Source organism: Hemicordylus capensis, chromosome 2 (assembly GCF_027244095.1).
Source record: "Hemicordylus capensis ecotype Gifberg chromosome 2, rHemCap1.1.pri, whole genome shotgun sequence".
Classification (NCBI taxonomy): domain Eukaryota; kingdom Metazoa; phylum Chordata; class Lepidosauria; order Squamata; family Cordylidae; genus Hemicordylus; species Hemicordylus capensis.
The window spans coordinates 254,955,348-255,099,526 of NC_069658.1; the positions used below are offsets into that span (position 1 = coordinate 254,955,348).

Consider the following 144,179-nt stretch of genomic DNA (forward strand, 5'->3'; position numbering starts at 1 on the left):
AGAAGAGCATTGGAGGGGCCACAAGAGTGACGGAAAATCTGGCTGCACTGCCAGCCATCAAGCTCCTGCCCTTCACCTCCTCCACGGAAGAAGCTTCCCAGGCAGGAGAACCACCTGCACTGCCAGGCTGCACCTAGTGCAGCAACACTAGTGGCGCATTGCCTGATGGACCCGCCACTGGTCCAGGACCTGGCTTGGCGGCAGCAGACTCCTCCAGATAGGAGAGCCTTCACGCCACCGCCTCACCTGGACCAAAGAATTTGCCGATGGGGACCTGTGGGACTACAGGATGGTGTCTTCTCTGCCCCCCACCCCAGCCTCCGGCACCAGCTTGGGGATGGTGACCCCTCCCATCTCTGCCTGCCAGCCTGCTGTGAGCTAAAAAATCCCCAAAGACCTTGGTGCCTTTTTTAAAAATTGGGGAAACATTTTAAAAAATGGAGGGTTTAAAAAAAATGGATGGGGGGGCTTCTTTTTTTAAAAAGAAAACTCTATTTGGGGGGAACCTCTTTTTAAAACCTATTTAAAGAAAACCCTTTTAAAACCAACTAAGGGGGGACCTGTGAAAACAAGAAACAACCTGTAAAGAAAAAACACAGAAAATATACCTCCCCATACCCAAACAAAAAAGGAGGCCCTATTTAAGGGACACTAAAGGGAGCAAAGAGGACAACAAAAAGTAATCACTTACCCCTTTGTTGTCCTGGAGATCTTCTGCCCCCACACACTGGTCAGGAGAAAAAAAGAAGGAATAATAGACCAGTGACAAGCTGGCAGTGCGGGCAGGCAGACAAAGCTAGGGCCGTGGGGTAGGGCGGAATGAAAAGCGTTCCAGTTATTTCACCCACCCAAACAAAGAAATCAAAGTAAAAACACTGATTAAATAAATAAAAAGGCTGGTGGGGGAAAAGGTTGTAGGGATGGCGAAGGGGTGGGGAGGGGGGAAGGGAAGGGGAGGATAGAGGTGCTGGACTCTGGAGCAGGCTGTGTGCTAAGCACAGCAAGAAAAGAATTAACAAAGAAAAGCATCTGCTCCCGAGAAAACAAGGAACCCCCCTCCAATCCCCCCACAAATAAAATAAAAACAACTCACAGTGGTTATTGAGCTGAGGAGAACTCTCTTTATCTCAACTCAGCCAACAGATTTAAAAGCAGCAGCCACCACAAAAGCAAAAAAGGTTGGGGAAAGTGGGGACTAGCTTAGTTGAATGGGCCAGAGAGAAGCCTCAGGAAAAAGGGCCTGGGCCCCCCTGGCCCAGAGAAGAGGGAAGGGAGAGAGAGAAAGACAGACACTCACTCACTTGGTGGGGGGGGGGGAATAAAAGCTGCAGAACAAACACACACACACAGTCAAATCAGGCGGGGGGAAAGTTTAAAGCAGGGGAAAGAATTGGGGGGGGGGAGCAGAGAAACAGGCAGAAGGGAGGATTGGAAACAAAAGCACACAGCAGTGTCTGCCAGGCAGACTCTTACCACACCAGCCTCTTACCACACCAGGCAGACTCTTACCACACCAGCAGCTGCAGCAGGCCAGAAGGAAGCCAAGGAAGACTGCAGTCAAAGTGATTTTGCTAGGCCAGAGGCATGGCTTTAAATAGGATTTGAAACTCCCTCCTTTGGGAGCCCCCACCTGTGCCCTCCCCCCTGGCCAAAAGGGTGCCAGTTCTCAAGGACTAGCACAGTGCAGAGCCTACCAGAGAGCCAGACACATCTAGCCAATCAGGGAAGCAAGAGCTCAGCCAATGAAATAAAGCAACACAGAGAATGGAGGACAACACACAGAATGGAGGACAACATCTAAAATGGCCTCTAGAACCTGGCTCGATCGGTTTGAACTCGGACCGGCATTGCCAATGCAATGCCCTGTTTGGTCCGAGTTTGAACTTTCGAACCAAACCGGTTAAAATTCGAATTGGTTTGCACATCCCTAGCAGTCACTTGTTGTGCTCTCATCCACAGAAGCAAAATATGTTTCCACAGCTGAAGCATGCAGGAACTGGTGTGGATACACCAGCTACTATTGGACTTTGGGGTTGAGGAAACAAAGCCCACAACATTTGAGGATAACCAAAGTTGTATCCAGAACTCCCAGATGGAGAAATGAAGTCTCAAACGAAGCATATTCCCATAAAGTATCACTATGTTTGAGACTTACAAGAGAAAGGGGTGGTCCAGTTGAAGTATTGCCCAACAGAAGAGATGGTAGCAGATGGATTGACTAAGCCACTGCCCAGAGACAGATTGCAGATGCTTCGTGAGAACATAAGAACAGCCCTGCTGGATCAGGCCCAAGGCCCATCTAGTTGAGCATCCTGTTTCGCACAGATGCAGCTGGAAGTCTACAGTCAGGAGTTGAAAGGGGCATGCCCTCTCTCCTGCTGTTACTCCCCTGCAACTGATACTCAGAAGCAACCTGCCTTTGAGGCTGGAGGTGGCCTATAATCCCTCCGACTAGTAGACATTTATAGACCTCACAAAGTTATCCAAACCCCTCTTAAAGCCTTCCAGGTTGTTGGCTGTCACCAAATCTTGCGGCAGAGAATTTCACAAGTTGATTATGTATTGTGTGAAAAAGAACCTCTGTTTGCTCATTCTGAATTTCATGGCAATCAATTTCTTGGGATGACCCCTGGTTCTAGTATTATGTGAGAGGGAGAAATTCTCTCTATCCCCTTTCTCCACACCATGCATGATTTTATAGAGCTCTATCATGTCTCCCCGCAGTCGTCTTTTCTCTAAACTAAATAGCCCCATGTGTTGTAGCCTTGTCTCACAAGAAAGGTGCTCTAGGCCCCTGATCATCTTGGTTGCCCTCTTCTGCACCTTTTCCAGTTCTACAATGTCTTTTTTTAGATGTGGTGATCAGAATTGTTCGCAGGTGTGGCCGCACTATAGTTTTGTATAAGGGAATTATAATATTAGCACTTTTATTTTCAATCCCCTTTCACTTTCAATGAGCTGTCCACCACGACCACAATATCCCACTCCTGGTCAATCACCAACAGCTCAGATCCCAACAGTGTATACTTGAAGTTGGGGGTTTTCATCCCAATGTGCATCACTTTACACTTGCCAACATTGAACCGCATTTGCCATTTTGTCTCCCACTCACCCAGTTTGGAGAGATCCTTTTGGAGCTCCTCACAGTCCTTTTTGGATTTCACTACCTGAAAGAGTTTGGTATCATCTGCAAATACCTCTTACTTACCTCTACTACTAGATCATTTATGAATACATTAAAAAGCTTCTTACTTCCTCCAGTTCTTACTTCCTCCATTGTGAAAACTCTCCATTTATATCTACCCTCTGTTTCCTGTCTTTCAACCAGTTAGCAATCCACACATGTACTTGTCCCCTTATCCCAAGACTGCTAAATTTTCTCAAGTGTCTTTGATGAGGTACTTTGTCGAAACTATTTGGAAGTCAGTCTAATTTATTATTACAGCCAAAGGCCATACAGAGAACATACAAAGATTAAAACAAGATTAAAAGCAAAATATGCCAGCAGTAATATAAAACATAATTATCAGGACAAAACAATAGCTCCTAAGGATTAGATCTTAAACAGGATCTTAGTCTAATAGCGACATAAAAGAATTTCGCCACCACCTTAGTAACCTCATTATCTTGATCCTCAAGACAAAAATTCAAATAAAAGGAGTCTGCTCTTCCTGGGTATCAGAATAAAGGGAGCAATATAACATCACATGAGAAACTGTTTCAGGGAGGCCTGCACCACAAGGGCATAGGCCAAAATCTGACGATCCCTTATTAAATCTTTTTTCCAAAAGGGCTGAAGGCAGCACATTCATATAGGCCCTAGTGAAAGCTATCCTAAACTTTTAAAAGTGTAGGGAAGCTAAATATTTAGAACCTTTATTCCCCAAAGGGGTCATGATACCAAAAAATAGAGGAGAGCATGTCCTATTTCCCCTAGAAACAAGATTCTGGTGCTCAATGTCATGGAGGCGTTGTATAGGTGTAATCTTCGCCTTCTCATTTCCCATGAGTAAAATTTCAGATAGAGATAGACCCATTTGCAATATTTTGTTGTTGACATATGACATCCAAGGGCTAGGAAAGGAGTCTCTCCATAGAAACCAAAAATTGGAGGGCTCCTGAATATCCAAGCAAAGTTTAATCCATCTGGTGAAAGTAAGTTCCCATGCTTAAAAAAAAAATAGTAAGGGATCCAGATTCCAAACATAATGCTGAATAAGGTACACATCTGGGTACCCCAAAGATAGTCCTAATAAATAATGATTGAACCGTTTGGGGTTCAATCATTCAGTCATTGGGTAACTCTGATGTTACTCCCTGAATCCAAAGTGGGACGCCATAAAGTAATTGAGCTACAATCTTTGCTCAAAAAACTTGGAGAGCCATTGGTATATACTGGCCTCCTTTGGAGTAGTAGAATCACAGAAAAGCGTTAAGAGTTTTACGAGCAATAGAGATAGAATACAATCTTTGAGATTTCCAGTTAAGATTATATTGGAAATGTATACCAAGGTATTTGAATTTATAAACCTGCTCGATATTTTCCTTATTTACCACCCACTTATAAAGTTTCCTAGCTTTAGTGAAAACTAGGACCTTAGATTTCTCAGTTTATCGATAAGTTATTGTCATTACAATAATGGGCAAAGGCTGCCAGCAATTTAAGGAGACCAAGACAGGTCTGGGACAATAACACTACATCATCCGCATATAGCAATACTGGCACACAAATGTCGGCCAGTTTCGGGGCGTGTGAATCTGCCATTTCTAAACACTGTGCTAAATCACTGATAAAAAGATTAAACAATGAAGGGGCCAGAACACAACCCTGCCTAACCCCACGAGTGGCAGGGATTGAATCAGTTAGAGCCCCATTGGGAGCATATCTGACTCAGATAGGAGAATTGACATGGAGCTGCATAATCAGGAACAACAATCTTTTATCCATCAAGGATTTCCCAAGCTTGGACCACAATAATTCCCTAGGAATTAGATCGAATGTAGATTTTAAATCCATAAAAGCTGCAAAAAGTCTACCTTTATCCCTACTCTTTGTTTCCTGTCCTTCAACGTTAGCAATTCACACATGTACTTGTCCCCTTATGCCATGACTGCTAAGTTTTCTCAGGAGTCTTTGATGAGGAACTTTGTTGAAAGCTTTTGGGAAGTCCAGGTATACTATGCCAACTGGATCACCTTGATCCACACACTTGTTGACACTCTCAAAGAACTCCAAAAGGTTGGTGAGGCAAGATTTACCTCTGCAGAAGCCATGCTGGTTCTCTCCCAGCAGGCTTTACAATTTTATCCTTGAGGATGCTTTCCATCAATTTGCCTGGAATGAACGTTAAGCTAACCGGCCTGTAATTTCCCAGATCACCCCTGGATCCCTTTTTGAAAATCGGTGTTGCATTGGCTACTTTCCAGTCCTCCGATACAGAGTCTGATTGCAAAGATAAGTATTATATTTTAGCAAGGAGGTCGGCAATTTCACATTTGAGTTCTTTGAGGACTCTTGGATGGATGCCATCCAGACCTGGCGATTTGCTAATTTTCAGTTTTTCCAGACAGTTTAGAACATCAACTCTTGTCACTTCTATCTGACTCAGTTCTTTAGCCTCCATCCCCGAAAAGTCTGTTTCAGGATCGGATATATGCTCAGTATCCTCTGCAGTGATGACGGACACAAAAAACTCATTGAGCTCCTCTGCAACCTCCATATCCGCTTTAATAATCCCTTTCATCCCTCATTATCCAAAGATCCAACCTCCTCACTGGCAGGATTCCTTTACCTGATGTATTTAAAGGTGTTTTTGTTATTCCCCTTGACGCTTTTAGCTAAATGTTCCTCAGACTCTCTTTTCGTCTCCCTTATGCACATGCAGCCTATTTTATTCATCTGTACATTAAGCATTCATAAATGAAAATATTGATTCCACATTATCATTAGTACTAGAAATAGAAAAATAATACTAAGCCTTTTTAAAAAAACCAAAACGATTTCACTGTATTGCTCTGGACTAACTCACGGATCAAAAATCTTCACCCATTTTCATATGCCATATAACAGGTTTTCGTTTTCAGGCATAGCTTTTAATTCTTTCCTTAAAGCTACACACTGAGATCATTCACACAATCAAAAACTGTGTTCTACCCAGGACTGGGAGCTGTGCGTGCTCCCAATTTTCAGTTGTGTGGAAGCTAGATAAAAGGAAAACCTGGGAACCTGATTGTGTGGAAACAAGGTGTGGAAGCAAGGTAGGAGGAAACATGTCTGCCTACATGTTTCCTGAACAATAAATACATGAAGCCCTGGTCAGAGTCATCCATGAAAAACATTCTGTGATATTACTGAAGCAAGCATTCCATGTCCACATTTTTAATTTTTTTTTAAATTAAAATTTTAAAAAATGATTAAAAATTAAAATATAAAATTTTAAAATGCTGGTTTTAAATTATTTTAATTTAAATGTTTTTGTGTTTAAATGATTTTAAATGTTTAATTGATTTAGTTTTGATTTTAACTGTCAATTGAGTTTGTTTTTAACTCTTATAATTTTTGGAGGGGCGGGATATAAATTAAATCAAATCAATCACTCAGTCAATCAATAATTGCAACAGCTTTCATGGAATTGATTCACTATTGCTTTAAATTCATTTACATGTTCCTCCATTCCATCAGAGTTTTAGGGCTCAGAAAAGAAGTTTTTTCTTTCTTGCTGGCAAATAATCTCTAATTTATTGTTGAACACTGACTACTTCCACAGCTGAAATGTTTTTCTGCCCAGTCTTCAGGATGCCTTTTTAGAACAGGATCACTTGAGAGTGCACAAGCCATTAATATCTTTCACCTAATTTATGCACAAAAAAGGGCCTTTATAACTTTAGGACATGTTTCTTGGGACAGAAAGTAGAATTTCAGACCCTCACACAGTAACAAAAAATGTTCAACAGCTGGAAGGAGAAGTAGCCATTGAGTTTTATGAAGTAGCCATCTGGTTTTAAGATAACTTAAAAGACCTTGGTATGTAATATTAACAAATTCATATTATTCCTTTAGGCTGTTAATTCTGACAGTATATACCCTCCCCCCGCAAAAAAAAGACCCTCCAAAAAAAACCCCCTGTATGTCTCGAAAATGAGACACATCAGACATCAGGCAATTTGCTGCAGATTGAACTGTATTGTACCGGGCATGTGTAGGACCACCAATTCTAATCAGGTTGTGTGTCATTTCAACTTTATGAAAATGTTGTTCCTTTACAAATCCCCCCCGCCAATTTGTGTTTGCATTGTCTCCTGCAAATGCTTTTGCTTTAGAACTTTTGCCATTTTTTCCCCTGTTGTTGAAATGATTTGTCTGAAAACTCTACTTCGAAGTAGCTACTTCTCACAGTGCCGACCCACCCACTAGGCAGACCAAGGCGGTCACCTAGGACACCAATTCTTTAGGGGCACTGGTGTAATGGTAATTTTGATTTATGGTCTCAGATTTACTTACCCCAGTAATGTTTTCTGATGGACAAAAATGTAATTACCCCTTACCCTAGCAGATTTCAAAACTCGGGCATCTTTCCTCAGGGAGAGGGATGTAATTTTCCCTTACTTTGTCAGGTTTCAATACCGCAGTAATGTTTTATGATGGGCCAACTTGGCCCTCCAGCTGTTGTTGAGCTACTATTCCCATCATCCCCAATCACAAAAAATGGTGCCTGGAGATAATGGGAGTGGTAGCTCAATGACAGCTGGAGGTCCAAGTTTGCCCACCCCCAGACTAGACCATAATATTTAATTACTCTGTCAGATTTCAGTACCAGGGTAAGCTTTTTTGATGGATAATGTTTTATTATGAACTACACCATAATGTCTGCTTGCCATTCCTGACACCCACTCTGCCACATCTGCCACCCACTGCTCCCGCATGCCGCTCCTGCTGCCCACTGTTCCTTTTGACTGTGGGTCCAGCTGCCTGTGCTGGCACTCCTGCCACCTGCTGCCCATGGCTCCTGCCACTTGCCACTTCTGCTGCTTGCCAGCTGTCTCCCAAGGCTAGTCAGAAGCCTGAAGGTCCTGGGAGCTGGCAGGAAAATGGCAGTACAGGCAAGAGAAGTGGTAGCAGGTGGTAGGTGGCACCTACCAGTGGTGTTGAGGAGCAGCAGGAATAGAGGTGGTGAGGGCAGCAAGGGCAGTTGCAGTGGGGGACTGGGAGTCAGCAGCAGTGGCAGGGAAAAATTGAAGGGGGTACAGAAGGGACAGAGTGCATTTATGGGTGGATTTGCTGTGTCACACATATTAGATATCTGAAACCAAAAGGGGAGGCAAGACACTCCTGCCACCCTTCTGGAGCCACCCTTGGGTGGCAGGAGCAGTGGTAGCAAGGTGGTGGCAGGGGGCAGCAGGAGCAGCAGCAGTGGTGATGTGTGGCAAGAGCAGGATCAGCAAGGAGACTCTGATGGTGAGCAGGTGTTGGAGAAATTCTCCCCTACTGCTAGAGTTCTTTATAGGCAGGGGCCACACAGTTCCATCTGATTCAAAGCTTTATTTATCACAGTATACTGGGCCCACTCCAAACACAGAAAGGAGGAAGAAGAAACCCCACAAAATTATATACTAAAGCCTTATCAGGTGAAAAAATGGGACCACAACTAAATGTAAAAAAGACTAAATTAAATCAACAGGTACAGCAACCAGCCTCAGAACTGACAATGAAGACATTGATGTGGTGGATAGCTTCTGCCTTTTAGGATTGACCATGAACAGTAAAGGCTCCAGTAGTCAAGAAATACACCACAGACTAGGACTTGGTAGGGTTGCAATGAAGGCCTTGGAAAGGATATTTAGGTGTCGTAATGTGTCTATACCTACAAAGATTAGAATTACTCAGACAATGTTTTTCCCCATGATACTCTATGGATGTGAAAGCTGGACTTTGAAGAAGCAAGACAGAAAAAGCATTGACGCTTTTGAACTTTGATGCTGTAAAAAACTTTTGAGGATACCATGGACTGCCAGGAAAACAAACAAATGGGTCATAGAACAAATCAATCCAGAATTTTTACTCGAGGCACAAATGACCAGGTTCAAATTATCATACTTCGGACACATTATACAAAGATCCAGCTCCCTTGAGAAGTCCATAATGCTGGGAAATGTTGAAGGCAAGAGAAGAAGAGGACGACCAGCAGCAAGGTGGATGGACTCGATTGCGACCGCAATGAATGCACCACTGAGAGACCTTAAAAGCAAAGTTGAAGACAAATCATCCTGGAGAGAATCTATCTATGTGGTCGCTAAGGGTCAACACCTACTTGATGGCACTTAATCAATCAATCAAATAGAGTCAGGGAAAGACACCACCTACCAACCAGCATTGACCAATCACGGTTAACAAGATACATTTCTTCAGAGCTACTATGCATGCTTGGCCTTGTACTAAAGTAAGGCCATTGTACATTGTTCAAAATCTTCACCTGCAGCATCATAACAAATACCAGACAGTAAGGGAGCGAGGCCTAGGCTGCATACTTTGGTTCAAGTCTCACTCTTTGATTTCCCCCCAACACAGGGCCAACTGCAAATCCTTGCTTGCTGTACTTTGGAAGAAAAAAAACAAAAGCCAAGCTGTGATGGGACGAGCGGAGCTCAAAAGCACTAATATCCAGGGAGGAAGAAAGGTGGGATGGGAGAGACAACCCATTTTGACAGAAGGTGGGTGAACACAAATAGCCACACCCCTGGAAGAGGATGAGGGAGTTCTAGGTGGGGTGTGTGTGCAAGGAGTGGAAAGCAGCAGGAGCTTCATCCTTTCCCAACTGATCCCTCTCTGCTCCTGGTCCTGCAAGCAACTCCCACTGCAGTTGTCAAGGACAAAGTGCTGATCCCCAAAGAGAAGAGGATCTATCAGCACTGCCACAAAGAGCATCTCTGGGAGCTCTTTCCCTGTGCATAGGGAAAATACTACACATGGTTCTGTTGTGCAGTCCAACTTAGCCATGTTGACTTGGAAGTAAACCCCACTGACTTTAATGGGGTTAATCCTCAAAGACGTGTGCAGCTTAAGCTGGGCTCCTCTTTGTGTGTGGAGTACTATAATATGCTAACCAAACACATGTGTGAAGGACTGAACATGCGCAGTTAGTTGTTTTTGCTTTTAAATTTAGAAATATGTTGATGTCTCTTGTCTCCAGCTCCTGCTAATTTCCTGCGGCTTCCTCGAGTTCCTTCGCTGAAAGCCAGTGCAGTGTGATGCTTAGTGTGTTGTTCCAGGACCGAAGAGATCTGAGTTCAAATCCTCCAGCTGCCATGAAACTCACTGGGTGACTCTGGGCCATTCATTTATCTCTCACCTTGACCTACCTCACAGGGTCGCTGTTGAGGATAAACATAACGCTTTGTGCACTTCTGTGGGCTCTTGGGAGGAAAAACAGGATATACATATATAAATATGAAGCAGAGTAGATTTCTTGCATGTTCTTTCCCTTATAATATGATATGGTAGCAGGGTGTCTGCAGGAAGCAGTAAGGCACTTAATACAGCAAAAAGTACTTCCACACATCAATGGCCCAAGTACTGTGGGGTCCCTCATCAGATTCCGCTTTACAGGCATAGTCCCCTCAAACCGCAGAAGTGGTTCAACCCAGTACTTTCCTAAAGTACATGAAGAAAATGAAGACTTATTCTAATAGCATCTCAGATTGGGTTAGGGGGTACACTCATATGGGAAATACATGATTTTATTAGAGCCATGCTGGACAAAGAAATGCCAATTTGGGGGGGGGATATATTAAGTGAATATATTAAGAATCAGGTAACGTGTTCAGTTTTCATCATTAAATGCTCCTTTGTATTTAGATCAGGTCTCAGAACAATGATGTAGCATTTGGGAAGAAAGATGCAACCCAGTAATCCCAGGCTGGAGGCCAAGATGGAGAAGACCTGCACAGCCACCATGTATTTCCCCTTGGTGCTCAGGTAGGTGGGCACAAAGGACACCCACACACTGCAAAAGACCAACATGCTGAAGGTGATCAGCTTGGCCTCATTGAAGGATCCAGGCAGCTTCCTGGCTAGGAAAGCCACCGTGAAAGAGATGGCCGCCAGGAAGCCCATGTAGCCAAGGGCAGTGTAAAACATGGCGACAGATCCTTCATTGCATTGCAGGGTGATCTGCCTAGGCTGGGAGTGCATGTCAGCCTCTGGGAAGGGGGGAGAGATGCCCAGCCAGATAGCACAAATGCCCACTTGGACAATAGAACAGGACAAGACAATGAAGTTGGCCAGACTCTTCCCCAGCCATTTCCTCATCCTGTTCCCTGGCTTGGTGGCCATGAATGCCACTACCACAGTGATGGTTTTGGCCAACACACAAGAGATGGAAAATGAGAAGATGATGCTGAAGGCAGTTTGTCGTAGGAGACAGGTCACTTTCCGAGGCTGACCAATGAACAGAAAGGAGGACCAAAAGGAGAGCAGGAGGGAAACCAGGAGCATGTAGGAGAGGTCACGGTTGTTGGCTTTGACGACTGGAGTGTCTAAATATTTGATGAAGATTCCTAAAACAATTGCTGTGGACAAAGACAAAAAAAAGGGAAAAGCAAGCTAAGGTAACCCCCAAAGTTTTTTCATAGGATAAGAATGTTACTGCTTTGGGGACACATTGATCTTGGTTCTTGTTTGGATGCTGATCTTCTGGACACTTCTTACAATCGTCTGAATCTGAAAGACATAAGAGTGACTTCAGTGTTCCTCTGGCATCTGTTGTTGTTGTTATTTATTCAATTTCTATACCGCCCTTCCAAAGATGGCTCATGGCGGTTTACACAGAGAAATAACAAACAAATAAGATGGAATAACATCCAATCTTTCATCTATTATATCCCATGCAAGATACATTTGAGGAGTGAGAACTTAGATGCTGCAAAAGTCAGATAAGACAAATATGGGAAAGTGATGAACTATAAGTATGAGGGGGAGGGGTCAAATTTATCCAAAAGAGGACATGCTCTTTATGCAGAAGGTGTGGAGTTCAGTCCTTGAGATCAAAGCTCCTGGGCAATGAGCCTGAACATCCACTCCAAAGTTTCCTGAGTTTCCAACCAACAGTACTTCTATCTTGTCTCAATTAAGTTTCTGTTTGTTCACCTTTATGCACACCAAAACTGACCCCAGGCACTGATTTATTGTTTATTTGCTTGTTTGTTATAATTTGTATAGCACCCCAAACTTGCATCTCTGGATGGTTTACAACAACATAAAACAAATATTAAAACATTAAAACAACAAAATGATTTAAAACCACAATTCTAGTTTACAAAGCTTGGGTGAATAAATACATCTTTAAAGAATTTTTAAGAGCTGTCAGAGATGAGGAGGCTCTTATTTCAACAGAGAGTGCATTCTAAAATCTTGGGGTAGCAACAGATATGGTCTGTCCCTGAGTAATCACCAAATGAGCTGGTGGCAGCTGCAGACAGATCTCTCTGGATTATCTCAATGGACAATGGGGTTCATAGTGTTTGTTATTTCTCTGTGTAAACCGCCCTGAGCCATTTTTGGAAGGGTGGTATAGAAATCGAATCAATAATAATAATAAATAATAGTGAAAAATATGATCTCTGAAATACCCTGGGCCTAAGCTCTTTAGGGCTTCATAGGTTATAACCAGCACCTTGTATTTTGCCCAGAAACATATTGGTAGCCTAGCCAGTGTAGATTCTTTTAATACAAGTGAATTTTGGCCCATTGAATAACGGGCGCTAGTAACGGCGCTCCTGGCCCCCCGCCGCCATTCCCCCTCCCTCCGCCATCCAGCCGCCCTCCCAGCTCCTTTGTGCCCCCCCTACCTTTAAGGGCCAAATTGGCCCAGGCACTTGCCCCCGCCAGGCCGGGGAGACGGAGGCCGGGACCGGGGGCGGAGCGGAGGCCATGTAACTTTTTAAAAAATTGCTTCCACAGCCGACGCCGCCGACCCTCCCTCCCAGCTGCTGAGTCCCCCTTACCCTGGCCGACTGCTGACGGCCGAAGGAAGTCCTTAATTTAAGAGGCAGAGAGGAGCTCGCAAGCAGAGCGCCTCTCTGTGCAAAGCCTCTTGCCGAACTGCCGCTTTGGGCGCAAGGGACGCAAGCGCCCAAAGCGGCAGTTCGGCAAGAGGCTTTGCACAGAGAGGAGCTCTGCTTACGAGCTCCTCTCTGCCTCTTAAATTAAGGGCTGTCTTCGGCCGACAGCAGTCGGCCAGGGTAAGGGGGACTCGGCAGCTGGGAGGGAGGGTGGGCGGTCGGCAGCGTCAGCCGCGGGTGCATTTTTTAAAAAAGTTACATGGCCTCCGCTCCGCTCCGCCCCCGGCCTCGGTCACTTTCCCCCGCCGCCGCTTCTCCGGCTTCTTCGGGGCAGCCGCTTCTGGCTGCCCAAGATGGCTGCCGGGTGCCGGCGATCGTGTCTCCCTTGCCCTGTTCTGGGCATGCGCTTCGCGCATGCCCAGAACAGGCCAGGGAGGCACGGACACACGCTTGGTGTCCGTCCACGGACGGACACCAAGCATTTTATTAGAGAGGATAGGAGTAATATGGTCTCTTTGAGATGACCTGGAAAGCAACCTGACTACCACATTTTCACCAACTGCAGGTTCCAAACGACATACAAAGGCAGCCCCACATAGAGTGCATTGCAGTAATCAAATATGGAGGTTACCAGCATATGTACTACTGTACACCTGTACTACTGTGCCCAATTCTTAATAGGAGCCCCTTTCCTCTATTGTCGCCTACCTTCCTGATTGGAGATGGTCCCTCCCTTGCATGGAGCACAATCATAGCAGCAAACTGGCTCTCCTTCTTTCATCACCTTGACGTATCCAGGGCAGCAGCTTTCTGTACATCTGGAATGAGGCAGGGTCTAAGCATAAGGAAAAGAAGCATTGAGCACAATGTGTTCAGAGCTTTTGTCTGTTGAAGGGAGGCCTAGAGCTGGAAAAGAGACCTCTAGTTCTAAGCCTGGTTTTATCTGCGAATGATGCCAGGCCTTCTTTTTTGAGGGCAGTAATTATGACACATAGCTGCATGGAAGAGACATCTCTTTGGTGCTTTTTCTGTTCTAAAATTCAAGGGCAGGGCAGAAAAGGGAAAGACTGGAGACCTGATGCAACAATAAGGAAAGAAAAAAAGGACAATTACGAAGTGAGGTGAATGAAGAACTTAGGGTGTGCACAAAATGGATTTTGCATTTTGTTTTGAGCTTGAAACAAAATGCAAAATGTTTGAAACGTTTCATTGAAACAGCATCAGAGCTGGCTGTTTCAATGAAACAGACTCGAAATGTTTCAAATGTTTCAACCATAGGGAACAATGGGGCACTCGAAACACCCCATTGTTCCCCATGGGTAACTCCTAGGGACCCCAAAGTAGGTTGGGTGATAGGGCATGATGGGTGCTACCGACCACCCAACACACAAAATAAAGGGGCAAGCGGGCAATATTTAACATTTTGCTGTCTTTTGCTTCTGCCCCACCTCTCCTCCAGGTGTGTTGGATCTCCTCTGGGCTGCTGCTGGGGCTCTGCTGCTATATAGGGCAGGCTGGCAGAAGGGCTCTTGTCCTTGTGGCTCTCAGCTGTGGGGCGAGCTGCCTGGGGCCCTTAAGACCTTTCTCCTTCTACCCTGAGGATCCTTCTTCCTGTAATCAAGAAGTCAGCAAGAGATTGTACAAGTCTGGTTCTGGTTTTTTATTAAGCCAAGGAGCTGTGGTGGGTTAGGTTGGGGAGATGTGTTTGGGAGAGTGAAAAAGTGGGTCTGGAGTGGGGGTAGCAATATCACAGGTAGCAGGAAGAGGGAGGTATGGCGGTGGGAGTTGGGCAGGCTGTTACAGGGGGAAACGGTCCAGGCAATTGAGGCCTGTTCCTTTTTCCGGCCCTTCTCCCAACCCTCTGACCCCAGGGAGCTCTGAGAACATTCCCTCGAGGATTAGGGTGCTGCTGCTGAATGCCAGGTCAGTTAATGCAAAAACTTCCCTCATCCACGATTTGATTGTGGATGAGTGTGCTGACCTGGTATGTGTGACGGAGACCTGGTTGGATACGCTGGGCGGGGTTGGTCTCTCTCAGCTCTGCCCTCCAGGTTTCCAGATCATGCAGCAGCCCCCCTCGAGGGTCGGGGAGGAGGCGTTGCAGTCATATTTCGTGAGATCCTCCCCGTTTCCAGGTGCCCAGTCAAGCAATCTCAGAATTTTGAGTGTTTGTCCTTGAGGGTGGGCCTCCGAGATATGCTGGGGATTCTGCTGGTGTACCGACCACCCCGCTGCACTTCAGTCTCCCTACCTGAGCTGGTGGGGGTGGTCTCGGAGGTGGCCTTGGATTCCCCCAGGCTTATTGTTTGGGGGGATTTCAATGTCCACGCTGAGGCTCCCCTATTGGGTGCGGCTCAGGAATTCATGGCCTCCATGGCAACCATGGGCCTGTCTCAATTGGTATCGGGCCCTACCCACGTGGCGGGACACACTCTGGATCTGGTTTTTGCCGACCGGGAAATAAATGATCTGGAGGTGGGGGAATTTGAGATCACTCCCTTGTCATGGACAGATCATCATCTGGTGGGGTTTAGTTTGACTGCTCCATCTGCCCTCTGCAGGGGTGGTGGGCCGATTAGGATGGTCCGCCCCCGGAGGCTTATGGATCCACTTGGATTCCAGGTGGCCCTCGGGGAGTTTCCAGTGTTCAGAGCTGGTGACCCTGTCGAGGCCCTGGTTGACCTCTGGAATGGAGAGATGGCCCGGGCTGTTGACACGGTTGCTCCTAAATGCACTCTCCAGCTTGGTGGAGCCCGATCTGCTCCTTGGTTTTCCTCTGAGCTTAGGGCAATGAAGCAACTCAGGCAATGGCTGGAGTGACGCTGGAGGAAGAGTCGTTACGAATCCGACCGAACATGGGCTAGAGACCATTTTAGGACCTACTCCGTGGCGGTGGGACCAGCGAAGAAATGCTTTTTCTCCGTCTCCATTGCGTCTGCTCAGTGCAGACAAGCAGAGCTGTTTCGTATGGTAAAAACCTTGCTCCACACATCCTCCCAGATAATGGGGGAGGAGTCATCGACAGCTCTTTGTGATCAGTTTGCCTGTCACTTTGCAGATAAAGTCGCTCGCATCCGTGCTGACCTGGACTCCAGAGTTTTGGCAGTTCCGGCAGATGTGCCTCTTGTATCATCTGGTCCTGTTGTGTTGGATTCTTTTCCGTTGGTGCGGCCTGAGGATGTGGACAAGATCCTGGGCAGCGTGCGGGCGACTTCGTGCGCTCTTGACCCTTGCCCTTCATGGCTAATAAAAGCTGCCAGGGAGGGGACAGGCATATGGCTGGAGGTGATCATTAGCAATAGCAACAGCAATAGCACTTACATTTATATACCGCTCTATAGCAGGAGCTCTCTAAGCAGTTTACAATGATTTTAGCACATTGCCCCCAACATTCTGGGTACTCATTTTACCGACCTCGGAAGGATGGAAGGCTGAGTCAACCTTGAGCCCCTGGTCAGGATCGAACTTGTAACCTTCTGGTTACAGGGCGGCAGTTTTACCACTGCGCCACCAGGGGCTCTTCATTAATGCTTCATTAAGGGACGGCAGGATGCCATCGTGCCTCAAGGAGGTGGTGGTAAGACCACTATTAAAAAAGCCCTCCCTTGATCCCTCCAACCTGGATAACTTTAGACCTGTGTCTAACCTTCCCTTTTTGGGCAAGGTGATAGAGCGTGTGGTGGCGTCCCAGCTGCAGAGGGTCTTGGATGATACGGATTATTTGGACCCTTTTCAATCTGGCTTCCGCCCCAGGTATGGGACTGAGACTGCCTTGGTCGCTCTAGTGGATGACCTACGCCGGGAACTAGACAGGGGGAGTGCGTCCCTGTTGGTTCTGCTGGACCTCTCGGCGGCGTTTGATACCATCGACCATGGTATCCTTCTGGGCCGCCTCTTGAGTATGGGAATCGGAGGCACTGCGTTGCAGTGGTTCCGGTCCTTTCTTGGGGGGAGGGCCCAGAAGATAGTGCTGGGGGACTACTGCTCGGCCCCGTGGCCATTGGCCTCTGGGGTCCCGCAGGGTTCGGTCTTGTCCCCCATGCTCTTTAGCATCTACATGAAGCCGCTGGGAGAGGTCATCCAGGGACTTGGACTGAGTTGTCAGCAATATGCAGATGACACTCAGCTCTATCTCTCCTTGTCATCTGATCCTAGGGAGGTGGTGGATGTCCTGAATCGGGGGCTGGAGGCCGTGATGGGTTGGATGTGGGCTAACAAACTGAAATTGAATCCGGATAAGACGGAGGTACTGTTGGTCAGTAGGAAAGCCAATCGGGATGAGGAGATTTTATCGGTTCTGGATGGGGTTGCACTCCCCTTGAAGGAGCAAGTACGCAGCTTGGGGGTACTACTGGACCCGGCTCTGGTTTTGGAAGCTCAGGTGTAGGCGGTGGCCAGGGGTGCCTTTGCATGGTTTCGGCTAGTGCGCCAGCTGCGTCCCTTTCTCGAGAAGGCAGATCTGGCCACGGTTACCCATGCCTTAGTCACGTCGCGGCTGGATTACTGTAACGCGCTCTACGTGGGGCTGCCCTTGAAGAATATCTGGAAACTGCAGCTAGTGCAAAACGTGGCAGCGAGGGTTTTATCTGGAGCTGCCCATTGGGAGCACATCACCCCCATTTTGAAAGAGTTGCACTGGCTGCCAGATCATTTCGGGGTCCAATTCAAGGTGCTGGTTTTGACCTTTAAAGCCCTAAATGGTTTGGGCCCAGGGAATTTGAGGGACCGCCTGCTCCCAAGGGTTGCTGCCCGCTTGACGAGGACATCTGGGGGGGCCCTGCTCCGGGTGCCGACAATGAGAGAGGCTCGGCTGTCGTGCACTCGGGACAGGGCCTTCTCTGTTGCTGCTCCCAGACTTTGGAATGCTCTCCCAGTGGCCATTCGCTCCTCAGACTCCATCACGGCTTTTAGAAAGCTTGTAAAAACTTGGCTTTTTACCCAGGCTTTTACGTAATCATTTTTACTGCTGCTTCTGTGTGTTTTTATCTGTTGTATTGTTTTTATGCTTGTATTTTATGTTTTTTATATTTTTTAGCTTGATGTTTTTATTGCCTTTTTACTGTATATTTTAACTTTTGTGAACCGCCTTGGGGTTGTCTTTTAATGAAAGGCGGTATATAAATGTAACAATAAATAAATAATTTTTTAAAAAAAACTTTCCCATCCAAAAAACCCAAAGGGAGGGAGCTCGGCTGTCATACATGCATGGGGAAAGCTCAAAAAAATTGATAGATATCACCCATTTGCCCTTCTCTTTTCTGGGTTGGGTGGTAGGTAGCACCTATCATGCCATACCACCCAACCTACTTTGGTGTGCTGAGGAGCTACCCATGGGGAACAATTGGGTGCCCCCATTGTTTCTTATGGCTGGAACAAGCAGAGTGCACAATTTTGCAACCCTGCCTTGAAAAACACTGAAGAAGCACACAGTAGAAGGGAACCTGTCCCTCCCAACACAGAACACACATTTCAAAGGCAGCCCAAAAATGTCCAAAAAAGACTCACTATCCCAGCATCCACTGCCAGCCACACTGCTTGTGCTGCAGTAACATTGCTGGCACAAGTTACTCTCTCACACACAATTATGACTCCTTCCGTTACTTTCTAGCATTGCAACAGCTGCTACAGCAGCACCTTTACTTAGCAGCAAGTATAGCCATAAGCACAACTAGAGCAACTTGAATGAGCACACCTTGCAATGCAGATTGCAGAGCAGACTAGAGCAGTGAGTGAAGCACAAGTTAGACTCAAGGCCGGACATGGAGCTCATCACAGCAGTCACCAAGAAATATTACACACGCAAAACGGCAAATGTGGTTCAATGTTGGCAAGTGTAATGTGATGTATATTAGGGCAAAAAACCCCAACTTCACATATACTCTGATGGGATTTGAGCTGTGAGTAACTGACCAGGAGAAGTATCTTGGGGTGATGGTGAACAGCTCGTTGAAAGTGTTGACTCCAATGTGTGGCAGCTGTGAAATAGGGATGTGCAGTTCGGTTTGGATCCGAACTGGTTCAGATTCGGAGGTTCGGGTCCGAACCGAATTCGGGCCGGTTCGGATGTCCCACTGGCTTCAATTGACTGTCTTTAGTGTTATTTTAAAGTTTCAAGTGTGTCCTCCATTTTGTGGCTCCTTCCTGAAACTTTTGCTCCTGGCATCCATTTTGTGAGGCTATTTTCAGGCATTGCATTGGTTGCGCTATTGATCCTTTGATTGGCCAGAATGAGTCCTTTGCTCTGGTAGGCTGCTTGGCTGTTGTACTGTTGAGAGCTGGCACCCTGTTGGCCATGGGGGGAGTGCAAAGGTGGGGGCTCCCAAAGGAGAGAATTTCAAACCTATATAAACCCAAGCCTCTTGCCTAAAAACTTATCTTTGGCTGCAGTTGTGGGATCATCTGAGACCCTTGCTTGCTCCTTTGCTGCTGGTGTCTGACTGTGAGTCCCTGACTGTGTCCTGTGTCTCTCTCTGTGTTGTTGTTGTGTGCCACCTTTTAATCTTTTGTCCACCTGCCCTCTCTGTGACTCTCTGTGTGTGTCTGTCTCTGTCTGTCTCTTCTCTATACTTAATTTACTTTTTTCTTAAGTTTCCCCAAATTTCCCTGTTGCTTTTCTTTGTCTGTCCTGCTTTCCTCCCCCTTTCCCTTCTCATCCCTCCTCCTTGGGCCTACCCTCCCCCACTCCCACCCACTGCATTTATTGTTTTAAAAGTTCAATTTATTATTGCTCTTTGTGCCTTCTGCCTTGTTTTTGTTCAACTTTTTGATTTTCATTGCATTCCATTGGTTTCATTTATATATTGCTGCTGCTTTGCTTTAATTGTTAACTTGTACTTTGCATTTTGTTGCTGCTGCCTGCCTGAGTTGGTCCCCCCCCCCGAGAGGATTCTGTTGTTATTATAGCCAATTTTTGTTGTGATTGTCCCATATAATCTATTTTGGTTCTCTTTTGGTGGTTAGTTGTGTGCTCTCCCCACCCCCCCCACCCCGAGACTTGCCCAGTTTGCTTTTGCTTGATTCTTTCAGATTGGTTTTCATTCTGTGTTCAACTAGTTTTGCATTTGTTGATTGATTTGAATTGAGATTATTATTGCTCCTTGTTCTGTGTGGCCCCCCTGCTCCTAACTTGCCCCTCCCATCCAGAGACCCAACCAAACCCACCCCACCCACCCAGCCCAGTTTCTCCCCCCTCACTGCCAGCCTTCTCCCCATCGCTGCTGCCCGCCAGAGTTCAGTTTTGTTTGTGCAGACTTGCTTTGCAGTCCATATTATTATTTCAGCAATTATTTCATTGTCTCTGTTTGCTGCTTCTTAGTGGGCCTTTTGCTTGGTTCCCCCCCCCCCCCGAGATTCTGCTGGTTTATTAGCATTCATTGGTTTAGAATTGGGTTTTAAACTTTTTGGCTTGTGTTTGTCCCTACTCCCTCCTGATTGATATATTGATTGATTTGCCCCCCTCCTCCTCCCTGCCTGATCCCCCCACCCTCCACCCTCCCAGACTCCACACCCAGCCCAGTTTCTCGCCCCCTTGCATCCAGCCTTCTCCCCATTCCTGCTGCCCGCCTGAGTTGTTCTACTTTCTCATTTGCTGTTTGTTGCCCCCTCCCCCTCCCCTTCCCCCCAACACCCCCTTGCCACACACTAACCCTAACCCAACCCACACACCCTCTGGTCCCACCACCTCTTCTTGCCCCTGACTCCCTCTACATACCCCAGAGGCCCCTCACCACACACTAACCCTAACCCAACCCACACACCCTCTGGTCCCACCACCTCTCTTTGCCCCTGACTCCCTTTACATACCCCAGAGACCCCTCACCACACACTAACCCTAACCCAACTCACACACCCTCTGGTCCCACCACCTCTTCTTGCCCCTGACTCCCTCTACATACCCCAGAGACCCCTTGCCAAACACTCCACCCCCCAACCAACACACCCTCTGGTCCCACCTCTTGGGACTGCTGCTGCCGCTGTCCTCCCCCCACACCTGAATCCCCCCTCCCTGCTGCGCTCCTCCTCTCTTCCTTCTCTCTCTCTCTCTCTCTCTTCTCTCTCTCCTCTCTTTCTCTTTGTCTCTCGCCCCCCCTCCTCCCCTGACTTCTTCCACTTCTTCCCACAGCTGCAGCCACACAGTAGCCTACCTCCGACCTCACCTGGAGGCTGCCATCGGGTTTTTTTTCTTTTGAAAGTTTTTTGTTGATTTCATTTGTCTCTGCTTGGGGGTGAGTTGAGCGACACAAATAGTGTTGTCTCCTCACTTCTGCCCCTCCATCGTTGACCTACCCCGGTTGCCTGTGCCTTGTGCAGCCGCCCTGTTGTGTCCCAGCCCAGGAGTGGCTGGCTGGCGGTGGCGCATCCGTGACCAGCAGTGATCAGCAGGAGAAGGACCGGAAGAAGAGGGGTTAGTGCATGTGCAATTGTGCACCTTTTGTTGTCCCCTTTCTCTCCCAAGTTGGCGGTTTTAAATAGGGACACCCCTATTTTGAAATGCATTTGGGTTGTGTGGGGGGAGGCACCCTTGGAGATGTACTGTTGTGACTTGTGTCTTGCTTGATGAAGATATTGCTGCTGTGTGTTGTTGCATTGCATGCAGATGAGGTGGCTTTTTAACAGGTTACCCATACCCAACACACCACCACACCGTCCCCAGGTCATTATGTTTGGAAGGTATCTATGATGATGTTCATGCTGCCAAGTGTTCGATGCCTGCTTGCTTGCCTTGGGCGGCAGACAGAGTGCGTGGGTGGGCTCTCTCTCTCTGTAAAAGTGAAGTGCAATTTGGGTTTTGTGTCAGTGAAAGTTCCTATAGGCTGGCTCTGCTCATCATCATCAGTTCGCCAAAGAAGGGTTTCCTTCCTGGGGTCATTCTAGTAATCTTTGAAAGATATATGATGATGATGTTCCATCCATGCTGCCATCAATTGTTTGCTGCTGCTTGCTTGCCATGGGCACACTGGCAGAGTCAGAGTCAGAGGGTGGGTTCTGTGAAAGTGCGACTGGGTTCTGGTTTTGGTTGTGTGAAATTTAAAGTCATTAAATAGGTAAGGCTGCATTGCATTCATTGCAAGGTTGATGCTCCCCCCGCAGCATTACTTGTAAACCACCCCCCAGAACCATACCACACTGTGTTTCAGTTCACTAAATAAGGGTTTCCTCCTTTGATCTGCAGGTTCCCAAGCTTTGACTGTGTCCCTCCCCACTGGTAGGTGCTATGCCCTACCCCCATCCACTCTCCCCCAAAATAATAAAAAGACTTGCCACCCACACCACAACTACTCCACCCAACTGCCCATGCCACCCACACCAGGGGTCCACCCTTTAATCCCCAATTAAAAAAAAAAACTCCCAGACCCATCTCCCCACAATTGGCTTGACACCCAAATTTTAAAAGGTCACCTTCCCTCTCACTTCAATTGGCTTCCCCCCCCATATCAAAAAGTCTTCCTTTCCCCCCTAATTGCCTTACTTTTTCAAAACAGACTCCCCCCCCCACCAGTTCCAAATCAATTGATTTTTTTTTGGCCCTTCTTCCAAACCCCTCCAAATTATTTTTTTGCCCCTTTCTGGCCTTACTCTTAAAGTCTCCCTCCTCCTAGATAACAACTAGAATGTCTCAGCAACATGAGCGCCATGTGCCGGCCAGGCCTCGCACTAGGTTGCCAGGCAGAGGACGTGGGAGAGGCCAGGATCAGGGTGCACCTGCGGCACGGAGAGGGAGAGGACGCGGGGAGCCTGAGGACATCCCGGTCCTCCCCATTGGAGAATTCTTCGTCCCGGCTTCGAGTTTGGTGTGCAGGATTAATTTTCCCCTGCCTGCTGCCGGCAATCGCAGCGAAGGCAGAGGCGTTAGGGCTGTGGCGGGTCCCTCCTCGGTGGCACCAGGTGCTGCTGAGGTACCGCCAGTTGTTGTGGTGGAGGAGACTGAGGATGTGGAAGAGCAGGTAGAGGGCGGTGAGGACCCTGCAGCCAGGTTCTCCCTCCCTCTGGGGCCCCTTCCCCCTATCCTTTCGCCGCTCAGTGGGGCCCCCCTCGTGAAGTCCGACACTCTGGTGGGGAGCGGTCTGGTGAGGTGGTGGAGGAGAGGCCTGTCTCTCCTCTGTCAGTGGAGCCGGGCCCTTCCTCTGGTGTGGAGGGCGGAAGGGGTGGGTTGGGTGGCAGCAGTGGGCAGGCAGCGGTGGCCGCCCCCCCCCCCCAGGGCTGCAGCCACCCTGTGAGAAACGGCCTAGGATGGCGCCCTGGGTGCAGGAGGCCAAGGGCAGTGGTGTGTGGGCGCATTTTGAGGTCCCTCAAGATGCCCCATTCCACGCCCGCTGTGTCCACTGCAGGATGCAGGTCAGCTGTGGAATGAACCCTGGGCACCTGGGTACGACGCCCATGTGGAGACACATAGAGCGTCACCACCCAGGTCTCAGGGGACAGGCTGGCAGCGCTAGTGCGCCTTGTGCATCTGCCACTAGGGCGGACAGCGGCAGTGTGCCAGCCAAAAGTCAGGTTACACTGCCAGTCCCGCGGTGGACGCAGTTGTTGGGCAGCCAGCGTACTGTTTGTGTGGACCATCATCACCTCACCCGCCTCATAGGGGAGATGATTTCCACCGATGACCAGCCGTTTCAGGTGGTCAAGAACTCCGGCTTCTGCCGGATACTCCAGCACCTGGCACCCGAATACATCATCTCCTCAAGGACCACGTTCTGCTGGAACGTGGTCCCCTCCCTGTACTGCAAGTGCAGGGAGCTCATGTCGGCCGGGCTGCGTGCGGCTCCGGCGGGCACCAATGTGCATTTCACGACTGATCCCTCTGGACCAGTGTCAGTGGGATGCACACTGCTTTCCTGGCCCTCACTGCCCACTGGTGGGGACCGGAGAGTGAGGGGACCTCCTCGGGCGATGCTTCTGGGTCTGTCGCGGCTCCCGCTGCACTAGGGCACAGGTGGGCCGTTCTGCACGTGGAGACGATGGACACGAGGCACACCAGGGAGGAGGTGGCGGCCGTACTCGACCACCAGATAGAGGAGTGGATTGGCGGGTGTCCACACCTCTCCCGCGGCTTCATTGTCACAGACAATGGAGCCAACGTTACCGCCGCTGTCGAGACGTTCATGGGCTGTGTGAACATACGGTGTATGGCACACACGCTCCATTTGACCGTCAGGGACGCCCTCGGCCTTAAGGAGCTGAAGGTGTCCCAGGAGAAGGGCCACCCACTCCTAGGTGCTGCTGCTGCCACAGCCACGCTTGTGGAGAAGTCTTGCAAGCTGGCCGCCCACTTCCACCGCAGCGAGAAGTCCAGGAGACTGCTTCGCAAGAAACAGGATGACCTTGGGCGTCCTCGCCATCTCATCCCTACGGATGTTGAGACGCGGTGGAACTCCACCTTCCTCCTGTTCCAGCACCTGTTGGAGCAGGAGAGAGCCCTTGTCGCCCTGGCGAGGGACGAGTCCTTGGACGTCTGCAACCTCTCGAACGCAGAGTGGAAGCAGATGTACGAGGCGGTGTCAGCACTCCAGCCCTTCCAATTTGCCATGAAGGGCTTGTGTGGTGACACCACTCCCTTGAGCCAGGCGCTGCCCACAGCTCTGGGTCTGGAGAAGCTGATGGGAGAACTCCAGATTTCTCTCACCACGCCAGAGGGTCATGCTCTGGCTGGGAGGCTGAAGTCTGGGGTTGACAGGCGGCTCGTTGGTGCACTGGGAGACAGGGAGGAGTATGTAACCCAGCCATCAAGGGCATTGTCTCTGTAACCCAGCCATCAAGGGCAATGCCGTGAGTGCCGGCGACTTGCCCGGGTGGAGGGACATCCTGGTACAGAAGGTCAGGGAGGAGGAGGCCGCTAGGGCCCGCAGAGACCAGGATGTTGGTAGCGGCGCGGGGGCAGCCCCCGCTGCCCAACCCGCACCCAGCAGCAGCGTGGGCGGCCAGCTGGCATCAGCTTCCCCTTCCCCTCCCTCTTCCCAGTCCAGCAGCGTGGCATCCCAGGCAGCGTCATCGCAGCAGCCATTTGCTCCTGCTGCGAAATCCGCCCAGTGGTTTTAGCGGGTCTGCTATGGCGCCTTGCCTGGTATGCGGGAGGCTCGACCTGCCAGGCCCCCCTCCAGTGCTGAGCAATGCGTTGCGCAGTACTTGGAGGAGCCTGTGGAGGAATCTGGCATGGACTGTGCACAGTTCTAGGCGACCCACCGCCAAGTCTGGCCAGACCTGGCAGTGGTTGCTGTGCTCCTCCTCTCCTGTCCCCCGACCAGTGTCCAGAGCGAGCGGGTGTTTTCACGTGCCGGGGACGTGGTGACACCCTCTCGCTCCCGCTTGGACACTGGGCTGGTGGAGCAGCTGGTCTTCCTTAAGGTGAACCTCCCCCTGCTGGGCTACCCCAAGCTGGAGTTTGACATGGGTGAGTGATTACCGTGGGTTGCCCCATGGTTGGTCACCTGCCTGGCTCGACCTCTGTGCTTATCCCTACCCTCCCCCCTTCCACATCTAGCTGAGCTGACTTGACAGATGCTGAGCCATGCCAGCCAGTCGTAGCATGTAGTGTGCCCACACAGAGATGCAGTGGTAGTAGTAGTTGTAGTGCTGCGACTGGCCAAACTTTTACAATGCCCACGCCCATCTAAAAAGAAACCCAATGCTGACCAGCAACAGCACAGGCCCTTATCTCTCCACCTGTCAGCATTTGGGGACCTGGCGTGGGCACGGCACACACCCCAAAAGTAGCACAGCCCAAATAGTACTAGACTCAGCAGCAGCGGCGGGTATACGTTCTAATGCAGTGTGAATATGTAAATACCAGTATGTAAATAAACATGTAAATAGTTTTTTCTTTAAAATCCCATGTCAAAATCAACCCTCAAAATTATTCAAAAGAAAAAAAATTGGTAACCAAGGGAGAACAAAATGAATGCTAGATGAATTGATTTTATTGAAAATGTTACCCAAAATCATGTGTGTGGGGGGGCTTGGTTTACATGGAAAAAATAATTTAATGATTTTTTAAAATGAAACGAATGAATTATCATCTTATGTTCATCTTGATTGTGGTCACTGTTGATGTTGGCTGATGGCAAAAAAACAAAAACCATCAGAATAGCAATGAACTGGCTGCCAACACAACATATTGATTGATAACTATGCAGGGGAAATTGTGTGTGTGTGTGTGGGGGGGGGTGCGGGCTCTGTCTCTTCCTGTTGTGTGTCTGTCTGTCTGTGTGAATGGATGCCTAGCACTGTCTGTCTGTGTGGATGCTTGCTGTGTAGTTTGTGCGCTGTCTTTTGTCTGTGCTGTGTGTGTAGTCTCTGTAGCGTCTACATTTTTTTTCCTTCCCCCCCCTCCAAGAGTCCCTCCCCCCATGCCTCCCTCCATCCCTCCCCTCACCCTCCCCCCTTCCTCTTCATCACCCTCCATCCTCCCTTCCACGCCCACCTCACCTACCCCCACCCCGGTCTGACAATGATGAGAATGTGGTCTGACTCTCTCCCACCCCACGTGTGTGCATAATATGTGGCGGCTGACCAACTCTGAGCCGGACCCTCCTCCCCCTTCAATCCCCTCTGCTGCTACATCCCTCTCCCCCTCCCACTCCCCCCTTTCCTCCCCCCTTTCCTCCCTCCCTCCCCACCTCCTAGCTAGCAGCGCGCACGCACACACACACACACACACACAACACCTGGTGGCAAACACCAGGACACATGCACTCACACTGGTGCCACCACTGTGCCTTGGACCTCTCTGTGTCCTTGAGCAAATATGTGGTGGACCAGAGAACCATTTCTTTCAAGTAAGGCAAAAGGCATGCACTCTCACTGCGCACGCACACACGAAGGAGAGGTGAGACAACTACTAGAACCAGCAGCAGCAGGTGAGTGTTGTGTTGTGTTGTTGCTTGCCAATGCCATTGCCATGCTCCATGCTCAGTCTGCTGAAACTAAACTAACTATCATCCTCGCACGCAGCTCAGCTCAGCTGCACTCAATGCACTCACTACTAGACACTACAGCTGGTGGTAGAAGATGTCCTGGATTCTAACTTTCAAATCTGTGCTAGGATTGCCTCGCCTCCTCCTGCCTGCCTGTAATTGTGCCCTCTCCCCTTGCAGTTGTGCGTCGTGATGGGTTGGTGTGCGTGCGTCTACTTAGCTCTCCTCTTGTTGGCTTGGTTGGCTTGCTAGGCACTGGCTGGCAGCAGCTGTTGGCTGTGTGCTATGCTCAGGCTGTGGTGCGTGTGACTGGCAATGTTGGTGTAGCAACACTGGTTGTTGTGGTGGTAGTAGTAATAGTAGTACCAGTAGTAGTTGTTGTTGCTGGCTGGGCTGGCCTGTGCTGACTGCGCACTTGGTCTGGTTTGGCTCGGTCCCCCTGGCCTGCCTGGACACGGATGTAGGGTGTGCGTGCGTCATCCATGGGGAAGAGGAGCAGCAAAAAAGCAGAGCAGGTTGGCTGGCAGTGGCTACTGTCTGTCTGTGGTGGCCTCAGTGGTAGGCACTGAGTGAGGCAGTGGCTTCTTTGGGCATCACATCACCCATCATGCAAAGCAGCAGGTCTGCTGCTCTGCTCCGCCTCCTGCGTCTTCTCTCTGTGTGTGCTGCTGTGCTGCTCCGCTGCTGCTGCAGCAGCAGTGGCCTTTTTGTTAGATCAGAGAATAGTGTTGTCTCTTTGAGTGTCATCTTAGTTGCTTGGGTAGGTGGTAGGTAGGTATTAAGGTGGACTGACTGGGTGTTACGTGTAGGGCGCCCAGAGAGAGAGGGGCAAAGAAGCTGGGGTGGCAATTGATGGGTGCCCCTAGCATTGTTGGTGGGTTTCTTGAAGAGAGAAAAAAATCCCATTGGCTAGAATGGGGATTTGGGGCAGCCACGTACCCGCCTCTGTGGGGTGGCAGCACCTCCAAAGTGGGTCCGGGGCCATGGCAAAAATGCCCTCAGTCCCTCCCAGCAATCCCTGGATAGATAGGAGTGATGGTTTTTTAAATTAGGATTTCCTAAGGCATTAAATAACTGCCTCTCTCAGAGCTATGCTGGCTTTACCTTTCACCCACTGACACACATTCTATTCTTACAATTAGATATTAATTAATGCCTTAGAAAATCTTAATTAAAAAAACCATCACTCCTATCTCTCTGGGGATAGCCGGGAGGGACTGTGGCCATTTTTGCCATGGCCACGGACCCACTTTGGGGGTGCAGCCACCCCACAGAGGTGGGTATGGGGCTGCCCCAAATCCCCATTCTAGCCAATGGGAAAAATTTTATTTTCAAAAATTCACCAATAATACTAGGAGCAACCAATTGCCTTGGGATTCTTGGGTTGGGGGACACCCATGGGTGCTTACCACCCACCCCATCTTCTTGCCCCTAAGTCCTCTATATAGGGAGTTATGGGCAAAATTTTAATTTTTAAAAATTTTTTGTAAAAAATCAGAGGAAGGTCCAATCGACTTGAGGTTTGGGTGGTAGGTGGAACACAAGGTCAGGTTTAATACCTGCTACTTTTCAAGATCCGAACCAGTTTGGTTCAGATCCGAACCAGTTTGGATCCGAACCGAACCTGGGGGTGGTTTGGACAAAACCAAAACCGAACCACCCCCTCCCGGTTCGGAACCGGTTCGGATCCGAACTGAACTGGGTGAACCTGTTTTATGCACATCCCTACTGTGAAAAAGGTCAATTCCATGCTAGGGATCATTAGGAAGGTGGTTGAAAATAAAATTGGTAATATTATAATGCACTTATACAAAACTATGGTGCCATCACACTTGGAGTACTGTGTACAATTCTGGTCACCACATCTAAAAAAGGACATTGTAGAACTGGAAAAGGTGCGGAAGAGGGCAACCAAGAGGATCAGGGCCTAGAGCACATTCCTTACGAGACAAGGCTACAACATCTGGGGCTTTTTAGATTAGAAAAAAGAGAACTGAGGAGAGACATGCTAGAGGTCTATAAAATCATGCATGGTCAGTGGCGGATTCAAGGAGAGGCAGTGTAAGCATTTGCCTATGGTGGCAAAATCTGAGGCAACTCCTCAAATTTTGCTGCCCCTCTCTGGGATAGAGGCAGCTGCAGTGAGGGAGGGGGTGAGGAGAAGGTTCTCCCTTTGCTCATTGATGTTGTCTCTGGGGGTGGCAGTAGAAGCAGGGAGGGTGGGGGCGAGGAGGGGCCTCTCTGCAGCTGCTGCCACCGCCGTGCCCCATCCCACCCTCCCTCCCTGGGTAAATATTTAGGTAAAGGGGAACGGACCCCTCCTCGCTCCGCCCTCCAGTTACTGCTGCTGCCACACAGAAGGTTTTTTGACAATGCAAAAGTGGTGGATTTTCTCCTCACACCCTCACAACATCACTGGTGAGCAGCAGCTGCCGCAGCCTGATCAGAGGGGGAAAGTTTCCCCTCGCCCTCCACCCGCCCCAATTCCTGCAGCCTACTGCCGCCACCGCACAACAGTTTCATTTTTTTAAGGTAAAGGGGCATCAAAAGCCTTTTTGCCTGGGGGTGGCAAAAAAGCTAATCCACCCATGTGCACGGTGTGGACAAAGTGGAGAGGGATAAGTTTTTCTCTCTCTCGCATAACACTAGAATGATGGGTCATCCCATGAAACTGATTGCCAAGACATTTAGGACTCATAAAAGGAAGTATTTTTCACACAGTGCATAATTAACCTATGGAATTCCCTGCCACAAGATGTAAGAAGGTTTGGATTGCACAGTGATGTGTGATTGAAATTTATATGCATAAGTGTCCATTGTTACATACAACACACCTCTGCATCCTGGTTATTTTTATTTATTTATTTATTTATCAGATTTGTGCACCGCCCCAAACATTTGTCTCTGGGCGTCTCCAATTTCGATGGAAGGAAGTCTTCTTCCCTTTTATGGCTTCCTTGACAGTACCTGTTAGCCATGCTGGCATCCTCCTGGACTTAGTGGTACCTTTCCTCCTTTTGGGTATACAATCTAAGTGGGCTTCTAGTATTGTGGTTTTGTGTAAACTCCATGCATTCTGGGGCAAAGTGACTCTCCTGATTTTGCCTTTCATCTTTCTTTTCATCATACTCCTCATTTTGGAGAAGTTTCCTTTTAGGAAATTCAAAATGTCTGTGTTAGACTTCCTTGCTAATTCACCCATGATGCTCATGTGGTGTTGTCACATTGCTCTTTTAGTTGCCAGGTGAAGACCTTTTTATTCATTCAGGCTTCTCAATACTGATTTTTAAAATAAACATTTTAAAATGTTTTGCACTATATTTTGTCATTTCTGTTGTAATTTCTTTATTTTGCGTTCTGTGTTTTAATTAGATTCTTTTATTCTTGTGAGCTGCCCAGAGAACAATTGATGATAATGATGATGATGGTGATGATGATGTAGCAGTAGCAGTAGAAATTGTTATTATCCACACCCATTTCAAGGATTGTTACACTCTGGTCCTGGTACATGTTCATATTTCATGGTGTGGGACAAAGTGTGCCTTCTGCTGCCTGAAACGTCAGACCTCAGTTTCTTCAGCTATCAGATGAAGTGATCGCTCTCAAGCAGTAGCGGCTGGTGGGGGCGGTGGCAAGAGGCACCATTAAGCATAAATTAGTAGCTGCTTACCTCCGCTCTGGCTGCACCTGCAAGATGCTCTGAGCAGCAATGCGCCTTCCAGCTCTCCCTGTGGTGGGGGATTGGCTCCACCACTCACTTGGCTTCTATGGAGCCGATCCTCCACCAGTGGCCTAGTGAGTGGCGGAACTGATCCCTCCACCACAGGGAGTGCTGGGCGGCGCACTGCCACTTGGAGCAGCTTGCAGGTGCAGCCAGAGTGGATATAAGCACCTACTAACTTATGCTTAAAGGTGCCTCTTGTTGCTGGTACACACACACACACACACACACACACACACACACACACACACACGCATCAGCTACTACTACTATCAGATACTACCCGCATCGGCTGCTACTGCTCTCAAGCTAGAGAATCTCTGAGCTATGGACAGTGCTTCCCATCTCTTGACTTGATTACAGCCAGCCATGGCTCTGGCCAGACTCTGTTATTATCAGAATCAGCCACTGATGCTGCTTCCACTCTCTGAACATGTGTCTCACTGTTGTACATTCCTCTCCTTTTACTCTATTCATATTCTTTGTAATTAGGCTGCACATTTCCTGAATAGAGACCTGCTCATTGAAGTCTCAAGTATCCCACAAAACAAATGGTTAGAGGTCAACAAGTGTTATCAAAGAGGATAAAGTGAAATCAAGAGTTCCCCCACCTGGTTAAACCACCTGGGCCACACAATGGCAGTCCGGTCAATGGTGATCTTGATCTCGGAGGAGGCCTGCCTTTCTAGGCTCCCAACTTTCACTCTAGCAATGGACTTGTTGGGAAATGCCACAGCATTCATAATATCAAAATCAGCTGACAGGCCCCCGTTCTCATCAAAGTCAATGCTTTCATTACTAATATTGTAAAATTGGAGACGTCTCAGGAAAGGATGAAGCTAGAATGACATAGAAAACATTTAGGATGAGAAACATGTTGTATATCTCGCCCATTTGGAAAGCAAATATCCTATGCTTGTATACATATATTGCTAACTCATTATGGTTGTGGTATACTTTTCCACATTCATCCTGACAATCCAAAAATATACTGACACCTACCCTCCAGATGCATAACTAAGGTGGGGCAGGCAGGGCACGTGCCCTGGGAGCCACATGAAGGGGGGCGCAAGATGGCTGCCCCCCCACCAAAATCACAAGCCCCAACAGGTGCCGTCGCTGCGGCTGGCCGGCTTTGGGCGCCCACCCATGCACCCCCCACTTGAGCAGGCACAGCAGCTGAAAAGCGCACTCGCGAGATCTCCAAGCGGAGGGCGGGCGCTCCCATTGGCTGGCAAAGTGCACACACCCCGCCCACTGAGCTGTTGAATTCAGTGCATGCCTCCCTGCACAACCACATGGTCCGGGAGACTAAGCAGCTGCCTGCTGGGCATTCTGCGTTCCTTAGCCCTGTGAGTTTGTTTGTCCCCCACCCCGGCTTCCCCCGTGCTGCTTCCCGGGCTAGGCACCTTCCTTAGAGATGTGCTCCTTCCTTAGCCCTCTCTGTGTGTGTGTTCGTTCCCCCACTTCCCCCACGCTGCTTCCCTGGGCACCTTCCTTAGAGAGCTGCTGCTCGGCTCCTTCCTTATTCCTGTGTGTGTATGTTGGCCCCCACCTTCCTCCACGCTGCTTCCCAGTCACCTTCCTTATTTATTTTACTATTATTTACTGTTGGAGGAGGGTTGCGCTCCTTCCTAAGCCCTGCGTGTGTGTGTGTGTGTTTGTTGGTTCCCCCCTTCCTCCATGCTGCTTCCCCAGTTGCCTTCCTTAGAGTTGCGCTCCTCCCTTAGCCCTGTGTGTGTGTGTTTGTTCCACCCGCCCCTCCTTCCCCCACGTTGCTTCAAGTCTGATGTTTGAAAAAAATTGCTTAGTTGGTTTCAAGTGCTTATAAAGAATTCTAGGAGACTGGTATCGGTGTTCAAAGGCAGCATGAGTGCAACAGTTCTTTTACCTTCCCAGCTTTTGGTGAGCTAAAGTCTCTTTCTCCCTTTTAGAAAGGATTGTATACTTCAGTGGTCCCTCTGATATGCAGCAGCCAGAAGGGCATCCACAGTTCCTAACTTGTAAAACAAGGACTGTAGGGGTTCAAATGGGCTTAGAAGCTAATTTCTTTGCCCTTCATTTGGGAAGCCCTTCAACTTGAGCAGGGGTTCCCAACCTGTGGCACTCCAGATGTTGCTGAACTACAACTCCCATCATCCCCAGCTACAGTTGTTGTGGCTGGGATGATGGGAGTTGTCATTCAGCAACGTCTGGAGTGCCACAGGTTGGGTACCCATTTAACTATGTTAAAGTTATCTGAAAGATGGGTGTCAGATTGGATGGGGTGGTGCAATTTCAGTGCTTGCCCTAGGCGCTACTTTCCCTAGATACGCCTCTGCTACCCTCCATTGCCGTATAAGTTCCCTCAGATCAAGCAGGGGATTGGGTAGAGGGAGCAGGGGACCTAGCAAAGGCCGTTCATTTTTATAGTCAGTGACAGCCAGTGACAGTTCTCCTGCCTAAGCAACTTCTCAAAAAGACAAAACAGCTGTTCCCACAAGCAGCCTAACCCAGGCTGGGGCAGCCCCAGAGGTGTATCTAGGAAAAATATCGCCTAGGGCAAGCAGTGAAATTGCGCCGCTGTCCAAACAAGAATGCTGGGACTTGTAGTCAACAATATCTGGAAATCCCTGTTAAAAGGAACACTGTACCATCTAAACATGGTTGTTGATCAAAACCTGAAAACATGAGCCATCTCTGTAAAAGACTTAGAACTACAGTCAGGAGTTATGTGAGGATTCCAAGTGTCATTTTCTCTGTCTCATCTCATGCTTTTTTAAAAACATGACTTTGTCCTAGAGGATCACCTGCCCAAATAGCCACTAGCAAAATAGAGGAAGAAGAAGGTGGTGGGGGAAGGGCGGAGAATCTAAAACCAGTGAATGATTCCTGCCAGCCTTTGTCTTGTGATGACTGTTGGCTCATGATGGGGTATATGTGCATTCACCACACTAGTGCTTACTTTGACACCAGGAGGGAGGAGGATACATTAGTTTGCCACACTAGACAGAGGCATTTGCAACAGGAGCAGACAGCCAAGTTCTGCCGGGGCCAAAATCAGCCCCTGCCAGACTAAGAAATCATTGTAATTTGCCTCTTCCTGTCACAAGCAGTGTGCTGTTCTTTTATTATTGACTGTAACTCTCAGATATCCCAGACATGGATGGAAAATTCAAGGTCAGTTTACAAGAGACATATTTTCTACATGTGAGTTTCTTCTGTGCAGGTGTTGTGCAGAAACCCATGTGTAGTGATCAATACATATGTATCTATTCTGCCAGGGGCATAGCAAGGTTGGAATGGACCCAGAGACGAGATTTTAAAATGGGCCCCCAGCCCCTCAAAGTCCAGGGCGTCCACACACCCCAGGCTCTCAAGGATTTAAGTCTGATATTTCAAAATAAGTATGCTGCCTGGAAATACATTTCACTGAATACACACATGCACACTTCACAATATGCAGTGATATACTTTGAGCACTATATATTTGTGCTACTTTTAATGCCTAGAACACACTAGAAACACTAATTATTAAAATGGCCCCCTCGCTGCAGATTAGCAAAGGAGACTTTCAACCATGCAGGGTGAGCCTATGTTTGTTTTCTCAGAATTCTGAACAAATTTAGTAAAGTTTGATTCCAGGAGGTTTTTCACACGAGGCTTTTAAAGTGCTTTAAAACACATCTCCTCTGGAATGGAGGAGCTGCATTCACATGTTGGCAAGCTTTACCCTGAAGTCCCTGCGAGTTATTGGGGAGCAGTTCACACGTAAGAAATATAAAATAAAACAAAACAAAAGCACAACACATGCTTCACAGTTCTCACTCAGAGCTTCTGGGTTGCAAAACAACTTGAACATAAGTGCATTTATGAATGAATGAATGAATGAATGAATGAATGAACACAATATTGTTCCAGAAGTTTTTGTAATTTTCTTCCATGAAACAAACCACTTATAGGGCTTTTTAGATAGTTTTTGTTTTTAAAGCCCGCAAAGTTTCCACTCAGTTTTAAATTAAATATTCAAACTTCTCAGTCTCCCTACCCCACATATCAAAGCCCTATGGCAAGCAGATCCCTATATGGGGGGCGGGAGGGTAAACCACAAAAAGGAATTCACAGTCTACCTGGCAAAAGCTATGCTGGATGGTCTGGGCAGAGGTTCTGCTGCTGCAGAGCTCTGCCTGCCTTCTTCTTTCTGGCTTCCTTGGGGCTTGCCGAGTTCAGGATTCAGGGAGGCCTACATGGAGACCTCTATGTAAGCCCCGCTCATCTGCCGATCAGCTGAGAGGTGGGGAGAGAAGAGCTGCTCTGTAGTTTGCAGGCCCAGCATGGGCCGATCCTAGGCCTCGCAGAAGGCAAGCAGGATGGCAAGTGGCTGAGGGGCCCTGGGGCTGGGCAGGTGGGCAATGGGGTGGGGGTGTCAGGAACAGGCGTGGCACCCTCCCCTCAGTGGCACCTAGGGCACGTGCCCTGGCTGCCCCACCCCAATTGTTCCCATGGGCAGCCCAGCCTGGATTAGGCTACTCAAGTGCAGCACCAGGATCTGTGTGGATCCCAAGGCTGCCCGCCCACCTAACCACACTTTGAAGCCTGGCCATTAGCCAAGGTTAAGGGCAACTGGATCATGTATGTGCTTGGGCTACTTGCAGCCTGAGCACACACTAAAATGGGCACCTAGGTTATCCATCTCACAGTGGTATCCCTTGATGAAGCAGAGAGCAATCTTAACTGCCTAAGTGAGAAACCAAACTTACAGGAAACTTCCAGGCCAGTTTCAACTGGTGTTGATTGGTTGATGAGACTTGGCTGATTAGCATGCTCAATTAGTCAAGGGCAATGCAAACTGTTGACTGTAACGGGATTGTTACATTGAAGGACTAATCATATGTTGATTGGAGGACTTTACAAGCTTAGGCTTATGCATAAATTACTGTGATTTCCCTTATAAACCCTGAGATTCATTTGTTCTGGGCTCCTCCCCCTTCTACTGAATTACTTGGGTGAGAGGGGCTCAGCATGTTGTAAATAAATAAAGCTTGATTCAAATGGAACCACGAGCCTCTACTCACTAAAGAATCCACATGCATTGCATTCATCACAGGGTGCATTGTCGGATACATGGCTCTGAAGATCCATGCTGCATGCAGCAGTGTGGATTGTGTGGGAGCATGGTCCACACTCCCACTAATGCTGCAGGATCATCTGGGGGGGAAGGGGCATTTTGAGCAGGCTTCCGCCCACCTGCCAGCCCTGCCTGCTTCCCTGTTGTGTGAATAGCTTTAAAGTCTTTCTATTCATTATTTGTTTGTTTGTTTGTTTGTTTGTTTGATTTATATACCACCCTTCCAAAAATGGTTCAGGGCGGTTTACAAGAAAATAAATACCATTAAAATAAATTAACAATTAACAATTAAACAGTCTGTCTCCAGTGACAGAGACAAAAGGATGGGCTGCAGCCCACACAAAGATGTCAAATATAAGTCCTGCAATGATGATAAGAATCCACTACACCTTAAGAGGCCAAGCCAAACTTAATGAGGGGTGGGTGGGTAGTGACTCTCACGACCGGGGTTTGCCTCAGAAATATTCAAATTTTGACTACAACAATACATTTGATAATGTATTTGAATCAAAGGTAAATACCTTCCAAGGTTCTGCAATTTGCTGTCCCAGCCTGTCTGTCATCATTCTGTGACTCCGTCTGGATGAGTAGGCATCATTGAGAGTACGTGCCACAGCCTGGACAGTATTGTAAATACTGTAGCTGTCCTGAGACAAAATGCTTTCAGCTACATCCTGGGGCAAGGTCTCCGGTGCCTCTCTCTGAGTGCATCTTAGCTTGCCTTTCACAGAAAACAGAGGTTTTGAATATAAACAATGAAATGCTTTCTCTCCATACTCCATGATGGCAGATAACAATGGGGAAAAATTGTCATATTGTGTCCCTTCTTGTGTGTGGATTGAGAAGAAGAAAGAACCATGGATGTGCTGGATATCAGCTAGTCTGTAAAACAATCTCAAGCTGAGGTCCTCCAAAATTGTTGAAATCCAAACTTTCCCAAGAATTTCACTTTCAGTTTTTTCAGCTGCTTTCATCAGTATTGCTAGAATATATGCAGCACCAGTATCTATGTGATAAACAATCACGTTGGCTTGCCTCTGTACTAGAATTGAAAACTTGTCAACAATATTTCGTTTGACCCTATCCATCCTTGGAATTCTTTCTGAAAAGGCAACACAAAGACCATTCCTGATTATCACAGGCATGAAAGTCCTCAAGAACCTTTGTCCATGGTCACTGTCTGGAGCAAGGAGACCTATCCATGTCCACTTGAAATGCAGGAGTAGCTTAACAATCCCTAGGTAAGGAAGCTCTTGTTTGGGGACCAGACGGTAGAAAAAAGGAAATTGAGTTTTATCTGTTAGAGCACCATCAACAGAACTATAACTGACCTAGTAGGGAAAGGAAGATAGTGGTGATTTGTTTTGTTAGTTTTCAGGAAACAACTCAGATATTTCTTTAGCTAAAATCATTACTTATTTGCAGAATATCTTCCATTATGATGGAGGAAGTGTATGTGGAGGCAGGGTCCATATATTGTCCTCACTACAACAACATGCAACAACATCTCTTCCCTTTCCTCATATAAGCAAATGGCAACCATTCAAATCTATAGGAGAAAGTGAAGGAATATCCTTATGGACAATGTTCCCTCTAACAGGGATTCCCATATGTTGTTGACTACAATTCCCAGAATCGCCAGTTGCAATGGCTTTTGCTTGGGGGTTATGGGAGTTGTAGTCAACAATATCTGGGAATCCCTGTTAGAGGGATTACTGCTTAGCGACACTACTGTCTGAGGTTCAGGGGTGTTACTATAATAGGGCAAGGGGAGACAGTTGTCTGGGGGCCCACTGCCTTGGAGGGCCCCCCAGAAGCAAGTCACATGAATAACTCCCCCAGCCCGTGCACTTGCCCGGGTTTCCTTCAGTTGTATTCATCCTCCGAAATTGATGTGAGTGTTAAGACCTGGAGCTACCAGAACAGCATGTCTTTCTCTAGTACCATTAAACTGACTTGCATCGTCCACAATTTATAAAATCTTTAAAAAAATAATTTAGGATGATGTTCTATTGTGGCACATAGGAGATACACACACACACACACACACACGGCATTTTAAAATCTTGTCTCTGGGCCCACTTCAACCTTGCTACGCCCCTGATGAGGTTAAATGCTACCCTGATGACACCCATGTCTGGTCTGAGGAGGAGATGCAGACACCTCTCCAATGTTTCAGAGATAGTGTTCCTTGGCACACAGCGCTGCAGTAGAGTGTTAGGAACTGGGTTTTATGTTTCTGGATGAATTTCTCTATCCTAGATTAACCTCTGCTCAAATTGTGCTGTTTTTGCTCTTACTTGACGTCCGTTGCAGAAAAGATATCAGGGACAAATAATAGTTTCATCCAATAGTTCCTTACAAGCAAAATTCAAATGTTTTATGAACTATATATGTATGGATATTTTGTATGGCGCTCCCTATGAATATTAGATGCTTTTTAGTAGCCTTTAAGAGTCCTAAAAACCCATTTTAACCTAGCTTTTAGTGAGCACTGAAATGATTTTAAACTGGCTTTATTTTTAATGACTTATTTATTTATTTTAATCTCTTATGTGTGAACCACCTGGAGCTATCTGAGTGAGGCGGTATAAAAATCTAATCAATAAATAAAATAAAATTGAAAAAATAAAATGTTGGTTATTTCTGCCAAGAATCTCAACAAAGCTTCTTGGGTTATGACTTGGGTTATGTCTGATCCCTTTGAGACTGTGAAACCTTTCAGGACAGAAAAGCATCTCATTTATTTTGCTATGTAAAACACTTTGATAACATTTTGTTTGAAAAGCAGTATATAAATAATCTACGTAATGGCTGATATCTAGACTAGAACTCTGCTAGTGTAATAGTGGCTAACATCTGGACTAACACTGCATTATCTCATGAGAGGGTGGTGCCATTTTTGCTATCTCCCCTTCCCTCTAAAGTCCACTGTGCCTCCTCCAAGACTGAAACTGGTGGCCTTGGGTACAATTCTCTTGTTTGTCAAATACAAACTTCAGCTGTCACTTATTTCTATGGCTGAAGGAAGCAAAGTACTTAGAGACACTGTTTCAGGGCAGGAAACCCCTGTTTACTATCCATCACACTTCCTGACACAGTTGTCAGCAACAAGGACACAAGAGATAAAGTATCCACTTACTCTACATGAGGCAGCTACAAGGTTTGTGGGAAGCAGACATTTGCCAATTAAAACTGACAGTTCTTACTTGGATTCAAATATATTTGTGCACTTTTTGACCTGTTTCATAATGTTGAGCTTACATTCTGAATCCATACTAAAGAACCTCCATCTGTCCTTTCTCCACTATCATCTCATCCCATCCATCTAATTTGTTCTGGACTACCATGTTAGACATTTGAGTTATGCTCACAGGATTTATCTTCCAAATGAAAGGGATAAAAATTTTGTGGATGCAACTCATGTGAACGAGGCTCAGATCACATTTCTAATTGACATATGCATCCACTGTATAACTTTTGAAGCCCCAAAGGATCCTACATGGGTGTTGTCCTCTATTTTCCATGCTGCATAGCACTAATATTCCTTCCCTTCCCTTTTTAGAAGTAGTAATCTTTGCTGCTTTATTCTTGGAGCAAAGGATATTTTACATTACATGTTTTCATTGGGGGGGGGGGATGTCACCAACAATAGAAACTGATGATAGTGAGTCACCCAGGAAACATTTGTTAGAGTCAGGTATATAAATAAAGTTTATTATCATTATCATTATTATTATTATCATCATTATTATTAATATATGCTGGTCTGTAACCGTAATAAAGATTGTTTGATTGTGAGATATTTTCACCCACAGATTAAAGGCGCTTCAAAGGAAGGTTCACTGACCATGATGTGCACACTCTTCTCACCTTCATCCTCTGGTCAGTAGAGGGGTTTCTTTTCCCCCCAGAACCTTTGTGCAGAGATGATAGTGGCACAAAAGGGATGGGTATATGATTGCATGGACCATGGAAAGTCAAACCATTCCCAAACCATTTTCAGTTCTTATAAAAAACTATCGTCTATCTCTGGCCTCACTTTTTCATGCCTGTCTTGTATTTCATGAAGTGGCTGCAAATTGGAATGAGGTGGAGCTTTGTCCATGATCACCAACACCCCTGATTCATACCTGTGGAGTTTTGTAGATGCCCAACAAGGTTGAAATCTGACTGGAGATTTCTGACTCAGCCCCTTCGAGAACAGCCACCAAGCGATTGCTTTTTCCACAGATGTAGTTTGGAACATTCCTGCCAGAGGACAGCAAGTCTATCATGGCATCATATGTCATTCTTGCATTGAAATAATTCTCATAGATGTTGTATCCAAGAGTGATGTTGGGTAAGAGTCCAGGATTCTGGTTGATCTCTTGAATGGCGAACAAGAAGGGCAGGAGGTGCCAGAAATGCACGCCCTTAATGCTGTAACAGAATATACATGTCATGCCTTGATCTTCCATTCAATGAAAACAGATCAAGTTCCTGCTTCTCTTTGTATAAGAACCTTTCTAGGCAATAGTGATAGGTGGTCTTTACTCTTACCAGGCTCTATAAGGGCTGAAGAGCAATAGCTACTCCAGACACTGTGGTCTGCAAGTGCATATGCATGGGGAAAATACTGTGCTGCAGGCAGAAGAGCCATTTGCCTTTCAAAAACAAAACCAGGAGGACAGATATACCTTACAGAGCTTTCAAAGTGGTGTTTCTCTCTTTCTATTAAGGAGAGCCACCGGAACTATAATTGAACCCAAGCACGGTGGCTGTTGTTTGCCTTGTCTTTCTTTTCATATTGTGAGTCCTTCGGGGGACAGGGACAGTTTCTCTCTTTTTTTTCTTGAAATCAGTATTGTAGTAGTAGTAGTAGTAGTAGTAGTAGTAGTAATGATATGTGTGTGTTTGTATGTACAACAGAGGAGAGCCCATCTTGTGGTAGCAAGCACGAATTGTCCCCATTGCTAAGTAGGGTCTACCTTGCTTTGCATTTGAATGTGTTAGCACATGTCTTAACACTGTAAGAATTTATCCTCAGAGTATGGGGCCACTCTGGAAAGAGCACCTGCATGCTTGCATGCAGAAGGTTCCAAGTTCCCTCCCTAGCATCTCCAAGATAGGACTGAGAGAGACTCCTGGGAGCCCACGACCTGGGAAAAGCTGCTGCCATTCTGTGTACTGAGCAAGATGGACCAATGGTCTGATTTGGTAGAAGGCAGCTAACTTTGTTCCTGTGTTCCTTGGAGGCTGGGTTGAGCTCTCCAGTTTCCAGTTGTCTCAGCCTTGCCCTTTTATAAATTTCCAATTTGCTTTTGGAATCCTACTCTTCCTTCTGACACTGTAATGGAGGAGGAAAATCTACTGTGCAGTTCTAGTTGGAAAGTGTTCTCTCACACAATATTTTTAATGGGAAATGTTCTGAGAAACTAATTCTGACACTTCCCTCCCAGGAATGATTTCATATATGTGCTGTAGAAGCTAACCTGCATGCCCTCCAACATTTCACACTGGCAAATACACATAGTGTGGTGATTCTCTTTTATTTAGCAGTGGGAGGGTAACTGGCCCTATCCACCCCCAGCACAGTACCTCCAGTGACTGTTGCTGGTGTCTATCTTATGTTTCGTTTTAGATTGTGAGCCCTTTGGGGACAGGGATGCATCTTCATATATTTATTTATTGTTTCTCTATGTAAACCACTCTTGGCCATTTTTGGAAGGGCAGTATAGAAATCAAATAAATAAATAAAATAAAATAACACCCCTGTCCTCACACCTGTGGGAACTGTATGAACACTTCTGTATCAAAATAAATAAAGCAAAACAGAATCAATGAAGCAGAAACAATAAGGCAGATTCAAAAAGAGCTTTGCAATCAATTCATCACCACATTATTACTTACACCAGGGGCGTAGTGGGAGAGGGGGCCCAAGTTCACCCCTTTCTCCGGCAGCTCTTTGGAGTGAGGGAGATAATGAAGAAGATAGGGAGGGGTGGAGCTGGAAGGACTTCAGGAGCTCAGGGGCCTGGATTCTTTGAACCCACCCACTCAATTATAGCTTCACCCTTGACTTACGCAGTATAATATGATGTAGGAGGCTTGAAGAAAACGTATGGCTTAAGTATAATATTTGTGGTAGATGTGACCCCACTAATCACATAGTCTCCTGGCTTGTAATGATTAGATTTGTGTCCTGGATCACTTAGCACACGTAATGGGCATTTTGCCTTCAGTGTCCCACAGAGAGCATGGGGCAGCAGCAAAAGAATTAGCAACAACAACAGCAGTTTCATTCTCAATATCTCTCCTATAGTCACACTCACACCCTGACTGGATAAGCAGATCCAGCTGCAAATAGGACCTGAAGCTAAGTATTCTTACAAGAGCACAGCTCCAGTGACTTGACTAGCTCTAATATGAAACCACACACATGGACACAGTGGCTAAATCTCAGCCCAGGCTCTCAATGCCAGGGGAGGCCTTTATGTACCAGCCTTTTCTGGCTTGGGACCAGAAAGTACCACAAGTTGTTCTTGATTATGATGTTTCTGCTATTGCTCTCAAACATGGTATCCCTTGAGTTTTGGTGTGGAAAAAAGTAAATCACCATGATTTTGATAATTATAAGGAAAGAATCAGTCAACTTTGTTGGTGTATGTGCAGGTGCATAGGTGGAGAAAACATGTCTGGAAGACAAACAGGAGCTGCTCTGTTGAGTTCTTTGGGTCAGTGAGGAAGCAGAGCAGCAAGGCTGAACTGAATGGCAATGATTATCTCCCAGAATTCTCTCTTATCCACATACAACTTTGCATACAATCCTAAAACAATTCTCTCTCCCCCTCCCCCCCCCCCTCTCTCTCTCTCTCTCACACACACACACACACACACACACACACCCTAATCTAGTATTTTGTGAGGGAAATGTGAGGAACTACCCAATATCTTGTGAGGAATGTGCCTTATCTTGACAATATTCAATAAACATAATACTGTACAATTTCCCACACACTTAAATAAGATCGATCCCTGTCCCCGAAGGGCTCACATTCACATTTAAAGAGAATAACCACGGTAAAAGGTGCCTTTTTGCCCAGTTAGCAGGTGCGGCAGCACCTCGCTTGGCTGAAAAGCGCCCAAAAAGGACACTAGAGTGGCAGCCTGGAACAGGACAACCTCCCGCTCGGAACTGCAAGCAGAGTATAATTCCTTCACCAGTAAATTGACTAATTCCAATGTCAGAGGCCGCCTTCGGTCCACGCATTTGAGTAGCCCCCTGGCCTTGTACTCCCTCCATGCAAATGAACAATGTACCTGAGGGACCTGTATGTTCTCCATCATGCAGAGGGAAATACTGCCCCACATTCACCTGTGCACTCTGACACTCCTCCCGAGGGGGCCCATAATCATCCTACTCAGGGACAAATTCCCCATTCATAATGCCGAAAAGCCAGGTGTGGGCACAGTAGACATGTGGTATCATTCTGGATACAAATGGGATAATTCAACCTATCCTCCACTCTCCATCATTCAGGGATTCCTAAGGAGAACCAATTCCTTAGAGAACCAAATCCTTCCTTTTCCGCGGGTAAAGGTCTTAATGTAGGCCACACCTCCCCTCCATGTGGGTCTCCAAGCAAGGTCAATGTTGCTAACCCAAACAGGACCCCATCCCACTCATGTGTGCATGTGTGCACACCCAGCAGACCCTAAGCCTGGCAGCATTGACCACTGCCTGTATCTTGGGGTGGGGTTTCACTTGGCCCCAAGTGGTTGGGAACAATATGAATACAGCAACCCACAACCAAACCTGAGCGACCAAACAGATATTCTGGCTTTTCCTACCCCAACCGAGTTGGGGCACCCAAACCCATATACCTGTGACGCTGATAATGCCAAGTTACAGAAATACAAAGAAATACATAGAAATACATGTACAAGTATGCTGCAAGAGCCATTCCCAACCCCACAGTCACGGACATCATGTCTCCCCAGACTGGTTCGATGCACATTGTCTCTAATACTGTACACATAGAGGCGGGTCAGCAGTAGATTGGGGACACAGGCAGATCCGGTAACAAGTCTATGCACCAGTTCCTGTACATACACCTGCTGTGCATCAGCACACATCAGCCCCCCTCACAATCAAGTCAATGTCATTCGTGATATTCGAAATGGGAACCGCCCATAGAACACTTCAAAAAGGGACAAAAGGGTCAGACGTGCATGATATAGAGCCAATGGCAATGCTCTAACCCAGTTCCAATAAAGCTCCAAAGCCAAACATGTCAAGTGTTTCTTTACAAACTTATTCATCCAGTTATTCTTCACCAAGCAAGGCTGCATGACATCTCAAATCACGACGTGAATGCCCGCTCCCTGTGTTGACAGCCACAACCTATCCCCTCCCCCCTTCTCTGAATGCAACCGTGTGCTAAGGATCAACTTGGGGTCGACAAGGGGCCGCGGCTGTCAAACAGGTAGAGTCACCGCCTTTCTCGGGGGACGAATATAGTGGGTATAGGCTCCTCAGGTCATGAATATATGCAAGACCATCCTCTGGATGTATACAGGCCTTCCTTAGATATTTGGCATCAGGTTGGATATTTGGCATCACTACATTTCCATCAGACGTCCGGCATCATTAACTAGAGCACTCCGGGACGTATGAGAATCAGGAACAAGAAACCTGCATCATGGCCTTTTCCTCGAATTCAAAACAGGGCAGCCAATGGATGTTCTGTCATCATTGGCCTGGACTGGGAATATAGATGGGGAACCCACCCTTCAGGCAGCCGCCGTTGGTTAGCCTGGCCTGTCACACTGCCAGTCTTTCTGAGTCAAAACTGTTGTCCTCTGAAGGCTTCCTTCCTTCTCACTTGATCATTGCTTTGATCTTCAACAGAAAGACATTCCTCTCGGGAAAGACAGTTCAAGACAATCCTGCTCATTTTAGGAATAAAAGATAGACGCATGAATTTCCAATCTACCCCCCTCCTTGGGTAGGGACAGCATGCTGAGACTGAGTCCCTGAACAGCCCAATACAATAAACAAATAAATAAACCTGAGGCCATTTTCAATTTGATCTTTTGGCATTTCCTTTCCAACTTATGTTTTGCTTTCCTGCTTGCCCTCTTTCCACTTCCCCAAAGTCCAAAACAGGGGATAGTGTCCTCAATTGGGGCTTGTGATCACCCAATGAGCGATCCTAAGCAGGAGGCAAAAACATTAAAAACCAAAAGGGAAAACAAAAATGAAGTCCACATTCTTCCCCCTTGTGGGAAAACATCAATATCTGATAGGTCAAACATAGTCTTATCACTCGAGAGGCCACAACAGAGATTCTAGCGCTTGAATGTCACAAAGGCCCTTTGGGTGGAACTGACAGTCCCATTCCCCCATAGCCTCATAGAGTCTCTCTTATATCCAGCTGTTCTTCTGAAAAATCCAAAGCAGTGTACGACATAAGTCTCATTTCTGTACACAATAATCTTTTAAGGCAGGCAATATAAGTGGCTTGTCCAGTGCCACCCAGCAAGTGTCATGGTCAAATGAGGATCCGAACTCAGGTCTCCCCTTCTCAGCCCAGCACCCTAACCTCCACGCTGGTTGCCTACATACTCACAGATTTTTGTCAGGGTAATCAATCTCCATCCAGTGCATCTGACTTCGATTGTCAGTAACATCTGGCCTTTGGGATTTTCACTATCCCCATCTAAGCCACGTGTAGAAAGTGTTCCAGCTCTCTGTCTTCAGCCTCATCACTAGCAAGCTCGGTAGGGCAACAATAAACAGACCTTGCCCCCAGTTCAAACAGTCCAAGTAAAATACTATACCTCGTTGAAATAGGATTAAAACCCCCTATGTGAGGTCTAGAGTCTCATAAAACAAACAGGCTTCCTTATTAAAAGATATCATCAAGAAAAATGTCCATCGTCTTGCAAAGGAGCGAAGCCTGTGATAAACACAGATATTATCTAATCTCTAGTCAGGAGCTGTGAAAACAGGGTATGGATTCCATGATAACACACAAAAACTTGATCCCTTTCAATCTGGGAGGTTTTCCAGGTAATATGCAAACCAGTCCTTTGGAACTCCCCTCCACTTGGAAGAGTGGCAAAATGAAATTCCTTTCACCAATCTTATGTCTGGGATCTGGAATTTCAAGATCCAGCTACTGTGAAGGCAAAGCAGGGCTGGCGGTAGGACAAATGTGTAAATTTTGAAGCCTCAGACCCATTGATAATACCCTCAGTTTACATCAAAAACAGTCAACAGAAACATTTCATACATATTGCGAAGATGTAAAACAATAACCCCATTAGACTATTTGACTTAGAATTTCTTCTTCCTTCTCACCCACAACAACAAGTGGCTGTTCAAAGACTCCTTCTCATTCAGTATTTGGAGTGAGGAGACCACATTATCATGGGCTCGACTCCATATTAGAAACACTTTACCATATACTCCTTCCCTTCCAAAGAAATATACCGGCTTGTGTAGGTCTGAGTGTTCACACATACACTCAAGCAATTCACACATACACTCAAGCAATTTCAAGCAATTACTATCAAGCAATTTCATTATAACCTCAAGCCTTACAGAAAACATTGCAAAGAAAACCAAAAATATACGTTTATACAAACTTAGCTCAAGAAAGAATTACAGGCTTGTAATAACTACAGTGTAAAATCTCATCTGGCAAAAAAATAAAAAAATAATTGCATCTGAGTAACAAGAAGGACACACGCAATCTGACATTGGGGGAGAATGGAGTGGACAGAACTTGCCGTTTCTTTTGCATATATATGCAATCCAGCCTCTTAGCAGTATACCCCCCTGTTTACAAAAGGAGGAAGACCCACAAGAAGGAAAACTGTCATCCAGAACCTGTTTCTGGCCAGGACCGGGGTGCTGCGAAAGTTCCCTCTGTAGCTAAGACCACGGCTAATTATTCCAAATAAATTTGGAACTCAATCCCAGGGCAAGTAATGTTCTGTAACAAGTCACAGAAATAATAGCAAATCACCAAAACACTTTCACATATATATAACAAAAGTCCCATCAGCAAAAAGAATAGGCAGAAATAGGCATAGATGAACATTAAAATGAATAGGCAGAAAGGCAGAATACCCTCTGCATGTCAACCCACACAGAACTTAACAAAAATAAAGTCCTCAAGAACGGAAACACACACACATATATATACACCCACAGCTCCCCTGGAATGAACATAAGACGCAGTCAGTATTAAACAAGTTTCAGATGGGAGGCAGAACAATTTACATGTTAGTGATACAATTAAATTCCCCTTTCAGAAACACACACACACACACACACACACACACATATAGCTCGCCTGGAATTAACATCAAACACAGTTAGCATCTAAACAAACACTTCAAGAAGAAGCAGGGAGGTCCACGGTTAGTGATATAATTAAATACTTTGTAGAAAACATAACAAAATGAACAGCTACATACTTCAGCTGCATATAAACAAAATAAAACTGTGGCTTCATTTAACAATTCAATAAACGCTGAATCATCTAAGCATGTTTGCCCATGAGCAAGTTATCCAGTCAAGCGGAACACACACACACAAAAATCCCAGAAAACACAATTATCAGCAAAATGGTCTATAAATCAACATTCTGTCCCCGACCTCCCTCATATACTAATCAAGACAAAACCATACCTCTTGACTACAGTGTCTATAAATCTGCAACATGCCACTCCATGCATTTCATTCAGTTTAAATAAAAACTTCCCTTTTGTCCCTCAAACTCCCAACCACATAGCAATACATTCCATCAGCGGCTGCGCTTTCACCCTCGCCCCCTTCTTTCCCAGCAACCTTCCCAGCTAAAGCAACAACAGCGGCTGTTTTGGCCTTGAACAACAGACAGTATGATTACAGCAAAACACAGTACATTCCATTTCCTCTCTTAATTTCATCCCATAAACCTCTGAACATATACTGGTAAACAAACTTCCCAGGCAGAATAGAATAATCTGCTAATAGTAAAACACACAGGGGGGGATCATTACAGTGGGCTGGCAGGTACCTTGCCAACAGCGACCAATGTGGTCTTCCAGAACCCACAACACTTCATACTCTTGTCTCGAGACCATAACTCCACAAAACCCTGAGCATATTAATGCTCCTCATATCTACCCGTCCGGGCACAAAACAAAAGCAGCAGCAAATTATTTTGGTAGTCCATGGACAAACATTAATCACTTTTGTCTTCCTCAATGGGTCGCCGCCCTTAAGAACCTGCCAGTTCTCTAAAACACATTCCAATGGGGTACATGACTCCCTTCCCTATTTGCTCTGAGCTCTCCCCATCACTATGTGGGGCTTAGGATTCTAACCCAGCAGGTGGGACCAACCCAGTGAGTGGGACTTAAACCAAGTGGGCTAGCCCACCCTGTGCACCTCGACTGCAATGGGACTTAAACCCACAATGCAGTGTCTAGGCCTGCACAACACTCACCCAATACCTGCAACCTCAATAACCTGGGACATTAACCCTTGCGCGCTTCTCTCCATCCCACCGGCCGGACTGCACCCAGTGATCTGCCTCTCTGGACTCCTCACACTTGTGGTGGCCACTCGGGGGCTGCTCTGCCTATGAAAAAGGACCCGGGAAGCTTCCCAGTAGCCAGCATGCCTTTTCACCCAGCGAGAGCCCCGGAGGGGATGCACCGCCCAGTGGGGTCCTTAATTGCACCCCATATCCGAGCCACGGCACCACTTGATGTATCAGGGTAGCCTTGACCCCAATAAGGAGGTTCGTTCCTGGGCAGATGGAGCCAATAATCAGCCCAGATGAGAGGACTTATAATCAAAGTTTTATTTACTCTTAAGTAGTAAAGGTATTGTTTGTCTCATGCTCTAAACAAGACAAAGGATCATTACAGAAAGCAATACATTTATACTCTCAGACAAACAGCTGTGTAGCAAACTCGTCACCATGACTGGCTAAGATTTCAGCCGTATCTGTTTCTGCGTTATCTTTCTCCTTCAACACTTGCAGGTTGCTTTGACTCTAAGGAAAGGCCCCAACAGCATTCTTAACTGCTGACAGGGATTTCTTACAAAATCCTTGAGACTAGGTAAGCAGGCTGGCATTATATTAAGCCATGCACTTCTGTGTTCAATTTGCTATACATCACATTCAAAAATTTCCATTGTAGCAGTGCCAGGCAGATCCGACAAAGTCAGACACTGCCCTATGCACAATGTCCAGATATTTAACTAGCACCAGGCCCCTAGCCGGCTGTGCCTGCAAAATAACCCCCATGTATATGGTATACCCAGACAGCTAGTTATTCCATGTCTTTTCCACAGGCTTCCGTTTGGTAGCCTCGTGGTCCTTACACGATTCCCCTTCTGTATGTTTAGCTTTGGGCTCTCTCGGAACAGAAGACTAAACATGTCCACATATTCCCCCCGTAAAATCTTCTCCTTGGTGGTGGGCAACAGATGGTCCCCCAGGGGAAGCCCAACAGCACCATAAGGTGCATGCTGGGGGGGAGGGCAGCACCCCCATTGGATAAAACCCCTGCCCACCCAAAGAACTTACCATAACTGGTGTATCAGGAGCCACTGACCCCCTCCAAACTTCTTCAGCTACCCCCTGTGTACTAGATGTAGCTGCACAAAAACCAGGGAGAGCCCACCCTTGGCATGTGTGTGCAAGTGGGCCCCAGCAAGGGGTGCCCTAACACCCCAAAGAAAGCATTGGCCAGGGATAAGTTGGCCACGGGCCGGTGCCTTCAGAAGGTGTAAGTGTGGTGTGATAACCTGACAATAACTGTGCCAAACCGCTTCCACCACTAGCATCCGCTGGTGTAGATGGGCTGGGCATTGGTACATCTAAAGGTGCAGGCTGAGGCAAGCTGCCCAGTTCTTTGCTCGTAGGATGCTCCTCAACAACAGGGCCAACAGGCACAGCTCCACCTTCCAGAGCTGCTAACCTGTCGGACAAAGACTTCAGTAATTGTGCCTTAACCGCCCCTCTGGTGCGCTTACCAGGCTGTGCCGGCATGCCAGATGGACCAGCTCCCTTATCTGAAGGAGTCTTTTTAACACGCTCGAGGGCTTCCATCCATTGAATTAGGCCCCTAACTTGCACCATATCGGCGTCATCCTCATCCAAGGAAGAAGGTTGTGGTGCAGGTTGGCGTGGGGGCCTAATTAAGGCCGGCCACCAGACTTAACCTGGGCCTTCATTGAGGGCATGTCTCCAACAGACAGGCTGAGAAGTCGATTGAAAAAACTCTCCAGGCTGTAGTGCGAGGCCAAGCTGAACCACCTCACCCAAAGGCCTCAACCAAAACAGCAGGTGCAGTCCCCAGCAAAAGGCCCCTAAACGCCAAACCCAACCCACTATAAGTAGCCAGCTGTGGTGGGGGGGAAAAGAAAAAACCCCAAAGCCCCTAAACCAGGACAGACCCAGCCACACAGATGGTCCCAATAACAAGGGCCCCACCCTTGCCCCTAGCTGTGGGCCAGGCCCCGGGCCCACCTGGGCCACCCCCCACACAGGGTTAGCACCCCGCCCCAGGATGATTAAGCACCCACCATAAAGGCCGAAGCCTGCCCCCAAATGCCTGCAGAAAAAGGCGGGCCGAAGCCCTGAACCCAGGTGCTGCTGCGCTGCCACCACACTCCCTCTGCCCCGAGAGAAGGTCAGGCCCGGGATGGCCAACTGCCGCCACCGCTATTGCCGCTGCTGTTATCGCCACCGCTGTTATCGCCGCTGCCATTATTGCCACTGCTGCAGCCGCCTTTGAGGCCACGAAGGCCACCCGCAAACCCACTCCTGCCACCCGATTCAGGAGGAGCCGTTCAAGAGCTCCTCCTGCTACGAAAGCCCGGCTCCAACTGAAAATTTGGGGTGGGGAGCAGCATAGCTTAAGCCCCACCCCTTCGATTTGAGCCCACCAATGGGCAGTCTTCTAGGTAGAGGCGGGGCTGGGACTAATCACCCTCTCTGCTGCACGAGGCCTTGGAAGGGGCATTCTTTACATTTCATCCATAATAACACCTGAATATTAATTATGCATAACTTTGTTCAATATATACACCTGGTTTATGATTTATATCAGTCCATTCTATAATCCACTCTAATGTACTTGTTTCATAATACAATTTAATGTTACATCATTCCAAACACTGCTATTTTTATCATCCTGCATAATTTCCTCCTTTGGATTTGGTCTCTTATTTTCAAACTTTAATATTAGCTGCTGCCAATTTTTCAAATTAACTGAATCAATGTGCATTGGCAACATTTGAAATAAGAAATCAATATTTGGGAGTAACATTATTTTTCCAATATCCAATCTGGCAGAAAAGGACGTATTTAATTTCTTCCATTTCACAATAAATTGCTTCGTTTTCAGAATAACCTTTAAGTAATTATTTTTATATAAATCTTCCTCGTTCTTAGAAACATAAATACCAATACAGGTGGCCCTCATTCTCTGCCGGGGTTCCATTCCTGCCAATTTCCACAGATAATGAAACTGCATATAACAAGACCTTGAGGCAATGGGAATTGAGGAGTTTGATTCCTCTGGGTCTCAAAGAAAGGAAGAAAGAAAGAAAAGTCAAAGACCATGTTTAAAAGGCAGAAATTAGAGAAATAACAAACTGTGCATTGCTCTGTCCAGCAATATACACTCAAACCCTCAAGTCTGCCCTTTTCCTATGAAAAATCATGGGGGTATTTTTTTTTTTTAAATTAAGAGCCACAAAATGGCTCCTGTCAGCAAAATGGGGCTGGAAATGACCTCAGAGTTCATTTCCGGCCACCTGGAAACTGCTGGCCACCTAGGATCCAGATATAGGTGAATTTTAACCCTCTTTCTATCTGCAAATAATGAGATTGGGTGCACATGGTTTGACTGTGGAAATGTGAAACTGCGGGTGTCAGGACCACAGATAACAAGGGCCATCTGTATATCCAACTGGCTTATCAATATGCATATATCCAAACTGTTCATTTATCAAGCTCTTACCGTGTTTTTTAATATGCTTTTAAAAAAAAAGCAATAGCATATTTTTGCACACTGAACCCATGGGTTATCTGGGGTGTAGATCTAAAAGAGTGTGACTCTGTCCACTCCTATCCTGTCCCATCCCACCCCACTTGCTGGATTGGCTATCTCGGTTTATGAAGTTCAGGGCACGGAACCAAGGAGGGGGCAGCATACCACATCATGCGGACTTGGGCAACTCCTGTCAGTCAGCCCAGTCTCCGAATTCCCTGCTTGGGGAGCTGCTGGGAGTGGTGGTTTGAATGTCTCCCAGCAGCGATTAGCATGACTAATGGTGGGACTTTGCTCTACATTCCCCAACAACACTTGAGTTGTTCCATCTGCTGTTTTAAAGAAGAGGATATTTCTCTCCTCTTGCCTCTCCCCCCCCCGACCCCTTTTCTCTCCCCACTGTCCTATTTCTTCTCCCTGCTGTCCCATTCCTCCCCAGGTGCCTCTCCCCACTTTCCTGTTTCTCTCCCCACCACCCCATTTATCTTTCCACAGAGAGAAGCTGGGTATGGGCTTTCCAAATGATTTTGAGCAAGGACCCCAAGGAACTGTGAGCTCTTAGCAGGTGTAGGCACTTGCCATGGGCAGGGACTATGTACAAAAATATGGTATTCCTTGTATTAATTTTCAATCCTGCCATACTTCCATACCCTTCACTTGTGCAATTGATCTTCATGGATCACTTAAGGTCAGTATCATATCATCAGCATACATACTTATTTTATATTGTTCTTTATTGACCTTTATACCTTTCATTTCAAGACACATTACAAATAATAATGCCAAAATCGGACAACCTTGTTTTGTTCCTTTTGATTAAATTTTCTTTATCTGGCAGTTGATTATTTACCTATACTCTTGCTTTAACTTTATCCAAGTTATGAATGCATTACCAAACTGATATGCCTCCAACACTTTAAAAAAGAAAGTCACACTAAATGTTATCAGAAGCTTTCTCTGCAGCTAAATATCTAAATGTAGCACCTTCCTTCCTTTTCTTCACATAGCTATCAGTTTCTGAATATTATTTTTATTTGATCTAATTAGCAAAAAAACCCAGCTTGACTGAAATATTTTGAAAGGATCTTATTTAGTACCAAGATTGCTGCAGATAGTTAGTAATCATCATTCTATGTTAGGTTTTTAATATTAGTGCCATCCTAGCCCCTTGCCATGATCTCGGCAAAGTACCAGTTTGAAACAATTCATTTATAACAAAATACCGACTGCTCATACAGGTCCTTCAAATGCAGCGTACAGAGAGGAAATATTTATTTATTGATTGATTGATTTGATTTGATTTGATTTGTATACCGCCCTTCCAAAATGGCTCAGGGTGGTTTACAATTAAAATACACCACTAAAGCAGTAAAGAGCTAAAACAAATTAAAAAACAATATAACAATTAATTTAAAAACATTTTAAAACAACAATTAAACAATTACAGTGATTAAAAACCCCAAAATCAGGTTTTGAATTTTAAAATAAACCAGAAATTAAAGCCCCCACAATTTAGGAAGCTGAGAAAGCTTGGGTGAAAAGAAGGGATTTCAGGTGTTTTTTAAAAATTGCCAGAGATGGGGAGGATCATATCTCAGCAGGGAGCACATTCTACAATCTCGGGGCAGCGACCGAGAAGGCCCGTCTCTGTGTAGCCACCAAACGAGTTGGCAGCAACTGGAGACGGACCTCCTCCGATGACCTCAATGAGCAGTGGGGCTTATAACGAAGAAGATGCTCTCTTAGGTACCTAGGGCCTAAGCCATTTAGGGCTTTGTAAGTTACAACTAGCACTTTGTATTTTGTCCGGAAACCTATTGGCAGCCAGTGTAACTCCATCAGTAAAGGAATAACATGGTCTCTCTGAGATGACCCAGAGACCATCCTGGCTGCCGCGTTCTGAACCAACTGAAGTTTCCCGACTATGTACAAAGGCAGCCCCATGTACAGCGCATTACAAAAGTCAAGTCTGGAGGTTACCAGAAGTTGTACCACAGTTTTGAGGTCATTATCTCAAGAAAAGGGCACAGCTGGCGCATCATCCGGAGCTGATAGAAAGCACCCCTGGCCACCGCCTCAACCTGAGAAACCAGGGAGAGGTGTGAATCCAGAAGTACTCCCAGACTGCGAACCTGTTCCTTTTGGGGAAGTGTGACCCCATCTAGAACAGGCAGATCAAAATAGTCTCTAGAGTTCTGACTCCACACAATAAGTACCTTCGTCTTATCTGGATTCAGCTTCAGTTTATTCTCCCTCATCCAGCCCATTACTGCTTCCAGGCAGGCATTTAGGGAGGATATGCCAGCTCCTGAAGAAGTTGACATGGAGAAATAGATCTGAGTGTCATCAGCATACTGGTAACACCCAGCTCCAAATCCCCTGATGATCTATCCCAGCGGTTTCATGTAAATGTTAAAAAGCATTGGAGAAAGTACAGAGCCTTGAGGGACACCATACTTAAGCTCAGATTTTGAAGAGCAACAATCTCCAATCAACACCATCTGGAATCTATCTGAGAGGTAGGAGCGGAGCCACTGTAAAACTTTGCCTCCCACCCCCAACACCCTCAGATGTTACAGAAGGATACTATGGTCAATAGTATCGAAAGCTGCTGAGAGATCCAAAAGGACAAACAGAGTCACACTTCCTCTGTCAATTGCCAATTGGAGATCATCCATCTAGCTGACCAAGGCAGTCTCCACCCCATAGCCCGCCCGAAAACCAGTTTGAAATGGATCTAGATAATCAGTTTCCTCCAAGACCGCCTGGAGCTGAGAGGCCACCACCCTCTCAATTACCTTGCCCAGCCATGGGAGGTTGGAAATAGGCCTATAATTGCTCAACTCCGAGGGATCTAGTGCAGGCTTCTTTAAAGGAGGTCTACTGATTGCCTCCTTGAGACAAGGAGGCATCCTGCCCTCCCTCAGAGAAGCATTTATGATATCCACCAGGCTGTTTACAACAACCTCCCTGCTAGATCACACAAGCCATGTTGGACAAGGGTCAAGAGAACAAGTGGTAGGCCTCACTGATCCAAGCAGCTTGACCACATCCTCAGGAGTTACAAAGTGAAATCGATCCAGTTGAATCACATAAGAGGAGTTGTTGGGCACCTCCAGTTCAGACATCAAATTAATTGTGGAGTCTCCATCTAGGTCAGCCTGAATCCGAGAGATTTTATCTGCGAATAACTCTTTAAACACATTACAGCGGGTAACTGATGACTTCAAATTCTGGTTCAAGGGAGGAGGGGCAGATACGAATTCCCTCACAACCCTGAACAACTCCGCTGGATGTGAATTTGCAGAGGCAATATGGGCAGAAAAAAACCGCCTCTTTGCCACACGTATTGCCTGAACATAGATCTTTAGATGTGCTCTATGTCACAATCTGTCAGATTCGAGTCGAGTCTTCCTCCACTTGCGCTCCAGTCGCCTACCTTGCTGCTTCAGCCCCCGTAGATCTTCTGTATACCAAGGGGCCAATTTTGAAGTGGGTCGGAGGGGACGCTTGGGAGCAATTGTGTCTACTGCTCTGGTGAGCAAGTTGTTCCAGTTCTCAACCAGGGCATCAACAGGATCATCAGCAAAGCCAACATTAAATCCCTCCAAGGCTTCTTGGAATCTTAATGGATTCAATAACCTCTTCGGGCGGACCGTTCTAATGGGCTCCTCACCCCTGCAGAGGTGGGAAGTGGTCGTAAGTCCAACCTTAACCAGATGGTGGTCCGTCCGTGACAATGGGGAAATCACAGGAGGCCCCACCCACGGAACACCACCCTGATCAGAGTAAAATACCAAATCAAGCGTGTGACCTGCAATATGCGTTGATCCAGAGACCATTTGGGATAGGCCCATAGTTGTCATGGCCTCTATGAACTCCTGAGCTGCCCCGGACAAATTGGTCCCGAAATGAACATTGAAGTCCCCCAGCACCAAGAGTCTCGGAGACTCCAACGCAAGTTCTGAGACCAAGTCCATGAGCTCATTTAAGAGATTCTGCTAGGCAGCGGGGCAATCGGTACACCAGCAGAGTCATAATCTATCCCTGGTCCCCAAACCCACACATTCAATATGGTCTGACACCCTGGCAGGGACTCTGGTAAGGGAGATGTTATCCTTATAGACCACAACCCCCCCACCTCCCCACGTCCCCTCACCTGCTCCTCTACAGAATATCCTGGAGGAAGAAGCTGGGACCAAACTGGGCCACCAGCCTCCCCCAACCAAGTCTCGGTAATGCACATCAGGTTGGCCCCTTCATCCATAATCAAATCATGGATGAGTTCAGATTTATTTTGGACTGACCTAGCATTACAGAGGAGCAGGGAAAAGCTATGTGGGTTGTTGGCAGTGCTCCCTGAGGTCAGAAAGCTGGCAGGACAGCTGGAAGGGGAGACCACTATTAAATTTCTGACTACCCTTCCCCTGGAACGGCCCGCTGACCTGCCAACATTACTTCTTCTATTCCCCACCAACACTGGGATGGCTGCCCCATAGTCAACGAAGGCACCCTCTATCCCCCCATCTTCAGATGAACCCAAATTACAGCAATTTCAACCCAAGTCTAAAACAGCTTAAAACTAATTAAACAGAAGCCCTAGCCCTCGTTCTCCCCCGAAGTGGCTCCCACAAAGGGGAGACCCCCTTTGGTGTTGCCCTTTCGGTGGCGGGCCCACTGCCACACGGAGCCTTCCTATAAAGCCCAAAACTGAGCAGGTGACCCAAGGAACAGCTGAGTCACTCAGGGGCTGGTCCCAATCCTGCCCACACTTCCCACAGATGCTAACCTGAGGCTGCAGCCCCACAGGGGAAGCAAAAGCAGGCAGGCAACAGCAGAGGGAACCCCAGCACCCACCTGGTCTCTCACTCCAGGCAGCACTGGGTGGGAGCTAGGTGGACTCTCCCTTTCTCTCTCTCTGCTGGGCTTCTAACACCCTGAGTCACAATGAGCCTTCCTATAAAGCCCAAAACTGAGCAGGTGACCCGAGGAACATAGGAAAATAGGAACATAGGAAACTGCCATATACAGAGTCAGACCATAGGTCTCTCTAGCTCAGTATTGTCTTCACAGACTGGCAGCGGCTTCTCCAAGGTTGCAGGCAGGAATCTCTCTCAGCCCTATCTTGGAGAAGCCAGGGAGGGAACTTGAAACCTTCTGCTTTTCCCAGAGTTGCTTCATCCCCTGAGGGGAATATCTTGCAGTGCTCACACATCAAGTCTCCCATTCAGATGCAACCAGGGCAGACCCTGCTTAGCTATGGGGACAAGTCATGCTTGCTACCACAAGACCAGCTCTCCTCTCCGAAGGAACAGCTGAGTCACTCAGGGGCTGGTCACAATCCTGCCCACACTTCCCACAGATGTATATAAGAATATAATTCTCTACCAGCATTCAGCATAACATGTGAATGACTGTACCTGTGTCCAGATATGAACCTTTGTACACTGTACACTCATTGTACAAGTGTTGAACATAATGTGTGAATGGTCCTAAAGAGTCATGTAAAAGCCATTTTACATAGTGAGGGTGGAGGTGGCATGCATCCTCCATTTGAGGAGAGGGGCTGATATGAGAGTATAAGTGGCAATCATGTCTCCACTCAACCCAACAATGGATTCATGTTTGGTCAGTGAAAAGAAACCGCAGCTTCTCTGTGAGACAGAGAGAGAAACATGATTACCTGTTTGGGATACACACACAAACAGAAAGACAAATAAACAGATACACAAATACATGCAGCACACAGATACACACAACACAAATACACCATGTATGTAATACAAACACAACACAAACACAGAACAAGCACATACAACACACACACACACACACACACACACACACACACACATGGTGGTGGTGGAGTTCCAAACTTTTGCACCAACTATCCTAATGGCCACTAGGGGCACTGGGAGTTGAGATAGTGAGTGAGGGTTTCCTTTCCTGTTCTTCCTTGCCTCTACTCTATGACCCCTGCCTTGAGTCTTCAGATATTTCCTGTGGGGAGTCAGTCCTCTTCATTTCCTCTTAGAGAGTCGATGGAAACATCTCTCTCTCTCTCGCCCTACATATTCATTAAGTAGCTGATAGTTAGGAGAGGTCTTTGCTATCTCAAGGGTACTTCACCAATAAACCTATTTAGCTTAGATTGTACAGCAATCTTCATGAGTGTTTTTTAAAAAGCTGCAACAACTAATCTAAGCACTCTACTCTGTAACTGGAGTGGATAGCTTCCTCTTCAACTTTTACATTAATTCTATGGTGGGCTAGCTCAGCAACCCAGATTTCCATCCTCCAAAGCTCACTGGAAGACAAATTGCCATCCTGTCATATGGGGATGATGCAGCTATCCTATCAAGGACCCCCATTGGCCTTAGAAGAGCAGTGAGGTCACTGACACTGCACTGCGGGGAGGACTCCCTGGAAATCAATTATCACAAAACTAAAATTATGGCCTTCACCAGGAGGCCCAAGATCTACTCTTGGCGGATTGAGGGACATAAGATTGAGCAAGCTTCACACTTCACAATACTTGGGAGGAGCTTTTCATTCTGGTGGCTCTAGGAAAGCTCATGGGGAACATGTGACTCCTAAATGCCCACTAAAGCTCTTTTACCATTCTCAAATTCCTGCGGATGAGAGGAGACCATTATGTACCCGTGGTTTTTGCTGTTTGCAGCCAAGCCGCTAGCTCAACTCCTCTATGGTGCCCAGCTGGCCCCTTCCCCAACTTTGCGACTCTGGAACTTGTACATTCCTGTGGGCAGTGCTCCAAGTACCAAGATGTGTCCCCAATGCCACTCTGCGTCTGGTGACTGTCCTCATCAAGCTGGAGGCTAGAGTGTGCATGGCCATCCTCTGCTACTGGTTCAGACTGTCTTTTGCCCAGTTGGTCTTGCCCTCCTAACCCTATGTGATGATTATCAATCTAGCTGGATTAGGACAATTGAGACAAAAATACCTACGCTGGGTCTTTCCCCCTTGACCTTGCTTAGCGTGAGTTACAACCAGGTAAAAACCACCATCAAGCAGTGCATTATAGGCATTGAGTGCCAAACCAATCTCAGCAGGGTCCCAAGTTTTCATATCAGTGATGGGCTTAGATATTCTAACTCTCCAGCAGCATAACTCACTCAACTGGAGGTTCCAAAGCACAGAAGGACATTCACTCTGGCTCACTGTCATGGCCTCCCTTCAGCAGTGCTAGAAGGCTGGTATAGAAGGATTCCATTTGCAGAGCGATATGCCCTTGTGGCTCAGGGCAGATTGAAACTACTGAGAATGTTCTCCTCTACTGTTTGTTCTACAGAGACATTCACGCCTCCCTCATCCTTCCATTGCTAAACAGGTATCCAGAACGTTGGAGCCAATTCTACAGCTCCTTGCTGCTCTCTGACTCTAAGCCTGCCATCACATATAGCTTCACCAGGTACTGTGTGGCTGCAATCAGCATTTGTCAGCGGATGGTAGGTAGTGAGTCCTATCAGCCTCAATCTGACCCTTGTTGACTCAGGGCGGGGTCTACAATTGCTCACTCAGTACTGACTCAATACAAAGACTTACGCTCCTCCCTTCTGTATAGCCTGGCTGTTATCCAGTTTTATTATTCAGGCTTTTATGTATTTCTATCCGCTCATGTCTTCTAATCTTTTTACATCCATTTATATGCCCCTCCCCCACCTTTATGCACTTTTATGACTTTTATACTTTTCAGGTTTTTATGTCCTCATGCTTCTGGTGTACTTTTTACCACTTTTAGTATTTTTCGTATTAATATGTACCTTAAGTACCATTCTATATGTAATCATTTTTTATCTGCTCACACTTTTAACATGTAATCACACTTATATATTATGCTGTTCTATGACCATAATAAAGACTGATTGACTGAGGTAATCTGGAGAGGTCCATCTCCATTTACCACCGGTATGTCTGGTGGCGACTTGCAACTGGGCCATCTCTGTAGCTGCTTATGGCCTATGGAATGCACTCCTGGCAGATATCCACAGTTTAGGCTTGTTGTTGGCCTGAGAGAGAGAGAGAGAGAGAGAGAGAGAGAGAGAGAGAGAACTGAAGAACAGCACCATCACCATTATCACACATGCACAGGAATTATGGCAGTGCTGCAGATATTGATGTTCCACTTGGCAGTATTTTATTTTATTCTTTTTTTAAATTTTTTATATTTATACCCCACTCTTCCTCCAAGGAGCCAGGAGCAGTGTACATGGTTATATTTACCCTCACAACAAACCTGTGAGGTTAGGCTGAGAGATACATGACTGGCCCTGAGTCACCCATTGAGTTTCATGGCTGAATGGGGATTTGAACTTTGCTCTCCCTGGTCCTAATCCAACAATCTAACCACTACACCATGCTGGCTCACAGTATGTCAGTGAATATATTAGGAATCAGGTACCGTGTTCAGTTTTCATCATTAAATGTTCCTTTGTATTTAGATCAGGTCTTAGTACAATGATGCAGCATTTGGGAATGAAAATGCAACCCAGTAAGCCCAGACTGGAGGCCAAGATGGAGAAGACCTGCACAGCCACCATGTATTTCCCCTTGGTGCTCAGGTAGGTGGGCACAAAGGACACCCACACACTGCAAAAGACCAACATGCTGAAGGTGATCAGCTTGGCCTCATTGAAGGATCCAGGCAGCTTCCTGGCTAGGAAAGCCACCATGAAAGAGATGGCCGCCAGGAAGCCCATGTAGCCAAGGGCAGCGTAAAACATGGTGACAGACCCTTCGTTGCATTGCAGGGTGATCTGCCCAGCCTGGGCTTGCATGTCAGCCTCTGGGAAGGGGGGAGAGATACTCAGCCAGAGACCACAGATGCTCACTTGGACAATGGAACAAGACAAGACAATGGAGTTGGCCAGACTCTTCCCCAGCCATTTCCTCATTTTGCTCCCTGGCTTGGTGGCCATGAATGCCACCACCACAGTGATGGTTTTGGCCAACACACAAGAGATGGAAAATGAGAAGATGATACTGAAGGCAGTTTGTTGTAGGAGGCAGGTCACCTTCCGGGGCTGACCAATGAACAGAAAGGAGGACCAAAAGGAGAGCAGGAGGGAGACCAGGAGCATGTAGGAGAGGTCACGGTTGTTGGCTTTGACGACTGGAGTGTCTAAATATTTAATGAAGATTCCTAAAACAATTGCTGTGCATAATGACAAGAACAGTGCAAGGCAAGCTATGGTGATCCCCAAAGGTTTTTCGTAGGATAAGAAAGTGACGACTTTGGGAACACATTGATCATGCTCCTTGTTTGGATACTGATCTTCTGGACACTTGTTGCAATGGTCTGCATCTGAAATACATAAGAGTGATTTTAGTGCTACTAACATCCACTTTACATACAAAATAATTTAATAATCCAGAAACATTTAGGTGAAGATGCAAGTTAAGATGTATTATGTTTTCACTTGTGTTCTAAAAAGCAAGGAAATCGTAAGTTAAGCTGCTCCATCTTAATTTTTATTTATTTTATTCATTATTTATTTATTTCTCAAATTTGTATACCACCCCAAACAACCGTCTCTGGATGGCTTACAATAACATAAAAACAAGCCAAAACACAAAAGTAAAAAACCTTAAAACATTTTAAAACAACAATTAAATTAAAAAGCTTGAATGGAAAGGTAAATCTTTAATGACTTTGTAAAAGTTGTGAGAGATGGGAAGGCTCTCATCTCAACATGGAGTGCATTCCAGAGTCTCGGGGCTGCAGCAGAGAAGGTCCATCTCTGCATAGCCACCAGATGAGCTGGTGGCAGCTGCAGGTGGACCTCTCCGGATGATCACAATAGGCAATGGGGCTCATGGAGCAGAATATGTTCTCTTAGATACCCAGGGCCTAAGCTGTTTAGGGCTTTATGGGTTATAACCAGCACCTTGTATTTTGCTCGGAAACCTATCTGCAGCCAGTGTAACTCTTTTAGTATATGAGTAATATTGTCTCTTTGAATGACCCAGAGACCAGCCTGGCTGTAGTGTTCTGTACCAATTGCAGTTTCCAGACTATGTACAAAGGCAGCCCCACATAGAGCTCATTGCAGTAGTCATTTGTATAGGTTACCAGCGTTTGTACCACTGTTCTGACGTTGTTCATCTCAAGAAATGGACGCAGCTGGTGTATCAGCCAAAGCTGATAAAAAGCACCTCTGGCCACCTCCTCAACCTCAGACACCAGGGAGAGGTGTGAATCCAGGAGCACTTCCAGACTGCATACCTGTTCCTTCTGGGGAAATGTGACCCCATGCAGAACAGGCAGATAAAAATCGTCTCATGAGTTCCACCTGCACAATAAGTTCCTCCGTCATATCTGGATTCAGTCTCAGTTTGTTATCCCTCATCCAGTCCATTGCTGCCTCCAAGCAGGCATTTCGAGAGATTATGCCTTCTGCTGCTGATGGTGACATGGAGAAATAGATTTGAGTGTCATCAGCATACTGATAACACCCTGCACCAAACCTCCTGATGATCTCTCCCAGCAGTTTCCCGTAGATGTTAAAGAGCATCGGAGACAATATAGAGCCCTGCAGGACACCATCCAAAAGTTCAGATTTTGAAGCACAATGGTCTCCAAGGGACACCATCTTGAATCTTCCCAAGAGGTAGGAGCGGAACCACTACAAAGCAGTGCCTACCACCCCAACACCCTCAGACGCTCCAGAATGATACTAGGGATGTGCAAACAGGTTTGACGTCAAACGTGTTCAACGTTGAACCAGTTTGGTTTGACCATTTGGGGTCAATCCGAACCATCCTCTGTTCGGTCCAACCCTGGACCAAACACCCCCCCACCTGTGCAATTGGCCTCTGTGTGGCCTGGGTCACAAAGAGGTCAATTGCACAGGCACGGTGGCCTCCAAAATGACTGCCATGCCAGAGGGGGAAGGCTTGAGCGGGCCGAAGAGCCGGATGGACTGATGGTATGGGCATGAAGGGAGGCTGGTGGGGGGATGGGGTACCTACACGGCCCACCTCCAACCCTGCCACCTCCAACAGCTCCCCCGAAGGGGATAAGTTTTTTAAAAATAAATTTTAAAAATGGTTCGGGAGACTGGACCGAACTGGAGGGGGGGTTAGAGGGGGTGCTGGACTGAATTGGCCCAGTTTGGTCCAGTCCAGACTTGAACTGAACAGGACCAGCTGATTCTGTGCACACCCCTAAAGGATACTATGGTTGATAGTATCAAAATCTGCTGAGAGGTTCAAAAGGACCGACACAGTCACACTTCCTCTGTCTATTCCCAATTGGAGATCATCCATCAGGCTGACAAAGGCAGTCTCCACCCCATAGCTTGCCCAAAAGTCACTCTGAAATTGATCTAGATAATCAGTTTCCTCCAAGACTGCCTGGATTTGGGAGGCCTCTCAATTATCTTGCCTCTCAGTTATCTTGCCCAATCATGGAAGGTTGGAGACAGGCCTATAGTTGCTCATCTCTGCGGGATCCAATGCAGGCTACATCAAAAGAGATCGAATAATTGGCTCCTTAAGGCAAGGAGGCATCCTTCCCTCCTTCAGATAAGCATTTATAATCTCAATCAGGCCTTCTACCTCCATGCCAGATAGTATAAGCCATGTTGGACAAGGGTCAAGAGAATAGGTGGTAGTCCGACCATTCCAAACAGGAATGGTCATACCATTCCAAGCAACTTGTCCACATCCTTGGGAGGCACAAACTGGAACAGCCTAACCACACAAGAGGAGTTACTGGACAACCCCGCATCAAACACTGCGGTAATTGTGGGACCCAAATCTAAGTCAGCCAGAATATGATAAATTTTATCCACAAAGTACTCTTTAAACATGTCACAGCAGGTCACAGATGGTTCCAAATTCTGATTCAAGGGAGGAGAAGTATATACTAGCGCTCTCACAACCCTGAATAACTCCACTGGACATGAACTTGCAGACCCAATACGGGCTAAAAAGAATAGCTTCTTTGCCACCCATATTACCAGAGCATAGGTCTTCAAATGCACTCTATGTTGTAATCTGACAGATTCGAATCGAGTCTTCCTCCACGCATGCTCCAATAATCTACCTTGCCACTTCGGCCCCCATGGTTCTTTTGTATACCAAGTGGCCAATTTCAAAGCGAGTCAGAGAGTAGCCTTGGTACCAATCATGTCTAGTGCCCCGGTGAGTTTGCTGTTCCAATCCTCACCAGGGCATTCCTCACTGGCAGAGCCAACACTAAATCCATCCAAGGCATTTTGGAATCCTGTTGGATCCATTAACCCTCTCAGGCAGACCATCCTAATAGGCACCTCACCCCTGCAGAGGAGGGGTGAGAGTGTGAGTCCAACCTTAACCTGATGTGGTCTGTCCATGACAATGGGGAAATCACAGGAGTCCTCACCCACGGAATGCCACACTGATCAGATATGAATACCAGATCAAGCACATGACCAGTAAAAGCCCAGGTCAAGCACATTATCAGCAATATGTGTCAGTCCCGAGACCACATGGGATTATTATTTCTTGTTTACACAGTCAGACAGGTGTTATTGACTGATTTGTTTTATCCAGACATCGAGTCCTTCCCAAGGACCTGGGATGCCAGAATTTTATTGTCAATTGTTATTTCTTGTTTACACAGTCTTGTTATTTCTTGTTTATTGTTATTTCTTGTTTATTGTTATTTCTTGTTTACACAGTCAGACAGGTGTTATTGACTGGTTTGTTTTATCCAGACATCGAGTCCTTCCCAAGGACCTGGGATGGCTGAATTTTATTGTCAATTGTTATAGATATCGTCGCAGAATATAGGCTATTCCAAATAAAGCTGCTTTTTGTAATTGGCTGATGGTGATTTCTGTGGCCCCTATGGTGTTGAGGTGCTCTTCAAGGTCTTTTGGAACTGCACCAGGGCGCCAATGACCACTGGGATTATTTTGGTCTTTTTCTGCCACAGCCTTTCAATTTCAATTTGTAGATCTTTGTATTTGGTGATTTTTTCTATTTCTTTTTCTTCTATTCTGCTATCCCCTGGTATTGCTATATCTATTATTTTAACTTGTTTCTTCTTCTTCTCGACTACAGTTATATCTGGTGTATTGTGTGGCAGATGTTTGTCTGTTTGTAGTCGGAAGTCCCATAATATTTTTACATCTTCATTTTCTACAACTTTTTCAATTTTATGGTGCAGGAAAATCATGACCATCAATCATGCTCTGCACCCCCGCAGTGATGTCGATAGGCTATACCTCCCTCGCAGCTCAGGTGGAAGAGGAATGCTGCAAGTCCATCAAACAGTAGAGGAGAAGAAAAGAGGCCTTGAAGAATATATCAAGGACAGTGAAGAAGATGCACTTCAAATGTCAATAACGCGAAACTATTCAACACCAATGAAAGAAAGCAGGCCTACAAGAAAGAACAAGTCAAGAACCGAGCAGAAAAATGGAGAAATAAGCCCCTGCATGGTCAATATTTGCACAATATAAGTGGAAAATCAGACATCACCAAGACCTGGCAATGGCTTAAGAATAGTTACTTGAAGAAAGAAACAGAGGGTTTAATACTGGCTGCACAAGAACAGGCACTAAGAACAAATGCAATAAGAGCAAAAGTCAAAAAATCCACAACAGCAAGTGCCGCCTTTGTAAAGAAGCAGATGAAACAGTGGACCACCTAATCAGCTGTTGTAAAAAGATCGCACAGACTGACTACAAACAAAGGCATGACAAGGTAGAAGGGATGATACACTGGAACATCTGCAAAAAATACAAGTTACCTGTAGCCAAAAATTGGTGGGACAATTGTTGTTGTTATTATTATCTTGTTTACACAGTCAGACAGGTGTTATTGACTGTTTTGTTTTATCCAGACATCGAGTCCTTCCCAAGGACCTGGGATGGCTGAATTTTATTGTCAATTGTTATAGATATCGTCGCAGAATATAGGCTATTCCAAATAAAGCTGCTTTTTGTAATTGGCTGATGGTGATTTCTGTGGCCCCTATGGTGTTGAGGTGCTCTTCAAGGTCTTTTGGAACTGCACCAGGGCGCCAATGACCACTGGGATTATTTTGGTCTTTTTCTGCCACAGCCTTTCAATTTCAATTTGTAGATCTTTGTATTTGGTGATTTTTTCTATTTCTTTTTCTTCTGTTCTGCTATCCCCTGGTATTGCTATGTCGATTATTTGACTTGTTTTTCTTTCTTCTCGACTACAGTTATATCTGGTGTATTGTGTGGCAAATGCTTGTCTGTTTGTAGTCGGAAGTCCCATAATATTTTTACATCTTCATTTTCTTCAACTTTTTCAATTTTATGGAGGTATAGCCTATCGACATCACTGCGGGGGTGCAGAGCATGATTGATGGTCATGATTTTCCTGGTCTTACAATCTAGCGTCTCTAGCTCTGCCTGGGTCCAGTCTATTATTCCTGCAGTGTATCTGATGACAGGTATAGCCCAGGTGTTTATGGCTTGTATGGTGTTCCCCCCATTGAGTTTGGACTTGAGGATTTTTCTAACTCTCCTGATGTATTCACTTCCCATTTTTCTTTTAACTTCAGTGTGTGCGATGTTATCAGCCTGGAGAATGCCCAAGTATTTGTAAGGTTCTTTCTCTTCCAGATTCTTGCTCTTGCTTCCATTGGGCAGTTCTATTCCTTCTGTTTTTGTTATTTTCCCTCTGTTTATTATTAATGCAGCACTAGTCCAGTCTAGTCCAAACTCCATTGCTATATCGCTACTGAATATACGGACAGTGTTTAGCAGTGATTCGATTTCTGACTGGGACTTTCCATACAACTTCAGATCGTCCATGTATTATTATTATTATTATTATTACTACTACTACTACTACTACTACTACATTTATATCCCGCTCTTCCTCCAAGGAGCCCAGAGTGGTGTACTACATACTTGATTTTCTCCTCATAACAACCCTGTGAAGTAGGTTAGGCTGAGAGATACGTGACTGGCCCAGAGTCACCCAGCTAGTATCATGGCTGAATGAGGATTTGAACTCGGGTCTCCCTGGTCCTAGTCCAGCACTCTAACCACTACACCACGCTGGCTCTCTTGGGATAGGCCCATAGTTGTTATGGTCACTACAAAATCCTCAGCTGCCCTTGAAAAATTGATCCCAAAGTGAACATTGAATTCCACCACAACCGCAAGTCTGGGGGACTCCAATGCCAACTCTGCAACCAAGTCCGTGAGCTCAGTTAGGGATTCTGTTGGGCAGTAGGGTGATTGGTACACCAACAGAAGTCCCAATCTATCGATACAATCTGTCAGTACAATCTATGAATCAATTCTTAATCTACCTTTTGCACCATATAAGTTGTAAATAGTGTGTACAATCCAATATCGTACACAGTTGGCTTGATCAATGTGGCTCTATGCACCCACACTTTGCTTTGGTCTTCCAGCTTGATGTTGAATTGGGCAAGGATGCATCCTGGCAGAAACTCGGCAGCTGCAACTTCCCCAACCACATGCTAGAGATGTTCCTGATTAATTGCTACCTGGTGTATCTCTACAAGGTAAAAGGATCCCCCCAAATGCCACCTATATAGTTCATGTTCAGCCAGAAATTCACAAATGCTGACGCACTATGATGTTGTTGGGGTGTTGCTATGCCCCAAAGGATCTGGGGCTGGGCCCAGACAGTTGCTTCCCTGCTTGCTTTTCAAATGCTGGGCAGCATGCTGTTTAGCTCCTCTTCTGCCATCCTTGAGGCAACGGAAGAGGTGAGGTACCAGGCAAGGCAGGGGAGGACCAGAGAACCACCCAGAACATTGAGGCCCCGGGCCCCTGGGACCCCCTAACGATGCCACTGATTGTGATACATCCACACTGAGGTGCATCCAATTGCTGATGAATCCACAGCATTCCACAAATGGGCTGCTACATCAATAAGCAATTAATATTTTACACTGGATGTGCATTTCCACAGCATTCAGCTAGAATCTTCAAATAACTTGCATTGGATTTCAGTTTCAGTTCTAAAAAGTTGCCCAGATTGACACAAACAATGATGTTTCCAATTTTATTCACATAACTACTGCATGACATAGTTTTAGTTGAGAGAGAGACTGGCCCCAGATCAGTTGAAAAATGCTTTTTAAAACCTCACAGATTTCTATGAAGTGGCGTTTACTCATTCTTCATGAATAGTCTTTTCCTCTGTAGGAAGAGAGGGGACCATCACCTACCTTCCTGAGTGGAGATGGTGCCTCCCTTGCATGGAGCACAAGCATAGCAGCAAACTGGCTCCCTTTCCTTAACCAATTTCACATATCCAGGCTGACAGCTTTTCGCACATTTAGAATGAGGCAGATTCTAGGCATCAGTATCAGAAACATAAACAAAACATGTTAGCAGGTTTTGTCTGTGGAAAGGAGGCCTAGATTTTTATAGGACCCAATAGAACCTCACGTCTCTGGCCTCCTTTTTTCAAGCAGTGATGCCAAAGCTCCTTTTAAGGGAAGTAAACAAGATGTTCTTTTTATCCACAGGAACGAATTTCTTATATGACACTGGGGTAATTCACACAATCAAAAACTGGGTAAGACAAGTGTCCCATCCAGGTTTGGGAGCTATTTGTGCTCCCAATCTGGTTGTGTGGGAGCAAACCCACAATTACCTATTGATTGCGGAGTCCTCAGCCTGTCTCTGTTGTCAGTTTCCTACCTTGGCAGAATCTCACTCATACTTCACTGCTACATCCATACCCGCTTCAAGGACAGTTTCACTAAGGCCTCTACTGCATGCTCATCTTGCGAGGTAAGGCCTTCTTTTGTTTCCAACCATTCCAGTCTCCAGTTTCTCCAGCTGTCAGCACAAACAATTGACTGGAAAGACCCTGACATAGAAACGGGGACTTCCAGCTCTCAATTTCAGTGCAGTTACTCTTCCTTCTCTGCTGGCCCTGATAATCAACCGTGGATGTTGCCTGCATATCTCTGTAGAAATGTTCCATCATGCTGCTTTATTTGATATATATGCCCTGTGTTATTGGACTGTCCACTTACTGACTAGGAATCCTCTCCTTTATGTACCATGTATCACCCCTGCTAACTGGGCAAAGAGGCACCTTTTAAGGTGGTGTTTCTCTTTATTTAGCAGGGGGAGAGTAACTAGCCCTATCCACCCCCAGCACAGTATCTCCAGTGACTGTTGCTGGTGTCTATCTTATGTTTCTTTTTAGATCGTGAGCCCTTTGGGGACAGGGAGCCATCTTTCTTATGTATTTATTTATTTATTTATTTATTATTTCCCTGAGCCATTTTTGGAAGGGCAGTATAGAAATTGAATAATAAAATAAAATAAATAATAATAAATCATAAGCTGATTAGAAGTCAACTGAAGTTATTACATGAATACAGTGGAATCAATGGTTATCCCCACCTGGTTAAACCACCTGGGCCACACAATAGCATTCTGGTCAATAGTGAACATGATCTCTGCAGAGGCCAGTCTTTCTAGACTCCCAACTTTCACGCTGGCAATGGACAGATTAGGAAATGCCACAAAGTTCACAATATCAAAGCCAGCTGCTGCCAGGTCCCCATTCTCATCAAAATAAACTCCATTCATGATGGAACTATTGTAAAAGTGGCTCAGAAAAGGATGAAGCTAGAATGATATAGCAAATATTACCATTGAAAAAAAGCAAACTCATCAGGCGTGTAACAACGATCGGGCAAGGGGAGACAGTTGTCTGGGGGCCCCACTGCCTGGAGGGGCCCCCCAGACGCACCTCACGTGACTCCCCATTGCCCCCTGCCCAGCCCCAAGGCCCCTCAGCCACTTGCCCTGTTCGCCGTCTCTCTCTAGCTTGTTCTCCTGGCCGGCAATCCAGGCAGCAGACAAGCTGCAAAGAGCTCCTTTTCTCCCGCCTCTCAGCTGATTGGCGGGTGGGCGGGGCTTCCCCGGAGGCCTCGTGTAGGCCTCTGTGAAGCCTGAACTCCAGTAGGGCCCAAGCCAGCCAGGAAGGAGGAGGCAGCCAGAGTGGCCACCACTGTTCTCTGCAGCAGAAGACCCCTTGCTGCCAGGTAGAGTGTGAACTCCTTTTTGTGGTTACCTCCCCCCCCCCCGGATATATAGGCATCTGCTTGCCATAGGGCTTTGATATGGGGGGGAGGGACTGAGAAGTCTCTGAATATTTATTTTTAAACAGCTTGGAAAATTTGCTGGCTTAAAAAAAAAACTATCTAAAAAGTCCTATAAGTGGCTTGTTTCATGGCAGAAAATTACAAAAACTTCTGGAAGAAACAGTATTATATTTATTTTATTCATTCATTCATTCATTCATTCATTCATTCATTTATAAATGCACTTATGTTCAAGTTGTTTTGCAACCCAGAAGGTCTGAGTGAGAACTGTGAAGCATGTCTTGTGCTTTTATTTTATTTTATTTTTCTTGTGTGTGAACTGCTCCCCAATAGCTTGCAGGGACTTCAGGGTAAATCTGGCCAACATGTGAATGCGGCACCTCTATTCCAGAGGAGATGTGTGTTAAAGGGCTTTAAAAGCCTCCTGTGAAAAACCTCCTGGAATCGAACTTGACTGAATTTGTTCAGAATTCTGAGAAAACAAACATAGGCTCACCCTGTATGGTTGAAAGTCTCCTTTGCTAATCTGCAGCAAGGGGTCCATTTTAATCATTCATCTTTCTAGTGTGTTCTAGGCATTAAAAGTAAAACAAATGTATAGTACTCAATGTATATCACTATATATTGTGACGTGTGCGTGTGTGTATTCAGTGAAATGTATTTCCAGGCAGCATACTTATTTTGGAATATCAGACTTAAATCCTTGGGGGCGTGGGGTGTGCGGAGGCCCTGGACTTTGAGTGGGGGGGGGGCCATTTTAAAATCTTGTCTCTGGGCCCATTCCAACCTTGCTATGCCCCTGAAACTCATGTGAGGTAGCTCTCCTATGCCTGTGCACACTTGCAATGCAATTGTTTTCTCATTCATCCTGGCACTTTGACATCTCCTGACATCCACCCTCCAGTTCCATATAAGCTACCCCAACAAAGGAGGGAACCAGACTGAAGGAGCAGAGGGGCCTAATAGAGGTTAGTTTTTGTAGCAGCTGTCAGATCAGGAGCAGGAAGGGACTGGGGGAGCCAGTGATGGTTCTTTTGCCTGAATCTCATATAAGCAGGTCTTTCTATATCAACAATGTCTTCCTTAAGGGGCAGAGCCTAGAGAATAGAGCTCAGCCCACACAAAACTATTAGAGAAGTCCCCCAGGTCGCATTCGTATGAATGTGGACCCACAGTTCCATGTGCCCCTCCCTCTTCTCTCCCCTCTGAATTTGGACGTAACAGAGAGCGTCCTCTCTGCAGTGTGCAGGCTTCCTTTTTGACTGAAGGACAACCCACCCAGCCAATCATGCCAGAGTTGAAGGACGAGCTTCCTCCTTCTAGAGAATGCACCCTGCAGTACCACATTTGAAAGTACTGCAGGCTGCATCAGATATTGGGTCATGGTGATGAAACTCACTATAACCCGAGTGTTCAGACTGGAGTTCTAAATCTAAGCCCTCAGTTTCATTGCCATGCCAAACCGGAATTTCCCACATTTGGACTTAATGTCCATGGAACCACTGCCTTCAACTGTGGTTCCACCTTATGTGCAAATGTGGCCCCATTTCAACAAGATATATAACAAGATAACAAGAATCCCATTTCACCTTGAGAAGCTAAAGAGTACTTGTTGGTGGAGGGGGTTATGCATCTCATGAGATGCAATTTCCTCAGCTGTGTTCAATAGGGGTGTGCACAAAACTGGTTTGCCTGGTTTGATTCTAGTCTGAACTGGACTTGAACTGAACTGGGCATGTTTGGTTTTCTTCCCCCAAACAGACCCCCAGTTCAGCATGAATTCAAGTTGGTTCGGAGGTTCTAAGGGTTAAAAAAAAGATTTAGGATTCACCGCCGGGTTCGGAGGGTGCTGCTGTGGTCGTACATGGGTCTTTGCCACCACCACCCCCTGCCTGCAAGGCTTCTGCTACTCTTCAAAGGGCTGTTTGGCCCATTTTTGACATCCATTCACTCCCTTTCAGAATTAACATTCTCCCCAGCTTCCTGCCATACACTACCTCTGGCCCTTCCTCCACTGGCAGTGGCCATTTTGGAAGCTACCGTGCATGTGCCCTGGGCCATTTGCATGGCTGGGTCATGAACCAGGCCATGCATATGGCCAGGGTGCATGTGCGGCTGCCTCCAAAATGGCCACTGCCAGCGGAGGAAGGGCTGGAAGGGCCTGAAAATGGGCCAAAATGGCTCTTTGAAAAGTGGCACAAGGCCAGCAAGGGGATGGGGAGATTGCAGAGATTGCTCGCACCCACAGCAGCACCCATGGACCCAGTTGTGAGTCCTAAAAAGAGGCGGTCAAGCTGAACCAGGCCCAGTCCAGCTCGAGGGAGAGCCATCGAAAACATCCAAGTTCGATGGTTAACCAGCTTGACCTCAAACCGATCCACATCCATCATATTCAATATTCATGACAACACTACTTCAGTCTCAACCTTGTTCTGAGCAATTGATCATCATTTTAGGTGTAATTAACTATGAGAAAAAGGAAATACCTTCCACAATAGTGTCATTTGATGTTCCAGCCTGTCTGCACCTGCCATCATCCTCCGATCCAGTCTGGATGAGTCTGCAGCATTTAGGGCACGTGCCACAGACTGGATAGTATTGTAAATTCTATAGCTGTCTTGAGATATGAATTCTTCTACTATATCCTGGGGCAAAGTTTTCAGTATCTCTTTCTCTGTGCATCTTATTCTGCCTTTCAGAGACAATTCAGGTTTGGAATAAAAACAATGAAATCCCTTCTCCCAAAGTGGTCTGATGACATTAAGTAATGCCTCAGAACTGTCGTGTCTTTTCCTTTTTTGTGTTTGGAATGAGAAGGAGAAAGAACCATGGATGTGCTGCATATCAGCTGGTCTGTAAAACAACTTCAAGCTGAGGTCCTCCAAAGCTGTTGCAATCCAGACTTTCCCAACAATTTGTTTTTTACACATTTCAGCAAATTTCAGCAGCCTTTTTAGAACAAATACAGCGCCAGTATCTATGTGATAAACAATTACATTGGCTTGTCTCTGAACTAGAAAGGAACTCATGTCAAAGAACACTGTGACATCACGCGGCTCTGGGACAATTAGTGAGAAGGCAATACAAATACCATTCCTGATGAGCACAGATGCAAATGTGTTCAGGAACTGTTCACCAAAGTCACTCTCTGGAGCCAGGAGACCGATCCATGCCCATTTGAAATGCTGCAGAAGCTTGACAATCCCCTGGTAAGGCGGGTCTTGTTTTGGGACCATCCGATAGAAAAAAGGAAACTGAGTGTTATCTTTTACAGCACCGCTACGAAAATTGTAACTGACCTAATATGGAAAAGAAAAGATGGTTGTTTATTTTATTTCCGAAACCAATTTTGGAGATGTGTTAACCTCAAATGATTCTTAAGTCACAGAATGTGTGTCATTACAGACATTCTGTGTTAGTGTGCAGTGACAATGTATGACAGTATGTGTGGCAGTGTATAGTCTATATGGAAGACGCCTACAGTATATTGCTCTTACTGCACCAGCATTCAAAGTGGCACAAATACGAGCCATTCAGACCTATTGTGGAATATGAAGGGAAGTTGATTGATGTGGCTGAACATGATCCCTCATACTAGTCCCTGAGGAGGAATGAGGCCTAAACAGCTTTTTGTAAATAGGATTCTATGTAAATTGCCTTGCTGTTCACTGTACTGGGAAAGACTGTGCTGGGGTCAAAGATTTGTGGGTCCTGCTCTGTAGTTTCATTTTTGAGGGAGAACAGTGATAGTTAACATTTTGGAGGGAAGTGGAGGTTTGATTTTATTAGTTATGTTTTAGAAAATGGAGGGGATTTAAGTTATATTGATTGGATGATTTAGAAAATAGCAATAGCAATAACAATAGCACTTACATTTATATACCGCTTTATAGCCAGAGCTCTCTAAGCGGTTCACAATGATTTAGCATATTGCCCCCAACATTCTGGGTACTCATTTTACCGACCTCGGAAGGATGGAAGGCTGAGTCAACCTTGATCCCCTGGTCAGGATCGAACTTGTAACCTTCTGGTTACAGGGCAGCGGTTTTACCACTGCGCCACCAGGGGCTCATTCCTGGAATGAGCCCCTGGTGGTGAGAAAAATGGGAGGGATGTTTATGTATATAAATGCTGCTTTCAGCAGAGTAGTAGTACAAGTTGGAGAGACAATTTGGAGTGTTGGAAAAAGCGTCCAAAGTAAAGTTCAAGTGGGAAGAAGAAAGTGCAGAACTGAAGCGTCCAAGTGGAGGAATCACTGGCACAGTCCGAGAGCTAGGGCTGGAAAGAGCTGTGAAATCACTGACAGAGAGTAAAAACTCTGGAGAGCTAAAATCATTTAGAAGCAAGAAGAAGCAGCCTGGGGTTGAACTCCCAGAACTGTGAAGGAGAACAGGAGCTGAGGCTGAACAAGGACAGGCCGGGTTGCTGGAAAAGCAGAGGTGACTACAGAGGACTCTGAGCAAGGGTCCAGAGACAGGTTAATTTGGATGTATTTTGATCACATTTCATTTTTCCTTATGTTCATTTGGTTGCTGTTTTTGTACTAAACCTTTCAAAGGAACTATTGGTTTAATATGAACTATTTTTAAAGTAAAATTTCTTGTTTACATTTTTTTAAAGAATAGTTTCTGTCTGTGTTCTACATCCCATGCCTAAAGCCTTTTACCGCTGTACCAAAATATCTTGTTGTTGGAGTATTGGAAGGCTATTGGAAGTGGACTCAGCCAGAGTCAGCCAAAGGTCTACTTGGTGGCAGCGATTCAACACAAAAGTCACAGGGCTGGTTGAGACTGGGCCTTGATAAGTGCACCCCTGCCTACAAAGATTACAATTGTTTGGACAATGGTTTTTTCTGTGACACTCTATGGATGTGAAAGCTGGACTTTGAAGAAGAAAGACAGAAAAAGTATTCTAAAGTATTGTCTTGATAATGAAGACATTGAAGTGGTGGATAGCTTCTGCTTCTTGGGATTGGCCATCAACAGTCAAGGATCCAGTCAAGAAATACACCACAGACTAGCACTTGGTAGGGTTGCAATGAAGGCCTTGGAAAGAATATTTATATCAGTGATTCTCAAACTTGGGTCCTCAGGTATTATTGGACTTCAACTCCTATAATCCCCAACCAAAGGCCACTGAGGCTGGGGATTATGGGAGTTGAAGTCCAATAACACCTGAGGACCCAAGTTTGAGAATCCCTGATTTAGATGCTGTGACGTGTCTATGCCTACAAAGATTAGAATCGTTCAGACAATGGTTTTTCCCATGACACTCAATGGATCTGAAAGCTGGACTTTGAAGAAACAAGATAGAAAAAGTATTGATGCTTTTGAACTTTGGTGCTGGAGAAGACTTTTGAGGATACCATGGACAGCCAAGGAAACAGATAAATTGATCATAGAACAAATCTATGCAGAATTTTCACTCAAGGCACAAATGACTGGGCTTGAACTATCATACCTTAGACACACTATGCAAAAACCCAGCTCCCTTGAGAAGTCCATAATGCTGGGGAAAGTTGAAGGCAAGAAGAGGACGACCAGCAGCAAGGTGGATGGACTCGATTATGACAGCAATGAATGCACCACTGAGAGACCTTAAAGGCCAAGTTGAAGACAGACCATACTGGAGAGAATCTATCTATGTGGTCGCTAAGAGAGTCGACACCAACTTGACAGCACTTAATCAATCTATCAATCAATCAATCAATCAATCTGCTTGTCATCTTTTGAATAAGTTGGAGGATTGGGAGGAATTGATAAAACCTTTCCATCTAGAGCAGACAGGATTTTGTGAAGGACATAGCACGATAGGTCACTGTGCTACCCTGAAGACCATAATTCAGAAATATTCTGACAGCCACAAAAACAACTTTATGTTGTGTTTATGGACCTTTTGTCAGTTTTTGATTTGATGGACAAGTGCAGACTTCGGGGGAAACTTGAGAGGATGGATATTGATAAGGTTAAATTACTAACTGGTGGAGCCCCTGGTGGCGCAGTGGTAAAACTGCCACCCTGTAACCAGAAGGTTGCAAGTTCGATCCTGACCAAGGGCTCAAGGTTGACTCAGCCTTCCATCCTTCCGAGATTGGTAAAATGAGTACCCAGAATGTTGGGGGGGAATATGCTAAATCATTGTAAACCGCTTAGAGAGCTTCCAGCTATAGAGCGGTATATAAATGTAAGTGCTATTGCTATTGCTAACTGAATTACATTCTGACATCAAGGCCAAGGTGAGAGTGGACTGACAAGGGAAGAGAGCTGGTCTATAGGAAGAGAGCTGGTCTTGTGGTAGGAAGCATGACTTGTCCCCTTAGCTAAGCAGGGTCCACCCTGGTTTCATATAAATGGGAGACTAGAAGTGTGAGCACTGCAAGATATTCCCCTCAGGGAATGGAGCCACTCTGGGAAGAGCAGAAGGTTCCAAGTTCTCTCCCTGGCATCTCCAAGATAGGGCTGAGAGGGAGATTCCTGCCTGCAACCTTGGAGAAGCCGCTGCCCGTCTGTGAAGACAATACTGAGCTAGATAGACCAATGGTCTGACTCAGTATATGGCAGCTTCCTATGTTCCTATGTAAGGGTCTTTATCTGACCCCATTCCACTGAAGAGAGGTATTAAACATGGTGGCCTATTGACTCCCTTTTTATTTAATTAATGACATTGTATTGGTTATGGAATCACAGTTTCTTCCCTCCTTCACTTAACAGGTGTAACATTTCAATATTAATGTATGCCAATGGTATGGCACTTATTTCCTGTGGCCTTAGAAGAATGCTGGCTAGATTGGCTGATTATTGTGAAAAGGATAGATCTATCTATCTATCTATCTATCTATCTATCTATCTATCTATCTATCTGACATATTTGTATACTGCCCAAAACCTATGTCTCTGGGTGGTTTACAAAAAAAATATTACAAACAAAAAATAAAAAGGTTAAAACATTACAATAATTTAAAATTTAAAACAATGTTAAAAGCTATTAAAAGTACCTAATTAAAAGCTTGGGTGAACAATTGTGTCTTAACTGCCTTTAAAAAAGTTGTCAGAGATGGGAAGCTCTGAGAAGATGGGTGAGATGGGGGAGCCAAGATTGGTGAGCTGGAGTGCTTGGTTGCTAACGCAGAAATAGATATAATGGGCATAACAGAAACATGGTGGAACAGTGAGAACCAGTGGGACACTGTTATCCCTGGGTATAAACTCTATAGAAAGGACAGGGAGGGGCGCCTTGGAGGAGGGGTAGCACTGTATGTTAAAGAAGGGATAGAATCTAACAAGCTAGAAAAACTAGGTGGACTGGAGTCCTCCACAGAAACCCTGTGGGTGACTATACAAGGCCGGAAAGGGAACGTGCTACTGGGGACGTGCTATCGCCCTCCGGATCATAATGCCGACAGTGACTGGGAGTTGCAGGAGGAAATCAGGGAGGCGTCAAGGAGAGGCAGGGCTGTAATTATGGGTGATTTCAATTACCCACACATAGACTGGGTAAATTCACATTCAAGTCAGGACAAAGAGGTCAAATTTCTAGATACGCTAAATGACTGTGCCCTAGAACAGTTGGTCATGGAACCAACCAGAGAGAAGGCGACCTTGGATCTAATTCTGAGTGAGACCCAGAACCTGGTGCGTGATGTCAGTGTCATCGACCCTTTAGGGAACAGTGACCACAGTGCCATCAAATTCAGCATACATGCGGGGAGAGAATCACCAAGGACGTCTAACACAGACATTATGAATTTCAGAAGAGGAAACTTCTCCAAAATGAGGAGTATGGTGAAAAGTAGGAGTGTGCACGGTTCGATCTGTCACAATTCAAAAGACCGCAGGACCGGTCCGGAGGTCCGGTGGTCCGGATGGGTGGGGGACTGTTGCTTTAAGCGTGGGGGTGGTAGTACTTACCCCCCCCCCGCCGCTGCTCTTCCCCCTCTGGCGCTGGTCATTTGAAAAATCTTTTTGGGGCGGCAGAGTTCCTCTGCCGTCCCTGCCCCCATCGTTGTTTGTAAAGCCTTCAAAGAGATGAGCACTAGCGGCGCGCATGCGCCCTGCACGGCGCGCGCTTGTCTCTGACGCTGCCATGCGCATGCCGCACAGGGCGCGTGCACGCCGCTAGCGCTCGTCTCTTTGAAGGCTTTACAAACAACGATGGGGGCAGGGGCGGCAGAGGAACTCTGCCACCCCAAGAAGATTTTTCAAATGACCAGCGCCGGAGGGGGGAAGAGCGGCAGGGGGGGAGTACTACCACCCCCCCCCGCTTAAAGCAACAGTCCCCCCCGGGCCGGACCGGGGGTGCACCAGACCATGCACACCCCTAGTGAAAAGAAAGCTGCGGGGGGAAACCAGGAGAGTCACTTCTCTCCAGAGTGCATGGAGTTTACTCAAAACCACAATAATAGAAGCCCAGTTAGATGGTATACCCAAAAGGAGCAAAGGTACCACTAAGTCCAGGAGGATGCCACCATGGCTAACGGGTACCGTCAAGGAAGCCATAAAAGGGAAGAAGACTTCCTTCCAAAATTGGAGGGCCTGTCCAAATGAAGAGAACAGAAAGGAACACAAACGCTGGCAAAAGAAATGCAAGGTGACAATAAGGGAGGCAAAAAGAGAGTTTGAGGAACATTTAGCCAAAAGTATCAAGGGGATAACAAAAACTTCTTTAAGTACATCAGAAGCAGGAAACCTGCCAGGGAGGCAGTTGGACCATTAGACAATGAGGGAGTGAAAGGGATTATTAAGAAGGATATGGAGGTTGCATAGAAGCTGAATGAGTTCTTTGCATCTGTCTTCACGGCAGAGGATACTGAGCATATACCTGTTCCTGAACCAGGCTTTTTAGGGATGGAGGCTAGAGAGCTGAATCAGATAGAAGTGACAAGGGATGATGTTCTAAACTGTCTGGACAAACTGAAAGCTCACAAATCACCAGGGCCGGATGGCCGGATGGCATCCATCCAAGAGTCCTTAAAGAACTCAAATGTGCAATTGCCGACCTCCTTGGTAAAATATTTAACTTATCCCTGAAATCAGGCTCTGTACCTGAGGACTGGAGAGTAGCAAATGTAACACTGATTTCCAAAAGGGGATCCAGGGGCGATCCGGGAAATTACAGGCTGGTTAGCCTAATGTCCATTCAAGGCAAATTGATGGAAAGCATCCTCAAGGATAAAATTGTAAAGCAAATAAAAGAACAGGCCCTGCTGGGAGTGAGCCAGCATGGCTTCCACAAAGGTAAATCTTGCTTCACCAACCTTTTGGACTTCTTTGAGAGTGTCAACAATTGTGTGGATCAAGGTGATCCAGTTGACATAGTCTACCTGGACTTCCAAAAAGCTTTTGACAATGTTCCTCATCAAAGACTCCTGAGGAAACTTAGCAGTCATGGGATAAGGGGACAAGTACATGTGTGGATTGCTAACTGGTTGAAGGACATGAAACAGAGGGTAGGTATAAATGGAGAGTTTTCACAATGGAGGGAAGTAAGAAGTGGGGTCCCCCAGGGATCTGTACTGGGATCGGTGCTTTTTAATTTATTCATAAATGATCTAGAAGCAGGGGTAAGCAGTAAGGTGGCCAAATTTGCAGATGATACCAAACTCTTTTGGGTAGTGAAATCCAAAATGGATTGTGAGCACCTCCAAAAGGATCTGTTCAAACTGGGGGAGTGGGTGACAAAATGGCAAATGCCGTTCAATCTTAGCAAGTGTAAAGTGATGCACATTGGGACGAAAAAACCCAACTTCAAGTATATGCTGATGGGATCCGAGCTGATGGTGACAGACCAGGAGAGGGATCTTGGGGCCGTGGTGGAGAGCTCGTTGAAAGTGTTGACTCAATGTGCGGCAGCTGTGAAAAAGGCCAATTCAATGCTAGGGATCATTAGAAAGGGGATTGAAAATAAAACGGCTAACATTATAATGCCCTTATACAAAACTATGGTGCGACCACACTTGGAGTACTGCGTACAATTCTGGTCACCACAACTTAAAAAGGACATTGTTGAACTGGAGAAGGTACAGAAGAGGGCAACGAAGATGATTAGGGGCCTAGAGCACCTTTCTTATGAGGCAAGACTACAACATCTGGGGCTTTTTAGTTTAGAAAAAAGATGACTGTGGGGAGACATGATAGAGGTCTATACAATCATGCATGGTGTGGAGAAAGTGGAGAGAGAGAAATTCCTTTCCCTCTCACACAACACTAGAACCAGGGGTCACTCCATGAAATTGTATTCCAGGAGGTCTAAGACCAACAAATGCAAGTACTTTTTCACACAGCGCGTGATCCACTTGTGGAACTCTCTGCCACAGGACGTGGTGACAGCCAACAACCTGGATGGCTTTAAGAGGGGTTTGGGTGACTTCATGGAGGAGAGGTCTATTAATGGCTACTAGTCGGAGGGCTGTGGGCCACCTCCAGCCTCAAAGGCAGGATGCCTCTGAGTACCAGTTGCAGGGGAGTAATGGCAGGAGAGAGGGCACGTCCTCAACTCTTGTCTGTGGCTTCCAGCAGCATCTGGTGGGCCACTGTGAGAAACAGGATGATGGACTAGATGGGCCTTGGGCCTGATCCAGCAGGACTGTTCTTATGTTCTTATGAAGCTCTTGTTTCAGCAGGGAGTGTATTCCAAATCCTTGGGGCAGCAACAGAAAAGGCTCATCCCCAAGTAGGAACCAGACAAGCCAATGGAAACTGCAGATGAACCTCTCCTGATGATCACAGTGGGAAGTGATGTTCCTGGTGAAGGATTAACTATGACAAAACAAAGGTGGGAGTTTTTGACAGTAGCAATATCAAACATAGATGGTGTATTAATGCCCAACACATAGAGCAATACTCCTCGTTGAAGTATTTGGGAGTGTCCTTCAATTAGGCTTGTGCATTTTGATTCGGGTACAAAAAAATGTTTTGTGCCGAAAATGGCAATTTCGGATGTTTTGTAAGCAAAACAAAATCAAGAATTAAAAAACAGAGATTTTTGTTTCCAAATCGAAATGGCTGTGTTTCGGACAGAATGCTTTGTTCTTCGGGAAAGCATTGCAATTGAAATTGACTTCTCTGACTCTCTCCACTCCAGCTGAGGCACTGAGTGATTAGCAGAAGATAAGATATGCAAAAAGCTGTTGAGCATGAATTGTTTAGTTAAGTATGTGTTGTATTCAGTGTTATTGAAATGCAAACTGACCTTGCAAAGGGATTTGGGACAGCATTTTGAGACAGAAATACCCAAATATCTTTGGGAGCTCAATGCAATTCCAAAGCTCTTGCTGAAGCCATGGTATAAATTGTGTGGAGAAGCTTTTCGAGAAGCTGGTTAGGAAAGTTCTGAAATTACACAGGTTTTTCTTTCCAAAGGTTTAGAAAGAATCTCTTGACTTGTTCAGGGGTCTTTTGAAGAGCTATTTTGTTTTCCTTCTGATTTTTATGAGTTATAGTGGTGTCTAAGTTTTGTTGCCCAAGTTGAGCAGTCTAATGTAATTTAGACCACAATATAATTTGGTGGGACATGATGTCTAAGCCAGTGGTTCATAACTTCTGCCATTGCAGGGACAGGTCATCGACATGGGACTACAGGAGACAAAAGGAGCGGGGTGGGGAATACCCCTGTCAATCTATTGACATCCCCAGGAATCTTAGTTGCTTTTTTCTTTCTTGTAACCATGATCCATGGTTTTGCACTTTCTTAAATGCAGTGATGATAAATCTCAAGAATTCTGAACAGTAGGCTGATTTGTTTGGCCTACGGCTCACTCCACTTCAGTTAAATGAACATTTGAAGCTGTTCCATAGTACCAAGGTAGTTCATTGGTCTATCTTGCTATCTCAAATGACCTGTGGTCACTTTTTCATGGGGAGGGAGTGTTTTTATTGAAAGATTGCTGGAATCCACAAATGGGTTGTGCTGCTGTGCTAGTGCCACAGGGACAGGCTCCCACCCGCTGCAAAATTCTCAAATAACTGTGCCAAATATTAAGTGTCATTGTTGTTCATCATTCTCTTCACTCTTTCAACTTGTTTATATGGGGCAAAACAGTGGGTTGGGTGGCAGTGCCCCAAGGGTGGTGCACCCAGATTCCAAATAGAGCAAAGGGCTGATTTCTTAGGAATTTTTGAGGTTTACGCATCTTTAAGATTTCCCCATAGGGAATAATGGAGGTTTCAGCAGCCCCATAACTCCACCTGGGGGGCACTGGGATGGCCTGATGTGAGTGGTGGTGTAGTGCACAGAGGGTGCCAACCACCCCCCTGGATTGCTAACCCATTGGGGTACTGGGCTTTGTTGTTTCTGAGGTGTTGCGTTTAGATTCTCTGGTAGCAAATGAGATTTTTAATGAAAAACCATGAATCCACTCTCATATGCTACTAGAGAATCTACTCTCAGAACACCTCTAGAACAACAAAACCCTGTACTTCATGGGTTGGCAACCCATGAGGGTGGTTGGCATCCTATGTGCACTATACTGCCACTTGCTCTGGGCCACCCCAGTGCCCCTCAAGTGGAGTTATGGAACTGCAGGAACCTCCATTATACCCTATGAGGAAAATCTGAAATATGTGTAAATTCATTAATTCTTTAAAAATCAGCCCTTTGCCAAATTCCTCTGAAAAAATTGTGGTAGCTTCCTTGCACCAACTGGCCACTACCACCAACCACACTCCACTCTGGGCCACCACCCCCCTTGGCGTGAAGCTATACTTTTCCTGAAACCTCCATCATACCCTATGGGGAAAATCTGAAAGATGTGCAGACTTCAAAAATTCACCAAAAACCAGCAGTTTGCCCAATTCCTTTGAAATTTTTATAGTAGCTTCCACTCATTGGGCACTATAACCGTCACCCACTCTTTTGACCATGTGACCCATTTTTAAATCTGAATTAATTCAGATTTGGATTCGGATTAATTCGGATACAAAACAAAACTGAGGTGCTTCGGAAGGCTTAATTTTCGACAAAATAGAAAATGGGGTTGATTCAGATTTGGTACAAATTGAAACAGAAAAAATACAAAACGTGCAACCCTACCTTCAATAAGTTCCTCGCATGGAAGGCACACCTTAATGTTGTTCTAGCATAAGAACATAGGAATATAGGAAGCAACTGATCAGCATTCTGTGGGGCAAATCTAAAGCTTTTCTACTCTAAAGGGGGGCAGTTGATTGCCCCAACACTAAAAATGTTTCAGGAAAAGGAGATATCACTGATGTATATGGTATTGAGAGCTCTGAGGGTGGGAAGAGAAGGTTGTTGCTCAGTTGGAAATAGTCCAGAACAACTTCCTAAGGAAGATTTTGGGCCTCCCCCAGGGCATTCCTGCTGCCTATCTATGAATGGAGGTAAGGCTACCTTCAATCTCCATCAGAGTTCATTTAGCATAGGGATGTGCGAAACGTTTCGGATACAAAACGTTTTGTACACAAAACAGCCTGTTTCAGGTGTTTTGTAGACAAAACAAAACACCCATTTTCCAGATCCAAAAGTTTTGTATACAAAACAAAACGTCCCTGTTTCAGCTACAAAACGTTTTGTTGTTTTGGACCTCCATTTTGTGGTGATCTCTGAGTCAGTCTCCATTTTGTGTTTGACATCTCTTTGAATTACCCACCCTTCCAGCCTTCTGATCAGTGACCTAAATCATGGGCTGACCTGCTGACAATTCCCTCCTTGTTCCACAATGGCTCTTTTGCTTCTTCCCACTCTTTACTGACCCCATATTGGCCAGGGGAAGGGTTGCTAACCTATGGGGTGCTGGTTTATGCTGTTTCTGTGGTGTTCTGAGTGTAGATTCTCTGGTAGCATATGAGAGTGGATTCTTGTTTTTCACTGAAAATCTCATATACTACCAAAGAATTTACAATGAACACCTCAGAAACAACAAAACCCAGTATCCCACAGGCTTGTGGGGGTGGGGGTGGTTGGCACCCTATGTGCACTACACAACCCCTCGCTCTGGGCAACCCCAGTGCCTCCCACGTGGAATTATGGGGCTGCTGAAACCTCCATTATTCCCCATGGGAGAAATCTTAAAGATACGTAAACTTCAACAAATCACTAAAGATCAGCCCTTTGCCCAATACCTTTGAAATAATTCTGGAAGTTTCCTTGCCCCCATTGGGCACTACCACCCACCACACTCTGCTCTAGGTCATCCCTTTCCCTTTGATTTGAAGCAATACATTTGCTGGAATCCCCATTATTCCCAATGGTAAAATTCTTAAAGATGTGTAAACTTTAAAAAAATTCACAAAAAAAATCAGCCCTTTGCCTAATTCCTTTGAAATTTGGATGGTAGCTTCCACCCATTGGACACTACCACCACCACCCACTCCTTTTGCCCTGGGACCCTTTTTAAAAATCCAAATCGATTCAGATTCGGATTCGGAAAATTTGGCTACAAAACAAAGCAGGGCTGATTCGGATTCAGAAAATCTGGGTACAAAACAAAATGGGGATGTTTCAATTTGGATACAAATCGAAACAAGAAAATTCCAAAATGCACACCCCTATTTAGCATTGCTAAGGTACTTCAGGAAATAAGACAGCCTCCCAGAACATAATTTCATCAAATCTTGTTATTTATATTATATGGACAGGAATCAATGGACTAAATTTCTCTCTTATATTCAACAGTTGTACTCCCTGCCTTTGGTGGGGGAACTTAGATCCTGGAGCAGAGAAAACATTAGAGATCAGCTCCTTGAATGAGATGCTTGTAGAGATGCAGCTGTGGTATAATTTTCAAGGTTTTTATTTTGGTACCTCTACTGTAAGAAACGTAGAAGTTTCTTGCAGTACCTTGTTAATTCTATTCGTGTATCACTGAGGAAGGCTTTTGCAACTGTACATTTTCCAGCTATGCCCAAGCCATATCTTGAAAGGAGTTTCCTCAAACGTGCAGTGAAACAACACCTTTAGGAACATAGGAACATAGGAAGCTGCCATATACTGAGTCAGACCATAGGTCTATCTAGCTCAGTATTGTCTTCACAGACTGGCAGACCTTGTGGTGCTGGTAAAGTGGAGAATGTTATCCACTATGTCTTATATAGTTCCTTCTATGATAGGAACATAGGAATGCAGCCAGGTTCTGACACATGAAGCATCAAAATGTCTTTTGTGTGGCTTCACAGGGAAGTTGGGGTTGTAGTGATTCTGTTCTGTCTTTTATCATGTGGGGGACTATTTGTTGGATGAGCTCAGGCGCTGCCTGCCTGGACAGCAGCGGAGATGGCGACGAGAGACTTCCTCACATGGCTTCCTTCCTCCCATATGGCACAGGTTGGGCCAGTAGTACACTTTCCACTCTGGCCAGTAGTACCATTTCCCCTCCAGCTGCAATCCATGAAGTCAGCAGCCACCTCTCACCCCGTCCCCCGTCCCCCGCAGCACTCCTTTAATCAAATAGTAAAGTTCATTAACCACACCCAGTCCACTTCCTTGAGAGCATGCGCAGACAGGGTGGCAAGGGGCAAGATCCCCCTTTTTTCTTTTAAAAGCCGCCGGAGCGATGGGATGGGGGACAGCGAAGGCTGCACAGAGGTGGCTGCGGGGAGCGGGGGATGAGGGGAAAGTCCCTCCTTTTACAATAAAACATGGCTGCCTGCATGGCGGAATGGGGCAGCAGTGGCTTCAATGGGGAGGGTTGTGGTGTGGAGGGAAGTTCCCCCATTTACCTTAAAGAAGTGTCCACTGCCTCTGTGCGGAGGGGTGGCAAGGGAGAGCCCCTTCCAGCTCCCCTCCTCCCTCCCAAATGAGTGCACACCCCATTGCAGACGGTTTTGGAGAGGTCCAAATTGGGATGTGACGGGGGCGTGCACTCATTTGGAAGGGAGGTGGGGAGCTGCAAGGAGCTCTCCCTTGCCGCTAGGGGTGTGTCCGAACCGGTCTGGAAGCCATTGTAAAGGCCTCCGGACTTTCCAGACCGGTTCGGATCTGGCTGGTCCGGGTCCGGGTGGGGGGGGTTCCTTTAAGGGCGGGGAGGGTTTACTTACCCCCCCGCCACTTGCCCCCGTCCAGCGCGCGTATTTAATGTAATAATTGGGGCAGCAGGATACTTCCCTGCTGCCCCTTGTCCCTCTGCAATGCCGCCAGCTTTGACTCACAGTTTTGAAAATAAATTACTGCTGCCCAGTGCCAATAATGAAGTTGAAGAAGAAGCCGGCCTCCACTTCGGCGCCTCTCCGCCCGGCGGCTCCCCCAGGAGCCGCCGCCGCCTCCCAGCAGCCACTGAGAGCGGCTCTGCCATGGAGGACGCGCCGCGGCGCCGCGGCAACCCTCACTTCCGGCTACCATGCGACTTTCCCCCACATACAGAGTGGCTGCATTCTGCCACTCTGTATGCGGGGGAAGTCGCATGGAAGCCGGAAGTGAGGGTTGCATCACTTCCGGCTTCCATGCGACTTCCCCCGCATACAGAGTGGCAGAATGCAGCCACTCTGTATGTGGGGGAAAGTCGCATGGTAGCCGGAAGTGAGGGTTGCCGCGGCGCGTCCTCCATGGCAGAGCCGCTCTCAGTGGCTGCTGGGAGGCGGCGGCGGCTCCTCGGGGAGCCGCTGGGCGGAGAGGCGCCGAAGTGGAGGCCGGCTTCTTCTTCAACTTCATTATTGGCACTGGGCAGCAGTAATTTATTTTCAAAACTGTGAGTCAAAGCTGGCGGCATTGCAGAGGGACAAGGGGCAGCAGGGAAGTATCCTGCTGCCCCAATTATTACATTAAATACACGCGCTGGACGGGGGCAAGTGGCGGGGGGGTAAGTAAACCCTCCCCGCCCTTAAAGGAACCCACCCCACAGTGCCGGACCGCAGCTCTGCGGTTCCGTGCACACCCCCTACTTGCCGCCCCTCTGAGCAGCAGCAGCAGTACAGAAAGCCAGTGAACAGAGGTGTTCAGCTCAGTGCCGAATCGAACTAGGGGGGTTTGGTTCAACACCGGATCATCGAACTGTACATTGGATTGGACCATCAAACTGAACATCGTTCACACATCCCTAGTTGCCACCAGGCATGCCAGTGGTAACTAGAGATGGACCTCTCCAGATGACCTCAATGTGCGATGGGGGTCATACAGAAGAAGGTGCTCTCTAAGGTAACCCAGATCTAAGTCGTTTAGAGCTTTAAAGATGATAACCAGCACTTTGTACTTTGCCCAGAAACATATTGGCAGCCAATGCAACTGCTTGAGAACAGGGATAATATGGGGTCTCTGGGTTACCCCAAAGATCAGTCTGGCTGCTGCATTTTGAACTAATGGAAGTGTCCAAACTACGTACAAAGGCAGCCTCACATAGAGCGCATTGCAATAGTCAAGCCTGGATGTTACCAGTTTGTGGCCCACTGTTTTGAGAACGTCCCCCTCAAGGAATGTTCATAGCTGTCGAATCAGCCGAAGTTGATAGAAAGTGCTCCTTGCCATAGCCTCCACCTGGGATACCAGGGTGAGGCCTGGACCCAAGAGCACTCCCAAGCTGCGAACCTGTTCCTTCTGGAGGGGTGTAACCCCATCTAGCACAGGAAGATCTAACTGATCCCTCAAATTCCAATCCCTCACAATGAGCACCTCCATCTTGCTTGAACTGAGCTTCAGTTTGTTTTCCCTCATCTTGCCCATTACTGTCCATAGGAAGGCAATTAGGGAAGTTATTCCATTGCCTAATGATGATGATAAGGAGAAAAAGATTTGGGTGTCATCAGCATACTGATAACACCTTGCACCATATCTCCTGATGACCTCACCCAGCGGTTTCATGTTAAAAAGAATTGGTGACAGAATGGAGCCCTGAGGGACTCTATATAATAGTTCCCATTTTGAAGAGCAACCATCACCAAGCTCCACCATCTGGAATCTTGAAATGGGTCTAAATAATTGGTTGGATAATTGGTCAGTTTGAAATGGGTCTAGATAATTGGTTTCCTAGAAAACTGCCTGGAGCTGGTTGGCCAACACTCTCTCAATCACCTTGCCCAACCATGGGAGATTAGAGACTGGCCTTAAATTATCCATCGCTGAGGGATCTAGGGAAGGCTTCTTAAGAAGTGGTCTAATCATTGACTCCTTCAAACAAGGAAGCACCCCACCTTCCCTCAGCCATGAGTTAATGAGATTAACTAGGCCATCTCCAAAAATTCCCCTGATAGATAGAAACAGCCAAGTCATCCAAGGATCCAGAGAACACGTGGTAGGCTTCACTACTCCAAGCAGCTTATCCATGTCCTCAGGCATCACAGATTGAAACTGATCCAATCTAATAATGCAAGAGGGATTGCTGGACACCATCTTAATAGACTCTTCAAAAACAGTGGAGTCCAGGTTGGACCAAATACAAGATATTTTGTCTGCAAAGAACCCATTAAATGAACGGCAGCAGAGCATGGTCTCCGGGGACTGGTTCGAACTGGAAGTTGCCTGAATCAAACTCCCCTTGAGCCGGAACAACTGTGATGAATGTGAACCTGCAGAAGCAATGCGCGCAGACCAGAACTGGTTTGTTGTTGTTGTTGTTTTTGCTGCATGCACCACTTCTGCATAAACCTTCAAATGGGCTCTATACTCTGTCCTGTCAGTTTCGAGCCGAATTCTCCTCCACTTGAGTTCTAGTCACCTTCCTTGCCGCTTCAGGCCCTGTAACTCCTCTGTATACCAAGGGACCACTTTTAAAGCAAGTCAGAAGAAACGTTTAGGAGCAATTGTGTCTACTGCCCTGGTGAGTTCCCTGTTCCAAGTTCGCAACAGGGCATCAACAGAATCACTGGCAGCACCAAGATTGAAAACCCCCAATGCTTTTTGGAATCCTACTTGATACAGCAGCCTTCTCGGGCGGACCATCTTAATAGGTCCACCACCCCTGCAGGCCTAGACTGTGGCCATGAAACCAACTTTAACATTGTCCATGACAATGGGGAAATCACAGGATCCCCTACCCAAGGAACACCCCCCTGATCTGAATAAAAGACAAAATTGTGTGTGTGACTGGCAACATGAGTTGGTCCTGAAATTAACTGGGATAGGCCCATAGTTGACATGGCCGCTATGAACTCCTGAGCCATACCAGAAAAGTCAGCCTCCAAGTGGATATTGAAGTCCCCCAGCACTAAAAGTCTGGGTGACTCCATCACCAACTCCGAGACCAACTCCGTCAGCTCAGTTAGGGAGTTAGTTGGGCATTGGGGTGGATGGTACACCAACAGAATCCCTAATCTATCTCTATTTCCCAGCCTCAAAAATACACAGTATAAGTCAACTGTCTCACAGGGGCCCTGGTAAGAGAAATGGCATTCTTATGGACCACAGCCACTCCACCCCGCTGCCCACTTCCACTAGCCTGCTCCACAACAGAGTAGCCTGGTAGGAGAAGCTGGGACCAAACTGGACCACTAGCCTCTCCCACCAACACTTCCTCCATCCTTATAAGCACCCAGAAACTCCTCTCACAAGGGCTCCAAGACAGGGCAGAAAGAATGAGTGCCTACAGGTGGAAGTTTTTGGGCTGATGCCCCAAAACAGTAACTGATGCTCTCCAAGCCGGGGAAGCTATATTATATCTTCTGGCCAAAGCCGATGAGATGAGCTGGCAAAGTCCAAGCCCCCTGTACGTTCTCCTCCAGGCTACTCCCCTTTTAAAAAGATTGTGCTGCATTTTGGATGCCAAATTGCGTTTTGAGCACATCCCTGAAAGCCACCCATCTGGAAAGGTTCCTGGAGACAGTTGGAAGACAGCATGGAGTTTAAGGCCAGCATGGCTAAGCTCAGTAACTGAAACTACCAGCTGCAGAAGTTTAAGATGGAGATGCTCCTTCCCGAATATAACCTTTGTGGTGTGCTCAGCACAAATAGTCTAGGACAGAATCCAGAAAGATGGGACAAAAGAGATAGACCAGCCAGAGCGCTCATAAGCCTATTTGTTGAAGATGACCAACTGAGTCATATCAGAAAAGAACAGACTTCAAAAGGTATATGAAACAAGCTCCAAAGAGTTCACAAGTGAGCAAATTTAAATGATCAGCTGTACCTAAAGCATAAACTGCATGGAATGAGACTACAAAAACCCCAAGAGATGCAGGAGTATGTGAATTCAATGCTTAAGATTGTAGCACAGCTGAGGGGAATAGAAGAGAACCCTTGAGGTGGGAGAAGATATAGAAAGGAAGGCAGAGACCAAAAATCCCAGCCACCAAAAGAGAGACTGCTCAGTTTGGAAAGCTGAGCAATGCACACAGATGAAGGGGGAGAAAAGGAAAAGGACACTAGGACACTGAAGCATCATGGAATGGGTGTTTTAAAGCTACCCATAAAGGCAGCATGCCAGGTAGGGATGTGCAAGCAGGTTCGGAACCAAACTGGTTCAAAGTCAAAGTGGTTTGGGTAGAAGACTCGGGTTGAGCTGAACCACCCCCGGTTTGGCTCAACTCCAGACCAACCAACTCCCTGACCTTATTGGGGGGGTTGCACACCATTTGCAGGGGGAGATTTTAAAAAAAAATTCTGTGAAAGATCTGTGAATCCCCCCCTCCCTGGACTGAACCAAACCCATGGTGGGGTTTGATGGGGTGCCAGACTGAACTAGCCCAGTCTGGCTAGGGTCCAGTTTGAACTCGAACCGGACCAGACCAGCCAGTTCCGTGCACACCCCTACTACCTGACTGGTCAATTGATTCAGGAACAACAAGCCACATAAGAGGTTTTTTACTGAAATTGACTACAGTGCAAAAAACACACATTCTTTCTCACAAATGGGAAATGCATGACAGTAATGCGATACTTTATAGTTGCTTCCCTCACAAATACAAAGTAAGCTTATTTAGATTTAACTAAGTCTATTCAGAAACAACACAATTTTCTCCTTCTCATTTCCCTCCCTTTTCCTTTCTGACTCCTCCCCTCCCTACATTCTTTACAGGATCCCTACTAGGACAATCTTCTCAACAACAAAACATAACAGATACCGGATAGAATACAACATGGGGACTGGGCAAGGGCTCCTGAATGACTACACCATCTAGAAGGAGACGGAAGATCCTTGTCAAAGATATTTTATTTGTGCCAAACCTAGACAAAAGCCTACTGTCAGTAGAGGTGTGCACAAAACCAGTTTGCCTGGTTCATTTCGAGTCTGAACTGGACTCAAACCAAACCAGGCATGTTCGGTTTACTTTAGAACCCCCAAACTGGTTGTGAGCCAGCATGTGGTGTTTGGCATGACCTCAAGCTGAACCGGCCCTGGTCCAGCTTGAAAGCAAGCCATCAAGCCAGACCAGATCGATGGCAAACTGGCTCGACCTTGAGCCAGTTTGCACATCCTTAATTCTCATGACGTGCCAAAGGCCATTCCATGCACTTTCACAGAAAAGTGTACAAGATTCAGGAAGGCGAGGAAGAAAATTTTAGCTAAAGGAATTGCAGATTAGGGATGTGCACAAATCATATTTTTTTGATTCAATTTGTGTCCAAAACAAATCACCCCTGATTTGTTTTGTGACCAAATCTACCCTCCACCTCAATCACTCCAGATTTGATTTGTATTTGCTTCAATTAAATTCAGATTCAGACTGATTCAGACCACTTAACAATGGCCTAGGGGCACTAAGTTTGGGTGGTGGGTACATCCCCATGGGTGCCACCTACCACCCAAATTACAAGGCAGTGGGACACTTGGTTGACTTTTAATGAATGTTTTTAGGTTTTACTGATTTTGAACATTTCTGCCATAGGAAACAATAGGGATTCAAAGTTGCCATAGCCTAACCCTAACATGGACCCCCAGCTTTCATCTTAAAAAAATTAAGCTCTAGCCCTTGTAGAAGTGGAGTTATGAAGCAAAATGTGCAGTCATTATTTTCAAGAGTTTGGATTCTTTGGTGTATAATAACTTTTCCTCATAATGAATCCCTGTGAGGATACATTGCACACCTTCATTTCTTCTGTTCATTTTGACTGTCACTGGACAGTGCCAACTATCAACTGCCTTGTACAAACTTCACCCCCGCACACACATACACCTGCAAGGCAGTGCGGCTCTCATTTTAATTTTTAGGAATATTGAAATGTTTAGATTCTTTGGTGTCTAATAACTTTTCCTCATAATGAATCCCTATGAAGATTCATTATACACCTTCATTTCTTCTATTCATTTTGACTATCATTGAACAGTGCCAACTGTCACCTGCCATGTGTCAACTACACACCACCACCACCAACACCAACACACACACACACACACACACACACACACACTGGGGTACTCAGTTTATTTTTTTAAGGTATTTTGAGGGTTTAGATTCTTTGGTGTCTTCATTACACACCTTCATTTCTTCTGTTCTTTTTGACCCTACTGCTTTGCAGGTGGGGGTGGGGAATTACTGGCATCCCATGTTCCAACCACCCCCCAACCCACAAGCCACTGGGTACTCAGTTTATATTTTAGGAATTTTTTGAGGTGTTTAGACTCTTTGGTGTGTAATGAATCCTCATAGAGATTCATTATGAGGAAAGGTTATTAGACACCAAAGAGCCTAAACACTTGAAAAAAAATTCTAGAACATGAACTGAGTAGTAGTACCCCACTGCTTTGCAGGTGGCAGTGGGGTATAGTTGGCACATGGCAGTTGACAGTTGGCACTGTTGAAAATACAGTCAAAATGAATAGAAGAAATGAAGGTGTGCAATCAATCCCCCTAGAGATTCATTGTTGCAGTCAAAGCCAAAAGAGACTGGATTTTATCTGAAGACAAATAATTTCCCAGGGAACTCTCCCCACCCACCCACCCGCACGGAGCAAGGTAGACTGTCACAGTGATCTTGTGAAGAAGATGAACTGTGCGGAATAATCCACTTATCATTGAGGAGGAGTGTTGGATTGCAATGGCAATTGAGGGGTGGGGAGATTCCTATGCTAATGGCTTCTTAGCAAATCTGGGGTACACAGGCTCAGAACTCTTTGTTGGGGAGAACTCCCAATGCCCCAGACAACCAGAGATTCCTGAGTTAACCCTCTCCTACCCAGGAATCTCTGGTCACGAGTACAATCTTATAGACTTCTCTCTCTCTCCAAACAGCCATGTAGCCCAGCTAAGTTTTTCTTATTTTAAGTGAAGTTTCTTTGATTTATGAACTATGATTCTGAGCAGTTTCTTCAGAACCCAGCTCTGCTGACAGTGTTTAATATTCAGACCAACACTACACTTGAAAACCTCTTAGAGTCTCTTGACTTGCTCTTGCACAACTGATGGTAATTTCAAGAGTAACTATGAGGAAAAGGAAATACCTGCCATGACAGTGTCATTGATGTTCCATCATCCTCCAATGAAGTCTGGATGAGTGTGGAACATTTAGTAGGGATGTGCAAACAGGCTCGAAACCAAAACAATGTCGAACCACCCCCAGTTCGGCTTGACCATGAACCAAGCACCCCCCACCCCAGTTAGGGGTTTCAACAAGACTTTTTAAAAAAAGAATTAATTTGCCCTCTCCAGGAGGCTTCTCCAAAGTGGTGGTGGTGGGGTCTGCAGAGGTTCCCACCTCCCCCCGCCGGCCTTCCTTCGTTTAAAAATCGTCCGTTTTTGGTATCTTCAGCCCTTTCCGGGCCTATTTCCTGTCGGGGTGGCCTTTTTTGTAGGGATGTGCGAAACGTTTCGGATACAAAACATTTTGTACCCAAAACAGCCTGTTTCGGGTGTTTTGTAGACAAAACAAAACACCCATTTTCCAGATCCAAAAGTTTTGTATACAAAACAAAACGTCCCTGTTTCGGTTACAAAACATTTTGTTGTTTTGGACCTCCATTTTGTAGTGATCTCTGAGTCAGTCTCCATGTTGTGTTTGACATCTCTTTGAATTTCCCACCCTTCCAGCCTTCTGATCAGTGACCTAAATCATGGGCTGACCAGCTGACAATTCCCTCCTTGTTCCCCATTGGCTCTTTTGCTTCTTCCCACTCTTTACTGACCTCACATTGGCCAGGGGAAGGATTGCTAACCCATGGGGTGCTGCGTTCTGCTGTTTCTGTGGTGTTCTGAGTGTAGATTCTCTGGTAGCATATGAGAGTGGATTCTTGTTTTTCACTGAAAATCTCATATGCTACCAGAGAATCTACAATGAACACCTCAGAAACAACAAAACCCAGTACCACACAGGCTTGTGGGTGTGGGGGTGGTTGGCACCCTATGTGCACTACACAACCCCTCGCTCTGGGCAACCCCAGTGCCCCCCAAGTGGAATTAAGGGGCTGCTGAAACCTCTATTATTCCCTATGGGAGAAATCTTAAAGATACGTAAACTTCAACAAATCACTAAAGATCAGCCCTTTGCCCAATTCCTTTGAAATAATTCTGGAAGTTTCCTTGCCCCGATTGGGCACTAACACCCACCACACTCTTTTCTGGGTCATCCCTTTCCCCTTGATTTGAAGCAATACATTTGCTGGAATCCCCATTATTCCCTAAGGGGAAAATTCTTAAAGATGTGTAAACTTAAAAAAATTCACCAAAAAAACCAACCCTTTGCCTAATTCCTTTGAAATTTGGGTGGTAGCTTCCACCCATTGGACACTACCACCACCACCCACTCTTTTTGCCCTGGGACCCTTTTTAAAAATCCAAATTGATTCGGATTCAGATTCGGAAAATTGGGCTACAAAACAAAATGGGGATGTTTCGATTCAGATACAAATCGAAACAAGAAAATTCCAAAATGCACACCCCTACTTTTTTGAAGCCGCTGAACCTGAGCAGTGGGACCCTGTGTGGCCTGGGTAATGACCCGGCAATGCACGGTACCACTGCACAGGCATGGCAGCCTCCAAAATGGCCACTGTGCCAGGGAATAGGCCTGAAAAGGGCTGAAGATTCCCGAACCAGGCTATTTCTAAAGGAAGGAAGGCCAGCGGGGGAGGGGAACTGCCATGGAGCAATTTAAAAAAGTTTAAAGGCCTGTCAAACCGCCCCTGGACCAAACTGAACTGGGAGGGGTTCTAAGGGGGGCAAACTGGCTGGTGCGGTTCAAGTTCGGTTTGAACACTTACCGGGCCAGGTGGTTCTGTGCGCATACCTAGCATTTAGGGCATGTGCCACAGACTGGATAGTGTTGTAAATTCTGTAGCTGTCTTGAGACATAAATCTTTCTACCACATCTTGGGACAACCTTTCAGTGTCTCTTTCTCTGTGTATCTGCCTTTGATAGACAACTCAAGATTGGAATACAAACAATTAAATCCCTTCTCCCAAAGCATCATGATGACATCAAGTAATGCATCTGAACTGTCATGTTTTGTCCTTTTTTGTGTTTGGAATGAGAAGGAGAAAGAACCATGGATGTGCTGGATATCAGCTGGTCTGTAAGCTGATGTCCTCTAAAGATGTTGCAATCCAGACTTTCCAAACAATTTGTTTTTCCCACCTTTCAGCTAATTGCAGCAGTGTTATTAGAATAAATAGAGCATGAATATCTATGTGATAAACAATCACATTGGCTTGTCTCTGCACTAGAAACTTAACATCATTGTCGATGTACTTACCCAGCACTGGGAGGCTTTTGGAGAAAGTGACACAAAGACCATTCCTGATTAGCACAGATATGTGTTCACAAATTGTTCCCCAAAGACACTGTTTGGAACAAGGTTGTTGAAAATTCTCTGTGGTGAGAGAATCCCTTTCTCATTATAGCAGAGTGCACAGAGGCACAACACAGCGGACATTTAGTTAGGCATGCGTGTATCCTGAGAGTAAAGTAACTTGGAGCCAATTCATAGTTTCAAATCAATATACAGTATAAGGCATTTATTAAGGAACTCCATTCTAGATAGGAAAGTGAGGAGTTAGGATCTCTAATCTATCTATCTAGCTGGATGCAGATGGATTCTGCATCTTCTCTGCACACATGGTGCAGGGAGAGAGGCTTGCCATGTTGCAAGGTAGAGGGGCAGGTAGGGAAGAGAGAGAGGAAGGAGGAAGTTGAATCCCTAAGAGTAGCAATCTACATTTCAAAGGGATAGCATCAGAGCAGTGGAGAAGGGATGACCAATGTCTTGACTCTCTAGCCCTCTGACTTACTAGTCTGTCCTCCACTGTCTGAGGCAAAGAGACAGCGCAAAGTCCTTTAACTTCCAACAAAGGTGGCCATTCCATGATCATTTGACATCCGATAGAAAAAAGGCAAATGAGCTTTATCTTTTACAGCACCACTATGAAAACTGTAATGGATCTAGTATGGAAAAGAAGAGATTGGGGTTTATTTTATTTTTGAGACCAATTTCCAAACTGGCAAACTGGATCTTTGGGTCCTGTCTCTGTATGGGCTTGCATGGATGGCCTGTGTGCTTGACTGCCTGAGAGCACCTAAACCCCCTGAGCAGAAACACTAGGTTAGTTTGGGGGTTCCCAAACTGTGGTCCTCCAAATGTGACTGAAGTACAATAAATTGTGGCTGGGGGTGATGGGAGTTGTAGTTCAGCCAGTAGCGCTCTTTGGACTGAATACCCAGGTAGAGATCTGGTCCACTTTAGGCTTGGGGGGGGCCTCCAAATGCTGAGCAGCCTGACCGTGCCATGCCAGGTGGCCGAACCTGCTTGCGCAAGTTGCACAAGCGATGGCCAGGAAAGCAGTGATGGCTGGCTGCAGTGCTGCCTGCCCTGCCCAGTAGAGCCAGGCTCAGCATGTGTGGTCGCGATGGGGCCCAGCCAGGAGGGCAAGAAGGGTGTCGAGCCAGCAAACAGCCAGCCACTTCCACCTGGTCATTCAACTGTGCCTGCACGCAGTGTGTGCATACATGTACACATAACACCGTTGTGACACGGCCGCATCAGTGTTATCGCTGTTGAGAAGGGAGGGAGGAAGAGTGCAAGTCAAGGCAGCAGGAGCCATGGACAACTCAAGCTGGCAGGCTCAGCAGCTGCCTACCAGTAGCTGGAGGGGGATGCAGTGGCATGTGGGGAGAAGAAATGTGGCTGCAACAGCAGCAGCCAGCAGGTGTAGTAGAAAACCAGGGGACTTGGAAGAAGATTTGCTTCCCACCACTTCCAGCACATTTCTCCCCCTCTTCCCCACTGCCCCTGCCACCCGAAGAGTTTCTTTACTGTGTTTCTCCCCCACTTTGCTGGAGTGGAGGTGAGGGATGAAGAGGGGAGATTGGAAGCCTTGAAGGACTGTTTCCTTTACATGCAATATGTGATATTGAAGAAGAAGAAGAAGAAGAAGAAGAAGAAGAAGAAGAAGAAGAAGAAGAAGAAGAAGAAGAAGAAGATCTATCTTTTCCTGAGCATGTTATGTTGTTAAAAATAATACACTGCAGCTTTTCTGATGGTGGTGCTTCCAAAAGGCCTCTAGGTCCAGGCTCCAAAATTACCCCTGAGTTCAGCAGCATCTGGAGGACCACAGGTTGGGGCCCCCTGCTCTAGAGAGATTCCTGAGCGGCCACAGAACCCCTCAATAGAAACTGTGGGGAAACAGGCACTAAAGGCTTAATCCACTTTCAAGCATGTCTGCAGAGCCTTGAGTTAGAGGTTCTGCTCTGGGAGGAATGGCCTTTACCCTCTGGAAAGATTCCAAAGGGCAACTGGGGAAGAGCTGTGGGGCAGCTAAGGTGAGAGTTGCAGTGGGGGGTGAAAGTAATTTCGGTTGTGCTATGTCACAAGCCTGGTAGGGTAGGAAGTTGTGAGGTAAAATATATATAATGGGAAACTGAGCTCTGGCGAGGACACAGTTTGGATCTGTAGTCTTATATTTGAGTCTGTAGACTAATAGTTTCAATCTGTAGTTGGAAGTGGAGAGAAGACTGAAAGAAGTAAGCAGCACTTATTCTGACCCCTTCAGAACAGCTGAGAAAGAGATAGGCAGGCAGGTAGGCAGGCAGAGACAGACAGACGGACGCTGACTGACATCTTGACTCATGATGCATGTGTGCAAATAGCATCTCTGAGAATGCAATGGGACCACCTGCTGCTCCATCAGCTCCCTTACACATGCATTTTTGCATAACAGGGCCAGCGGGCACTTCTCACAGAGTGCTCTCTTGCTCTCCCAAAGTCCCTTGTCACAGCAGAATCACATCACTGAGGGCAGTGGCATGTTTCTGCTGCAACACAGGGCTTTGAGAGCACAAGAGAGCACTCTGGGAGGTGTACATGCTTTCTCCATTGTGCAAAAACACACATGTTAGGGAACTGATAGAGCTGCAGGAGTGATCCCGCAGTACTGCATGTTCCATTAGTCAAGAGGCAGGCAGTATCTATAAGTTACCCCTCAGTCTGGATTTATTTCTCAGTGAAATCTGAGAAATAAAGTAACAATTATTCCTGTTATGTTTTGTATACACACAGCTTCTAAGGGAAACCCTGGTCCATGGTAGAAGGAAAGATAAACTCTAGGAGGGGGGAAGAATCTGTAAGGGATTAGTTGTTTACTGTTAATGCTAGAGAGGTAACTGATTGTAATAGGGTAAAAGCACTAACCTTTTGTGTGATTTCAAGAAAGTGCAATGGGGAAAAACAGTATAAATAATAGTATTTTTTTAAAAAAGCTGTGTTTTTTAGTAAATAGTTTTTTCTTTTCTTTCTTTGAAACCCGAAGAAACATTTGTAGTAAAATCAAAATGTTAATTCAATTTCACTACCACACCATAGCTAATATTCTGATTGTCTCCCCTTATGCCTACAGCCATCGCTAATCAAATAAGATATAGAGAGAACGGTGCTCAGAAAGTGGTGCAGCAGATAAAACAGTCAAACCATTTCCTCCCTCCCTCCTTCCCTCTCCCTCCCTCCCTCCCTTCTGAAAAATACTATGACTAGGATCTGGTCAACTAGTGAAATTACACTTGTTGAATGTCTGCCTATCATGCAACTGTTAAAAGTTCTGGGTCCTCTGGCACCATCCCCACTTCCATGGCTGGCCTCACTTTTTCATACCTATCTTGACTTCCCTAAAGAGATTGCAATGTGGAATGAGATACAGCTTGAACCACAGTCACCACCACCACTTATTCATACCAATGGGATTTTGTAGATGCCCAGCATGCTCAACATCTGGTTAGAGATTTCAGATTCAGCCCCTGCAATCACAGCCACCAAGTTATTCTTTCTTTCACAAATGTAGTTGGCAATATCCTTCTGCCCAGGAGACAAGAAGTCTAACATGGCATCAAAGGTCATTTTTGCACTGAAATAGTTCTCATAGATATTGTAGCCGAGAGTGATGTTGGGTAAGAGTCTCGGATTCTGGTTGATCTCTTGAATGGCAAACAAGAACGGCAGGAGATGCCATGAATTCATGCCTGGAAGACTGGGACAAAAATATGTGTGTCATGTTTTGTTCTTTCATTCAATGAAAACATGTCAAGCTCTTGCTTCTTTGGCTATAAACACTTTCCTAGACCATTGAGATCTGAGATTGCAGAACTATCTTCATGTTAACCCAGAGCCTGAAGTTCAGTTACTGCTCCCAACATTATGGATATGCAAGCATGTATGGATGGGAGAGGTTTTTTTACTACAAGGTGAAAAGCCACTTACCTTTTGAACACACAAGCAGGACAGATGTACTCTCCAAAGCTGATGGGTGTGAATGTGTGTGCATGTGGACACATTTATTCAATTACAAACAAACACCTAAAGAGGTTCTTGAAATGAGGGGCATTGTTGCAAGAGGGAGAGAAGATTGCTCTTGGTGTTTGTAAGGAGAATGGATGGGTTTTCCTGCGTTGAAATCAAAGGATGAGCTTTCCTCTGTAGCCATCACAGGAAATTCAAACTAATACAATAACCAAACTTATCAATACATCTAGTACTAATAAAATGCAATACAACTGACCAATAAAAAGTGCAGATATTCACTGTGTCTATAGAGAAAACCCAGGATAAAGACTTAATGCCTACATCTCATGCAATTCCTCTGCCTACATCTCACACTATTCAAAATATTCAAGGCATGTCATAACAAGATTGTGTGCTCTTGTTATTTGGGTCTAGGTTGGGGACCACACAGAAAATCTCAGGCATCTGGTTTCAGCTCTCACATATAGCATTGTCTGGACCTTGTATAGATTTCCAGTTTGTTGCTGGATTCCTGTTCTCCTACCTAACATTATTATTGAATAAGAAAAAGCAATGGGCAAGAGTTATCCCACTCAGGATCATACTATGTATATGAACTAGAGAAGCTAAGACCACATGCCCTCAGCTCCTGCCTGTAGGCTTCCAGTGGCATCTGGTGGGCCACTGTGTGAAACAGGATGCTGGACTAGATGGGCCTTGGGCCTGATCTAGCAGGGCTGTTCTTATGTTCACATGCATTTCATAGTTGGGATGAACTTATTTAATTTAATTTAATTTAATATAATTTAATATAATTTAATTTAATTGATGTATATACCGCCCTTCCAAGAATGGCTCCGAGTAGTTTACAACAAAATAAAAACAATTAAAATCAACTTAGCACCCCTGTTTTCATACCAAAAATGTGTGAGCAAATCAGTATCAAAATCAATAAAGCAAATCAGAATCAATAAAGCTGAAGCAATAACACAGAAGTAACAAAGCAGAATAAGGTGGCATGGAAATAAATCCATCATTACTACTTACTCAATAAAATTAGCAGTGGGATGCTTGAAGAAAACGTATGGTAGAAATACAGTATTTGTGGTAGATGTGACCCCACTAATCACATAGTCTCCTGGCTTGTAATAATTAAATCTTCGTTCTTGGTCGCTTACCAGACTTAATGGGCATTTTGCCTTCAGGGTCCCACAGAGCACATGGGGCAGCAGCAAAAGAATTAGCAACAACAGCAGCAGCAGTTTCATTCTGAATATCCCTGCTATAGCCAGACTCTCACACACCCTGACTGGATCAGGAGAACTCGCTAATCAGAATCCACCCCTTCCCCCAAGATTACAGGTGCAATGACTTTACTAATGTGAATAGGATCCAGGCAGAGCTTCAGATTTGAAGGGGCTGATATTAAATATCTCCTGGACATAGTCCCTAAATCTCAGGCCAGCCTCAAAGGTGCAGAAGGTATTTATGCACCAGCCTTTTCTGGCTTGGAACGCTCTGCACGTTGCACATTATTATAATGTTTCCATGACTTATTTCAAAGGTGTTCTTTGGAAGAATCCCTTGAGTTTTGCCATAGAGAAAAGGTCAATCACCATGATTTTGATAATTATAAGGAAAGAATCTGTCTTGCAATATCCTCCAGTCTATCTATGGCTCCATGAGCAGCTGTGCAGCCAGAGAAAACATGTTTGTGAAGACACACTAGAGCTATTCGGTTAACTTTTGGCGGTCCATGAGTGTGCAGGTCAGCAAGGCTGAACTGGCTTGCAGTGAAGAAATATCTCCCCAAATTCAGGACAAGACTATTCTGTTAGTATATACAAAGAGACCTTATGCTAAGTTCAGCCATTCTCTATGTAGCCCAATGTAATCTACTCCATTTCTGAGGTGGACAGCTGGCACCTCCTTGATAAGCATCACCAATGACAGGTCATCAGAGCAGTAGGGTTGTGCGTTTTGTTTTCTGTTTTGTTTTGGCCCAAATCTGAAATACCCCCATTTTGTTCTTTGTTTGAAATCAACCAATCTGAAACACCCCAATTTTGTTCTTTGTTTGAAATTGAAAAATCCGAATCTGAAATATTTTGTATTTTAAAAAATGGCCCTGGGGCAAAACTAGTGCAGGGGGGTGATAGTGCCCAATGGGTGGAACCTACCACCCAAATTTCAGAGGAACTGGGCAAAGGGCTGATTTTGGGTGAATTTTTGATTTTTCCCATATGGAATAATGGAGGTTTCAGCAAAAGTATAGCTTCACATTGGGGGGGGGGGGGGTTGGACCAAAGCAGAGTAGTGTGGGTGGTAGTCCCCAGTGGGGGCAAGGAACTACCACAATATTTTCAAAGGAATTGGGCAAAGGGTTGATTTTTGGTGATTTTTTGAAGTTCATGCGTCATTAAGGTTTTCCCCCATAAGGAATAATGGAGGTTTCAGTAGCCCCATAACTCCAGCTGGGGGGCACTGGGGTGACCCAGAGTGAGTGGTGGTGTAGAGCACATAGGGTGACAACCACACCCATACCCACAAGCCCATGGGGTACAGGGTTTGGTTGTTTCTGAGGTGTTCTGAATGGTGATTCTCTGGTAGCATATGAAAGAGGATTCATGGTTTGTCATTGGAAATCTCATATGCTACCAGAGAATCTACACTGAGAACAACTCAGAAACAACAAAACCCAGTACCCCATGGGTTGACAACCCATGGGTGTGTTTGGGCACCCTTTGTGCAATAAACCACCACTCACTCTGGGACACCCCAGCACCCCCCCCCAGTACAGTTATGGGGCTGCTGAAACCTCCATTGTTCCCTATGGGATAAAACCTTAAAGACGAATAAACTTCAGAAATCAATTTAAAATCAGTCCTTTTGCTAACTCATTCGCAATCTGGGTTGTGGGCAGGCACCCCTTGGGGTGCTAATGCCCAACCCACTGCTCTACCCCCTTTCTGCCCCAAATTTGCCACAAAGACATGCAAACTTCAACAATTCATAGAAAATCATTGCCAGGCAGCACACACAACAATAGAGAACAGCAGACTAGCAGAGCTTCTTAAAGAACCAGGTTTCCAAATCAAGCATCAGATGCAGCAAACTACGGCCAACAGCAGCATCAAGTGTGCCCTGCCCTCCCTCCTCTACCAGGCAAGTAGTTCTCATCCACAGACATTTTTTTAACACATCAAGAACAACAACAGAGCTTTACAAAGAACCAGGTTTCCAAAGCAAGATCACACAGATGCAGCAGAGTCAGACAGACTAGTCAAGATCACACAGAGGCAGCAGACTTTGTGCATTTTGTTTTTACTCTTCTGCAACAGATTGGAGCCTGTGGCACCACAACCTATTCAATGCAAGCAATCTAGTTTGAATAAAAATAATGATGATGCTAGAATAGAATTCACAATATGACCCAATCTTCATTGCAAAGAAGTCCCGAGAGAGAGAGAACCAGAAGGATGCCCATTGATGAGGTCCCAAAATACAGCAGAACAAACCATTCTAGGGAACCATTCTAGGGAGGCATTTGAATTGCAACACACACACACACACACACACACACACACACACACACACACACACACTGTAACTAAACAGGGAGCAGTAAGGGAACAGAGAGACAAAATATAACTATAGCTACACAATAGCTAGATTCTCCCACACAGAACCCCTGTTGAAACTTCCTCTAAACTAAACCACAATACAGAACTTTTTAAATTCAATTGCAACTCCAAACCTCCCTCCAACTTGCATTCCCCAAATTCAATTGCAACCACAAACCTCCCTCCAACTTGCCTCCCCACTCACTCAGGGCACTGGTGGCTGCTGGCACAGGGCATGGTCAGGCAGTGATTCTCTCAAGGGGGTGGAAAAGAAAATCTTCTGGAACAAAAAAGCAAGCAATGCAGCAGCAGATTAATCAATTCCCAGGCTGGCATGCAGCAGCATGCTGTAGCCATAGCAGGCTTGCATGCTGGGCTCAGGCTGGCAGCAAGGCAAGCATGGCATCATGGAAACTTGAGTTTAGACATGCAATGCAAAACTAGTTCTTTCTTTCTCTCTTAAATAAGGCAGAAAGGCAGAAGCGACTGAGTAACTAACTTGTTGAATGAATTGAACCAAACTCCTCACACACACACACACACACACACACACACACACACACACCCTTGCCACATCTTGCCACATTCTCAAAGCAATCAGTCCAGACAGAGTGGAAACATTAAGGGTATTGTTGTTGTTTGTTACAGCTGGCAATGGTTAATCAGAATTTCTTAGCACACAATTGCATTACAATACAACGCATTCCAAGGAAATGAGCTTCCTCAGGGATGCTGTGCCTGCTTTTTGCATATCATCTCCTTATCTTCTGCTATATTTCTTGACAAGCACTCACTGCCTCACTGGTTGCTGCAGTCAGAAGACCAAAGGTCCAAAATGTTTCCTGAAGAACAAAACTTTGGCTCCGAAATAGGGTCATTTCGCTTTGTATACAAAAAAAATGTTTTTAATTTTTTCATTTCGATTTGTATACAAAACATCTGAAAATGCCATTTTTGGACACAAAACATTTTGGACACAAAACGTTTTGTTGCCGAATCGAAATGCACAAGCCTCCAGAGCAGTTCTTCCTGCTTCTTGCACTTCAAGCTCCAGCTTCTCCAGCCGCAATCTGAGGACTTTAAGCTAGAGAACACAGCTGCAAGTCTTCCATTCCCTTGCTCTAACCCTAACCTTAAGCCATCTCGTGGCCCTGGCCTGGCCCAGTCACTACCATAAGCAACTGGTGTTTCCTGCCTAGGTCAGGGCATATTTCCCGCCCTGCTTTTATCTGACAATCACATTCCCTGTATTATGAAACTGTCAACTAATTGGATAAGCATCATATTCTGTATGTATCATGGTACCTAACAAATTATTAGAATTGAAGTGATGTAAAAGAGAATACAGTTAAATCAATATAAAGTTAAATCAATAATAGTTTTCCCCATCTCGGTAAACCTCATGGGTTAATGGATGACACTCAGGTCAATGGTGAACCTAATCTTGGGGGAGGCCCATCTCACCCGACATCTAGTATTCACTCTAGCATTACACTTTTTGGGAAATACTGCTAGAGTTTTTCAATGTCCAGTTTCCCAGTTCTCAGTGTCTGTTCTTATCAGAATAAGCACCATTCGTGGAAGCATTGAAAAATTGGAGTCCCAGGCAATTATGATGCTAGCATGACACATATAATATTGGTATCAAGAAAAGCAGGAATCGTTCTACATCTAAGGCCTGCCCATTCGGAGTTTGTACATTCCATTTGCTCAGGGCCAGTGCACTTGTCTTCCGGACTCATACAGGCTATGTGGTTGTTTTTCATATCCACTAAGAGCTGGTTCAGATTAAAGCTGTCTGCTACAGCTAAGCAGGATGGGTTGTACCGAGAGCACACTCACCCTGACTGTGGTGAGCCCCCTGGGATTGGGACTGGCAGTTCTGCAGTTCCAAAAAGCAAAACTTAGGCCTGTGTCGAAAATGGCTGGTTTGCAAGAGTCTGAAGTGTGAACTTTGGTTCTGCTAAACCAAAGTAACTGAAGGGAATTGTTTATACTGAAATCAAGGCCTGATGAGAAGGGAAATTTACCCCGTCCTACCTTGTAGATGTTTATACTTTGTGCTATGCTGATGCCAATCATAGAACTAGCTTGAAACTTGCTATGTTAATCATAATTAGAACGTCTTAGAAAACCACATTTTAGATATCAGTACATACATGCATTTGGAATACATACTTTCACACAGTAATTGCTGAATTGCTTTTATAAGATATCTCCTGATAACATTTCTTATATGCAGATTCCTAATAACAATTCTTTGCATGCTATCTCTAAATAATATCTCTTGGAATTGAAGGCACCAAAGAAACTTTGGGAACTGACCACAGACAGGTCTAGCTAGGCATAAACAGGATTGTTGCCATCTAAATTCAGTAAACATGTTATTCGGACCCCACTAGTGTGAAGTGTGGGAGACCAAATAATGTTTATTTTAGAATGGTGACACTTAAGAGTTGATGAGACTGTATTGGATCTGGGATATGACAAACCAGCTAGGTGAGAGATTATAAAAGAACCCCCCCACACACACACAGGGAGGGAGGCACGCACACAGACACTTGGAGAGGGGCCCTACTGAGACCCCCAGGAGTGAGGTGCCTGCCTTATCAGGGTGGGGGAAGAAAGCCCCCACTGCTGCCTTGTGGATTAGTATGTGGATCTTAGGCTGTTGAAGCAACCTGTGCCTCATAGCCATGTGCGGACACCAAACCACAGCTGCCTGGGCAGCCCCAGCCTCCCAGTGCCTCTTCCCCACGGCCTCCTAAAGATACAGACGGCTTGGATCGGTAAATATTATCAACATGAATGTCTTCCTTCAAGACTAACATACCTTTCTGATCCTGGCTCCCTCCCTTCAGTCTCTGTCTTCTCTGCTTCCCAGGAGGGCTGCTCCCAGCCCGTTAGCTGGTCTAACAGCATTTTGCCTCGGTCTACTCTCCTCGCCGCCATTTTTCCTCCCCTTTCATTCCCTCCTCCTCTCTGCCCTCTGTCTCTGGCTCATTATTCATATGTCAGAACTAGCATCCAACCTCAAGATTTCTCTCTCTCTTCTCAGCCTTCCGACTCAGTCACTGAAACCACATGCGTGGGCATTGGCTTCTGCCCCTCCTTCTCTGTCTTGGCCTTTCGGCTCAGAGACTATGCGTGGCTTTCTGCTTTCTGTGTGAGCAACCTTGATTTTATTTGGGAACAAAACTGGAGATACTGACATAGCTATGCTTCATTAGCTGTAGTAAAAGGGTGATCTTAAAAACTGCTTTAAAACTGCTTGCAAAAGTAGAAGAGATATGCCTCTCCTCCCCCCCCCATTGCAGTTGGGTGGTGGAAATTGTTTTGGTTTGTTGCTATGCTACAGTGGAGATTTGACTAAGTTTGGCCACTAGCCCAGACCAGACAGGAATGTATTTCCAATGTATTCAGAGTCTTCTAGCTTTTAACTGTTTCCAGTGAGGATGAATGATTTTTAAAATGCTGTTGAGAACCTGACATTACAGTATTCTGTGTACGTGCTTGCGTGCTTAATTGCTAAGAATATAATCATAGTTTCAATAAAGCCTTTTAAATTATAGTCTCTGTGTGACACTTCTTATCTTCCTCTTTCCCGAACGCAAATGATCTCACGGATAACGAATCTGAAGTAGTCTGGTAGACTTCAGTTTGTGTTAGTGACAGCCAGGCTGCTCACGACATGACATCACTGCAGGATGTCTCAATGTGCTGTTGGGGAGTCCCTTCATTGTGTGAGAGGGAGAGGGCTTTGGAGTGTGTGTAGAGGGGCAATTCAGATGGACACCCTTCTCACACAGTTAAAGGATGCCCTCACAGCACATCAAGACATCCTGCAGTAACATCAGGGCAGGCGTGCACTCAGCATGACTCTGCCCTGCTCACTTGTAGTGTCTGGCGTTCATCTAAATCCGTCCAATGGCTGACATCCTGACTAAATTACTCAACAGAAGTCCCTTTGAAATTAATAGGACAAATTAGTCCAATTAATTTCAATGGGACTTCCATTGGGTAATTAAGGATATCAGCTAATGGACCTGATGTCCATTCCTGTGTCTTCTTCACATTCTACAATATTTTGGAGAAGACTAGAGTGAGAGTCCTCAGATATATGTCACATATTGCACCCTAACGAGTTGTGACCCCTTCACTTGACAAAGATGAGGAGAATGGATGATCTCTAACAAAGATGAATTTAAAAACAATATAAAATTCACAGGTTAAGATCCACAAAACACAATAAAAATAGCATAAAACAATTATTAAAATAAATGATTAAAATTAATTCTAATTAAAAGCCTGTGAGAACAGGTTAGTCTTGAGGGTCCTCCTGAAAACACAGAGGAAAGAGATGCTCTTATTTCAGTGGGGAGCATATTCCAAAGCCCCGGGGCACCCACAGAGAAAGCCTGGTCCCAGGTTGCCACCAGACAAGTCAGCAGCAGCCATAACCGAACCTCTCCAGACAGGGGCATAGCAAGGTTGGAGTGGGCCCAGAGCCGAAATTTTAAAATGCCCCCCTCACTACTTTCCTCTACTTCCAGTCCAGAGCCTCTGTACACCCCAGACCCCCAAGGATTTAAGTCTGATATTTCAAAATAAGTATGCTGCCTGGAAACAAATTTCACTCAAAACACACACGCACACTTCACAATATATAGTGATATACATTAAATCATATACCATAAAATCCTTCGTTGTGCGGCCGTGCTGCCCGTGCTGCCCGTGCCCCGTGCTGCCCGTGCCCCGTGCTGCCCGTGCTGCCCATGCTGCCTGTGTCTTTTTCGCCTGTTCTGGGCATGCGCGGAGCGCATGCCCAGATTGGGAGAAAAAGATACGGCCGCCCAGAGACGGGCGGCCATGTTGGGAGCAGGCAAAGACGGGGCAGCAATAGACGCGGGGCAGGGAAAGAAGGCGGCGGCTGCGGAACCGGCCTGTCCGCGGTGGTGGGGAATTCATGTTGCCTCACCGTGAGGAGAAGCGGCCGCCACCAGGAGGGTGGAGGAGAAGCAGTGGGCCAAGAAAAAGCAGCCAATGCCGACGCCGGGCTGCTGCTGCGGTCAGGGATGGGGCTGATGGGCCGGGGGTGCCCTCGCCGGTGATCCCGCCGGCCCAGAGGTCACCTGGGTTGTGCGGCCCTGGGACAGCGAGAGAGATCGCCTCCATCTCCATGTGGTCCGGCACGATCGGAGGGGGGAGGGTAGCAGAGTCCCCACTTCCCCCCTGCGACCCGCCGGCCACGGGTGCCCGAGGTTCTGGGAGGGGGGGAACAGGGAGATCCGGGAACTCCGAGCTCCGCTTCCCGAAGTTTGCCTACCCCACAGCTGCTTGGCACCTCGATCGCTGGGGGAAAGCTGGCAGGGCAGGAGCATGCTGCTGCGGCATCAATCCACGGCCCTGGCAACCGTACACTGGCTGCTGTTGCTGCTGCAGTCAGGGCTGGGGCTGATGAGTTGTGCGGCCCTGGGACGGTGAGGGAAACCGCCTCCATCTCCATGTGGTCCAGCATGATTGGAGGGGTGAGTGGTGTGCGCAAAGATCCTTCAAGCAGCCGCTTGCCTCTCGCTGCTGTTCTCCGGAGGCAACAAGGCCTCACAAAAGGGCACCTTGACAGCAGCTCGCTGGCTAGCACTGTCCAGAAAGTAGAGCTGAAGAGGGCTGTCTGGGGCCGGAGGTGCAGGCTCCCCTACAGAGAGAGCAGAAGTACCAGTACTCAGTTGGAGAGGGCTGTGCATGCTGGAGCTGTTGCCTTGGGAGCTGAAGTGGGCTCCCTGTTTCCACTGTTGGGGCCGCAGTGGAATGCAAGGGGAGAGCTGAAGGTGGAGGGGAGGGGAAGTGAAATCAGGAGGATATTGGGGAGAAGAGACTCCAGGAGAAGAGACAGAAAGAGAGAGGGGGGGGGAGAGACAGAAGGAGAAAGAGAAAAAAGAAGGCAGGGGAAGAGAGAGAGAAATAAGGGAGAAGAAGACAGGGGAGAGAGAGAAAGAGAAATAAAAAATGAAAGAAGGGAAGGAGAAGAGGGGGAAGGAAAGAAAGGAGGGAGAGGGAGAGAAGGAAGGAAAGAGGGAGAGAAAGAAAACAAGGAAGGAAAGCAGGGCGAGAGGGAGGGAGAAGGAAGGAAGGAGTGGAGAGAGAGGGAAAAAGAGAGAGAGAAGGAAGGAAGAAAAGAGGGAAAGATAAAGAAAGAAGAAAGAAGGGAGGGAGAAGAGGGGGAAGGAAAAAGAGGAGAAAGAGGGAGAGGGAGAGAGAAGGAAGGCAGGAAAAAGGGAGAGAGAGAAAGAAAGAAAAAAGAAAGGAAAGGAGGGCGAGAGGGAGGAAGAAGGAAGGAAGGAAGGAAAGAAAGAAAGAAAAAGGCTACTAGCGCCCGTTATTTGAACGGGCTTAAAAATATTAGTACTATATATTTGTGCTACTTTTAAAGCCTAGAACACACTAGAAACACTAGAGGTAAGAGTATTTATGTTGCTTAACTAGATAGATGCTAGGATATCATGAGCTAGATAGATGTAATTCAAACTGACTCATTTCCTTCTCGCCTTCAACAGTCAAATTCAGCACACTGTGGTCTTCTACAAGTTCACCAGTTTGTAACATCTCTGCAAGATTAACCCCTAGATAAATCACTATCATGATCCTGGAATATTATCATGTTTCAGATAAAGCCTGTCCTTTTTAGAATTATTGATTGATTGATTGATTGATTGATTTGATTTGATTTGATTTGATTTGATTTCTATACCGCTCTTCCAAAAATGGCTCAGGGTGGTTTACACAGAGAAATGATAAATAAATAAGATGGATCCCTGTCCCCAAAAGGCTCACATTCTAAAAAGAAACATAAGGCAACAACCACTGGAAGTACTGTGCTGGGGGTGGATAGGGCCAGTTACTCTCCCCCTGCTAAATAAAGAGAATCACCATGGTAAAAGGTGCCTCTTTGCCCAGTTAGCAGCGGACCAATAATATTATAAATATTATTGGAAATTAAATACATGCTGTGAATCATTTTAATTATTTTTTAAAAATAAAATGTGTTTTTAAAAAGGCAATAGGTGAACAAATCTAAAAGAATCTTCATTTTCTTTTGTTGGACAAGAAAAACAGTACAGCTTGATATTGCTTAGTGATGAATTCTGTACTTCATTATACTATTCTTTTGCAAAGAAACTGGCAGTTTCCATTGCTCAGTTTTGTATGATAATTAAGTGACATATTTCAAATACCTTATACTGAAAGGAGCACCAAAGAGAAAGGAGCACTATTTTTTTAGTGAAGTGCTTAACAAATCACAGAACCACACTAACAAAAGCTGGTAATGTGGCGATTTTTCTAACTCTCCTGATGTATTCACTTCCAATTTATCTTTTAACTTCAGTGTGTGCGATGTTATCAGCCTGGAGAATGCCCAATTATTTGTAATGTTCTCTCTCTTCCAGGTTCTTGATGTTGCTTCCATTGGGCAGTTCTATTCCTTCTGTTTTTGTTATTTTCCCTCTTTTCATTATTAATGGTTGACAGATAGGTTATTGGTCTATAATTACTTGGAACTGCACCTTTTGCTGGGTCTTTCATGATGAGATGAGTTTTCCCAGTTGTTAGCCATTGTTCAATATCACCTCCTTGCACAATGTGATTGAACTGTTTTGATAGTTGTTTATGAAGGCTTGTTAGGTGTTTAAGCCAAAAGCCATGCAGTTCATCGTCGCCTGGAGCAATCCAATTTTTAATTTTCTTTGCTCTTTCACTTATTAATTCTGGTGTTATTATTTGATTACATTTTTGACCTCTTTCACCCAGCCTGCTTTTTTATTATAATCTATTGCCCCTGGTGGCACAGTGGTAAAACTGCCACCCTGTAACCAGAAGGTTACAAGTTTGATCCTGACCAGGGGCTCAAGGTTGACTCAGCCTTCCATCCTTCCGAGGTCGGTAAAATGAGTACCCAGAATGTTGGGGGGCAATATGCTAAATCATTGTAAACCGCTTAGAGAGCTCTGGCTATAGAGCGGTATATAAATGTAAGTGCTATTGCTATTGCTATTGCTATTGCTATTGGATTGTCCCATAATTTCCCCCAGAATTGCACTGTTTCTTCTTTATTTGGTGTTTCTAGGTTTCTTGCAGTTTCTCTTTCTGTGCTTTGGTAGAAACATCTCTGAATCGACTGGAATTGGAGATTCTGTCTGTGTTGTGTAGTTCTGGCTTCATATCTGCTAATCTTCTTTGACACTGCTGTTATTTGCTGCTTGATTATTTCCAGGACTTCTCTAATTTTCCTTGAATCTAGGTGGTATTTTTGGATCAGATACTGTTTGGTGTTTTCATTCTTCAGCTTCTTGTATTTCATATCTTTCAATTTACTAGCATCTGATCTAAGCCTGGCGATTTTATTTTCTAATCTAATCTTCCATTTAGGTGATTTACTGCTTTCTTTTTTTACAGGTCTATTGATCTTATATCCGAGCTCTTGTGGTGTTATTGTTGCTGCACTGTACATTAGGTTGTTTGTTTTTTGCAAGTTATTAGTTGTTATTTCTGCAAGTGCAGCATTGACATCTTTTAATACCTGAGCAAGTTGTTTTTTGGCAACTGTTTTTAGAGTTGGAAGTCGAACCCTGGTGGTTGTTTGGTTCATGTGCTCAGTTATTTTTTGCTTTAGTTCTTGTTGCTTTTCTGTTAAACTGTTGCCCACTTGCCACAAGATGTCCAGGGACTCCAGCACCTGGCGCGGTCCTTGTTGACCCGGGCGACGACCGATCCAGTATAGATTTATTAAAGTTACGTCTCACCATATTGTTGATGGGAGAGGCACTCTTTGTCTGACTCCTCTGGTGAGACCTGTCCAGTATGGTTGGACCTCTGGCATAGCTCTCACCTTCCTCAGAGCACGCAAGCCCCACAGCCACGCCAATGTAGTGCCTCACTGGGGGTCAAATTATTATTATTATCATTATTATTACTTTTATATCCCACTCTTCCTCCAAGGAGCCCAGAGCAGTGTACTACATACTTGAGTTTCTCCTCACAACAACCCTGTGAAGTAGGTTAGGCTGAGAGAGAAGTGACTGGCCCAGAGTCACCCAGCAAGTATCATGGCTGAATGGGGATTTGAACTTGGGTCTCCCCGGTCCTAGTCCAGCACTCTAAACACTACACCCAGCTGGCTCTCTGTCCTGAAAAGTTTCCTAAAGGGAAATAGAATTTCTCATGAAGCTATTCCCACATATACACCAGAACTGAACGGTATGGCAGAGAGGAAAAAATGCTCTCTACTAGAAATGACCAGATGCATGTTACATGATGCTGGCTTGGCAAATAAATTTTGGGGAGAAGTGGTGATGACTGCAAACTACTTGCAAAACAGATTGCCAACCAAGGCAAAAGACAAGACATCATTTAAACTGTAGCATGGGCACAAACCCTCTCTAAATCATATCAGGGTGTTTGAATCAAAGGCTTATTCATATGTTTCAAAGGCCAAACAAACCAAACTCAATTGCAGATGCAAACTGAGAGTGTTAGTTGGATATGCACTTGGCCAAAAGGGATACAGAATCCTTGATCCTACAAATGGAGAGATCGGAATTTGCAGTGTGGTGTATTTTGATGAAAAAGAAGGTGATGTACCAGAACTAGTGCCAGAGATCCAGGTGAAAGAGAAAACATGTGACTGGACCCCCACTGAACCCAAAGAATCTGTGCCAGAACCAGAAGCAGGTTCAGAAGGGGATACAGATTCAGAAGGGGCTACACAGCCTGAGCTGGAACTGAGGCGCTCACAGAGGCCCAACAAAGGGGTTCCACCCAAAAGACTCTCACTCATGACCAAAGGAGGAGAGATACAAGATCCCACCACATGGTGAGATGTAGAAAAGATGCCAGCTGATGATTCCCTGCACAAAAATCAGACTTGGAAACCTGTGGAACTACCTGCTGGAAGAAAGACTGTGGATGCAAGTGGGTCTTCAAAGTCAAGCAGGATGCAGAAGGGGATGTACAGCACTACAAAGCCATCGTAGTAGCCAACAGATACTCCCAAATCTATGGTGAGGACTACGATGAGACCTTTGCACCAGTTGTGAAACACACCTCAATTAGGGCACTGCTCAGCATGGCAGCAGCCGGAAAGATGCAAGTTGACCACTTGGATGTAAAGACTGCCTTCCTTCATGGGGAAATCGAGGAAGACATCCACATGCAACAGCCACCTGGCTCTGAGGTACCTGGAAAGAAGGGGCTTATGTGCAAACTACAAAAGAGCATCTATGTCTTGAAGCAAGCAGCCAGAGCATGGAATAAGAAGCTGAATCAACAACTATTTAAAGAGGGGTTCATGCAAGGAAAAGCTGATCCCGCCTGCCTATATTCAAGATTCAGAGACAATAGATGGACTTACAGCTTAACTTATGTTGATGACTTGATTATTACATATGAGGAAAAACAAGACAGCCATGAGATAGTACAGCACCTGAACAAGGAAATAGAGGTGAAGGAAGTCAGAAAAAAAAAATCCTATTACCTTGGCATCCAAATAGAAAGAGGAGATCGGGCATTCCTTCTCAACCAGAAGCAGAAGATAAAGGATCTTCTAGAATGCCTGGGACTGCCAGATGCCAATGAAGTCAGTATACCTGGAGCAAGATGGAGACCGCGAGCCTATACCAGCCAATGATCAATACAGGAAGGCAGTTGGAAAGCTTTTGTATGTAGCCACAATAACAAGACCAGATATTGCTTCAGCAGTGGGAATCCTGAGCAGAAAAGTAACCAACCAACAATGATTGGGTTGCAGTCAAGAGACTGGGAAGATATCTAAAGGGCACTGCACACTATGCATTGGAGATCCCAGCAAGCAGCAATCCCAGAATAGAGGGATACATGGATGCAGACTGGAACAAAGACAGAACATACCACAAGTCCACAAGTGCATTTTTTTTTTTTTTGCTTTTAAAATTTTTATTGGTTTTTACAATATCTTAACAATCTCATTACATCCAATAAAACAAATGTTGACTTCCCGCTCTCCAGTCTGTGCGAATCACTAATTATACAATTCAACCATTGCTATACTAATTCAAAACATATATCCTATACCTTACAAACTCAATTTTACTCGACTCAACCTGCTATTATTACTAAATTTCAAACCCTGCTGAAAAATCAATATTAGAGAAATAGTTCTTTAAGTATAGTAAGAATTATTTCCAATCTTCTTTAAAACATTCCAGGTTTTCATCCCTTATCAGTACTGTAAGTTTTGCCATCTCAGCATATTCCAAAGTTTTTATCAGCCAATCTTCTTTTGAGGGCATTTCATTGTTCTTCCATTTCTGTGCATATACTATTCTAGCCACCATGGTTGCATACATAAAGATTGTTAAATTCCTTTGGAAAATTCTCCTTGCGTTATTCCCAGCAGGAAGGATTCTGGTTTCTTAGGAAATGTCATTTTAAAAAATTTTCGTCAACTCATTATGTATCATATCCCAGAAAGCCTTTGCCTTCCTGCAAGACCACCACATATGAAAAAAAGTTCCTTCACAGTGTCCACATTTCCAGCATTTGTTTGGAACATTTTTATACATTAATGCTAATTTTTTGGGTGTCAAATACCACCTGTACATCATCTTATAATAATTTTCTTTTAAAGTATAACATGCGGTAAACTTTAAATCCATTTTCCATAATTTTTCCCAAGCTGCCATATCTATATTGTGACCCAGATCTTGAGCCCATTTTATCATAGTCGTTTTAACCACTTCATCTCTTGTCTCCTCCAGAAGCAGCAGCTTATACATCTTAGAAACTAATTTTTCATCATTTTCACACAGCTCCTTCTCAAATCTCGACATTTAATCCTCAAATCCAACTTTAAGATCCTTCTTATAAATTTCATTTAACTGATGGTAGTAAAACCAGTTACTAACCAGATTTTGTACTTCAGTCAGGTTTTTTTTTTAAAACTTACAGCCCTTTTCTTGGAAATATAACAAATCCCTATAGGTACCCCAGTGAGGTTGCATATTTATCTCTTTACGTGCTAAAGCTTCAATTGGAGATAGCCATAATGGAGTTTTAAATTCCAAACATTTTTTATATTTTACCCACACTCTCATTAGACTCCTTCTCACATAGTGATTAAGAAAATCTTTATGCACTTTAGTTTTATCATACCACAGGTATGAATGCCATCCAAACCTTCTATCAAATCCTTCCAGCTCAAGTATTCTGGGATTTCTTAATGTTATCCATTCTTTTAACCATGTCAAACAAACAGCATCAAAATACAACCTTAACACAAGTGGACATTTGTTACTGTATGGAGGTGGAGCCATAAGTTGGGCTAGCCACAAGCAGTCACTAGGGATGTGCACAAATCCAGCTTGGCCTGTTTGGTTCAAATTTGAACCAGCTTTGAACCAGGGTGGGTAGGTTCGGTTTTGCTTTTGCTTGAAACACCCCCCCCCCATTTGGTTTGAATTTGAACCCAGTTTGAACCAGTTCTAAAAGGTACTACATAGGGTGTAATGGGGACTTGAAGTGGCCCATTACTCCCTGTGTAGAGCACCTAGGGGCACAAAACCAGGAGGGGTGGTAGGCACCCTGGGGTGCCAATCACCCTCTGAATCCCACAGCAATTGGACACTCTTATGATGTTTAATGATTTTTTGAAGATTTTTCCCAATTTTTGCATTTCTCCCATAGGGAGTAATATGGATTTGAGCAGCCCCATTCCCCCATTGGGGGTGGCAGGGCAGTGGGTTGTGCCACAACTCCCCCCAGGCAGCCCAGAGCCAGTAAGGTTCATGGTCCCTCCCCCAGGAATGTTTTCAGTTACTGTCCTTTTAACAAGTCTGGTGTGTGTGTGTGTGTGTGTGTGTGTGTGTGTGTGTGTGTGTGTGTAGAGATTTTCATAAGGATTCATTGAGAGAACTCATACACAGCAAGTCCAAACACAAATTGGATTCTTGGTGGTTGTATTAGCTCTCTCAATGAATCCCTTTGAAGATGAGGAGAGGAGAGCTGGTCTTGTGGTAGCAAGCATGACTTGTCCCCATAGCTAAGCAGGGTCTGCCCTGGTTGCATATGAATGGGAGACTTGATGTGTGAGCACTGCAAGATATTCCCCTCAGGGGATGAAGCCACTCTGAGAAGAGCAGAAGGTTTCAAGTTCTCTCCCTGGCTTCTCCAAGATAGGGCTGAGAGAGATTCCTGCCTGCAACTTTGGAGAAGCTGCTGCCAGTCTGTGAAGACAATACTGAGCTAGATAGACCAATGGTCTGACTCAGTATATGGCAGTTTCCTCTGTTTCCTATATCTCCATACACATATATATTCAGACCAGAGAAGCTATTCTGATAGAGATGGACTTGTTAAAAGGACAGTAACTGAAAAAATTCCTGGGGGGAGGGAAACAATGAACCCCACTGGCTTGTGGCTGCCTGGGGGGTGTTGTTTCACAACCCACCATGCCTCCAGAGTGACCTTGGGGTGGCCTGGCACCCCCCAAAATAGAGAATGGGCTGGCTGGGCCACCTCAAATCCCCATTATGCCCTATGTGAGAAATGCAAAAATTGGAAAAATCTAAAATCATGAAAGTGTCTGATTGCTTTGGGGTTTGGCAGGTGCTTGGCACCCCTGGGTGCCCACCACCCACCGCAGTTTTGTGACTCTAGCAGGACACCATACCAACACACAGTGACACAACTAAGAAGACGACCAACTGGAAACCAAAAAACCACCACAGAAACAGACCTGCTGCTGTGCCCGCACAACTGCAAAGCCGGGGGACCAAACCAAACAACAGCACAGACTACACAACAACAGCCACAAACCAACAAGACCTAACTAGACGGTGCAAGGCAGTAAAACCAACCTGGAATGCAAACGGCAAAGAAAGAGGGGCAAGGCACCAACGGTGTTGGCACCGTTGCCTAGGATGCAGCACTGTTGGACTGGGAAGAAGAAGGGGTGGGAGCTGAAGGGCCGCCTGCACTGCTGCTGCTGGGTGTGGGTTGCGAAAGCTCGGGGGTGCACCATCACCACCCTCCTGGTCTCTGCCAGTCCTAATGACCTCCTCTTCCCTTCCCTTGTCTTCTGTCGACAAGGAGGTCCCTCCATCTGGGCAAGTCATCCACGCAAATGACATTGCCCTTGATGGTCGGGTCACAGAGACAAGCCAGGACGTACTCCTCCCTATCACCCAACTCATTGACCAGCCTGTCCACAACCCCGGCCATCAGCCTTCCAGCCAGAGCACGCCCCTCTGGCATGGGCAACGAAGTCCAGAGTTCACCCATCAGCTTCTCGGGGAAGAGAGCCATGGGCAGGGCCTGGCTCAGAGGAGTGGTGTCGCCACACAAGCTCTTTGTAAGCAGACCATATACATAAAGAAATATATATGTACCATGTTTAGTTATAGGTTCCAAAACTCACACACACAGCATGTAAAATGGGTTATACCAAAATTTATACCAAAATTACAATTCAATAAATCTTTTAAATTCAATTAACATTTGCAATTGGCCAAATATATAAATGTTTTTAACACAAGTAATCAATTAAACCTCCTATAATAAATTTACATACAATGATGAAACACATGGAATTTTGAGAGAATTGTGGGAGTGGAATTGTGGATGATTTCTATTTCATGATGTTTCTTGAAGGTCAAATATTGTATCCAAAATTTCTTTATGCATGTCAAATATTGTATGAAAAATTTCTTTTTGCATTCTTGCTCAGATTTTTGCTCTTATTGGTCTTTACTCTCATAGATTCTTGCTCAGATTAGCCAAGGCTAAGGCGGGTAGACAAGGGCCCACCATCCGGAGACCCAGACGGCCATAGGCGTAACGATAGGGGGGGCAGGGGGGCACGTGCCCCCGGCGCCATCCTTGTGGGTCACGTGGGGGGCACCGCCATGACCCCTGCTGATCCCCAAATTTGTTTTTTAAAAAATATTTTTTTAAAATAAAAATTTTTCAAGCTCTCAGCAGAGCAGTCAAGGGAGCGCGTCGGCGCCCCCTCCCCCATGAGCGGTCCCTCCCCCCCCATTGCTTTGCTGGCCTGCCGCCTGGCTAACTGGCTTGGCAGCGGTGCGGCGGCCGCCTATTTTCATGCTGCTCAGTAGCACTCGCAAGAGGAAGAGGAACTTATGGGTCTCGCTCGCGCGACTCGGCCGGCGTGCCGAGTCGCGCTGCGCACGCATGCATCCATGCGTCCATCCTCCTCCGTCCTCCTTCCAGCTCGGCTCGCCTGCTGCACGTGCTGCTGCCGCGGCGGAGGAGAGAGCGTTGCTGGGGCTGCAGGTGCATGCAGGCAGGACGACGAGGACGGCACCACACCGGCACCAGGCACACGGCACGGACAACTAGAGAGAAGCCAAGACAAGGTGTGTGACAGGAACAGTTTCCATCAGAGGAGCTGCGGCGGCAGGTGGGTTGGGGTGGGGTGGGAAGCCTACAGCCTGGGCGAGCGCGAGGGAGATGTGGTTGCGAAGGTTGGAAAGCGCCCCTTTCCCTCTCTGGGCCCAGGTTTTCTCATCTCGGGAGGGACTCCTCCCCACCTTCTCCCCTGCCCCACTTTCCCTCGCAGTCCCCAGGTTGGGCTCCAGCTGGCTTTGTGTGGCTGAGGGGATGCTCCTCGTTCCACTGGAGAGGCTGGCTGGCTTATGGGGGGAAGTTTCGAGTCTTGCGGGGGATCTCCCACCTCCCGCATCCCGCTAATCAACTCTGCATGGGAGGACGAGGGAGAGGAGGCCCGCGTCTCTAGCTGCGGCGCTGCCCGTGCTTTTCTGAGGGCTGTCTAGGTGCTGCTTGTGCGTGGACTATGGAGGGTGGGCGTGCAGGCAGCCAAGAGAAGAGCGTGCGTGAGCGCGCATGAGGGCAGCCAGCAGCCTGTCGAGTGCCAGAGCCCGGAGGGGGAGGGGGACCAGGCGGGAAACTGGCCAGCCCGAGTTCGCGAAGGCAAAGATCGAGCCTGTCTCTCCCCGTCACGTCCACACTGGCAAATGAGTCACCCGGGCAGCCGGGAAAGCCTGTGACACTGGCCGGGGGGAGGGGGCGGGTTAGATGCGTTCCTGACTTCCCGAGCAATTTTCCTTTATTGTTGTGTCTCTCTTACTTCATGATGTAAAAATGCCCAATGTCCTTCTTCCTTACATCATGTTTCCCTTTCCTCATCCCCAACGTTGATTCCCATGACTGTGCAGCGTTAGCAAGCGAGCTCTCACAGGCACATACCGTCCAAATGTAATTGCAGAAAAGGGACACGTCATTTAAAAATCATTTAAATATAGTAGACCAAGATGAACTCCTAGGCTAGGAAGAGATGAACAAAAGAAATGGTCCTGAATTCAGTGCCAAGTCTGACTGTCGAGTTTCTTTCACTATCAGCTTGAAAAGTAGGAAGAGCTCTCGCTGCTTGTGTTTTTTCTCCTTCGTGGACTGCTTGTTTTCATTCCCACAGAGTAAGTCAAGAGGGCTGGCTGCTTCTTAGTGGCTTAGTTTGTAAATGTCTTTTAGAATCACTTTCATAGGGTCCAATCCTGCTTGAACTGCAATTGTTGAGCTTTAAAAACAAGTGTGAAGTTCTGGGTTTAAACAAGAAGAGGAGTTTCTGCCTTATTATTTTAAAGTGGAATTTATCTAGAAGTTGTTGAAGCTTTGATAAGTTTAGCAGAAGTTGTTTCTTGAGAGTTATAAACTCGTGGTTTTCTTGACTTGCTTCACTGGAGAGAGTATCTTTTAGGCAACTTCTGCATTACAGACTTCTTATCTTGGGATGGATGAGTAGTTAAAATGATAGAGGAAAAGGGATTTACTTCTCTTATTTTGAGTTACATGGAATACTTTGGGGTTTTGCTTATGGCATGCCCTTGATCTTAAAGAACTGTAGGCTCCTTAAGTAATAGTAACTTTAAATTGCAAATTAACAGAAAAAAACAACAGCTGAAAACTGTACTAAGATTAGTATCTGTTGCTGCTGCAGCAGCTCTAAAATGCCAATTACATTGCCTTGTGGTGCTAGTAAGCCTCTTTTTCTAAAAGTACAGTTTCCCCAAAGTTTTTGAGATGATATTAGGGTGACTTCTTAAATCTCTCGAATAGCTTAAAAGAAAAACACTGGAAAAATTGATTTTTTCTAATTATCAGACAAAACTAACTAACAGAGGAAACAGACAAAACTAACATTGATGGCATCATAGACCAATTTGCATCCATGAAAGCAAGGAGGGTCCAGTTATGATTTTAGGTTATATATTTTTGGTTATTTGTTGGATTTTTGGTTATTTGTTGGATTTTTGGTTATTTATCGCATTTTGAAATTTTTGGTAATTTTTGTAATGTTTTAAATTTTTAAAATAAAAGTTTTCTGAAACATGTGTGTCAGTCAGAAGTATGCTGGGGGGGCGTCGGGGGGGCGTGGCGGGGGGCCCAATTTCAGTGCTTGCCCCGGGCGCCGTTTTCCCTAGTTACGCCTCTGCAGACGGCCAAGTCGGGAGCGGGGGCCCAGTCTACCTGCCACCCACGGTTATGGAGGTAGACCGGGCCTCTGCCACTCGGAGGCCCCTTCTACCCGTCCTATCCTTCTTATTTTTGTATAAATTTCGATATAACTAGGAGTGTGCATTTCGTTTCAGATACAAAACATTTTGTACACAAAACAGGCGATTTGGGCTGTTTTGTAGGCAAAACAAAACACCCAATGCTCAAAACAGAAAATTTTGTAGTCGAAACAAAACGTCCCTGTTTCGGATACTGTTTCGGCTGTTTTGGAACTCCATTTTGCTATCGTGGGAAGTCTTTCTCCTTTAGTCTCCATTTTGAGTTTTGACATCTGTTTGAATTTCCGGCCCTTCCAGCCTGCAGCTTGGCCAGCAAAAGCATGGGCTGATTTGCTGGCAATTGCCTCCTTATTGCTTTTAAGGAAATTAAAGGGTAAAATTTACCCCCATTGGTCAGTGGGGTAGTGTGCACACTGCATGGGGGCAGTGTGCATTTCATTATTGTTGTTTCACACTGTTGTGTGTAGATCAATTGCATTTCCCATGGAGGGGGTGGATGTGCATGACCTTTGGAAATCTGCCTGGTTTTTTGTTTTTGTTTTGCAAAGCTCTGCTGTTGTTGATATGTGATGTTGATGTTATTTGGGGTGGATTTGGGGCATAAAGGGGGCTTTGGGGGCAGAAAGGTAGATCAGGTGGTAGTGCCCCAATGGGTGCCTATTGCCACCCAGATTCCAAAGGAATTGGGGAAAGGGCTGATTTTTAAAAGAATTTCTTAAGTTTACATGTTTCTGGGGTAGATTCAGAGCAGAAAGGGGGCTTGAAGGGCAAAACAGTGGGATGGATGTCAGTGCCCCAAGGGGTGCCTGCTACAATCCAGATTCCAAAGGAATAGGGCAAAAGGCTGATTTCTTAGGAATTGTTGAAGTGTACACATCTTTAAGGTTCCCCCCCCTTGGGAATAATGAAGGATTCAGCAGCCCCTGGGGGGGCACTGGAGTGGCCCAGAATGAGTGGTGGTATAGTGCACATAGGGTGCCAACCACCCCCATGGGTTACTAACCTATGGGGTGCTGGGTTCTGTTGTTTCTGAGGTGTTCAGAGTGTAGATTCTCTGGTAGCTTATGAAATTTTCAATGACAAACCTTGAATCCACTCTCATATGCTACCAGAGAATCTACAATCAAAACATCTTAGAAACAACAGAACCCAGTACCCAGGTTAGCAACCCATGGGGGTGGTGGGCACCATATGTGCTCTACATCACCACTTGCTCTGGGCCACCCCAGTGCCCCCCAAGTGCAGTTATGTGGCAGCTAAAACCTCCATCATTCTCTATGGGGAAGAACTTTAAAGACGCATAAACTCCATTAAATCTTTTAAAAAAACAGCCCTCTGCCCAATTCCTTTGAAACAATTCTGGCTGCTTCCTTGCCCCCACTGGGCACTACCACCCACCAAACTCTGCTCTGGGCCTCCCCTTTCCCCCTGACGTGAAGCTATACTTTTGCTGAAACCTCCTTTATTCCCTATGGGAAAATTCTTAAACTTCAAAAATTCACCAAAAATCAGCCCTCTGCCCAATTCATCTGAAATTTGAATGGTAGCTTACACCCATCGGGAACTCCCACTGATACCCACTAGTTTTGTCTTGGGGCCACTTTTTAAAATCCAAAACGTTTCAGATCTGGATTTTGCAATTTCGAACAAAGAAGAAAATTGGGGTGTTTCAGATTGGCTGATTTCAAATGAAGAACAAAATGGGCGTGTTTTCTATTCGGGCCGAAAACAAAACAGGGGGGAAATGCACAACCCTAGGTATAACTCATTTTACATGCTGTGTGTGTGAGTTTTGGAACAGATAACTATTCACAGTGCATATATATTTCTTTATGTATATGGTCTGCTTTCATGGTCCGTGTAATTCTTTACATAAGCTCTTTGTGGCAAACAGGAAGGGCTTGAGTGCTGACACCATCTCGGACATGAGCTTCCACTCCAAGTTAGATAGTTTGCACACGCCCAAGGACTCGTTCCTCGGCAGCTCATCGAGGGCCACCTCCTGCTCCAGCAGGTGCCAGAAAAAGAGGAAGGCGGAGTACCACCAGGTATCTACATCCGTGGGGATGAGATGTTGTGGAAGCCCATGGACACACTGCCGTTCACAAAGCAGGTGCCTGGACTTCTCACTCCAGTGCAAGTGGGCTGCAATCTTGAGGGATTTCTCCACAAGGAGAGCTGTGGCAGCAACAGCACCTACTATGGGGTGGCCATGTTCCCTGGATGCCTTTGCCTCCTTGAGGCCAAGGGCATCCCTGACAGTCAGGTGGACACACCTGTTCATATTCACACACTCTAACACTGATTCTACTGCTGCTGTTAAGTTGGAGCCATTGTCTGTCACAGTGAAGCCCCAAGAGTGGTGTGGCAACCCACCTATCCACTACTCAGTTTGGTGGCCGAGCATGGCTGCCACCTTCTCCTTGGTGTGCTTGACACCCAAGGTCTCCACGTGCTAGACAGCCCACCTGTGTCATAATGTGGTGTGGGATGCGCTGGAGCCAGAGGCAGCACCACAGGTCACCTCTCTCTCCAAACCCCACCAGTGGGCAGTCAGGGCCAGGAAAGCAGTGTGCATCCCACTCACACTGTTCCACAGATCAGTAGTGCAATGCACACTGGGGCCAGCTTGTGCTGCATGCAGCATGGCTGACATGAGCTCCCTGCACTGCCTGTATAGGGAGGGGACCACGTTGTGGCTGAACGTGGTCCTTGAGGGGATGATGTAGTTGGGCACTAGCAATTGGAGTATCAGGCGGAAGCCGGAGTTCTTGACCACCAGAAAAGGCTGGTTGTCAGTGACCATCATCTCCCCTATGAGGCTGGTGAGGAGACCTGGGTCCACGTGACCAGGGTAATTCTTGCCCGATGACTGCGTCCACTGCATGACTGACAGCATGCCCTGCTTCATGGAGGCTGGTACACTGCCCTTGTCAGTGCTAGTCGCAGGCACATGAGGCGCACTAGCACTGCCAGCAGAGTAAAGAAGATCCAGGTGATGCCGTTGCATGTGTCACAAAATGGAAGTTGTCCCCAGATGCTTAGCATCCTTGCCCCAACTGACCTGTGCCCTGCAGTGGACACTGCGAGCAGCAGTCGGGGCATTTTGAGGGACCCGAAAATGCCACCGAACATCACTGCTCTGGGTGACCTCTGACACCCTGGGCGCTGTCTTGGACCTATTGAGTGATGGCGGACCTAGGGAGGCTGCTGGTGCTCACCCACCACCATCACCTTTGCCCCTTCCAGCCTGCATGCAAGAAGAAGGGCCTGGCTTCACTGGATGAGGGGTCCACCCCCTTGACCTCAACAGCACACCCTTCCCCCTTGGACCCAAACTGGGAGGACCCAGCACTGGACTCAGCCACAACCTGGGCATCATTGGGGGGGCACTGAGTGGCAAGAAGAGAATTGGAGGAGCCACAAGAGGGAGGGAAAATCTGGCTGCACTGCCAGCCATCAAGCCCCTGCCCTTCACCTCCTCCATGGAAGAAGCTTCCCAGGCAGGAGAACCACCTGCCCTGCCAGGCTGCACATAGTGCAGCAACACTAGTGGCACATTACCTGATGGACCCGCCACTGGTCCAGGACCTGGCTTGGCGGCAGCAGGCTCCTCCAAATAGGAGAGCCTTCACGCCACCGCCTCACCTGGACCAAAGAATTTGCCGATGGGGACCTGTGGGACTCCAGGATGGTGTCTTCTCTGCCCCCCCCGGCCTCCTGCACCAGCTTGGGGATGGTGACCCCTCCCATCTCTGCCTGCCAGCCTGCTGCGAGCTAAACAAATCCCTAAAGACCCTGGTGCCTTTTTAAAAAATTGGGGAAACATTAAAAAAAATTGAGGGTTTAAAAAATGGATGGGGCGGGATTCTTTTTAAAAAAAACCCTATTTGGGGGCACCTCTTTTAAAAACCTATTTAAAGAAAACCCTTTTAAAACCAACTAAGGGGGGACCTGTGAAAACAAGAAACAACCTGTAAAGAAAAAACACAGAAAATATACCTCCCCACACCAAAACACAAATTGAAGCCCTATTTAAGGGACACTAAAGGGAGCAAAGAGGACAACAAAAAGTAATCACTTACCCCTTTGTTGTCCTGGAGATCTTCTGCCCCCACACACTGGTCAGGAGAAAAAAAGAAGGAATAACAGACCAGTGGCAAGCTGGCAGTGCGGGAGGGCAGACAAAGCTAGGGCCGTGGGGTAGGGCGGAATGAAAAGCATTCCAGCTATTTCACCCACCCAAAGAAATCAAAGTAAAAACACTGATTAAATGAATAAAAAGGCTGGTGGGGGGAAAGGCTGTAGGGATGGGGAAGGGGTGGGGAGGGGGGAAGGGAAGAGAAGGGGAGGATAGAGATGCTGGACTCTGGAGCAGGCTGTGTGCTAAGCACAGCAAGAAAAGAATTAACAAAGAAAAGCATCTGCTCCCGAGAAAACAAGGAACCCCCCCTCCAACCCCCCCCCCAATAAAATGAAAACAACTCGCAGTGGTTACTGAGCTGAGGAGAACTCTCTCTATCTCAACTCAGTCAACAGATTTAAAAGCAGCAGCCACCACAAAAGCAAAAGAGGTGGGGGAAAGTGGGGACTAGCTTAGTGAAATGGGCCAGAGAGAAGCCTCGGGCAAAAGGGCCTGGGCCCCCCTGGCCCAGAGAAGAGGGAAGGGAGAGAGAGAAAGACAGACACTCACTCACTTGGTGAAGCTGCAGAACAAGCTGCAGAACAAACACACACACACACACACACACACACACAGTCACATCAGGCGGGGGAAAGTTTTAAAGCAGGGGAAAGAATGGGGGGGGGGCAGAGAAACAGGCAGAAGGGAGGATTGGGAACAAAAGCACACAGCAGTGTCTGCCAGGCAGACACTTACCACACCAGCCTCTTACAGAGGCGTAACTAGGGAAAACGGCGCCCGGGGCAAGCACTGAAATTGCGCCCCCCCCACCGCCCCCCACAACATACATCTGACTGACACACATGTGTTTTTTCCTCACAATAACCCTGTGAAGTTGGCTTGTATCCCTAACATCAGAATTATGATGCGATGAATGATGATACATCCTACATTACACTTAGGTTTTTCCTCACAACAACCCTGTGAAGTTGGCTTATGTAGATTCAGAAATGGCAAAAACAGGTCCTTCAAACAATGCTTAATTAGCTTATGTAATTCACTGCCACAAGATGATTTCCAGTAGCTTAGATGGCTTCTTTAAAGAGGATAAACTCATGCACCTAACAGCAGCTATTAGCCACACAAGCAAAACAGAACCTCCAAGGTCAAATGCAGTATAACTCTGAAAACTAAATACTGGTAAAAAGCAAGGGAAGGTCACCTTCTTGTCCTGCTTGTGAATGCCCAGAGACATCTGTCTGGCTGCTGTGGGAATCAGAATGCTGGAATGGAAGGACCTTTACACTGACCCAGCAGGGGAATTTTTGTTTACTTTTTTAACACCATTTGAGCTGAGGAATTTGTGAAGTGCTAATCATATGTAAAGACTTAATACTCCTCTTCTAGTTTGCAGTATTAGAAAACACAGATTCACTCACAATACATGGATAATCCCAGGATGTTTTCAGCGATAAATAAAGTTGTAATTAGAAAACAAATGGTGGTCTTTTGAACAGATCTCCAAAACACCCTCTCTTAAAATACAATCTGCAATTTATTCCGTTTATTTCCAACAATCCCACTCTCCCTCTCCCAAAGCAAGCATACTAGCTTAGCACATAAAATCTCGAACTGAAAACCAGAACTAAGTGAAAGGAAGGAGTAGAGAGAGAGATTCCTCCACATATACTTGTTGTCTTATGCCATTGCCAACTCAAAAAGCATGTTTACTCTCCCTCCCCAGAGAGTCTTTGTGTGCCGACAGACTGAGAGCGAAAGAGAAAGCAAAAAGCCTTACCTCAGCAGCTGCCCAGCCCTACAAAGGAGATACTTCCTTAAACAAGCCAGAAAGGTGCAGCAGCTTTTTAGCCACTATTGACACAGGAGGCTCAGCTGCCGAATGTGCCGGCCGGGGTGTCCTCTGCTGCCTGCTGCAGCCCCAGCCCAACAACGCGAAGGCGCGCGGCTCTCCTCCTCCACTCCACTGCCACGTGCAGCCTGAGCCGGCTGCAAAGTTATGAGCTGGGAGAGGAGAACCACTCAGGGAGGGGCACGAAATGGGGGAGGTTTGTTCTTTTAAACCAGGCAAACGGAAGGAAAGGCTGGAGTCCCAGTGGCGCTCACTCCCCAGGCTTTACCCCACTGCAGCAGCAGCAGCAGCCGCCCCACTTAGGAGTTGCCGAGCACCCTGAAGGAAACCTGGGGATGGGACGGGGACGCGGCTACCTGACTCTCTCCCACTCCCCACCCCACCCCAACCCCCGCCACTCGCGCTGGCCTCCGCCGAATTCAGTTCTCTCCTTACCCGACTGACTGAGCGAAGACGGCAGGAACACAAAACAGGGCACCCTAGCGCCGGCACGAGGAGGAGGAAGAGAGGGAGGCTGCTGCCGCTGGCGGCTCTGGAGCCTCCTCCGGCGCGAGGGACAGCAAGAGCCGTGGCCACCCCATCCCCTCGAACCCGCCCCTCTCCGTGTGTGTTTATCTCACGCTGGCTCTTGGACTGGCCCAGCGCCGTCGCCACTGCCAGCCGTGCACACTCCTCACCACCACTCGCCCAGCCCCGCCTAGCACGCTGCAGCTGCCCAGCCTGCCTCCTCTCAAAGCCTCATCTCCCCATTGGTTAGCTTTGCCCACCTGGGGCGCGGCTATGCTAACCAGGGCGCAGCAGGTCATATGGACTAGGGAGGGAGGCTGGCTGGAAAGACTTCTTCAGTAAGAGAGAGCGTTTTTAGGCAGCTTGGTTTTGGTTTGCGTTCGCAGCTGCCGCCCGCTGGGCTTCTCTAGAGGCAGGCGGCTGGTGGTGCGGTTGGCTGCAGCCTGCTGCTCGGTCGCTCTGAGTGGCGGCAGCGGCAATTCAAACAACAATTTAAAAAATTCCGGTAAATTTTCGGGGATTGGCGGGGGCACTTTTTGGCGCCCCCCCCACGTGACTCCAGGGAGTGGCACCTGGGGCACGTGCCCCCCCTGCCCCCCTATCGTTACGCCTATGGCCTCTTACCACACCAGGCAGACTCTTACCACACCAGCAGCTGCAGCAGGCCAGAAGGAAGCCAAGTAAGACTGCAGTTAAAGTGATTTTGCTAGGCCAAAGGCATGGCTTTAAATAGGATTTGAAACTCTCTCCTTTGGGAGCCCCCACCTGTACCCTCCCTCCTTGCTAAAAGGGTGCCAGTTCTCAAGGACTAGCACAGTGCAGAGCCTACCAGAGAGCCAGACACATCTAGCCAATCAGGGAAGCAAGAGCTCAGCCAATGAAATAAAGCAACACAGAGAATGGAGGACAACACACAGAATGGAGGACAACATCTAAAATGGCCTCTAGAACCTGGCTCGATCGGTTTGAACTCGGACCGGCATTGCCAATGCAATGCCCTGTTTGGTCCGAGTTTGAACTTTCAAACAAAACCGGTTAAAATTCGAATTGGTTTGCACATCCCTAGCAGTCACTTGTTGTGCTCTCATCCACAGAAGCAAAATATGTTTCCGCAGCTGAAGCATGCAGGAACTGGTGTGGATACACCAGCTACTATTGGACTTTGGGGTTGAGGAAACAAAGCCCACAACGTTTGAGGATAACCAAAGTTGTATCCAGATCTCCCAGATGGAGAAATGAAGTCTCAAACAAAGCATATTCCCATAAAGTATCACTATGTTTGAGACTTACAAGAGAAAGGGGTGGTCCAGTTGAAGTACTGCCCAACAGAAGAGATGGTAGCAGATGGATTGACTAAGCCACTGCCCAGAGACAGATTGCAGATGCTTCGTGAGAACATAAGAACATAAGAACAGCCCTGCTGGATCAGGCCCAAGGCCCATCTAATTGAGCATCCTGTTTCGCACAGATGCAGCTGGAAGTCTACAGTCAGGAGTTGAAAGGGGCATGCCCTCTCTCCTGCTGTTACTCCCCTGCAACTGATACTCAGAAGCAACCTGCCTTTGAGGCTGGAGGTGGCCTATAATTCCTCCGACTAGTAGACATTTATAGACCTCACAAAGTTATCCAAACCCCTCTTAAAGCCTTCCAGGTTGTTGGCTGTCACCACATCTTGTGGCAGAGAATTTCACAAGTTGATTATGCATTGTGTGAAAAAGAACCTCTGTTTGCTCGTTCTGAATTTCATGGCAATCAATTTCTTGGGATGACCCCTAGTTCTAGTATTATGTGAGAGGGAGAATTTCTCTCTATCCTCTTTCTCCACACCATGCATGATTTTATAGACCTCTATCATGTCTCCCCGCAGTCGTCTTTTCTCTAAACTAAATAGCCCCAGGTGTTGTAGCCTTGTCTCATAAGAAAGGTGCTCTAGGCCCCTGATCATCTTGGTTGCCCTCTTCTGCACCTTTTCCAGTTCTACAATGTCTTTTTTTAGATGTGGTGATCAGAATTGTTCGCAGGTGTGGCCGCACTATAGTTTTGTATAAGGGAATTATAATATTAGCACTTTTATTTTCAATCCCCTTTCACTTTCAATGAGCTGTCCACCACGACCACAATATCCCACTCCTGGTCAATCACCAACAGCTCAGATCCCAACAGTGTATACTTGAAGTTGGGGTTTTTCATCCCAATGTGCATCACTTTACACTTGCCAACATTGAACCGCATTTGCCATTTTGTCTCCCACTCACGCAGTTTGGAGAGATCCTTTTGGAGCTCCTCACAGTCCTTTTTGGATTTCACTACCTGAAAGAGTTTGGTATCATCTGCAAATTTGGCCACCTCGCTGCTTACCTCTACTATTAGATCATTTATGAGTACATTAAAAAGCTTCTTACTTCCTCCAGTTCTTACTTCCTCCATTGTGAAAACTCTTCATTTATATCTACCCTCTGTTTCCTGTCTTTCAACCAGTTAGCAATCCACACATGTACTTGTGCCCTTATCCCAAGACTGCTAAATTTTCTCAAGCGTCTTTGATGAGGTACTTTGTCGAAACTATTTGGAAGTCAGTCTAATTTATTATTACAGCCAAAGGCCATACAGAGAACATACAAAGATTAAAACAAGATTAAAAGCAAAATATGCCAGCAGTGATATAAAACATAATTATCAGGACAAAACAATAGCTCCTAAGGATTAGATCTTAAACAGGATCTTAGTCTAATAGCGACATAAAAGAATTTCGCCACCACCTTAGTAACCTCATTATCTTGATCCTCAAGACAAAAATTCAAATAAAAGGAGTCTGCTCTTCCTGGGTATCAGAATAAAGGGAGCAATATAACATCACATGAGAAACTGTTTCAGGGAGGCCTGCACCACAAGGGCATAGGCCAAAATCTGACGATCCCTTATTAAATCTTTTTTCCAAAAGGGCTGAAGGCAGCACATTCATATAGGCCCTAGTGAAAGCTATCCTAAACTTTTAAAAGTGTAGGGAAGCTAAATATTTAGAACCTTTATTCCCCGAAGGGGTCATGATACCAAAAAATAGAGGAGAGCATGTCCTATTTCCCCTAGAAACAAGATTCTGCTGCTCAATGTCATGAAGGCGTTGTATAAGTGTAATCTTCGCCTTCTCATTTCCCATGAGTAAAATTTCAGATAGAGATAGACCCATTTGCAATATTTTGTTGTTGACATATGACAGCCAAGGGCTAGGAAAGGAGTCTCTCCATAGAAATAAAAAATTGGAGGGCTCCTGAATATCCAAGCAAAGTTTAATCCATCTGGTGAAAGTAAGTTCCCGTGCTTTAAAAAAAAATAGTAAGGGATCCAGATTCCAAACATAATGCTGAATAAAGTACACATCTGGGTACCCCAAAGATAGTCCTAATAAATAATGATTGAACCGTTTGGGGTTCAATCATTCAATCATTGGGTATCTCTGATGTTACTCCCTGAATCCAAAGTGGGACGCCATAAAGTAATTGAGCTACAATTTTGCTCAAAAAACTTGGAGAGCCATTGGTATATACTGGCCTCCTTTGGAGTAGTAGAATCGCAGAAAAGCGTTAAGAGTTTTATGAGCAATAGAGATAGAATACAATCTTTGAGATTTCCAGTTAAGATTATATTGGAAATGTATACCAAGGTATTTGAATTTATAAACCTGCTCGATATTTTCCTTATTTACCACCCACTTATAAAGTTTCCTAGCTTTAGTGAAAACCAGGATCTTAGATTTCTCAGTTTATCGATAAGTTATTGTCATTACAATAATGGGCAAAGGCTGCCAGCAATTTAAGGAGACCAAGACGGGTCTGGGACAATAACACTGCATCATTCGCATATAGCAATACTGGCACACAAATGTCGGCCAGTTTCGGGGCGTGTGAATCTACCATTTCTAAACACTGTGCTAAATCATTGATAAAAAGATTAAACAATGAAGGGGCCAGAACACAACCCTGCCTAACCCCATGAGTGGCGGGGATTGAATCAGTTAGAGCCTCATTGGGAGCATATCTGACTCAGATAGGAGAATTGACATGGAGCTGCATAATCAGGAACAACAATCTTTTATCCATCAAGGATTTCCCAAGCTTGGACCACAATAATTCCCTAGGAATTAGATTGAATATAGATTTTAAATCCATAAAAGCTGCAAAAAGTCTACCTTTATCCCTCTTCAGTTGTGTGGAAGCTAGGTAAAAGGAAAACCTGGGTAGAAGTGATTGTGTGGAAGCAAGGTGTGGAAGCAAGGTAGGAGGAAACATGTCTGCCCAGGGGCGTAACGATAGGGGGGGCAGGGGGGGCAGGTGCCCCCGGCGCCACTCTGTTGGATCACGTGGGGGGCGCCAAAAAGTGCCCCCAGCCCCTGCCTTTCCGGGGAAAAAATTTTTTTTGTTCGAAAAAATTTTTTTTTTCTGCGCAGCAGGCGGGACGCATTGAGCAGTCCCCCTCCCCCTCCCCCCGGGTCCCGCCGGCCCCCTCCCATTGCTCCTGGGCGCTGCGCTGCGGCGCGGGCGCCTAAATTAACAGTTCCTCCTGCCTGCTTGCCGCTGACGCTCACTCGGACTCCCCGCCCCTAGCGAGGAGGACACGCCGCGCATGCGTGTCTGCTGCCTGCATGTGGACACGCACGCACCTTGCACCGGGAGTGCACCACGCGGCCCCGGCAGCTCGGCGACTGGAGCGGCGCCGGCAGCGGCGGCTTTCCTTGACTCCCTGTGGCAGCGCCCAAACAGACCTCTCCACTATGCCAGCGTGAAGGGAACTCTCTATGGTCGAGCCGGCCGCCTCTGTTGCTAGTAGCAGGGGGTATGTTTACTTCTGGGCTCGCGGCTGGCGGCGGCCAGACGAAAGCAGGCAATAAGGAGAGAAGTCTGCCACCCACTCGCCTTGCGGGGACTGCAGATGGAGTAAATAGATGGAGCCGCCGCCAGCCGCGAGCACGGAAGTAAAAATACCCCCTGCCACTAGCAACGGAGGCGGCCGGCTTGACCATAGAGAGTCCCCCCCCCTTCATAGAGAGTCCCCTTACTCGGGAGTCGGGACCTTTCCCTCCCGTCTGTCACGGGGGAGGCCGAGGAGCAAGTGCCTGGTGAGTCCCTCTCCCCCCACTCCCGGGAACCTAGCTTGTGCCGGCGACCCTCTCCCGCCTCCATCTGCGGTCCCCGCAAGGCGAGCGGGTGACGGACTTCTCTCCTTATTGCCTGCTTTCGTCTTTCTTCCCGTGTCTTCCTTGGCAGAGACTCGAAGAACCGGCGAATCTGCTTCAGGCTCAGGAGCGTCTGAGTCCGCTCTTCAGAACCCATTGAGTTCAGTGGGATTTTGCTCCCAGTTAAGCAACACACCTGTGTTTCCCCCGCAGTCCTAGCATGCTAGAGATCTAGGATCCTAGCATTCGTGTACAGGGTGGACACATTTTGTACTTGTCATCTCTGATGGCTTGAAGACCTATTTTGTATTACACATGTCATATTGAGGCATTTACATCTTCTAACATGCTTGCCTTCTCAGGCTTCTAAGTGCCACCTTTTCCCCACTTGCAAAATATCTAACACAATTTATTTGCCTCTAGGATTGTCATAAATTTAACATGCTGGATGTGGCATGTTAATGGGAAATGTGTCAGCCTTCAACTATAGTTCTTTAGAGATGGAAGGAAAGATTTGTTGTAAGGCAGTTCTTCCTTCTGTATCTTAAGAACCTGGGAGAATAGGCAGCGCTGACAAGTATAAAGTTGTAGTGTAAGGGAGATCATGAAGCAAGGATGCTTGGCTTACTCAAACTTTAGCTGGCATCATCTCTGAATTCCAGGATGCATTTGACAAACCTGTACTTGGGATTAAACAGGCTGCCATAGCTCTGTAGCAAATATGGAGATGTTATACAGTACAGATTAATGGGCACAATCTACTCTGGTTTTGTTTCCAACTGGGAAGGATTGTGTTAAATATTGATATTACTAAGAGCATTTGTAGGCCTTAAGGGAAGTAGTTAGGTGTTTATTGCCAAGCGCTAATAGTCTGGAATTTAGGGGTCTGTTTTTAGAGCAAATGTATCTTTACGGATGGGTGAGGAAGAGTGATCAAATGTTGAGCCTGTTAACCTTTACACTATGTGTATGTGTGCCACTCTGACCCAATTTGGAAAGCCTCTTTGAAAACAAGTGTAACAGTAAGTGATACCTGTTTATTGCTCTTGTCTTAACCTGCTCTCAAGACAAGCTTTTAAGTATTTTTGCTCTTTTTTTCTTTTGAATGTGAAAAACAAAAAGCCCAGGCATATCTGGCAGTTTGTCAAGTGATGCTATCAGATAACTATTATGTTATTTCAATAAAAGGAAATGGCCCTGTTTCTATATTAGCAAAGCTCAGAACACTCAAGAAAAGATAAATCTCAAGAATCTTGGGCGTAAGATCTTGAGTAACAAAGGGGAAAGGATGCTATTAGTATCACTATGTGAGATGGCACTCATCTAAGCTTTTTATTTCTTTTAGAATCAGGTGCTGTATTCACTTTTGAATTTTTAAATGTATATATATTTAATATAAGTCACTGTACATATATTTAGTTTGGCACAGAGAATCAGGGCTTGTGAATACTGAGCTGAAGCTTATGAGCTAGGATTGTATTCATTTGCTCTTATTTTGCTTCTTGTGATAAGTGAGTTAAATGTGATGTCTTAATAATATGACTATTAATGGTGAGTTTGTTTTTGAATCAGTGTGAAATCCTTAGTATTAAGGCGCACTGGGAGTTTCTTGCTCTCTTTCTCTCATTTTAACTGTCTTTCTGAAATACTAGACTATATTCCAAGCAGTGACACAGTTTACTCTGCATATCTGTTAATTATTTTCAGACTATCTGGGAAAAGTCAAATTCTCCATTTATTTTTAAAACTTATGTAATAGCTATGCTACAATGCATAGTAGAGAATTAGACAGGCACTTCTGTTTAGTTTTCCAAGTACAACCTCCAGAGAGTATTTGGGTATTTCATGAGCCCCAGCATACTGAAATTTGTAGTTTTCCAGCATTTTTTGGTCTGGCTACGTCCACTGCTAAATAGTTTTTGAAATATTAAAAGATTAACGAGCCTGACTTGTATTTTTCAGCTGATATTATGGTAAAGTTATCTGAAAGATGGGTGTCAGATGTTTGGACAGGGGGTGCAATTTCAGTGCTTGCCCTAGGTGCTATTTTCCCTAGATATGCCTCTGGGCAAGTTACTTCCCTGCTGTGCGTGTGGCTTGTATTCCTTGTAAATCTAGGAGTAGGCAGTTGTGGTGTGTGTGTGTGTAGGATCTTGATTATGGAAGTTGGCTGAGTGTCAGGATGGGACAGGTGTCTTGTGTGTGTGCTGCAGTAGTATTTAGGAACATAGGAAGCTGCCATATACTGAGTCAGACCATTGGTCTATGTAGCTCAGTATTGTCTACCCAGTCTGGCAGCGGCTTCTCCAAGGTTGCAGGCAGGAGTCTCTTGCAGCCCTATCTTGGAGATGCTGCCATGGAGGGAACTTGGGACCTAGATGCTCTTCCCAGAGTGGCTCCATCTCCTGAGGGGAATATCTTCCAGTGCTCACACTTCTAGTCTCCCATTCAAATGCAAACCAGGGTGGACCCTGCTTAGCTAAGGGGACCAGTCATGCTTGCTACCACAAGACCAGCTCTCCTCCTCCACAACATAGGAGTATATACTGCATGTTGGCATCTGATGTAGGAATCTGCTTATGGTGGGCAAACATGTGTTATGTATGCACAGTATGTTGGGGGGCGGGGGGGGCGCAATTTCAGTGCTTGCCCCGGGCGCCGTTTTCCCTAGTTACGCCTCTGTGTCTGCCTACATGTTTCCTGAACAATAAATACATGAAGCCGTGGTCAGAGTCATCCATGAAAAACATTCTGTGATATTACTGAAGCAAGCATTCCATGTCCACATTTTTAATTTTTTTTTTAATTAAAAATTTGAAAAATAATTAAAAATTAAAATATAAATTTTTAAAATGCTGGTTTTAAATTATTTTAATTTAAATGTTTTTGTGTTTAAATGATTTTAAATGTTTAATTGATTTAGTTTTGATTTTAACTGTCAATTGAGTTTGTTTTTAACTCTTGTAATTTTTGGAGGGGCGGGTCATAAATCAAATCAAATCAATCACTCAATCAATCAATAATTGCAACAGCTTTCATGGAATTGATTCACTATTGCTTTAAATTCATTTACATGTTCCTCCATTCCATCAGAGTTTTAGGGCTCAGAAAAGAAGTTTTTTCTTTCTTGCTGGCAAATAATCTCTAATTTATTGTTGAACACTGACTACTTCCACAGCTGAAATGTTTTTCTGCCCAGTCTTCAGGATGCCTTTTTAGAACAGGATCACTTGAGAGTGCACAAGCCATTAATATCTTTCACCTAATTTATGCACAAAAAAGGGCCTTTATAACTTTAGGACATGTTTCTTGGGACAGAAAGTAGAATTTCAGACCCTCACACAGTAACAAAAAATGTTCAACAGCTGGAAGGAGAAGCAGCCATTGAGTTTTATGAAGTAGCCATCTGGTTTTAAGATAACTTAAAAGACCTTGGTATGTAATATTAACAAATTCATATTATTCCTTTAGGCTGTTAATTCTGACAGTATATACCTTCCCCCCGCAAAAAAAAAGACCCTCCAAAAAAAACAAAACCCTGTATGTCTCGAAAATGAGACACATCAGACGTCAGGCAATTTGCTGCAGATTGAACTGTATTGTACCAGGTATGCGTAGGACAACCATTCCCAATCAGGTTGTGTGTCATTTCAACTTTATGAAAATGTTGTTCTTTTACAAATCCCCCCCAATTTGTGTTTGCATTGTCTCCTGCAAATGCTATTGCTTTAGAACTTTTGCCATTTCCCCCCCTGTTGTTGAAATGATATGTCTGAAAACTCTACTTCGAAGTAGCTACTTCTCACAGTGCCGGACCACCCACTAGGCAGACCTAGGCGGTCACCTAGGACACCAATTCTTTAGGGGCACTGGTGTAATGGTAATTTTGATTTATGGTCTCAGATTTACTTACCCCAGTAATGTTTTCTGATGGACAAAAATGTAATTACCCCTTACCCTAGCAGATTTCAAAACTGGGGCATCTTTCCTCGGGGAGAGAGATGTAAGTTTCCCTTGCTACCGGAGTAATTTCCCTTAATACCGGAGTAATGTTTTATGATGTGCCAACTTGGCCCTCCAGCTGTTGTTGAGCTACTATTCCCATCATCCCCAGTCACAAAAAAATGGTGTCTGGGGATAATAGGAGTGGTAGCTCAATGACAGCTGGAGGTCCAAGTTTGCCCACCCCCAGACTAGACCATAATATTTAATTACTCTGTCAGATTTCAGTACCAGGGTAAGCTTTTCTGCTGGATAATGTTTTATTATGAACTACACCATAATGTCTGCATTACTCAGTCAGATTTCAGTCCTGAGGTCAACTTTTCAGATAGGTAGTGTTTTATGGTATACTAGATTGCTGCTGCTCCTGCTACCCACTTCCACATCTGATGACTTGCGCTGCTGCTTGCCATTCCTGACACCTACTCTGCCACATCTGCCACTCACTGCTCCTGCATGCCGCTCCTGCTGACCACTGTTCCTTTTGACTGTGGCTCCAGCTGCCTGTGCTGGCACTCCTGCCACCTGCTGCCCATGGCTCCTGCCACTTGCCACTTCTGCTGCTTGCCAGCTGTCTCCCAAGGCTAGTCAGAAGCCTGAAGGTCCTGGGAGCTGGCAGGAAAATGGCAGTACAGGCAAGAGAAGTGGTAGCAGGTGGTAGGTGGCACCTACCAGTGGTGTTGAGGAGCAGCAGGAATAGAGGTGGTGAGGGCAGCAAGGGCAGTGGCAGTGGGGGAATGGGAGTCAGCAGCAGTGGCAGGGAAAAATTGAAGGGGGTACAGAAGGGACAGAGTGCATTTATGGGTGGATTTGCTTTGTCACACATATTAGATATCTGAAACCAAAAGGGGAGGCAAGACACTCCTGCCACCCTTCTGGAACCACCCTTGGGTGGCAGGAGCAGTGGTAGCAAGGTGGTGGCAGGGGGCAGCAGGAGCAGCAGCAGTGGTGATGTGTGGCAAGAGCAGGATCAGCAAGGAGACTCTGATGGTGAGCAGGTGTTGGAGAAATTCTCCCCTACTGCTAGAGTTCTTTATAGGCAGGGGCCACACAGTTCCATCTGATTCAAAGCTTTATTTATCACAGTATACTGGGCCCACTCCAAACACAGAAAGGAGGAAGAAGAAACCTCACAAAATTATAGACTAAAGCCTTATGATATATGCTAATAGAGTGAGCATAGCAGGATAACTGAGAAAGCCAAAGAATACCAGAAAGATGTCAATCTGTGCTTTCTTGACTACAGAAAAGCCTTTGATTGTGTCGATCATGTCAAGTTGTTGAATATCTTAGGAAAATGGATGTAGCAGAACATCTCATTGTTCTCATGAGACACCTATCCACAGGACAGGAAGCCACAGCCCTGATGGAACATGGGGAAACAGACTGGTTCCAGATCAGCAGAGGAGTAAGACAAGGCTGTATACCTTTTCCTCCTTTATTCAATTTATATGCTGGACATATACTGAGAGAAGCTGGATTGGAAGAAGATGAGAGTGGTTTTAAAGTTGGAGGAAGAAATATCAATAACCTGTGCCACGCTGATGACACCACTCTGATAGCTGAGAGTGCAGATGATCTGCAAGCTCTAGTAGTGAAAGTCAAGGAGCACAGTGAAAAAATGGGACCACAGCTAAATGTAAAAAAGACTAAATTAAATCAACAGGTACAGCTACCAGCCTCAGAACTGACAATGAAGACATTGATGTGGTAGCAGATAGCTTCTGCCTTTTAGGATTGACCGTGAACAGTAAAGGCTCCAGCATTCAAGAAATACACCACAGACTAGCACTTGGTAGGGTTGCAATGAAGGCCTTGGAAAGGATATTTAGGTGTCGTGACATGTCTATACCTACAAAGATTAGAATTACTCGGACAATGTTTTTCCCCATGATACTCTATGGATGCGAAAGCTGGACTTTGAAGAAGCAAGACAGAAAAAGCATTGACGCTTTTGAACTTTGGTGCTGTAGAAGACTTTTGAGGATACCATGGACAGCCAGGAAAACAAACAAATGGGTCATAGAACAAATCAATCCAGAATTTTCACTCAAGGCACAAATGACCAGGTTCAAATTATCATACTTCGGACACATTATACAAAGATCCAGCTCCCTTGAGAAGTCCATAATGCTAGGAAATGTTGAAGGCAAGAGAAGAAGAGGATGACCAGCAGCAAGGTGAATGGACTCGATTACGACAGCAATGAATGCACCACTGAGAGTCCTTAAAGGCCAAGTTGAAGACAAATCATCCTGGAGAGAATCTATCTATGTGGTCGCTAAGGGTCAACACCTACTTCATGGCACTTAATCAATCAATCAAATAGAGTGAGGGAAAGACACACCAATACATCATTGTCCATCTTCCAACCAGCATTGACCAATCACGGTTAACAAACAAGATACATTTCTTCAGAGCTACTATGCATGCTTGGCCTTGTACTACAGTAAGGCCATTGTACATTGTTCAAAATCTGCACCTGCAGCATCATAATGAATACCAGACAGTAAGGCAGCGAGGCCTAGGCTGCATACTTTGGTTCAAGTCTCCATCTTTGATTTCCCCCAACACAGGGCCAACTGCAAATCCTTGCTTGCTGTACTTTGGAAGAAAAAAACCAAAAACCAAGCTGTGATGGGATGAGCGGAGATCAAAAGCACTAATATCCAGGGAGGAAGAAAGGTGGGATGGGAGAGACAACCCATTTTGACAGAAGGTGGATGAACACAGATAGCCACACCCCTGGAAGAGGAAGAGGGAGTTCTAGGTGGGGTGTGTGTGCAAGGAGTGGAAAGCAGCAGCAGCTTCAGCCTTTCCCAACTGATCCCAACTCCCTCCTCTCTGCTCCTGGTCCTGCAAGCAACTCCCACTGAAGCTGTCAAGGACAAAGTGCTGATCCCCAAAGAGAAGAGGATCTATCAGCACTGCCACAAACAGCATCTCTGGGAGCTCTTTCCCTGTGCATAGGGGAAATACTACATGGTTCTGTCGTGCAGTCCAATTTAGCCATGTTGACTTGGAAGTAAACCCCACTGACTTTAATGGGGTTAATCCTCAAAGAAGTGTGCAGCTTAAGCTGGGCTCCTCTTTGTGTGTGGGGAACTATAATATGCTAACCAAACACATGTGTGAAGGACTGAACATGCGCAGTTGGTTGTTTTTGCTTTTAAATTTACAAATGTGTTGATGTCTCTTGCTTCCAGCTCCTGCTCATTTCCTGAGGCTTCCTCGAGTTCCTTCACTGAAAGCCAGTGCAGTGTGATGCTTAGTGTGTTGTTCCAGGACCGAAGAGATCTGAGTTCAAATCCTCCATCTGCCATGAAACTCACTGGGTGACTCTGGGCCATTCATTTATCTCTCACCTTGACCTACCTCACAGGGTCGCTGTTGAGGATAAACATAACACTTTGTGCACTGCTGTGGGCTCTTGGGAGGATGAACGGGATATACATATATAAATATGAAACAGAGTAGATTTCTTGCATGTTCTTTCCCAAATAATATGATATGGTAGCAGGGTTTCTGTAGGAAGCAGTAAGGCACTTAATACAGCAAAAAGTACTTCCAAACATCAATGGCCCAAGTACTGTGGGGTCCCTCATCAGATTCCACTTTACAAGCATAGTCCCCTCAAACCGCAGAAGTGGTTCAATGCAGTGCACCTCAGGCCAAGCTTGGTTTTATCGCGGACTGAACCATCTCTAGTTCGGTCAGCAATCAAACCATCCCGGTTAGCGAAATGGTTCACCTTGAACCAATTCATGCACATCCCTAGTCATAACCAGGTACTTTCCTAAAGTACATGAAGAAAAGGAAGACTTATTCTAATAGCATCTCAGATTGGGTGAGGGGGTACACTCATATGGGAAATACATGATTTTATTATGTATTTCCATGCTGGACAAAGAAATGCCAATTGGGGGGGGGTATATTAAGTGAATATATTAAGAATCAGGTACCGTGTTCAGTTTTCATCATTAAATGCTCCTTTGTATTTAGATCAGGTCTCAGAACAATGATGTAGCATTTGGGAAGAAAGATGCAACCCAGTAATCCCAGGCTGGAGGCCAAGATGGAGAAGACCTGCACAGCCACCATGTATTTCCCCTTGGTGCTCAGGTAGGTGGGCACAAAGGACACCCACACACTGCAAAAGACCAACATGCTGAAGGTGATCAGCTTGGCCTCGTTGAAGGATCCAGGCAGCTTCCTGGCTAGGAAAGCCACCATGAAAGAGATGGCCGCCAGGAAGCCCAAGTAGCCAAGGGCAGTGTAAAACATGGCGACAGATCCTTCATTGCATTGCAGGGTGATCTGCCCAGCCTGGGAGTGCATGTCAGCCTCTGGGAAGGGGGGAGACATGCCAAGCCAGATAGCACAAATGCCCACTTGGACAATGGAACAGGACAAGACAATGGAGTTGGCCAGACTCTTCCCCAGCCATTTCCTCAGCGTGTTCCCTGGCTTGGTGGCCATGAATGCCACCACCACCATGATGGTTTTGGCCAACACACAAGAGATGGAAAATGAGAAGATGATACTGAAGGCAGTTTGTCGTAGGAAGCAGGTGACCTTCCGGGGCTGACCAATGAACAGAAAGGTGGACCAAAAGGAGTGCAGGAGGGAGACCAGGAGCATGTAGGAGAGGTCACGGTTGTTGGCTTTGACGACTGGAGTGTCTAAATATTTAATGAAGATTCCTAAAACAAGTGCTGTGCATAATGAAAAGAACAGTGCAAGGCAAGCTAGGGTGATCCCCAAAGGTTTTTCGTAGGATAGGAAATTTACAACTTTGGGGACACATTGATATTGGTCCTTGTTTGGATGCTGATCTTCTGGACACTTGTTACAATCGTCTGAATCTGAAAGACATAAGAGTGACTTCAGTGTTCCTCTGGCATCTGTTGTTGTTGTTGTTGTTTATTCGATTTCTATACCGCCCTTCCAAAGATGGCTCAGGGCAGTTTACACAGAGAAATAACAAACAAATAAGATGGAATAACATCCAATCTGTCATCTATTATATCCCATGCAAGATACATTTGAGGAGTGAGAACTTAGATGCTGCAAAAGTCAGATAAGACAAATATGGGGAAGTAATGAACTATAAATATGAGGGGGAGGGGTCAAATTTATCCAAAAGAGGACATGCTCTTCATGCAGAAGGTGTGGAGTTCAGTCCTTGAGATCAAAGCTCCTGGGCAATGAGCCTGAACATCCACTCCAAGGTTTCCTGAGTTTCCAACCAACAGTACTTCTATCTTGCCTAGATTAATTTTCTGTTTGTTCACCTTTATGCACACCAAAACTGACCCCAGGCACTGATTTATTGTTTATTTGCTTGATTGTTATAATTTGTATAGCACACCAAACCTGCATCTCTGGATGGTTTACAACAACATAAAACAAACATTAAAACATTAAAACAACAAAATGATTTAAAACCACAATTCTAGTTTACAAAGCTTGGGTGAATAAATACATCTTTAAAGAATTTTTAAGAGCTGTCAGAGATGAGGAGGCTCTTATTTCAACAGAGAGTGCATTCTAAAATCTTGGGGTAGCAACAGGTATGGTCTGTCCCTGAGTAATCACCAGATGAGCTGGTGGCAGCTGCAGACAGATCTCTCTGGATTATCTCAATGGACAATGGGGTTCATAGTGTTTGTTATTTCTCTGTGTAAACCGCCCTGAGCCATTTTTGGAAGGGCGGTACAAAAATCGAATCAATAATAATAATAAATAATAGTGAAAAATATGATCTCTGAAATACCCTGGGCCTAAGCTCTTTAGGGCTTCATAGGTTATAACCACCAGCACCTTGTATTTTGCCCAGAAACATATTGGCAATCTAGCCAGTGTAGATTCTTTTAATATAGGAGTAATATGGTCTCTGTGAGATGACCTGGAGAGCAAACTGACTGCCACATTTTCACCAACTGCAGGTTCCAAATGACATACAAAGGTAGCCCCACATAGAGTGCACTGCAGTAGTCAAATATGGAGGTTACCAGCATATGTACTACTGTACACCTGTACTACTGTGCCCAATTCTTAATAGGCGCCCCTTTCCTTTATTGTCGCCTACCTTCCTGAGTTGAGATGGTCCCTCCCTTGCATGGAGCACAATCATAGCAGCAAACTGGCTCTCCTTCTTTCATCACCTTGACGTATCCAGGGCAGCAGCTTTCTGAACATCTGGAATGAGGCAGGGTCTAAGCATAAGGAAAAGAAGCATTGAGCACAATGTGTTCAGAGCTTTTGTCTGTTGAAGGGAGGCCTAGAGCTGGAAAAGAGACCTCTAGTTCTAAGCTTGGTTTTATCTTCGAATGATGCCAGGCCTTCTTTTTTGAGGGCAGTAATTATGACACATAGCTGCATGGAAGAGACATCTCTTTGGTGTTTTTTCTGTTCTAAAATTCAAGGGCAGGGCAGAAAAGGGAAAGACTGGAGACCTGATGCAACAATAAGGAAAGAAAAAAAAAGGACAATTATGAAGTGAGGTGAATGAAGAACTAAGGGTGTGCACAAAATGGATTTTGCATTTTGTTTTGAGCTTGAAACAAAATGCAAACTGTTTGAAATGTTTCATTGAAACAGCATCAGAGCTGGCTGTTTCAATGAAACGGACTCGAAATGTTTCAAATGTTTCAGCCATAGGGAACAAAGGGGGACTCGAAACACCCCCATTGTTCCCCATGGGTAACTCCTAGGGACACCAAAGTAGGTTGGGTGATAGGGCATGATGGGTGCTACCGACCACCCAAAACACAAAATAGGGGCAAGCGGGCAATATTTAACATTTTTTTAAACTTTCCCATCCAAAAAAACCAAAGGGAGGGAGCTCGGCTGTCATGTATGCATGGGGAAAGCTCAAAAAAATGATAAATATCACCCGTTTGCCCTTTTCTTTTCTGGGTTGGGTGGTAGGTAGCACCTATCATGCCATGCCACCCAACCCACTTTGGTGTGCTGAGGAGCTACCCATGGGGAACAATTGGGTGTCTCCCATTGTTTCCTATGGCTGGAACAAGCAGAGTGCACAATTTTGCAACCCTGCCTTGAAAAACACTCAAGAAGCACACAGTAGAAGTGAACCTGTGCCTCCCAACACAGAACACACATTTCAAAGACAGTCCAAAAATGTCCAAAAAAGACTCACTGACCCAGAATTCACTGCCAGCCACAGTGCTTGTGCTGCAGTAACATTGCTGGCACAAGTTGCTCTCTCTCACACCATTATGACTCCTTCCATTACTTCCTAGCATTGCAACAGCTGCTACAGCAGCACCCTTACTTAGCAGCAAGTATAGCCATAAGCACAACTAGGGCAACTTGAATGAGCACACCTTGCAATGCAGATTGCAGAGCAGACCAGAGCAGTGAGTGAAGCACAAGTTAGACTCAAGGCTGGACATGGAGCTCATCACAGCAGTCACCAAGAAATATTACACCTGCAAAATGGCAAATGTGGTTCTATGTTGGCAAGTGTAATGTGATGTATATTAGGGCAAAAAAACCCAACTTCACATATACTCTGATGGGATTGGAGCTGTGAGTAACTGACCAGGAGAAGGATCTTGGGGTCATGGTGAACAGCTCGTTGAAAGTGTTGACTCCAATGTGTGGCAGCTGTGAAAAAGGTCAATTCCATGCTAAGAATCATTAGGAAGGGGGTTGAAAATAAAATTGATAATATTATAATGCACTTATACAAAACTATGGTGCCACCACACTTGGAGTACTGTGTACAATTCTGGTCACCACATATAAAAAAGGACATTGTAGAACTGGAAAAGGTGCAGAAGAGGGCAACCAAGAGGATCGGGGCCTAGAGCAC

General features: G+C 46.0%; 1 protein-coding gene and 1 pseudogene across 6 annotated transcripts; both read right to left on the reverse strand.

The window, feature by feature from the left end:
* Positions 1-8,573: 8,573 nt before the first annotated feature.
* LOC128341878 (vomeronasal type-2 receptor 26-like) lies at positions 8,574-47,745 on the reverse strand (annotated as a pseudogene).
* A 13,130-nt stretch (positions 47,746-60,875) lies between these two features.
* On the reverse strand, positions 60,876-106,233 carry LOC128341879 (extracellular calcium-sensing receptor-like). 6 transcript variants are annotated; one of them, XR_008314627.1, is made up of 3 exons: positions 105,919-106,115; positions 103,291-103,365; positions 60,876-61,172 (listed from the first exon to the last, which is right to left on the reverse strand). XR_008314627.1 is itself a non-coding variant. In XM_053288519.1 (3 exons), the coding sequence occupies exons 1-3, from the start codon at positions 106,035-106,037 to the stop codon at positions 61,056-61,058; spliced, it is 528 nt and encodes a 175-aa protein (XP_053144494.1). In that variant the 5' UTR covers positions 106,038-106,115; the 3' UTR covers positions 60,876-61,055. The 6 variants fall into 6 exon arrangements, 1 of the variants encoding a protein (XP_053144494.1); XM_053288519.1 differs by lacking the exon at positions 103,291-103,365 and adding an exon at positions 98,920-99,211; XR_008314631.1 differs by lacking the exons at positions 60,876-61,172; positions 103,291-103,365; positions 105,919-106,115 and adding exons at positions 73,034-73,167; positions 98,920-99,211; positions 106,118-106,233.
* Between the last annotated feature and the right edge of the window lie 37,946 nt (positions 106,234-144,179).

Excerpts from the sequence above, each read along its gene's own strand:
- LOC128341879 (XM_053288519.1), bottom strand. The coding sequence starts at position 106,037 with ATGGCGGCGAGGAGAGTAGACCGAGGCAAAATGCTGTTAGACCAGCTA. Across the intron at positions 99,212-105,918 it reads AGGGAGCCAGGATCAGAAAG|TCTTCCAGGCATGAATTCAT; the intron begins GTATGTTAGTCT and ends TTTTTGTCCCAG. Across the intron at positions 61,173-98,919 it reads GCATCTACAAAATCCCATTG|ATGCAGACCATTGCAACAAG; the intron begins GTATGAATAAGT and ends TATGTATTTCAG.